This window comes from Pistacia vera, unplaced genomic scaffold (genome assembly GCF_008641045.1).
Source record: "Pistacia vera cultivar Batoury unplaced genomic scaffold, PisVer_v2 Contig208, whole genome shotgun sequence".
Lineage (NCBI taxonomy): Eukaryota > Viridiplantae > Streptophyta > Magnoliopsida > Sapindales > Anacardiaceae > Pistacia > Pistacia vera.
In genome coordinates this window covers 859,211-1,003,389 of record NW_022196011.1, presented here as the reverse complement: position 1 = coordinate 1,003,389, position 144,179 = coordinate 859,211, and the positions used below count along the sequence as shown (strand labels likewise).

The 144,179-nt window shown below is 35.8% G+C and overlaps 12 protein-coding genes, 2 long non-coding RNA genes and 2 pseudogenes across 27 annotated transcripts in view; 9 read left to right on the top strand and 7 right to left on the bottom strand.

The window, feature by feature from the left end:
* Window positions 1-1,819: 1,819 nt before the first annotated feature.
* On the bottom strand, window positions 1,820-10,653 carry LOC116129162 (annotated as a pseudogene).
* Window positions 10,654-19,140: 8,487 nt separating this feature from the next.
* Window positions 19,141-19,944, top strand: LOC116129171 (probable calcium-binding protein CML41). Its single transcript, XM_031414919.1, has one exon. The coding sequence runs from the start codon at window positions 19,328-19,330 to the stop codon at window positions 19,886-19,888; it is 561 nt and encodes a 186-aa protein (XP_031270779.1). The 5' UTR covers window positions 19,141-19,327; the 3' UTR covers window positions 19,889-19,944.
* A 7,965-nt stretch (window positions 19,945-27,909) lies between these two features.
* LOC116129118 (cold-regulated 413 plasma membrane protein 1-like) lies at window positions 27,910-30,098 on the top strand. Of its 3 annotated transcripts, none has more exons than XM_031414876.1 (4): window positions 27,910-28,173; window positions 28,897-29,004; window positions 29,094-29,164; window positions 29,309-30,098. In XM_031414876.1, the coding sequence occupies exons 1-4, from the start codon at window positions 28,040-28,042 to the stop codon at window positions 29,506-29,508; spliced, it is 513 nt and encodes a 170-aa protein (XP_031270736.1). In that variant the 5' UTR covers window positions 27,910-28,039; the 3' UTR covers window positions 29,509-30,098. The 3 variants fall into 3 exon arrangements, with proteins under 3 accessions (XP_031270736.1, XP_031270735.1, XP_031270734.1); XM_031414875.1 differs by having other exon boundaries at window positions 27,912-28,173; window positions 29,303-30,098; XM_031414874.1 differs by having other exon boundaries at window positions 27,912-28,173; window positions 29,276-30,098.
* Window positions 30,099-30,235: 137 nt separating this feature from the next.
* On the top strand, window positions 30,236-33,854 carry LOC116129117 (lysM domain receptor-like kinase 4). Its single transcript, XM_031414873.1, has 2 exons — window positions 30,236-33,596; window positions 33,779-33,854. Exon 1 carries the CDS (start codon window positions 31,108-31,110, stop codon window positions 33,022-33,024), a length of 1,917 nt encoding a protein of 638 aa, XP_031270733.1. The 5' UTR covers window positions 30,236-31,107; the 3' UTR covers window positions 33,025-33,596; window positions 33,779-33,854.
* On the top strand, window positions 33,852-37,124 carry LOC116129116 (lysM domain receptor-like kinase 4). 3 transcript variants are annotated; one of them, XM_031414871.1, is made up of 2 exons: window positions 33,852-36,059; window positions 37,111-37,124. In XM_031414871.1, exon 1 carries the CDS (start codon window positions 34,092-34,094, stop codon window positions 36,018-36,020), a length of 1,929 nt encoding a protein of 642 aa, XP_031270731.1. In that variant the 5' UTR covers window positions 33,852-34,091; the 3' UTR covers window positions 36,021-36,059; window positions 37,111-37,124. The 3 variants fall into 3 exon arrangements, with proteins under 3 accessions (XP_031270731.1, XP_031270730.1, XP_031270732.1); XM_031414870.1 differs by lacking the exon at window positions 37,111-37,124 and adding an exon at window positions 36,536-36,735; XM_031414872.1 differs by lacking the exon at window positions 37,111-37,124 and having other exon boundaries at window positions 33,852-34,215; window positions 34,378-36,159.
* Window positions 37,125-39,849: 2,725 nt separating this feature from the next.
* On the top strand, window positions 39,850-41,722 carry LOC116129161 (protein LYK5-like). Its single transcript, XM_031414914.1, has one exon. It carries the CDS (start codon window positions 39,850-39,852, stop codon window positions 41,638-41,640), a length of 1,791 nt encoding a protein of 596 aa, XP_031270774.1. The 3' UTR covers window positions 41,641-41,722.
* A 170-nt stretch (window positions 41,723-41,892) lies between these two features.
* Window positions 41,893-43,882, bottom strand: LOC116129160 (serine/threonine receptor-like kinase NFP). Its single transcript, XM_031414913.1, has one exon. It carries the CDS (start codon window positions 43,880-43,882, stop codon window positions 42,026-42,028), a length of 1,857 nt encoding a protein of 618 aa, XP_031270773.1. The 3' UTR covers window positions 41,893-42,025.
* Window positions 43,883-45,091: 1,209 nt separating this feature from the next.
* On the bottom strand, window positions 45,092-47,489 carry LOC116129173 (pentatricopeptide repeat-containing protein At5g66631). The gene has a single exon (XM_031414922.1). The coding sequence runs from the start codon at window positions 47,146-47,148 to the stop codon at window positions 45,199-45,201; it is 1,950 nt and encodes a 649-aa protein (XP_031270782.1). The 5' UTR covers window positions 47,149-47,489; the 3' UTR covers window positions 45,092-45,198.
* A 7,597-nt stretch (window positions 47,490-55,086) lies between these two features.
* Window positions 55,087-55,486, bottom strand: LOC116129113. Its single transcript, XR_004127859.1, has 2 exons — window positions 55,250-55,486; window positions 55,087-55,130 (listed from the first exon to the last, which is right to left on the bottom strand). It is a non-coding gene; the product is annotated as an uncharacterized LOC116129113 (long non-coding RNA).
* A 7,238-nt stretch (window positions 55,487-62,724) lies between these two features.
* Window positions 62,725-65,254, top strand: LOC116129159 (cation/H(+) antiporter 4-like). The gene is made up of 3 exons (XM_031414911.1): window positions 62,725-62,955; window positions 63,065-64,057; window positions 64,154-65,254. The coding sequence occupies exons 1-3, from the start codon at window positions 62,725-62,727 to the stop codon at window positions 65,252-65,254; spliced, it is 2,325 nt and encodes a 774-aa protein (XP_031270771.1).
* Window positions 65,255-69,721: 4,467 nt separating this feature from the next.
* LOC116129158 lies at window positions 69,722-74,500 on the bottom strand (annotated as a pseudogene).
* A 431-nt stretch (window positions 74,501-74,931) lies between these two features.
* LOC116129112 lies at window positions 74,932-76,117 on the bottom strand. 3 transcript variants are annotated; one of them, XR_004127858.1, is made up of 3 exons: window positions 76,099-76,117; window positions 75,592-75,763; window positions 74,932-74,994 (listed from the first exon to the last, which is right to left on the bottom strand). It is a non-coding gene; the product is annotated as an uncharacterized LOC116129112 (long non-coding RNA). The 3 variants fall into 3 exon arrangements; XR_004127857.1 differs by lacking the exon at window positions 76,099-76,117 and adding an exon at window positions 75,883-76,051; XR_004127856.1 differs by lacking the exon at window positions 76,099-76,117 and having other exon boundaries at window positions 75,592-75,876.
* Window positions 76,118-90,925: 14,808 nt separating this feature from the next.
* LOC116129105 (histone-lysine N-methyltransferase SUVR5) lies at window positions 90,926-106,039 on the top strand. 7 transcript variants are annotated; one of them, XM_031414862.1, is made up of 12 exons: window positions 90,926-91,566; window positions 93,208-93,754; window positions 97,746-98,048; window positions 98,149-98,259; window positions 99,299-99,409; window positions 100,629-103,499; window positions 103,720-103,881; window positions 104,412-104,528; window positions 104,592-104,695; window positions 104,784-104,921; window positions 105,227-105,314; window positions 105,647-106,039. In XM_031414862.1, exons 2-12 carry the CDS (start codon window positions 93,263-93,265, stop codon window positions 105,752-105,754), a joined length of 4,605 nt encoding a protein of 1,534 aa, XP_031270722.1. In that variant the 5' UTR covers window positions 90,926-91,566; window positions 93,208-93,262; the 3' UTR covers window positions 105,755-106,039. The 7 variants fall into 7 exon arrangements, with proteins under 7 accessions (XP_031270722.1, XP_031270720.1, XP_031270718.1 ...); XM_031414856.1 differs by lacking the exons at window positions 90,926-91,566; window positions 93,208-93,754 and adding an exon at window positions 96,005-97,427; XM_031414861.1 differs by lacking the exons at window positions 90,926-91,566; window positions 93,208-93,754 and adding an exon at window positions 97,291-97,427 and having other exon boundaries at window positions 97,741-98,048.
* A 2,964-nt stretch (window positions 106,040-109,003) lies between these two features.
* LOC116129129 (BTB/POZ domain-containing protein At3g50780) lies at window positions 109,004-114,380 on the top strand. Of its 2 annotated transcripts, XM_031414887.1 has the most exons (3): window positions 109,004-109,600; window positions 109,638-110,347; window positions 113,144-114,380. In XM_031414887.1, exons 2-3 carry the CDS (start codon window positions 109,703-109,705, stop codon window positions 114,119-114,121), a joined length of 1,623 nt encoding a protein of 540 aa, XP_031270747.1. In that variant the 5' UTR covers window positions 109,004-109,600; window positions 109,638-109,702; the 3' UTR covers window positions 114,122-114,380. The 2 variants fall into 2 exon arrangements, with proteins under 2 accessions (XP_031270747.1, XP_031270745.1); XM_031414885.1 differs by having other exon boundaries at window positions 109,004-110,347.
* A 5,766-nt stretch (window positions 114,381-120,146) lies between these two features.
* LOC116129108 (BEL1-like homeodomain protein 4) lies at window positions 120,147-126,336 on the bottom strand. Its single transcript, XM_031414864.1, is given in 6 exon segments — window positions 120,147-120,529; window positions 120,531-121,087; window positions 122,253-122,313; window positions 122,973-123,358; window positions 124,432-125,799; window positions 125,998-126,336. Coding segments are annotated over 5 exon segments (2,346 nt in total). The 5' UTR covers window positions 125,740-125,799; window positions 125,998-126,336; the 3' UTR covers window positions 120,147-120,495.
* A 14,573-nt stretch (window positions 126,337-140,909) lies between these two features.
* LOC116129157 overlaps window positions 140,910-144,179 on the top strand; it is an 8,973-nt gene continuing 5,703 nt past the window's right edge. The window contains exons 1-2 of the mRNA XM_031414910.1: window positions 140,910-140,969; window positions 141,402-141,557. Coding sequence (XP_031270770.1) covers window positions 140,910-140,969; window positions 141,402-141,557 — 216 coding nt within the window. The remainder of the gene's footprint in view (window positions 140,970-141,401; window positions 141,558-144,179) is intronic.

Genomic DNA, 144,179 nt, shown 5'->3' with positions numbered 1-144,179 from the left:
TCATTATGTAAACACATATGCTTGATAAAGTAGGCTTAAGTAGAACTTACTCTAAAAAACTAACTCAAAAGAGGAGAGAACTCAATAACTTATATACACCATAACAGTCCATTATTGAGGCGATGTAGGACAAATTAAACTTCTAACACTCTCCCTTACGTTCGGCATACAAGACCGAGGTCTAAACCCATCATCGTCCTAACTAAAAAGGGGAAAGAAACAAACATGGTTCTGATACCATGATAAAGTGGGCTTAGGTAGAACTCACTTCTAAAAACTAACTCAATAGAAGAGGGAATCCAATCACTTATATATGTCATAACAACCCACTATTAGGACGATGTGAAATAAATTTAACTTCTAATCATGCTTCCAGGCTCTTATCCTAGAAATGATATTAGTGACATTTTACATGTTTGATAAATGATAAACACAGGTCAATCTATGGTTTTGTTAAATGATTTGGTTTATTGATGTTATTATCTGAAATTACATTTATATCTGAATTGAACAGTTTTGCAGAATATAATCCAATAATATCAATATTAAAATAAATATATAATAATATTTATTAGAAGACAATTAATAATTTAAATAATATACCCACCCATTTATTCCCCCAACCAACATATATATATACATACCCACTAATTACACAACACATTTTCTTAAATTCCAGTAATCTTCAGGTAATCTAACTTTTCAGTAATCCAATATTCCCAATAATCCAATATTCTTTGAACCAAATGCCCCCTAAGGGATTGGTTTGGTAGTTAAGAAGGTTTGTTCCCTTTATTGACTTACTAGATTCAAATCACTTTGGAACCATTTACCACATTTGTGGCTTATGTGGAACATTGAACTTGTAGAGTATTCATGAATTTCAGGAATTAGTTAAGATGGGTGCAAACTGGCCCGAACACCCTGGTTATCCAAGAAAAAAAAAAATCACTGTATTTATTTTAATTGCTTCCCAACTGTTACTCGGATTCGTTTATGGTCGTTATTTATAGGAACCATTTAACTATATTAGGCTTGTGTTTTTAGATGTGTATTTAACAGGAGTGCAGACCCAAATCCAAAAAGGAAGGAAATTAGTTAGAAGAGAGTCCAAATTCAATAAGACGGGGTAAAAGAGTAATTTCACCCTCCGAGCATATTAGTTGCCTAACCTATGATGGAGGGTAATCCATGTAATTAAGGAGAACTGAAGGGCAAAAGAACTAATAAAATTTTCTCTCATTTTCCCTCACTTTTCTTCCAACCAAACACCATAATTTCTCACATAAATTCTACAAAAATCTATATTGAAGATCTTAGAATCTTCAATTATCTTTTTGTTTCCTTTCACCATATTTCACAATCATAAACATTCTTTATGAATTTCCATCACGTGTTGAGCTAGATGATAATATTTAATACAGGGAATAAAAGGAAACCAACTGAACCGCACAAATGGCGACAATTGATTACAGTAACACAGTCAATCAGATATTGAACGTTGATGTTCAACATCTCCATGTCATTCCAAAGTACCTAGCGGACAAGCCCTCCATCCCATCAGAATCTTAACCACACAACAAAATCTTTTCACTCAAGTTTTAAAACAACGACCCCACAAACGTCAATTTACGTTTCAAGTGGACTTCTATCAACTGAACGAAATGGCGAATCACCGCATAAATATAATCTTTAATCTTACCCACCTGACAAGACTTTATTTAATTAATTAACGGCAACTTGTCTAACAGAGTGTCTTCACCTTAGTAAATTGTTGATAGATATATACAACACTAAATACAAGAAGCAATCAATCAAGCTATAGTGCTTTTGTTGCATCCTCGTATTGTTTATGTCCGTAGTGATCTTCTCCATAACTTGAAGATTTCCTTCTGAAATATCTGTAATAATGTACTGCAATATGATCTATTTTGATGCGTTAGAGTTATATTAACAATAAAAATTGATTTATAACTCAACTTTAAAATTTTCTCTAACAATTTTGACATGACAGTTACAATTTGACAAACGAGATCATTATAGATTGACAAAATTAATTACGAATTGACTATTATAAACTATCATACGAGATTGTTAGGAAAATTGGTAAAATTTAGATGTAAATAAACCAAAAACTAAAAAACTATAATATATGTTATTGCTTTAGAAAATTTACAACAAGAAGGATACAAATAAGTCCAGCGCCACGCAGACTATGGCATCCAGCAACCATGGCATATTGGCTTTTATATTTTCCCATTCAGTGTTTCTCACAGAATACTGCATTCATATTAGGGATCCATGGTTAAGAATACGATTAATAAATATAATAATAATAAGTAAAGTTGAGAAATAGCACAGCACAACCTTAAAACGTAAGTGACATTGGCCACCAGTGCAAGAGGAACATAAGAGGATTTAAGCCCTATAACAAGGTTGTGATTTATTTGATCAGTCAATCTTTCAAGATTTATTTGAGTAGTTATGAATTGAAGACTGCAGTGAGTAAGAGTTAAGAGCATCACCTCCACACTCCCTTTTAATCTGATGATTGATTAATAAAAATAGATTTGATTAGTACGTGACAAAATTAATCGTATAGGAGAATAAGAAAGAAATTTATTTTGTAAAATTTAAGTGGACACTCACATTTAGCCATATTTGAGGAAGTCGACCGCCCATGTATATACAGCCATCAGCCTCCCACCATTGTCCAAAGACACTGTGCTCCATGCTGCTTCGATATAATATTATAGTTTTAAACACTTAATCAAAAACAATATAAAAACCATGGCCAAATATACATAAATAGAGTTTTTGTAAAAACTTATCTTACATTTAAGACTCTTCTTGAGTTAAAACCCGCAATTGTTTCTGTCAATGCCTTACTCGCATCGGAAGATTAAGAGATGCAGCAAGAAATGTTCCATAACCAGCCTGAAACACATCATGTCACATCTAGTAAAAGGAATTAAACTAAAATGACCAAATAAATTAACAGAGAAAAGAATATATGACTGCAGGATCTTGGAATTGGCCTGGGCTGGCTAACAGAGTGAGTCTTAGATGAAACCGGAGCCGCTTCATCGTCAGACGATGAATCGTCGTTAAAGCGCTATGTTGAAGGCCCACTTTGGGCTGCCCTAAGATAATTTCGAAGGGGGGAGTACCACTGCCAGCTAAGATCTAGCGATCTGAAACATGTTTTACATATTGATATTTAGAAGAGTGTTAAACACTGAACATTAAGTGTCTGAGGGGAGAATTTAATATTGCATACGTGTAGTTACTCTCTCCGAGAATAGCTTTTACTTCAGCCCCGGGAATGGGATGCCTGTGTCGCTGACTTAGGTTTCAAAGGCTCCTTCTCATCTTTATCCTGCAATAAATATACAAATAAAACCTGTAAATACCTCTTATCTAAGTAAACAAATTCGTAATTAGATATTTAGATGTTGAGAAAGCGTACTCCCGTTTAGCTATGATTTTTCTGGATTTCCACTTTTGTAGATGTGATCATAGTACAAGCCTTGCAACACAATACTATATACTGATCGTGTAGAGCTGGGAAAGGAGTCAAGGAAATTGTTTGTTTTGACAGAAAAAGCCTTAATATACCTATCAGTATCCAGATCTTACTTGTCAAAAAGTTATTGATTTCCAGATTCTTTTTTATTCGAGTTTATCCAAAGGAATTAATAATTTTAAAAATATAAATATTTAAGTTCATATGGATTATTATTAATAAAAAGTAGGATGCACATTTAGGTACTTTTTCATTTACTCAATAATTGTTGACATAAACCGAGAGTAAACCCCATTTTTTGGGTGTAAAGCTATAGAACAGGCATTGCAATTACTAAAGGTTCAGGTGTCGTTTAGTAATTGAACATATGTATAAAGGTAGCAGGAGCAAGAAGTGCTGTATTACCAGAGCTGTGTAGTACTGCGTTGGTAACTGCATCAAGAAAATAAACAGAAGATATCAGACAAAAGACTTTAGAATATTTATATATAAGAAAAGTTCAATCTATAATATTATGCATGTTCTCTCATTTAATTCATGAGTAGTATTACTTGAATCTAGGAGTAACTAAGGCTGCCATGGAATAAATTAAGTTGTACCGACAACCTAGTTCCTCTGGTGCTGCGAGATGTATGGCGCCTGGGAGATCTTCAACCTTAATTTGCTCTTAACCCGTGGAGTCAACTCATCGGGATTATAGATTTATTAATTAACTACTTAGTTAATTTATAAACCAGTACTAAACGTTGTAGATTCTTAACTTCCAGTCAACTCATCAAATGTTTATACACATTAACATAATACCTGGATCTAATAATGGGAAAAGCTAGCTCGATCCACCGGAGGACAACTAGTCCTGGAAATTTAAGGCCTTGTAGAAATTAAGGAGGCAAATTCTTTTCCAGGGCACTTTCAGTTTCAACCAACCTTTTTTCCTGGGAAAATAAGCAAACGATATTGCTTTAACTTGAATTATTATTATCAGTTTCCCAATGACTAAGGGAATGTGACATTGAACCTATTGATGATGCTTTTTGTTCAACCCCACAACTGAGTAACTAACAATTCTTCGTACAGAAATTGGAATGTTAAATGCTAATCACATTAAATTATTTATATATAATTCAAATCCAGTATTCACTTTGACGTAGCTGAGTTAGCATAATAACAAGACTAGCACTTGACTATACCTTTAAAATCGATAAACAAGTCTCAATCACAAAAATTTAAGTCGTAAAGTTTAAAGGAAAATCTGAATAATCATTGAATATCTTAAAAAAAAAAAACAAATAATATGTTTATATAAGGTGGTGACAACCAAACCTAACAAGACTCCACAATAAACAAGAAAAGAAAATCCAAATTCTTAAAAAAAAAATAAAAAATAAAATCCTAAAATAATATAGGAAATACGTTCAGAAAACTTAAATGGCATTGAAACAGTGGATTTCCATTGATATATTATGGGTCCCGTAACTCCTCCCGAATGAAAAATTATAACTGTTGTAAATTGGTCTGTTGCATTTGGGCTTCTAACACACGACCCTCTCTAGGAATTTATCTGTTAGACATTCGACGTCACACTTTCATTTAACATACAGAACAGAATGTAGCAATAAATAGAAAACACTTATGCCAACTCATTTGAGGTTTGATTATTCTATTGACCTCAAATGCTACATTTTAATTTGTGAGAGTGGGTATATGATTGAAATTTATTTTATTACTGAACATAGAATATGTTTCTGTTGCCCAAACTTTTAACATATGAAACGAATGTTTACCAGATTATTCCCACAACTACTGCCACCGATGAGTTATTGATTAGTTGGAAGAAACGATCTCCATATCATTCAACCATTAGAATAAAGTCCTAATCTAACAATTATATATCAAAACACTTTATAGAGCTTTGTTAGTGTTAGTTGCTTTTACAACTATTATGTTCATTTTATTTAATAAACGATACTAGCATGATTCTTTTCTATAAATTATTGAACTCATGCTTTTACAATTATTATTTTCTTTTCTACATCCACAAATTATTTTTTTGTATTGATGTTGTATGGCAAGAATAAAAGAATTGAAGAGAGCAAAAATCAATTTAATTATGATAAGGTTTAATTTAGAAAATGAGAAATTAAGGTATATGTTTGTGGATGTAGGTTTTGTAAGTGTTTTGAAGAAGAAGAAATTGATGGTATAATAACTTATTATTATAAAAGTGGAACTCATCTAGTTGAAAATTAGGGAGAAATGAAACCACCCTCCATCATATCCATTAGATCAAAATAGGGTCTTATACCTGCAGTTAGATGGGCTAGAATTTTGAATGAAAGAGCCAGAATTTTGAATGAAAGAGCCAGATCGCATATAAATCAGGGAATGGAAGCCCAGTCTGAATCCCAAATGAATTCCTAGAGCCCAACATCCAAAAAATTGTGATACTATACAGTCCCTTCTTGTTTTAGACAGCGTAGTCATGAGATAAAATATGCAGTTTTCTCTTTCATCTAATCACCCTATTAAACTCCTAAGGGGGCGTTTGGTTGGAAGTAACGTGGGATTACTACGTTTGATTGTCAAATAATATAAAATTTTGATAATCTTCAAATACTAATAGTAGTTACTGTTGGTAATATTGGAAGTAATCTGATTACCTCTATTTTCTTAGGTATTCTAAGATTATCAGGGTAATTTTTTTTTTGTTACAATTCTATCTCTTAGCAACCACCGCCACTAGAAAGATGCGCGGAAGGTCGAAAATGGCCGTCGTGCATCGATATGGCCGTTGACAACCAGATCTGGCGTGTCTGGCTATTTTCAACCAGATCTTTGGCCGAAAATGGCCATACGGCGCACGGAGGCTATTTCGTGCCTTCTGTGCGCCGTTAGGTTGCCAGCGGCCTACAGTGGCTAGGTTGGTGGGGGTGCTTTGTTGATTTTTAAAACTTTTATTATGAGGTTGTTTTTGCTAAGTTTTTAAATGCAAGGGGTTATAATAATCCAAATAATAATCAATATTAAAAAATAATATAATAATAATATTTAATTAGAAGACAATTAAGTAATTTAAATAATATACCCACCCATTTATTCCTCCCAACCAAACATATTAATATAACATACCCACTAATTAACCAAACACATTTTCTTAAAGATTCCCAGTAATCTTCAAGGTAATCTAACTTTTCAGTAATCCAATATTCCCAATAATCCAATATTCTTTGAACCAAATGCCCCCTAAGGGATTGGTTTGGTAGTTAAGAAGGTTTGTTCCCTTTATTGACTTACTAGATTCAAATCACTTTGGAACCATTTACAACATTTGTGGCTTATGTGGAACATTGAACTTGTAGAGTATTCAATGAATTTCAGGAATTAGTTAAGATGGGTGCAAACTGGCCCGAACACCCTGGTTATCCAAAGAAAAAAAAAAATCACTGTATTTAATTTTAATTGCTTCCCAACTTGTTACTCGGATTCGATTTTAGGGTCGTTATATTATAGGAACCAAATTTAACTATATTAGGGCTTGTGTTTTTAGATGTGTATTTTACAGGAGTGCAGACCCAAATCCAAGAAAGGAAGGAAATTAGTTAAGAAAGAGAAGTCCAAATTCAAAGAATAGACTGGGTAAAAGAGTAATTTCACCCTCCTAGGCATATTAGTTGCCTAACCTATGATGGGAGGAGTAATCCATGTAATTAAGGAGAACTTGAAGGGCAAAAGGAACTAAATAAAATTTTCTCTCATTTTCCCTCACTTTTCTTCCAACCAAACACCATAATTTCTCACATAAATTCTACAAAAATCTATATTGAAGATCTTAGAATCTTCAATTATCTTTTTGTTTCCTTTCACCATTATTTCACAATCATAAACTACTCTTCTGTTTTTGCTTAATTTTTACATTCCCTTTCAGAATTTATTATCAACATTCTTTATAGAATTTCTCATAACAGTGTTGAGCTAGATGATAATATTTAATACAGGGAATAATAAAGGAAACCAACTGAACCGCACAAATGGCGACAAGTTGATTACAGTAACACAGTCAATCAGATATTGAACGTTGATGTCAACATCTCCATGTCATTCCAAAGTACCTAGCGGACAAGCCCTCCATCCCATCAGAATCTTAACCACACAACAAAATCTTTTCACTCAAGTTTTAAAACAAACGACCCCACAAACGTCAATTTACGTTTCAAGTGGACTTCTATCAACTGAACGAAATGGCGAATCACCGCATAAATATAATCTTTAATCTTACCCACTGACAAGACTTTATTTAATTAATTAACGGCAACTTGTCTAACAGAGTGATCTTCACCTTAGTAAATTGTTGATAGATAATATTACAACACTAAATACAAGAAGCAATCAATCAAGCTATAGTTGCTTTTGTTGCATCCTCGTATTGTTTATGTCCGTAGTGATCTTCTCCATCCCTTGAAGAGTTCCTTCTGAAATATCTGTAATAAATGTACTGCAATATGATCTATTTGATGCGTTAAGTTATATTAACATAAAAATTGATTTATAACTCAACTTTAAAAATTTTCTCTAACATTTTGACATGACAGTTTACAATTTGACAAACGAGATCCATTATTAGATTGACAAAATTAATTACGAATTGACTAATTATAAACTTCATATCGAGATTGTTAGGAAAAATTGGTAAAATTTGATGTAAATAAACCAAAAACAAAAAACTATAATAATAGTTGATTGCTTTAGAAAATTTACAACAGAGAAGGATACAAATAAGTCCAGCGCCACGCAGACTATGGCATCACAACCATGGCATATTGCTTTTATATTTTCCCATTCAGTGTTTCTCACAAGAATACTGCATTCATATTAGGGATCCATGGTTAAGAATCCGATTAATTAAATATAATAAAAAAAGTAAAGTTAGATAGACAGCACAACCTTAAACGTAAGTGACATTGGCCACCAGTGCAAGAGGAACATAAGAGGATTTAAGCCCTATAACAGGTTGTGATTTATTTGATCATCAATCTTTCAAGATTTATTTGAGTAGTTATAATTGAAGACTGCAGTGAGTAAGAGTTAAGAGCATCACCTCCACACTCCCTCTTTTAATCTGATGATTGAATAATAAAAAATAGATTTGATTAGTCCGTGACAAAATTAATCGTATAGGAGAATAAGAAAGAATTTAATTTGTAATTTAAGTGGACACTCCATTTAGCCATATTTGAGGAAGTCGACCGCCCATGTATAAGCAGCCATCAGCATCCCCCATGTCCAAAGACACTGTGCTCCATGCTGCTTCCCTGATATTATATATAGTTTTAAACACTTAATCAAAAACAATATAAAAACCATGGCCAAAATACATAAATAGAGTTTTTGTAAAAACTTATCTTACATTTAAGACTCTTCTTGAGTTAACCCGGCAATTGTTTCTGTCAATGCCTTACTCTGCATCGGAAGATTAAGATGCAGCAGAAATGTTCCATAACCAGCCTGAAAACACATCATGTCACATCTAGTAAAAGGAATTAAACTAAATGACCAAATAATTAACAGAGAAAAAGAATAGTTACTGACGGATCTTGGAATTGGCCTGGGCTGGCTAACAGAGTGAGTCTTAGATGAAACCGGAGCCGCTTCATCGTCAGACGATGAATCGTCGTTAAAGCGCATGGTTGGGCCCACTTTGGGCTGCCCTAAGATAAGTTCGAAGGGGGGAGTACCACTGCCAGCTAAAGTCTAGCGATCTGAAACAGTTTTACATATTGATATTAGAAGAGTGTTAAAACACTGAACATTAGTGTCTGAGGAAATTTAATATTGCATACGTTGTATACTCTCCTCGAGAATACTGTTACTTCAGCCCCGGGAATGGGGATGCCTGTGTCAGCTGACTTAGTTCAAAGGCTCCTTCTCATCTTTATCCTGCATATAATATACAAATAAAACCTGAAATACCTCTTATCTAAGGTAACAAATTCGTAAAGTAGATATTAGATGTTGAGAAAGCGTACTCCCAGTTTAGCTATGATTTTTCTGGATTTCCACCTTTGTAGATGTGATCATAGTACAAGCCTTGCAACACCAATACTATAGTACTGATCGTGTAGAGCTGGGAAAGGAGTCAAGAAATTGGTTTGTTTTGACAAGAAAAGCCTTAATATACACTATACAGTATCCAGATCTTACTTGTCAAAAAGTTATTGATTTCCAGATTCTTTTTTATTCGAGTTTATCCAAAGGAATTAATAATTTTAAAATATAAATATTTAAGTTCATTATGGATATTATTAATAAAAGTAGGATGCCATTTAGGTAACTTTTTCATTTACTCAATAATTGTTGACATAAACCGAGAGTAAACCCCATTTTTTGGGTGTAAAGCTATAGAACAGGCAATTGCAATTACTAAAGATTTCAGGGTTCGTTTAGTAATTGACATATGTATAAAGGTACAGGAGCCAAGAAGTGCTGTATTACCAGAGCTGTGTAGTACTGCGTTGGTAACTGCATCAAGAATAAAACAGAAAGATATCAACAAAGACTTTATGAAATATTTATATAATATTAGAAAAGTTAATCTAGAATTTAATTTTAAAAGAGATTTAATCTAGATTTAGTTTAATGAAAAGAAGAAGAACTACTAGTGAAATTTGTTGTCAGAGCCATCCAGTGTGAGTGTTGTTCTCCATTACCGGACGACTGGACCACAAAAGCAGTATAGAGTTGAGTTAATTTTCAGTGTCACACTCACCGTTGCTGGTTCGAGAAGACAAACCCACCAGATTAAAACATCTCTGTATCAATAAGATAATTAACTGTTAATGAGTAAACGTCCGAAGTTTGTTTATTGCGTCAGTGCTGTGTGTGTGTGTGTGTTGCAGATAAAAGAACAAAGAACAACCCAACCCAAGTGAGGAAAATGCTAAAGAGACTCCATGGCTAGACTTTGTGTGGAAGTTGGTGATGATTTAGGTCTCTGCAACTCCCCAACAGACTAGACTAACGATCCCAAAGCCACAAGAGAATCATCCTGGAGATTGCAGAGGCAGTCTTTGAAATACCTCTCAACCACCGCACACAGGCTTGTTCTCTTTAACACAATAAGCTAAAGACATAGCTAATATGTCTGTCTCTCTCTTTTCTGAAAATGAGTGTAGTTTTGTTGGTGAGTTGATAATGGTTTTTTAAAGGCAGAGAGTTGAGTTATATTATAGAAGGAATCCTTATTAGTAACAGATAAATAGTGTGTTTGTGTTGTTATTTACTTTGAGGAAGGGACCCAATTGTAAAAACCAAGCATGCTAGTTGAGTGTCATCATGTCGACAGCATATTCTGCTGTGCTTCGGATGATGCCATAAATTAATTTTCATGTCACCTTGTGGCCGTGTGTAAATATGACTCTGACTTCTTGAATAATGTGGTTCGCATATTCTTGTGGATATGTCCTTTCTGTTGTACTATGGCAAACGTTGCTAAGCCTACGGTCCAGATTTGGAAAGGAGTACACATTATTGATCGGGTTCCACTTGGATGGTTCATAATTTCGTATAAAATGTGCAGAGGGACGTACCATTTTCTGGGATTAACCTAGGTGGTCAACATGGTCATGTTTGGTCCAAAAGGAAATATATTCTATAGTTTTATAACGTATATCAATAAAGCTCCAAATATTTGCATATGATATTGTAGGCATCAGAACTAGCACCAAAAGAACTATCTCGTTCCTGCTTGAATGCAGTGACAGTGTATGAAAAAGAAAATTGAAGTATAAGAAAGTTGTTTATTATTAGGTTATAGACTTATCAAAGGCAACAGTCTGCATTTGATTACAGTTAAGGTTTTATTCACTGCATCCAATCTTCACTGCGTTGAAAAGTGGTAATGAAATCGGCACACGTGTAACCATCGTGGAAATGCTATAGTCTTTTTCAAATTTCTTGGTCTTAAAATAATATTATAATTAGAATTACTCCCATCATGTTTTCCTCCATCATTCAACGAATTGACATATGTATTTCTATTTGTATATAATGTCTTTATCTAAAATACTTGTAAGCATTAAATTAATTCATGGATTCAACTTTGGTTGACTACGAGACTAGCATAAGAAATCAAAGCTTTAATGGTCCTTCCAATAAATGATTTATCGTGAGAGCTTTGAAATGTCATTCTTACAGGTCGAAAGATAAAAGATCTGATCCAATGGTGATATGATTGTCCAGCTAGTTACAGTGTAGTTAGTTAAAATTTACCACTACGAATCAAACCCAATATAGGGGCCAGTTCAATATAGAAAAATGACAAGTAAACCCCGACATTATGTGCATACTTCAATCGGCTTTATTTGATTCTACTCGTTGATGTGGCCTCAAAAGCATCTGGGTCATTATGTAACACATATGCTTGATAAAGTAGGCTTAAGTAGAACTTACTCTAAAAAACTAACTCAAAGAGGAGAGACTCAATAACTTATATACACCATAACAGTCCATTATTGAGGCGATGTAGGCAAATTAAACTTCTAACACTCTCCCTACGTTCGGCATACACAGACCGAGGTCTAAACCATCATCGTCCTAACTAAAAAGGGGAAAGAAACAACATGGTCTGATACCATGATAAAGTGGGCTTAGGTAGAACTCACTTCTAAAAACTAACTCAATAGAAGAGGGAATCCTCACTTATATATGTCATAACAACCCACTATTAGGACGATGTGAAATAAATTAACTTCTAATCATGCTTCCAGGCTCTTATCCTAGAAATGATATTAGTGCCATTTTACATGTTTTGATAAAGATAAACAAATCCATCTATGGTTTTGTTAAATGATTTGGTTTATTATGTTATTATCTGAAATTACATTTATATCTGAATTGAACAGTTTTGCAGAATGCTCACACGATGGAAGACACTTGTCGTTTAAATAGTAGGATAATAGAACGACGTGGCATGTAATTGGAGATTTAGTAACGGCAAAAAGCAAGAAAAGGAAAGCAAGCATATCTTAACACAGTAGGAAGAAGAGACAAGAACAACCCCAATACGCCGCATCTCGGAAATGCAAACGTGGCGGATGTTTATCTATCCTTGTGACAACGCTGTGTTTTCAGCCTGGTTATTGACAGCTCAGTATACTAGTAATTTAGTCACTTAATTGGACTTAGTTTGGTCTTTTTAATTATAATATAATATTTGTGAAAGCCAATTTTATCAACGACTTTTCTCACACAAAGAGACAGTGTGGTTGTCCTGTCGTGTCGTGGCAGAGTTGCTTTACAATTTCGATAAGATAATTGTAAAAACAGGGCGTCTAAATCGTGATTGAGAGTGGAAAGAAAAGTTGCTTTGACAGATATTTCAACAAATTCATCATTATTCACGTTTTAAATTATACTCTCTCCGTTTATTTATAAATATCGTTCGAGAGTATTAACTTTTTCCAAAATAAATAATGCTATCTTTTTTCTTAAAATGTTTCTCTGACCCACATTTCTATTCTCTACTTTGCCTCTCACTTCTCTCTTTACTTTTTCTAAAATAAATAATGATGTCTTTTTTCTTGGTCTTTTGTCCTAAAATATTTCTCAAACCCATATCTCCATTCTCTATTTTGTCCCTCAGTTCTCTCTCTATTTTTTTTTTATGGCCCACATCTCTTCTCTCTCTCTCTCTTTATCCATCTTTTCCATCTTTTCCATCACCCATGTCTCCTTTCTCAACTCTACTTGTTAGAATTATGATCATTATATTAAGTATTTTATAATTATCTTTAATAATTATAATTTATAATTATGTTATTATTATTTTATTAGGATTATCTTATTATCTTTTTATAATTAGATAAAATATCTTATTAGATTTGAATTAGACAATTAGAGTCTTTTTAGGAGTCATTAGAGTCAAGTGTAAGATTATATAATAGCCTAATTCTAGATTGTGTTTATCAGTAAAGAATTTTATCAATTAATTTCTCTATCTCTTGTTCTTGGAGGTCTCTGTTCCTCGTATGAACAGATATTATCTCAAACCCTATCATTGGTGTTCTCGTTCCCTTTCCATGGCTGACCCTTCTCACCTAATGGCTCTGGAAGAATTTGTCTCTCAACATGGGGCCAGATTGGATGCTCAAGAGGCCAAACTTGACTCCCTAGAGGGTCTTTTGATAGCTATTACACTAAAACTGACTGTCATTGACGCCAAGTTAGAACAAGAACGAAGACAAAAAGAGCTCATGGAAGACAATGATGCAAGTGGCGATGGCACTCCCTCGCCCGACTCGAGTTCTTATTCTTCTGGATCTACACCACCTTTTAAGCCTTTTCGATTGGAGGTGCCCCGCTTTGATGGCACGGAACTGCAACTCACGACCTTTTCCCTGGAAACCAAAGCCATTTCTCAAGTGGGCCCCATCGACCATTCTACATATTAAGTCGCGGTTGTTGTCGGCCACAAGTCTAATGTTGACCTTCCCTTGGTCCCTCTAGGTCATAATAACAACAATCCTCCACCACTATTGCCAACCTTCACCAAGCCTCCCACGCGTTTCGATCTCTCTCTGATGTCACTACCTGGCATCGTGTTGGCTCACCACAAAATAAAAAAGCGACTTCTTTACCGTGCTGATTTTTTACCCCGGCGGTGGAACTTTCATCGTCTCTTTATTGCATTGGAACTCATTTGTGCCTATGATTTCTTATGGTGCAATATCTTGAAACTTTGAGGACAAGGTTGAACCGAAGGAGAAGACAATGTTAGGATTATTTTAGAATTAGGATAATTATGTTAAGTCTTTTATTATTATCTTCTATAATTATGTTAAGTCTTTTATAATTATCTTATTAGGATAGAATTATGATTATCTTATTAATTAGATATAATATCTTATTATATTTGAATTAGACAATTAGAGTCCTTTTGGGAGTCATTAGAGTCAAGTGTAAGACTATATGATAGCCTAATTCTAAATTGTGATTATTAATAAGGAATTTTGTCAATTAATTTCTCTGTCTTTTGTTTTTGGAGGTTTATGTTCCTAATATAAACAGATCCTATCACAAACCCTACCACTGCCCCTCATCTCCTTTCTCCACTTTTTTCTATGGTCCACATCTCCTCTCTCTCTCTTTCTCTCTCTCTCTCTCTCTCTCTCTCTCTCTCTCTCTCTCAATATTTCACACATGTGTGGAGCTGGAAAAACAAAATTTTCCCACCTGCAATATCAGAGGAAGAAGTCTATTTGAGGAGAGATAAAATGGATTCATTAAAAATTGTGCAGAGACTTAAAACAACAGTTATATAGAAAGAGAGTATAAAATTCAAAATTAATTATTGAAACAGTAACATCTTATACAGTATTTTGATACTTGATATTAGACATAATGATAGTTCGGAATTAGTCTATAATGAATTTTTTTATCTGAAAAACTGTCATGTTGAGGTTATAAAAGAAAATTTATAAGATTAAGTTGTGAACCATATTTTATTGTTAGGTATAATGTTCGGTGTTCACCATCCACGTGCTCACCTTATTAGACGGCTATGAAATTAAGCCTAACATCGAATGGGCTTAAATGGGCTTGTCATACAAGTTTGTATACTACTGGACCATCTCATTACCAAGTTTTGCACTTCCTCAAAAACCCAAACTCAAATTTATTCTCTGCTACACCCGGGACTCTAATTATAGCCATGATAATCTATGCAGAAAGATCCGTCATCAAATTTCTTAAATAACTAATGTGAATCAATGTAACAATCATAGGTTAGTATCACATCAATTTATCTAAGAGTTTGTTAAATGAGAAATATAAATCATAAAAAATGACCAAATTTCGAATAAGAACGAAAATATAATAAGCGATCAAATTGAAATTTTTTTTTACCATTTTGTAATTATCAGCAAAAGTATGACAAATTATCGAGTTGTTATATTTGACCCAGTTATCCAAAAATGACCAAATTATGAAAGATGTGAAATTTATAAAAACGACAATGTTATTAGAAGTGATAAAAATTATTAAAAGGACCAAAGAATCAAAATATTTGTTGGAAGAAATTAGGTTTCGGGTGTGAATGTGGAATAGCAAGCATATAGTTATAGTATTCTCTAATTAATTTGGAAGAGGTGAGAAGAAAACCACCAATAGGTAACCTGATGGTAAAAGAGTAAAAGAATGTTTCACAAGCTCATAAATTTGAGTACCTCAAGATAGTAGCGAATCCAAAAATTTATATTAGGGTGGGCCAAAATAAAAACTAATTACGTATTAATATTTATATCCATTAATATTTTTGTTAGAGTGTGCCAAAATTCAAAAATTGTACACATTAGAATTTTTTCAAAAAAATTCAGGATGAGCCCTCAACTAGTGCTGGATCCGCCCCTGCCCGTAGGCACTAATATGGGTGGTAACTAGGGTTATTATCAGGCTGACAATTCTAGAGTCTTAAAAAATTAGTTGAGATGTGTGCAAACTAGATCAAACATTTCTGATGTTAGGGTGTTCGAAAAAATAAAAAAAAAGTGAGAAGAACGGAGGCCAGGCTGTAGAGAAGGGGCAGTAGGCTATCAGGAAAAGCAAAAGCCAAGAGCTGTTACACTATTCAATTTAAAAGGGAACTTTCATGATGAAGGAGAGGCGCGGACGTCGGCAATAAACAAATATATCGGTGAAACCAGAACAAGTTTACATGAATTACTTAAATATGAAATTAAAGTTACTACAACAGGATTTGTTATCAATTTGCCCTTGCTTAAATTAAAGAGGGAGCTTTTGAGTAAGTGGGGCAATAAGGAGCCGTCATTTTTGGTTTTTTGTTTGGTTTTTCTACTATACGAGATGGCGGTGGTCCATATGTCACACACATACAGCGTCAAATTACTGACTTAAGTATTCAAACGCAAGCCCAGCGGCCGAAAGGACCGACATTTGTGAGGAAAAGAAAAAAACAAAGGCTATCATCTGATATGGGCTAGAAAGTTCTGCAATGCGATATATTTATTGGCCAGAAAAGCAGGAATTCCTATTGATCTTCTCTTCTAACAAGTCAAAAGGCGCCACTATATATATAAGTTCAGTTAATCTTTATTTGGATATAAATAATCACATGAGCATGCTGATGTCTCGCCCGTAATTGAATGCCAACTATCCAAACCTCCCCAAAGGTTGTTTGAAATATCACCAAGACCCCAATAAGTATTGAAAACTACCGATATTGCCTCATCTATTGCAAAATCATCACTTGCTCCCGATATTATAGTTAAGTAACGATAAAATATGGAATTTGAATGGTGAAATCTGAAACCTCAAGTCGCAAAGAAAAATATTATTTATTACTTTTTAGAGTGTATAATCAAGTTGATAATTTATTTAATTCATCAAACCAAGTTGATATAGGTTGTGTGTGATTTTTCCATCAAACTCAGAGAAATCAGAGTTTAGCGAAGTTATAGCCCGACTTAGAACGAGCTCGATTTAAACAATTGTTCGACCCAGCATAAACTCGTTGAAATATAGCTCGACTTAGCATAAGCTAGTCGTGACCAATCTCGACAATTGTTCAAACAGCTCACAGATAACCTCAGATCTCAGATATCTCAAAAGGGATCAGATCAATAGCAATCATGGCACAATCTCAACGCTCAATTGCGAAAATATCGGAGTTCAATTTCAATCATAATTGTAATCCCTTTATTTTCGTTATTTCCTTTGTGCAAAACTTGCGTATAAACCCCTTCCAACGATGGAAAATGGGTTAGCAAATTATTCTAGGAACACTATTGTAAGCTCTCACAACAAATACAAAAAACAGTGGACGTAGGCTTAAGATTCAAACTTGCCGAACCACTTTAAAACTCTCTTTTGTCATTTATTTTACTGCATTTACATTCATACGTTGTTGGTTATCTTTAATCACGCACATTGGATTCAATTCCGTTAAAGTTAATTGGATCACTCTAGTTGATGTGAATCTCGTATCAACAATATATATCCATAAAAATCAAATGTTTAGACAACAATAGAATCTAATATTCAATGTACCAACAATAATTATAAAATTTAATTATACAAAACGAGTTTAGATTTAAAAAAATGTCTAAGATGTCCAAAATAAGTTTATGTATTATAGAATAAACAATGATGAAATTCCATAACCCTGAGGGATTGGCCTGATGGTTAATGAAGTTTACTCCCTTCATTGAGTTTCTAGATTTGAATCTTGGGGTCACCTACTATATTGTGATTTATCTTATCTTTTGTGTTTTTAGATTGTTCAATAGACTCTGAAGATTAGTTTAGGTATAGCGTAAGCTGACCCGGATCATGACGTGATGAGCAATTATTTCCTGAAAATCAGAAGAGAAATTCCAAGGAGATTTCTGATAATTGCACCCTTAAATTCATTGTAATTGATTAAAGAAGTATGCCACTATGAACTTTAAATATTCTCCAATCACTCAACTTCCACACGCTGCTTTTACGAGGTCCTTAACTCAGTATTAATTTATCGGTTTTTGGTTGTGTAAAAGGATCAAGGACAATGCATATATTTGATTATTTCTTCAAAAATGTGGACACTCATCATGATTCATGCTTTTTCGTACCAATAGTCCAAAAAGAATTGTAAACAAAGAATTTCCATGAAATTCTATCAGTCAAGAGTCAAGACCACTGGGCTCCTAAAGAAAATAATTTAGGAAGATCATTAGCAAATACTCATCCCATTCTTTATAATTGACGTTTTAAGGCTCTACACATTTTTTAATAAATCAATTTTATCTCTCCTCTTATTGTTGCCCTCAAGATCAAAGGACATTATGCCTGTATTTTGACAACTTCATTACAACTTTTTCAACACCCAAGAAAATAACTAGAAGATCACAGATCATTTGTCTTTGGCATTAAAAATTTCTTGGTGTGGAATTTTTAATATACAAAACCAATAACTCTGGATTGAATACTAAGTCTTCTTGAGAAAAAGAACAACTGACCTTGGGAAATGAAATTGTAAAACAACTGGAAGACACAGAAATACACAGCAGTATTCATTCATTCGTAGTGAAAGCAACGCAGCTACCGCTGGTTTTTTGACTTTGACGTTTTAGCTTTTCCCATCCAGTAAAGCTCTGCATTCTTAACTCAAACGCGGAGTAAAAAAATGACCCCATGAAGAGGAGAGCCCGACTGCATGCTCTACATACGCATGCTGCTGTTGAACTATTTGCCAACAAATTACGCGTTAATTAGGCGCGGCAGGCATTAGGTTCTTTTCCACTGCTTATACCAGATTATAACCAACCTGCCTGCTCCATGCACACTACAAACACACATTACATTAACTTACCAAATACCAATATCTGTTAGGCAGACCGACCCAAATTCAACTTAAATAAGCTTCTGTTAACTTTCTCGTCCAACTTTACACCCTTAAAACACTCTTCAGATGTAGCAAAGTGGACCCAAGGAATGCAGAAACAAAACATTTCCTTACTTTATATATGTAAGTACGTGATTTTTACACATCGTGAAGAGTGCGTGTGACTAAATGTATTCAAGGACAATAATGTATTAATTTAATTTGGCCCCTTTCAGGAAATTGCCATGCAATTTCCCTTCCACCAAAAACCAAAATCATACGTTATCACCATTCTCGTCTCTGTCAGCGGCTGTTTCATAGCAACTCCTTTAAGCTTTCAGAAAATTCATTTTTTCTGTCAGACTTTATTGCCTTTTACTCTATTATATAAACGCTACGTTACATGATATTGAAACCATTAAGCTAAGATGGCAGCTGATCGAGTATCTAAACCATCCAAATGGTTCTCAAACAAGGGACTGAGGTTAAGTTTTCCTCGTCGCAGATCAAAGTCTAGGTCAACATCAAGCTCTCCTACCTCCCCTATATCTCAAGGTGAAAGTACAACAAAAAAACCCTCTAGAGATGATGAGCTGAAAGAGGTTTTTCGTCATTTTGATGGTGATGGTGATGGGAAAATATCGGCTCTCGAACTTAGGGGTTACTTTGCATCTATTGGAGAGTACATGTCGTACGAAGACGCTCAAGGAGCGATCGATGATCTCGACACAGATGGTGATAATTTACTTGACTTTCAGGACTTTCTGCGGCTTATGCAAGGAGAGGGCGATGAAGATCTCAAGAGGGCTTTTGAGATGTTTGAATTGGAGAAGAAAGGTTGCATAACTCCAAAAGGATTGCAAAACATGTTGAACCGCCTAGGAGATTCAAAATCTTATGATGAGTGTGTTGCCATGATTCAAATCTTCGACATCGATCGGAATGGAGTGCTTGATTATCAAGAGTTTTACCGGATGATGAGTGATTAGTATTTTCCTACATGTAGATAAATATATATCATGTCTTTTTTTTTGTTTTTTGTTTTGTTGGGAGTTGTGTGTACTTTAACTAATTCCTATAGTTCTAAGTGAACGATCTTGATAAATCCTCTTAGTGGCTTATGCGAACTTAAGAACCCATATTAATCCCTTACTCTTTTATCATCAGACCATCCTATAGTAGTTTATATATATATATATATATATAATATGTCTAAGTACGCTTGCATGACTCTTATGGTGCACTGGCTATTAAAATGATTCCATTAGTCGAAACTATGTCTTTCCTTTTTGTTTTTCATTTCCCGGTCAAAAAATTATTTCACTAGTCTTGCGAATCTATTCTTTAGTACTAAGCTAACACATATGTACATGATATGATCATATATATGATTCTGTAGTCATCTATAAGTTTGCTCCTTTTATTTGGTGATTGTGGGGGAATAATCTGTAAAATATATAGCTAGCAAACGTTATATATATTGAAAGAGCATATATTCATGTTGAGTAATGTTATATTTATACCACTCTTTTACACCATTTTCATTACATCATGATGTGACATATTCTACAACCACACAAATTCTATTATAATATTAAAAATTTAAAATAATTAAAAATTTGTGTTGTTATGATATAAATCATAACATAATATAATGAAAATAGTATAAAAGAGTGGTGTAAATGTAGCATTACTCACTTATGTTTGACCATCTTATTAATGATGTCAAACTTCCACAAACCGATGTGATTGTGGGCTTAAAGCAGACAATACCTCTAAAAACCTACTTATCATGTGATTGAAGACAACATAACAATAGTTAGCACTAGAAGGAGGGTCCAAGCTATGTTGAAGCCAAACTCTCATATCGGCTAGGAGACGAGGGCCTCTCAAAAACCCAAAGACACCTTTTCAAGAAAAATTTGTGTAGGTCTCTCAACAGCCTAGCCTATGGGCTCAAAGCGAATAATACCTCTAGAAACTGATCTATCATGCGACTAGATACGGTATAAGAACTCTCATCTATCATCAAGCCGTATCTGTAGAATAATCCTTATGGCAGAAGCAAAGATGTGAGAGCTAGATCTCGTGAAAGTAAGGTAAAGGGACAAACGATTAATCATCTTAATTAGCTTTGACGGATGATGCAAAGTGATGTTTCACGAGATTTTACAGGATGTCTTGGCCTTTACTCTTAGCGCTGAGGTGATTTTTGAATGAAGGTAGATATAGATAATATTGTTTTGTTGGTCATGATTTAATTGTCATCATAAAAGTCTTCTTTCCTATCCTCCCCTCTACCAAAATTTAATAATGAAAGAAATGTTAGCCAGCAGGTTTAATTTTTAAGACCTGTAAGTATAATGACACTTGCCGAATTATTTTCAGAAGAGTGAAGTTTAGGTGACAGCATATTACGTAGTGGGTCACGGGAGTCTGAGCTCATGTACTTTCACCATGCAGGAAGTTGGGTGAAATAGTAGTTCGTGTGCGGTTGGTTTTAGATGGTATAGTAATGTTATTTCCTTGAATGAAACCACTCCTGATCTTGTCAGTGCGTACCATTTACGCAACCATATATCCACCATTCCAACTTTCAATAAATATGGACTGGTAATCCAATTTTACACATTTTCACTCGTAACCTGATCATGGTGGCTCACAGTGAGGTAAATGAGACACGTTGTAAGTAGATAAATTTGAATTGTTACGTTGTGAAAATTTTTTTTTATAAAATTGAGTTATAAGTGTAGTATTACCCTCTAACTTCTCTTGTAATTCATAATTTACTGTTTTTGTTATAAAAGAATATTTGAATTAGTTTGTATGTATTTCAATTAATCTTCATAACCCATTAAATACCTTACCAAACCAATATTCCAATAAACCATAAATATGATAAATGACCTTAAAAAGGTTTAAACAAAAAAGTCAATAAAGAAAACAAATCTTCTTTATCTAACCAAACTCTTGGGTTCATAATTTACTGTTTCATGCACTAAAAACATAATAGTAATAGGATTAGGGAATAGTCAAATAGATCTTCATCATACATTAGTTATACTGTACACTTATCATAACATACTTAAAACTCTAAATAAGTTTAATTAAATCAGAAGAGGATACAAATTCAAATAAGAGCGCGTTTTTAACATTCAGATTTTTTTCCAACATGTATCCCATTTATATTCTATGTTTTCATACTTCACATCTGTATAACAAGTTATAGCTTATATTTCTAGAAAATTTATATGAAATATTATAAATAGGAGGTTACTTTTTTTTTTTTTAAATCAATATCCCAGGCTTCCCATTGATATGAGGGTAAAATTATAACATAATGATAATTTATAAATTTACAATTATCACAATCTATCCTGGATTTAGGCAGTATGAGTTGGATAAACTTATGTAAAGATGGATACTTGGGATAAGGAGAAGTTGTTGATAGAGACATAAAGCATAAACATGTTGAAGTTAGAATGAAAAGGCTAGGGGAAATTACATGGTAAGTGGGAAGTCCAAGTTACATTGGGTTTGGCGGCAGTGCAACTGCAAAGACACAAAATGGCTTTCAAATCGACCAGTCCAAGAGAAGATCAACAAAGAGTCCTAAATTCAATGTGTTTGGATGAGGAAAGAACAAGTGGGAATTTTATTTGGCAACGTCTTCTTTGTTTGGGGATGAAAGCAAATCAATAGTGTTCAAACATCATTACCTTTAACTTCATCCATGTGATTGGATACTGTTATGAAAATTCACTATCAATTCTATGCCTAATCACATGCACAAATAACACAGATAACACACGCAATACCAAATCAAAACCACAACCAACTCAAGAACACCAAATATACCGTGGTTCACCTTTCCACAAAGGAAAGATTACATCTACGTTGAGCTCTAAGAATTTTGGGGCTCACTGCACTAGGAATAAAACGTTATTACAGATAACTCTCACTGATTTTACCCAAATATCAATCAAGAAACCCACTTACACAAACTTGAAAAATCCCTAGAGATGACCTGACCCAGTCTCTCTAAACCTGAAGGAACAACCTGCCCTCACCCAGGATTACACAGATTTGTAACTCACACAAAATTGAAAACAAACTTTCAACACAAAGGGCAAAACAGATCTGTCGCACAAAAGAGAAGAAGCAAAAAATCATTGTTCTGTGTAAAGACTCTTCCTTTATATAGTTTGATCTCATGAGCTAATCTTGGCCACTGGATCTGCTTTATTTCAGTGGCTGAGATTTGATCTTATTTGCAGTGAAACGACAATGTATTGATTAGTGATATCGTGCAGAAACGTTACTATTTTGTGCTTCATATATCAACAGATACACTAGTCTCCATTCCATGGTTAATGGTATTCTTATACCAATGTTTAATAAAATTTGAATAACTTTAAAAGAGGAGTATTCTTATTATTCAATATAAATTTAACAGTTAACTTACCTTTTATTAAGTTCAATGATTAAAACAATAGTACGTAGTTTGAAATGCGAAAGACCAAAATTGTAATATTTGAAACAAATGGATCAAACATAATTGACTAAAACTATAAGGATGAAAAAGGAATTGTCTCATCTTTATAGTGTCTTCCAATACACAATTGTCCAACCCACGATATAAATTGGTTTCATGACCCAACTTTCTACCTAATGCCCGTTTTAATGGCAACTATCATGGTTCACCCACAAATTCTTTGAGTAAACGACATGTTTCCACTTAAAGATTAGTAAAATGACAAGTTTCTATCACTGATTTCATTTATTCCATATTCCTACCCTTTAAGTAACATCGTAAGCAATTTTTAGGGTATGACTAGATGCATAAAATACTATTATCATACTGCCCTTGACAACTTGACAAACACACCCCTCATATTTTCTAAAGTATTTACAAATTTGAAAACTAAGATTTGAAAACTTGACAAACACACCCCTGCAACTGTTGCTTCTGCGACTGCTATGGTAGCAGAGGCGGCTGCTGTGGCAAGAACTTTTATTTTTTCACCTTTTTCTCCACCCACTAACACTTGGCAAAGCTCGCCCACCCTCTGCAAAGCTTGCCTCATCCCCCTCGACATCAAATTGAACTTAAAAGTTGGAATGGGAAATATATTATCAAGATGAAGAGAAGAATTAATGGAGGTGGAACCAATCTTTATTGTTTGTGCGGTAGAGCTATCTGACAATTGAACACTTGAAAGAGAGGTGTTGGGTGACAATATTTGAAGGATTTGAGCAGGGCCGTCTCAAGAACGTTTGTGACCCTAGGCAAGAGTTACTTTGGAGGCCTTCTAATAATATAAGCATATATTAAAAAAATTATTTTAAATTTATTTTTATTGCCTTTTGAGATGTAAAATCACTAAGAGAGGTGGACGACGACCGACGGGCTAACAGGGTCAGGTTGGTAGGGGGTTTTGGAGAGCAGATGCTGGAGAAGCGATGGTTGGTGAAATAGGTGATTTCTAATGCTAGGATTGATCGAAAAAGGCTTGAAAAGTTGCGGCCCAAAAAGTATCGGTGGCCGACAATTGGCGGAGTAAACAGATGAGGTATGATAGGGGTTTTAGTGAGAGGGCTGAGGGGAGGAAGATGGTGGTGTCGGGGAAGGCCAACAACGTCGGGTACATGCCGAAAAGGCCGAAAATGGCTGTCGCGTGCAGTGGAGTTGGGTTGCGTGATTCTTCAAAAATTGGTCAAATCAAGGGTTATCAAGGCTGGGAAATGATAAAGTGATGATTTCGGTCGATTTTGGTGAGAAAATCAACCGGAATCAACTCCAAACGGCTAGTGGCGAAAGAGGGATGGAGATGATTTATGTGAATGTCAAATTTTGAGATTGAATTGTGGGTGAGTAATTTGAGATACGTAAATGACTATTTTAGCATTTCATTGTTAAAAGAAATTCAATGTGTTAATTTAGGGTTGTAAATTGGAATATATGAAACTAGAGGTATAAACTTGCCATTTTGTCAAACTTTGGGTGGAAATATATTTAAAAAATTTATAATAAATTTGTGCATTTTTGGCTTTTTTTGAGGTCCTCTTAGGCTTACTTGGATAAGAAAATATACACTATTTTTAATTTTGTAATATATTAAAAAATAATTTATAAAAAATTAGGCCCTATTTTACCTTATTTTTGGGGGACCCTAGGCAAGTGCCTCAGCTGCCTACCTCTTGAGCTGGCCCTGGATTTGAGGTGTGGAACACATATATTTGTGGCTCCACTGTTGATTATCCAAACATAATTACGAGAAATATTGAGAGCAATACCTACAAAATTAGACACGTGATCAATTCTACCTCATTGTAGAATGGCAAGTATTTGATCATACTGCTCTTGTGTTAAAGTCGAGGTAGATGAAATGAAAGATTCTTTGGTGCGGATTTGCATTGCATGATCTTGTTGAAGTAACTCATTCACTGCTTTTGCTGCCCTACACGAACAACTTGCAAATGTTATATATGATGCCAATTCATCCCATAAGCTTTTCAACCAAGTGTAATAAACAGTGACAGAGAGATCTCTTTGTAAACAATCTGAAATTCCCTTTTTTACCTCATAAATCTTTGTGCTATTTGGTTGAGAAAAGTGCCCACAAGTCTTCCCAAATTGCTTGAGTTGTATCAACATAAATCTTTGTGCTATTTTTTTTTTATAAGATTAAATGAATTGAAAATGTCAATTTTTTTTGCCCTTATTTATGATAGATGATCACGTTGATGGGAGAAATAACAACAACAACGTGAATAATAATGGGCAGCACAGCCGAATAATTTTCTCCCTTCTCTCAACAATGTAAAGCAATATAGGAACTCAAATGTTACAACCCAATTACACACAAACACAAGCCAATTTTAACGTGGAAAAACCTTCCTGATGTGAGGAGTAAAAAACCACGGGACCGAAGTCCACTCAACAACTCTACCTTTAATCAAATAACGGGTATACAAAGTTCTTCTCTAGCTAGAACTAGAGGCATCCGTCAACACAATCATCAAGAACAAAAGCTTGGTATTACAAAGGAACTTTGAAAGAGATCAAGGAAAAACGAGGTTACTATTCACGGATGAAAAATCTGGTGTAGGGAGCTCCTATTGACAATCTGACCGTTCAGATTGAAGAACCACAGGTCATGAACATGCTGACAAAAATTCAGCTCAATCGGACCACAATTCAACAGCCAATCAGCAGTTTGATGAACCTGTCACAGCTTCCCGAAAACCCAATTTTTCTTCTTCCTCTCTTGCTCTCTCACTCTGCTTCTTCTATTTTTTTCTTATATAAGCAGCAGCCAAATGCTGCATTTTAGTGAAAGATTTTGGGCCTCTTTTCACTTTTTGGGCCTTTCTCCATTAAGGAGTGGCCCGACCCAACACATATCTCTACTAACTTAAAAGGGCAAAAAAAGAGTTTATTTGTTCTATGTTTTACTGTTAAACTTCCATCAAATTACTCATAAAGTATTAGGAATATATAATAATTTTTTGTATTTATCGATGTTATTCTTATAATTAATTCAAAAAACAAAAAATATTGATTTTTGATATAACTTGTAAGGGCATTTGGTTGGGGGTAATGTGAGATTACTAGAGTTATGTCATCTTATATTACTTGATTATCACGTTTGGTTGTCAAAGTAATATAAGATTCCAATAATTTTCAAATACCAATAGTAGTTACTGTTGGTAATATTGGAGGTAATCTGATTACCTTTATTTTCTTAGGTATTCTATAACTACCAGAGTAATCTTTTTTGTTATAATTCTATCCCTTATTAATAAAATTTTAGGATAATAATGCCCTTATTTTTAAATCAATAATACTAACCTCACTAATCTCTCTCACTAACCCCTCTTACTAATCTCATGTGGGAGTTTATGATTGGCTTGATTAGGCGGGACCCATTATTAGACAAGTGGGACCTAGTGAATTAACAAATTATGAACTGACATGTGTTATTAGTGAGAGAAAGTTAGTGAGTGTAGTGTTACTCTTTTTAAATTTATTTACATGAATATGACTTTTACTATTTCACTCAAATTAATTAACTTTTTGGACAAAATTAGCCTTAAATTCAAAATAAATTGCAACCCACCACCCCCACCCACCTGCCGCCGCCTACTGCCGGCAATCACTGCCACAGCAAGCTGTCGCTACAGTCGGAACGGGGCACAGAAAGCCGAAAATGGTCGCTATGCATCGATATGGCCATTTCCGGCCAGATCTTTGGCCGGAAATAGCCATATGGCGCACGGAGGCCATTTCCTGCCTTCCGTGCACTATTAGGTTGCTGGCGGCTGGCAGTGGCTGGGTTGGTGAGGGTGCTTTGTTGATTTTCTAAACTTTTATTATGGAATTGTTTTTGCTAAGTTTTTAATGGAAGAGGTTATAATAATCAATATTAAAAAATAATATAATAATAATATTTCATTAAAGATAATTCAGTAATTTAAATAATATATCCACTAATTTATTTCTCCTAACCAAACATATTAATTATATCCATCAATTTACCAAACACATTTTCTTAAAGATTCCTAGTAATCTTCAAGCTAATATAAATTTTTAGTAATCCAACATTTCCAGTAATCTAATATTCTCTGAACTAAATACACTCTTAGTTTATGTTTTAGTAACTTAGTATTTTTATATTTTATGATTTATAAAATTTAGAATATTATATAAATAATATTACGTCAGCATTAAGCTGACGTATATATCAAATTTCTAATTTTTAAATATTATTATCTATACGAATTTTTATACGAGTAAACAATTTATATAAAATAAAAACTCTGCTTGACATGTGACTTAAAAATAGAGTTAAAAAATTCACTTTAAGAAATAGCAAGCGTAGAGGGGCGGAGGAATCATATATGTCCGTACGAAAACGAGTAGAAATGAAGAGCTGGAGACATCTGATTACATCTTGCGGCTGTGTTCATGCCACGTGTTGGAAAGGTTCGTAAGAAAAACGGCTGTATGGATAATTGGATATTGGACTCACAAAACACTCTCAAAGCTGATTGGTGGTATGGCAAGTCAACAGTACAGGATCTCAGGAATGAAAATAGATCACAGTGAATGAAATGCATCAAAACATAAGGGGTCGATGAGAATAAAGATGGAGAGGTTTAAGGAAGTGGGATTAAAGAAGATGACTGAAAATGTTGCATTTGCAGATTTGGGCTTCAGAAGTAGTAGTGGCCGAACTAGCTTTCAATGGGGTGGAACCGTTTTTGCCTTGTGAGTCACCCCATTTTGTTTTACCCTTTTAATTATTTTGTTCTCTCTCTCTCTTGTTGTTAGCTTCTAGTAGTCCTTGATTTCTGACAATTAAGCTTTCTGTTTTTGGTTGGTGTTTTGCCTGGCTCTCTGTTGTATGAGTCACATGTATAATCTCAGTTGTTCGACATAATTAATCGAAAAAATAAGTGTCATCGATCGAGACCAATGAACACATAGATGTAATGTATTGAAGACTTAAAGTTGATCCTTGAACTGAATTTCTTGATGCAAAAGAATTGATGTAGCTAACCGGAGGGATTGAGTCATAATTGTTTCATTTAGTTAATCCCTGTACAGGATTTTCATTTCTTGATACCTCCTAGTTGTAAATGGTGAATTTATCATTTTTGAGAAACTTGCAATAGTTTATATTAAGATGGTATCATGGATTTTCATTTCTTGATACCTCCTAGTTGTAAATGGTGAATTTATCATTTTTGAGAGACTTGCAATAGTTTATATTAAGATGGTATCATGGATTTTCATTTCTTGATACCTCCTAGTTGTAAATGGTGGATTTATCATTTTTGAGAAACTAGCAATATTAAGCTTTCTGTTTTTGTTTGGTGTTTTGCCTGGCTCTTTGTTAATCCCTGTACATGATTGGACAAGTTTCAATCTCATTCTATTGTTAAAGCATTGAGCGTGCTCTGATATTGGATCTTTTATGTTTCTCTACAGATTTTTGTTACTCCTTAATCGAACAGGACGGCGATCACACTTGCAAACTAACCTTCTAGTGTTGTATCTCTTTACAAGTTTCCCAACTGTATTGTTCAAAATCTTAAGGTGCTTGCCAAGGTTATTTTATTGTGTCTCAGTTGAATTGGATCTATATGCTATTGGATTTACATAAATATTAACATGGAATGATGCAGAGGTCAAGTTGGTTGCTGGGTTGCTTTTCTTGCTGTTGGAGCAAACCTTTTCTATCCTCAAACCTGTCCAGGTATGGAGTTCTTAAATTTCATAACTAGTCATTTTTATTTGTAAATGCCTAAGATATAAAAACACCAATTTTAAAGATCTCTGATAAATTCTGTCTCACTCATATTTACAGTTGCTCGTTTTATCCTATTTGTTATAGCACCAGATTGGCTGGCTGATGAATTGCGTGATGGCATTGCTGCTGGTATTTTTTGTCTTATAATGGGGGTTCTACTAGTTATCATAGAGATTCGAGAAACTAGAGGATTTAGGGATTTTGAATGTAGTTTCTATTGCTTTGGTTATATCATAGGTATATTTTTCTTGTTCTTCTTTACGATATCATATCTATGTTTGGGAACTTGATTAGAAGAGGAGTTTCTGCTTGGATGGAGGTGCACTGTCTCCAGTTTCTAGATTTTATTCAAGCTCACTTCGAGCTATATATCAGAAATTGCTACCTGTAGCTCATGTTTTACTTATGGTGCTCTCTGAACCCGCTTCAAATCAACGCATATGAGGGACTTGAGAAGTATTAAAAATATTGCTGGGTCAAAATCTCAATGAGAGAATTTTTGGAGCCTTAATGTTGCTAGTTCGTGGCTTCACTACTTCTTTGATAGATTTACAAGTATATTTGACTCTGGTTCATGAGGATACTGGATTATGTATGTTTTTGAAGCAAAATTCCAAATCTATTTTGTTCTATACCCTTCTAAAGGGTTAACTTTGAAATTGGGGGCTGGTTTCTTTTGGACTGCACCACAGAGAATATATGAAACTCTGGACTTTCAATATTTGCGTGCTTGTAGTTTGTTAGATTGTTGAATAATGGAGCAAGTACATGCACACAAGTAATGAACTGTGTATAATTACATCCGCTGTAAAATGAATTCCGGCTATGGAAACTTCTCTTGTGTTATTAAATGTAAAATTACTATATTATGTTTCTGAAACTTCATTGTGTTGGAGAATCAATGATTGGTCTGAATAGCCAGAGATTGTTGCTTATTTATCAGGCTTTAGAACTTATTTTTGGTCTCATTAGTTATCTCTTAAAGATTGTATACAAGTCGTAAATTTTTTAGGTCTAGATGGATTGTGAAATGTATGTTTTTCTAAGAACTCAACCGTTTTAGTGTTTCAAGCAAAGGGTTGATGACCGGAAGCAGTTAGGCAGAGGACATCTTGTCTTTCTCTCCAGAAAAAAATGGGTGTGGATTTCCTATTAACTTTGTGTTGTTCTTATGAGCATGTCATAAATTAGCACTTAGTTACTAAGTAGTTATTGATGATAGATGTGAATTTGAGTTGGGAAATTGAGGAACTTCCCCTGCATCATGGCCCAAAGTTGAACTTGATGGCTGCTTCTGACTTTTCCTTCTTCTTCTAGTGGAAATATCGCAGCAGATGCCACCTATGACGACAGTATTTAGAAATTGGTTGGATGGAATTTTTAAAGACAAATTTCTATTCGAATGGTGCTGATTTGTTGCGGTTGGAAGCCTTTGTAAACCATATTTGAACGTAAATTATTGCATATATACTATATTATTGATTTCATATGGCATTTAGATCTTCATATCTAGTTTTTTATTATTCGACCAAGTTTGTCTTATTCAAACCCTCATCTTCAATGAGTTTTTTAACTTTATCTGATCTTTAAGATTCATTTTTTTTTCTTATATATGGTTGGAGACTTGGAGTTGGAAATGGTATGGGGTGGGCTTGGTCAAACATAGAGGAAAAATACTTAACGCGTTCTACTATTCAAAACTCTTGGATGATGTTGCTGATGGTCGACCAATTAAGCACGTATTGAGTGCAGTCAGCATCGCCAATTCAACTTTGGGTTCTAGGAATAATGTTTTTTAGAAAGTAGGTTCAGAGTACAATCCATATATGATGCCTGGAAAAGTATTGTCAGTTTTTAAACATATTGGTGTACCATCTTTCTGATTGTCCATGTTCAATATGGGCTATCTCTGTCTAATTTCTATTTTCATTTTGTCCATGTTATGTTTCTGTTCCTTAAGTCATGCCCAACAGCCTTATGTAGGAATGGCAACAACGGATTGTAACAACGCAGATACTTCAAATTCTGTTCTTGGGTATTCCTGTAATGGCCTGAATAGGAGTTGCCAAGCTTACCTCATTTTCAGGTCTCTACCTCCTTTCGACTCTGTTGTTTCCATCTCCACACTCTTCGCCTCAGACCCATCTCAGCTTTCCCAAATAAATTCAGTTTCTGAGATAGCAACATTTGAGACAAATAAAATGGTGATAGTTCCTATCACCTGCTCTTGTTCAGGTCAGTATTACCAGGCTAACACATCTTATGTTATTAAGAGCGGAGACACTTATTTGTTGATTGCAAATAACCCCTTCCAAGGCTTGTCAACCTGTCAAGCACTCCAGGATCAAAACAGGAATGTCAGTAATAATTTACCTATTGGTACAAGAGTCGTTGTTCCTGTTAGATGTGCCTGCCCCACAAAGAACCAAACTGATGTGGGTGTTCAGTATCTGTTGAGCTACCTAGTCAAGACGGGTGATACTGTTGAAATCATTAGCACAAGATTTGGTGTGGATACTGGGAGGACTCTTGAAGCTAATAGGCTTTCTGAACAATCAACCATTTACCCCTTCACTACACTTCTAGTTCCTTTGGAAAATCCACCAGTGGATTCTCAAACAATAGAGTCACCGCCTCCACCTCCATCTTCAACTTCTAATTCTTCGTCCAGTGAAGGCTCAAAGAAAACATGGATTTATGTTGTAGTAGGGGTCCTTTCAGGAAGTACTCTTTTATTGATTTTGGGGACCATTATTTACTGTAAGTGCTTTGCTAGAAGTAATAACAAGGAGTCTGATTCAATTGTAGTCTCAAAGAGTTTTGAGGCACGTGAGAAACCAATGAAGAAAGAGCTGGATGAAGAATCTCAGGACTTCTTGGACAGTATGTCTAATATAGCTCAATCTCTGGAAGTTTACAATTTTAAAGAACTTCAATCTGCAACTGATAATTTCAGCCCCAGTTGTTTGATTAAAGGATCTGTTTATCGCGGCACAATAAATGGTGATTTTGCTGCCATTAAGAAAATGAACGGAGATGTGTCGAAGGAGATAAATTTGTTGAACAGGATCAATCATTCTAATCTCATCCGCTTATCTGGCATTTGTTTCAATGACGGCAATTGGTATCTGGTTTATGAGTTTGCTGTCAATGGACCCTTGAGTGACTGGATTTTCGACAATAAAAATGAAGGGAAGCTTCTGAATTGGGCACAAAGGATACAGATTGCATTGGATGTGGCCACAGGTCTCAACTATCTGCATAGCTTCACCAATCCTCCTCATGTTCATAAAGATATAAAGAGCAGTAATGTTCTTCTCGATGGTGATTTCAGGGCTAAAATTGCGAACTTTGCTCTAGCAAGGCCAACAGATGGGCAAGAAGGTGAGTTTGCCTTGACAAGGCACATTGTTGGGACTAAAGGTTTCATGGCTCCTGAGTATTTGGAAAATGGTCTAGTTTCCACAAAGCTTGATGTCTATGCATTTGGAGTTCTGATGCTGGAGATACTCACAGGGAAAGAGGCTACTGCATTATATGGTGAGGAGAATATGCATTTATCAGACGCCTTAAATATTGTACTAAACAATGAAGATGGACAAGAAAGTTTGAGGCACTTCATTGATCCTTCAGTGCAAGGGAACTACCCTCTAGAACTTGCCATTTTTGTGATCAGATTGGCCGATAGTTGTTTAAAGAAAAATCCTGCACATCGCCCTGCCATGGATGAAATAGTGCAGTCTCTCTCGAGAATCTTGAAGGCTTCACTGACATGGGAATTGCCAAACAACATCACAGGCTACTAGGGTTGTAGCGGAAGCTCTTAATAGAAGAAACTAAAAGTAGTTCTTGTAAGATTTAGGAAATTAGGTTCCCTTTTTTGTTTCCCTTCCTTCTGCTTTTATGATATGTTATTTTTAACTAAGACTGAAATCTCGTTTCTTTTACTATTGTAGTTTTTATATGTCTAATGAAATTTCATCCAGATTCTTGTAATCTCATTGATTTCAGGTCAAATCCAAAGGGTTATTCTTCTAGATGTATGAGTCATAGGCTCATAGCAATTAGATAGCTTGTTATAAAAGATTGTGAAAGTTTTAATAAGCATGTCTTTATTCCTCATTGGATTATGAATTTGTAGTAAACTGATTTAAAGATGATAGTTGTGAGTTGAAGTAAAACATTATACAGCTTTGATGAATTTTCCCTGCATCTTGGCTTAAAGTCAAATTTGAAGGCTGCTTTTTTCTGTTCTTCCGGCTAATGTCAGCAGTCAGCAATCAGCAATGTAAAAAATATTTTAAAGAGTGCTTGGATGAAGTGAGATAACAAATTACAACCCAAAGTGGTTCCGAATCATATTTGAATGCATTTTCAAGTAATAATCCATTATTGTTTATAATATTATTTTTGGAATGTGTCTCTGGCTCCATTGAGATTTCATATCTAATTGTTTATATTTCTGTTGAAGATCAAGTTTACATTATCTGAGCCATGAATTTTATCAATTTCTGAATGCCACCTGTCTTTAAGATTTTTCTTTTTTAATGCTTGGAGTAGTATGTTATGGACCTGACCAAACTTCTATGAAGCTCAATTCCTTGGCGTTAAGAACAAACATGCTAGAAGATGATAGTGATGGTCAACCATGCATGTAGTGGGTGTGGTCAACGGTTCAATATTCTTAATGATTCTTGCTTCTCATGACCCTGTTCCCAGAAATTTCGCACCACAAAGTCAACATCAAATCCTTGTGAAAATAGTTTCTCTTCAGGAAGTGGGTTTATAGAGCCCACATAAGGTGGTGTCTTGTCTTGATAAGTATTCATCTTTTTTCTAGCAATACATTGACTTGCCCCATTTTTTTTCTTCCATGTTCAACATGGCTTCCCTCACTCTCATTTCTGTTTTTTCTCTGTTGATGCTAAGATTCTGTTCTTTGATTTATGCTCAGCAGCCTTATGTTGGAAAAGCTACAACAGATTGCGACAACATAGGTATTTCAAATTCAAATTCTGTGCTTGGGTACTCCTGTAATGGCCTAATCAGGAATTGCCCAGCTTACCTTATCTTCAGATCTCAGCCTCCTTTCAACACAGTTGTTTCCATCTCTACACTCTTGAACTCTGACCCATCTCACCTCTCTCAAATAAATTCAGTTCCTGAGAGTGCCACGTTCGAATCAAATAAGTTGGTTATAGTTCCTGTCAACTGCTCTTGTTCAGGTCAGTATTACCAGGCAAACACTTCTTACGTTATTCAGCATGATAATACCCATTTCGTTATAGCAAATAATACCTTTCAAGGCTTGTCAACTTGTCAAGCTCTCAAGGAACAAAACAGGATTCTTACTAAGAATTTATACTCTGGTACAAGAATCACTGTTCCTCTGAGATGTGCCTGTCCCACGAAGAACCAATCTGATGTCAATCTCCATTATTTATTGAGCTACGTAGTCACTTGGCGTGATACTATTTCTGGTATTAGTGCAAGATTTGGTGCCGATACTGGGAGGACTCTTGAAGCTAATCGGCTTTCCGAGCAAGCACCTACCATTTATCCCTTCACTACAGTACTAGTGCCTTTACAAAATTTGCCATCAGATACTCAAACAATAGAGCCACCACCACCTCCATCTTCGCCTCCACCTCCGTCTCCATCTCCTAACTCTTCCTCCAATGAAAGCTCAAAGAAAAATTGGATTTATGCCATTGTAGGGATTCTTGCAGGAATTGCTCTTACATTGATCTTTGGTACCATTATTTTCTTTGTAATTTTTTGTCGAAGTAAGAAAGAGCCTGAGTCAATTATCGTCCCAAAGGTCGTTGAGGAACGTGAAAGACCATTAAACAAGAAGTTGGATGAAGAATCTCAGGACTTCTTGGACAGTATGTCTAGTATAGCTCAATCTCTGGAAGTGTACAATTTTAAAGAACTTCAATCTGCAACTGATAATTTCAGCCCCAGTTGTTTGATTAAAGGATCTGTTTATCGCGGCACAATAAATGGTGATTTTGCTGCCATTAAGAAAATGAACGGAGATGTGTCGAAGGAGATAAATTTATTGAACAAGATCAATCATTCTAGTCTAATCCGCCTATCTGGCATTTGTTTCAATGATGGGAATTGGTATTTGGTTTATGAGTTTGCTGACAATGGACCCTTGAGTGACTGGATTTATGACAACAAGAATGAAGGGAAGGTTTTGAATTGGGCACAAAGAATACAAATTGCATTGGATGTGGCCACAGGTCTTAACTATCTGCATAGCTTCACCAGCCCTCCTCATGTTCACCAGGATATCAATAGCAGTAATATCCTACTTGACAGTGATTTTAGGGCTAAAATAGCAAACTTTGCTCTAGCAAGGTCGACAGAGGGGAAGGAAGGTGAGTTTGCCTTGACAAGGCACATTGTAGGGACTAAAGGTTTTATGGCTCCCGAGTATTTGGAAAACGGTCTGGTTTCCACAAAGCTTGATGTCTATGCATTTGGAGTTCTGATGCTGGAGATACTCACTGGGAAAGAGGCTGCTGCATTGAATGGAGAAGAGAATATGTATTTATCAGATGCCTTGGATGTTGTGCTTAAAGATGGACAAGAGAATTTGCGGCACTTCGTAGATCACTCTATGCAAGGGAACTATCCTTCAGAACTTGCTATAATTGTGATCACAATGACCGAAAGTTGCTTGAAGAAAAATCCTACTCATCGCCCAGCCATGGATGAAATAGTGCAGTCTCTTTCGACAATCTTGAACGCTTCACTGACTTGGGAATTGTCAAACACCGTCTCACGCTAGACGCTACTAGATTGTAGTTGGAGCTCTTCAGGGAAAAAAGTAAGAACTTCAACTGTAATTTTTTGCAGCTTCTCTTTTTATGCCTTCCTCTTTGTTTTTTTAATGACTTAAGACTTTAAGTATTTATTTGTCTGGTTTTGTACCTCATTTTCATGCATTATAGTTCGAATTGTGATGCTAAAGTCTGCTACTAATCCAAGGAAAATGAAGAGTCGCATTAAAATCTCAGTTAATATATTCTTAAATTAATACTAGAAACTATTTTTCTCTTAACTTGTAAGACTATCAACTTCATCTTTCTCAAAGTCTCTTCCAATTACATCATCAAATTTTATGAATTGAATTTAGAAAGAAAGATAAGTGATTGAAACAATTTCACTCACCGGTTCCAAACACTACATGTTCTTCCAGAAATTTTCAATATTAACACTTTCAGCCAAAATTGACAAACGTTTCATAACAAATGATGAAGGATAGAAAATTATAATTTAATTTATTATTTTATTTTTCTATAGCACCAAGCCACCTCCTCATCCAAACAGGACCAAGCCCAGGTGACAACCAGCACATCTTCATCCAACAATTTCTGAGTATTTCAAATCCCACAACCAGAGGTTCTGGCAAAAGTCTTAGAAGGCAGCGGCTGTGACCTCAAGCAAGGCCGCCGTTGTGGTCTTCTGAGGCCAACCCAAGACCTCTCGTAGTGCATCTGGGCATTTTAATAACCACCTTCTGGGTATTTTGACAACCACCTCCTGGGTTTTTAACCACTGTGCGGCCTCTCGTTGAATTACTTCAGGTTTTCAGAATACATGTCAAACAAATCAATATCACATTAACATTACAGATGAAGACTCACAACTTTTGTCTAAAACAAGCAAGTTCTTTCTTCTGAAATGTTTCAAATGGCAATTTAACATGACAGCTAAATTGCTTGGTCCTAAATTTTCTTTCTTCAACAAATACAAAATGAAAACCTCCGCTAGTCAAGGATGGACGAATTTCCATAACCCTCGTTAAATTGAGTGTTATGCTTATTATTGATAAATTAGGTGGGTCAAAATAATATCACTAGTTTGTGCATTTACAGTTTGACGATCAACAATTGATTAGTATATAAAGGATAAGCAGGCTACATACAAAAGTCGGAAATGTTTGCTAAACACCAGGAAGCCATTAATTCTCTTTGAACAAAGCAAATATTACAATTCATTAAGTCATACTAGGATATAACTCTATTTATTAAATGTTGGGTTTTTTTTTACTTTTTTTTTTTCTTTCTTTGATAAATATTACACTTTAATATGTACCCTTAACCCATGATTAACACAATCCAAATTATCAGTCTAAAGCATGACAGACTTCGGATTTTTAGGTACTTATATTTCAGCTCCATCCTCGTTCACGCGCATAATATATCAACATCACCTCACTCCTAAATAATTAAAAAATAATTTTTTTCTTGATTTTCAACAAAACATCAATAAAAAATTCTCCAAGGAAAAAATCAACGACGTTTCTCAAGTTTAAGAGTCATTTTAAAGAGTATGCAGACTTTTTTTCCACCCAAGGTTTCCTTTAATGATATTTTCTAGTTAAAAAGTTTTACAATATTATTTTTTTAATTAAAATTAATATTTCATTATTATCCAAAGTTAATTTTGATGGTAAAATTTTTATTCGTCATCACTATTTGAACCTCTAATATCCTCTATATAAAACTCCTCTCGATGATTGTTAGTCACCACAAAGTAGGAGTTTCATATTCTTAATTAATGTTTAAATTAGGATAAATTTATCTACACTATTAAAATAATAGTGAAAAGAAATCAGTTTTAACTTATCCATTATCGTGAACACATCAATTTTAGAAACCATTTTTATTCTATTTGGTTAACCACTTAATCAACTGAGTTAAACATTTTTTAGATAGAAATTCGTTAATAAGACGTGTTATAAGAGGTAAGCATTTACTTTAAAATAGACATCTTTATCAAATAAATTAAAATCTCTGTGTCTTTGTCAAAATATAATTTTTTTAAAAGGCTATGTCTTTAACGAGGACTTAAAAATGATTAGTCTTTGCATGATTTGTCATGAGATATCAGTTTTATGATCATAATGCATACATTTCTTAACCTTTGTGCAAATTCAAATACAAATACAAGTTCTCTGTTGAAAATGCTCATACTAAATCCTNAAATAAATTAAAATCTCTATGTCTTTGTCAAAATATAATTTTTTTTTTTAAAAGGCTATGTCTTTAACGAGGACTTAAAAATGATTTGTGTTTGCATGATTTGTCATGAGAAATCAGTTTTATCATCATAATGCATACATTTCTTAACTTTTGTGCAAATTCAAATACAAATACAAGTTCTCTGTTGAAAATGCTCATACTAAATCCTGAGTGTTTTGCGTTTGCCCCCAAATTCTACATCAATGTCATGATATGGTATTTATGCAGATTTGCTCAAACTAGAATTGATATGGTTACATAATGAAGAGAATTGGCAACTATCTACTGGAAGTCTGGCAATATATTGATCTCAATTTCTAACTTTAATGAAATTATTTAAGGGATGAACAATTACCACTGCTTTTTGTTTAAAAATATATTAGGTCATATAAGTATACATGTTAATAAGTATATAACTCTATCGTCTCAAGAGGTTGATTTAATAGTCAAGAAGAACTATTTTTTTCATTGATTTTTAGAGCTCGAACATCTTGGGATTAACTATTATATTTACCTATATTCTTTTTCTACCTTTTTTTTTCTTTTTCTTTCTTTCTTTGATAAATATTACACTTTGATACATACAGTTAATCCATGATTAACACAATCCAAATTATCAGTCTAAACTCTAAAGCATGAGAGACTTCGGATTTTAAGGTACTTGTATTTCAGCCCGATCCTCATTCACGCGCATAATACGTCAACATCACTTCACTCCTAAATAATTAAATGCTTAATTAAAAAACATTTTTTTCTTAATTTTCAACAAAACATCAATAAAAAATAAAAAAAATTTCCTAGTAAAAAACCAACGGACCGTTTCTCAAGTTTAAGTCATTTTAAAGAGCAAACGACTTTTACCCACCCAAGTTTTGCCTTAATGACACTTCTTCGTTAAAAAAGTTTTAAAATATCATTTTTTAATCTAAAATTTATATTTTATTAATACTTAAAATACACTTTACTTTCTCAGCTGATCTTCGGCGAGTAACCAGAAGTCAGGGTAAGAAGGTTTTTATAGAGTAGAGATTGATGGGTTGAATAGTGGTGAATGATTGAATATTCGCCGCTAGAATCAGCATGACATTAACTAAGAACAAAAAAACCATAGTTTTGCGATGACTGACAATTGACAAGAAATCAAGTGTCAAAGTGAAAGGGGTTTCGTAGAAAGGATATCGGAGGTCCAAATGATAGTGACAGAAAAAATTTTTGCTGTCGAAATCAGCTTTAAATAGTAATGAAATATTAATTTTAGGTGGAAAAGTGGTATTTTAAAACTTTTAGGGAGAGAAAATGTCATTAAGGCAAAACTCGGGTGGGAAAAAGTCGTTAGTCCATTTTAAAATATATCTAAATTTGGTTAGTCAAGGATTGATTTGGACGATGTACCAACTAAAAAGCCTTTAAATAGACTAATTACTTAATTTTAAATCATTGGAGACTTGGTTTTTGAAAGCCTCTGGAAATCATACTAGGTCAAACATGGTTGTTATATCTATGTAAGACGTTAATGCACTTAGGCCTTGCAGGGTTAAACAATTTGATCAACTATCTTCCGACATATTGTTAAATCAAAGAAAGTTCCTTATGGATCAGATTCTGCTGGTTTTTTTCATTCTTTTCTGCTTTTTATTTTCAAACATCACTGCTCAACAAAGTTACTCAGGCAACTCAGTTCTGGACTGTGATAACACTGATGAAACAGGTCCATCTCCAGCTTTTCTTTACACTTGTAATGGTAAAAATCAATCCTGTGGAGCCTTTCTCATCTTCAAATCTCAACCTCCTTATGATACAGTCTCCACCATATCAAAACTCACATCTTCAGACCCATCTGAACTTGGTCGCATCAACGATATCTCAACTTTTACTGAAGTCTTACCTACAGATAAAGAGGTGATTGTTCCTGTAAATTGTTCCTGTTCAGGTCAGTATTATCAGGCCAACACCTCTTTCATTATTCCTACCATATATGACACTTATTTCACCATCGCCAATAACACATACCAGGGTCTGTCAACTTGTAACATTCTTATGCGTGAGAACAATTATAGTGCAACCAAATTACATCCTGGTTTGATTTTACAAGTACCACTTAGATGTGCTTGTCCCACAAATAATCAAACTGTAAATGGCACCAAATTTCTTTTTACATATTTGGTTAGCTGGGGTGATAATGTTCCTGATATTAGCAAGAGATTTAATGTTAGTAAAGAAAGTATAGTTTATGCCAATGGGTTTACTGAAGATGATCCACCTATATATCCCTTTACAACAATTCTTATTCCACTGCCAACTGAACCTTTAAGCTCCCAAACCATAATTCACCACTCTCCACCATCCAATTCTCCTCCATTTGTACCAAATGATAACCACAACAAGAAGAGGTCAAGGAAAGGGATTTATCTTTGGACTGGAATAGGAATTTCTCTGCTAGTCCTCTGCTTTGTTCTGTCTATAGTCTTATTCCATTTCAAAAAGAAGAAAGACAAGGCTTCACAAATCCATGGAGGGGGAAAAAAGAAACAGGATTTACCAGAGGGTTTCCTAGTTGATATTGCTACAGTCGATCAAGGATTGAAATTCTTCAGACATGAAGAATTGAATAAGGCTACCGAAAATTTCAGCACCGAAAATAAGATAAACGGTTCAGTTTATCGCGGGGTACTAGAAGGAAAAACAGTAGCAATAAAACAAATGAACAAAAATGTATCCAAGGAGGTGAATCTGCTGAAAAAGATCAACCACTTCAATCTGATCAGCCTCTGTGGAGCATGTGAGCATCAAGGGAGTTTTTACCTTGTTTATGAATTCATGGAGAACGGTTCTCTAAGGGATTGGCTCCAAAATAAGAGGTATCCGGAATTTGAGAGTTGGTATTACAGGTTTCAGATTGCTTTGGATGTTGCTTATGGACTTCATTATCTTCATAACTGCACTCATCCTGGATATGTGCACAAGGACATAAGCAGTAGCAATGTTTTGCTTGACAAAGATTTAAGGGCTAAGATTGCAAATTTCAGTCTCGCGCGTTCAGCTGTGAGGGAAGAAAGTGGGTATTCATCTGTAAGGAGTTCTTTCGGAACGAAAGGTTACATGGCACCTGAATATATGGAATATGGCTTGGTGACATATGAGATGGATACATATGCCTTCGGAGTTATTGTTCTGGAATTGCTTTCAGGAAAAGAAGCAGTTTATTTGCAGAATGGAAAAGAAGTGCTACTAGCTGAAGCAGCTTCTTCTATTATGGAAGGAAGAAATGCAGAAGCTAATCTTCGTTGCCTGATAGATCCTAATCTCCAAGCGGAAAACAAGATGCAACATGCTCAGCGTATGATAAAGTTAAGTCTAGCCTGCACGGCTGAAGAACCATAAAGCAGACCAAGCATGGCTGAAGTGGTTTCGTCCTTGATGAGGATTCAATTGGATATGCAAAGATCAGAACCTTTATTTTTGGAGCGGGTTTAAAGTATGATAAAGATGTCAACATTGCTTTCTTTCATTTTCTGATCACTTTGTTTTAAAATTGAATTGCAATAATCTTTAGTTCTGTAATACATGTTACAGAGGAAGTAAATAAGATATAAATGTAATTACAAGGTTGGTTTTATACTTACTAATGTTGCTATTCATACCAGGGAAACCAACTACAATAAAAATATGAGATAACCAAAATCAGAAAGAGTGTATACAGATATTTCATTATAATAAACATGAATAATATGAGATCTACTTTGGCAGATTACGTTAATTCAGTTCATCAACGAGCTTTGACTGGACTGATAACCTGAAGAACTTCTTCTGCTTCTAATCCAGTAGTCCAAGACCTTTCTAATGTCTCTGAAGAGTGAGCGAGAATGGAGAGGCCGAAGACGACTTCTCCCATACTTGGCCTTGACAAAGGCTTCTCCACAGTGCACGCCCTTGCCAATGTTGCCAAGCTCATCGCGCCATCAATTGGATAGAAGCTCTCCAAGTATGGGTCCATCCAATTTCTTAGTCTCTGCTCTCTCTTCTCTTCAATTTTCAAGACCTCGGATATCTCCTTCCACAGCATAAAAGTCTCACCGTTTTCTTTAGTCCTCATAGCTTTCTTTCCGGAAAGCAACTCTAACAGAACGACCCCAAAAGCAAACACGTCAACTTTTGGCATCACATCATTCGTGGCTGGTGTAGCCAATGAGAAATTTGCTATCTTGGCCTTAAACCGGCAGTCTAAAAGTATATTGGCTGTTCTGATATCCCGATGAACAATACTGGGTTGAGTATGTTCATGCATGTATTGCAGGCCATTGGCAACATCCAGTGCTACATGTAACCTCTGGCTCCAAGTAAGAAAAGCTGCAGATCCAGAAGAGGTTGAAGATTTGGGGTGCAACCACTTACCCAGCGACCCATTTTCAGCATATTCATAAACCAATAAGCGGTTTCCCTCAAAATCTGATGAGACACCTATCAATTTCACAAGATTAGCATGGTTTACTCTCTGTAGAATGCTTAGCTCCTCTGTGACATTTTCCTTGATATTCTTTACAGCTAGGACCTTTCCGTTAATGGTTGCCCTGTACACTGATCTTCCAATCCTGTACTGTTCACTTAGGTTCATGGTGGCCTCCATAATCACTTTAATCTCATACACGATTGGCTTGCTCAGATAGCCTGAAACCCCTGGAAGTAGTTTATCCTGTATAATCTTTGGCCCGAAACTTTCACTATTTCCAAATTTCTTCACTGGAATCAAATCAGAACTCTCCAAAGAGGAACCATTGCGACTCAATGTCCTTCTTCTTTTCCTGTGAAGACCATGAGTGTAAACCGCCCACGCTGCTAACAGTAAAATCAGAAAAGCACCTCCAATGCTTATAGCCGCGATCATAATGCAATGTTGTTTGGATTCTTTTCTTCTTGGAGGAGAAGGATATGATTGAGAGAGAACTGGTAGTTGTGACACTGGAATCAATACTGGTTGATATACTGCATCACTAAAATTTCTGTACTTATTTTCAGTTTCAATATCAGATGGTGATGCATTTAGGTTAGCACCTACATGCCATACATTATCAGTAGGCTGCCATACATAAGTAATTAGATATTCGATTCCCTTCTCCAAATGAGTCTTTGAAGGGCACTGACAGAACAAGGGAAAGGTCACATTTTCATCAACCTGCAAGAGGTTTGGATTCAGACTGGGATTCATCTCTTTCACAACTTGCCATTTGGTGAGGTTTTCGAATGAATTGATTGAAACTAAGTAATAGCTATCATCTTTCTTGATCTGATAAGTGATATTGGCAAAATATTGGTTTCCAGTGCAACCACAGGTTATAGGTACCAGCAGGAGTTGGTTTGGAAATAATAGTAAATCCTCAGAAACTAAGTTACTGGCTCTTGCAATCGACGAGCGATTGACCCCAAACAAAGAAGATATGTTACCCAGGTCCATGAATCCTGGTGACTGGGCAAGGTATGTGACATATGATTTGCATGAGGCAGGCGAATTTGTAGAGCATGAAAAGTCTGTTCCGTTAACGGGTGGTGATTGAGCTTTGATGTGGGTGACGAGGAATGACAAAAACAAGAAAAAAAGAGCTTCCCAGGAAAGCAAAGAAATTGTCATTGATCTGAGCTTGGTAGGTTGAGCAGTTGGTAGTTAATGTTTACGAGTGTTATATGATAGAAAGCTGTTTGTGGAGTCTCACTTCAGGTTGATAGAAAAGTTTAGCAGATTGCTATCATGAAACTTTCGATCCTAATAAAAATGATTCCCTGAATAAAATCCAAGGGCTTTTGTCGTTAGCTTTGATTGGAAATGGTTCTCATTGTTTTCTCCTCCTATACGACATTTTCAGACGCATAAAAGTACTTGGTATAGCACTATCTGAGATATAGTCATGCGCAAAAGAAAATCAAAGGCGACGAAACCTCTATTTCTTTCTCATTTTTCAGGAATATGTTCCCTTTTCGCTAAATATCCGTCATAATCATCTGATTAATTTAATTAAAGAACCGTTGGCGACGGCAAGCAGTTGTCCTTCCTACACATTAAAAATTAAGAAGTCAGCTAGCCGTTTTTCTGTAAACAACTAATATGATGGCTACACTAGGATTGTTTAATACAGCAAAAGAATATTCTGATCGTTCCTGCACTGTAGCGTCATTACTCAATGACAAGACCTAATATACAGATGCCCGATCCAGAGATTTCCAATGTGCTACCACAAGTTCTTACATGTAGGATTCTACTGCCCCCTGACCACCTGCAGTTTGGTTGGTTGGAAACATCCACTGAAGTTGGGGGTTTAAATCCTTTCGAGTGAGGATAAACTAGAGCATACAGACGAAGGAGATTAATCCAATTGAAAGGGTTTCTACTGCGTGATGACTTTGTGAATAATGAGCGCATATCTTATCCACAACCTTGGGCGGTGCGCACAGACAACCCATGAGAACTAAGGCAATCATGCTGGAAAGATACAAAGGAAAAGAGAAGAAATGCTCTTGGTAAAAGTAAGAAGTTGATTTTACTAGCATTTACAATGCAAACCCAACAAGTATATTAATTAGGCATTGTATTGTAAACAATGTAAAAGCTAAGTCATATAAGGTGTATGTGCATCCAAAATTCCTAATCATATCAAACAAAGAGCTGAAAATTTATGGAAGGAAGTTCAGTGTTTAAGAACATGCAAATATAATGCCCAGAATCTACTTTCTGCAATTGTTTGAGCAAACCAGAAAGCACAATCTCATCTCGTTAACCTCTTGTCTTCCTTCAAAATATATATTACCATTAAAGATTTAGAAGACCGTTTTTCATTCTTGCTAACGTGATAAAAAGAAGCCGAGTACAGAACAAAACCTAAATTGAGAAAGAAACCATCGAGACAAAGGTATTAATATTTGGCTTTATAAAATATCATTGTTTTCCAAAATTTAACTGCTCATTGACGAGAAACTGTTCAAATAAATATTATAAACTCTTGTGAGATCCGCAGAGTTAACTGTCCATATATGACCACGCAATGCCAGTGGAAGGACATCATTTATCTCCTCACATCTCTCTTCTACAAAAGCAGCCTCTTTTCGCTTGCCTTCCTTCCAAAGACTCTTCACAAGCAATTCCTTGGTAGCAGCATCAGGCGTCAAATTAGAATTGCTGAGGTCTTCAAAAACCCTATATGCAAGAGCAGCTCTCTCACATTTGCAATAAGCTTGAATTAGGACCTTATACATATAAGCATCTGGCTCTACACCACTCTGCCTAACCATTGTGAACAACTTCTGTACAGTTTTAATATCTCCCTGCAGTGCAAAATGATACATCAACCCCGAAAATGTTTGAATATCAGGGCAAACACCACTTAAAATCATTTCTTCAAGTACATTTATGGCATCAGAATTCCTCTTACACTTGGTCAACGTTCGCAATAGAGATGAATATAACAGCATCAAGTTAAATTTTGAAACTGGACCACAGAGTGTTCTATCATCATAAAAGACTTTTAAAGCTGCATCAGCTTTCTTAGAAACGCCATAAAAATCAATGATTAACCTGATAGTGCTGAAGTGCAACCTTATTCCCTCCCTTCTTATTTTGGATATGAGTCTGTCAACCAATTCAACATGTCCACGACGTGTTAAAATAGCCATCATCCTTTCCACTGCGTAAACATCATGAGTATACCCTGGCTGATAAGCAACCCAACAGAAGAAATCCCACGCAGTTTCTGGTGATTTGAAATGCCTAAGAACCTTGCAAACCAACCTAGTTGTCCACACAAATTTAGCATCCTCCAACACAGATACCACCTCAGGGCTCCATTCATTTAATGCATTTGCCAATTCTTTTGGATCCAACCATGGTTTCAATTGAATTTCATCCACCTTTCCCTCCCCACAATCATTATTAAAAATGCCATCCTCATCCTCATCACTACTATCCTCACAATATTGTACACTCTTTATTCTCTCATCTGGTAACATTTCCCTCAGAATATCATCAGTCTCCTCAACAAACCCAGCCTCCTGCATACATTGCAAAGACACACGCATGGACCTACCAGGAAACTTCCCATCATTCCGCATTTCATTGAGCAATGTTTTAACCTCATCAAACTGCCCAACCCCAACAAATCGCTCCACCAATACAGAAAACTGCTTCAACGTCCTCTTTATCCTCATCAACGGCAATATAGTAAAAATCTTCATTGCTGAATCCAATTTTCCGCAACTTACAAGGTGATCAATCATAACAGTATAAGTCCTGGAATTTGGAATCGCTCCTTCATCAATTATTTTGCTAAATGTCTCCACAGCTTCAAAATTTTTACCCTTTTTTGCATAAACGCTCATTACAATGTTATAAGACTCGGTGCACGCACGCTTCTCCGTTTGTCTATACTCATTCCATGTATTTGTAACCAGGTCAAGGTCACCAATTGCACTATACCATTGCATGAGGTTCATAAAACTAACACTACAATTCCTAAACCTACCAGAACTAATGTCGCCAATGAGGGTCTTAAATTCAGCACTTCGTCGAGACTTTGCTAAAACTGTGGCTAGGGCGTGGAGGGTAGCTTGTGTATGCGAGAAATGAGGACTTGCTTCAAGATTTTGAATGATGCGGAGCGCACAGTCCGCATTGGGAGCGGAACGAATTGCGTGAATCACAATGAAGGAGTCTATAAGACGATCGTTAAGAAGAGCAGAGGAGTTGGGTGAGTTGGAACGGAGAGCAAGCCTGATAGAGTCGATAAGTTGTGCTCTGCGGAGATAGTGGGTAAGTTTGTTGGTGAATGGAGCACGCACATAAAAACGAGTTTGCAACTGGGCTAAGGTTTTTGAGAGGTTTATAGGAGGCAAAAACCGATTAACAAACATTTCTAACAAGTGAGGACTGTAACAATTACTTGTCTGTTGCTTTTAAGACGTAATGAGAAAGACTGGGTACTACATTGGAATTGTCATAATATCAAACAACTGGTGTGCATGGGACTGAGATTTGAGAGAGACAGGATTCTTATGTATCAGCTTATGTAGATTCCAAAAGCAGTTAACCCATGTCATAGAACTAGACACAATAGAAGATTACTCTTGTTCAATTCCCGCCTACATTCGATAACAAAACCTTATTTCTATTTGCACTTTGCAGTGGAAGTAAAACGGCAGCCCATAACAGGTCTGGTAATCGGGTTAGACCCGATATGACTTCTGGGTGTCAGTGTCACATCTAATATGATTAAATTGGCAGCGATATCCTCCGAGCTAAAATGGAAAAATGAACATGTGATTCTACTATATCTTCGGGTTAGGTTAAATCGGATCGTTTTAACCATGTTATGCCCTTTTACTAATTTTCTTTTTTAATTTCTTGAATTATCTGTTACCTATTCATATGACAAAATGAATAACTTGAGAGGTCCTAAATTCAATCAATCTAGGTAAGATGACTATTGAAAAAACTTACTCAATTGTCAATTTTAAAACCTTAAATGATTAGCTGAAGTATCGTAAACTAGTCTGAACACGCTCGACTACAACAAAAAAAAAAAAAAAATTTGAATAACTCAAGTAGGGCCCAACGGCCAATGTTGTGTTCAATTTTCAACCTTTTAATTAACTAAATATTGGCTCTTGATTATTCAGAATGCTAAGCGAGAACAGAAATAGAGGATAAAAAAAACATATGAACATAATACTATATTTATTTGTATAATGTTCCTTTATAAGGGTTCTGAATACATTCTATGTTTGGTAAATTGTTTAAGAAAAATTATAGCATTTATACATGAAACTAGCATTTTTTTATCACTTATTTTTTGGGGGGGCGTGATGTTTTGATCCATGTGGTATGGATATGGTTTGTTCTAAAAAGCTATGCAATCAACAAGGAAAATTTCCAGTAAGACGGATGTGTTCCAGAGTCCCCCTGAGGCCATACTTGCTCACTGCCTGGTTACCTTCCCTAAATCCATCTCCATAAGATGATGATGATCTGACTCGATCTGGTGTTTAAAAAATTCACCAAGCTTCTCTCAAAGTCAGAACGTTTACCCTTCTTAGTTGAGCAGGCAAGGGTGGTGATGATGATGATGAGAAGAGGGGAAAGACGTGAAGCAACATTTGAGCCGGAGCCAGAGCTAGAATAGTTTCAGAATCCAACCCAATGAGCCAACACCTGACATATACTTCTTCAACTTCTGGTTTCAAATTGGGATACCTGTCAAATACCCCTTTAGAGCTTCCTGTTCAATAAAATAAAAATTTGAGTATGATTAACTTGCTGTTCATAGACAAATAAAACCTTGGTTTGTCCTAGAAAAATCGTCTTTCTTTTCTCTTTGTTCATTTCGGTCGAGGGTTGTGCTGTCTTTCGGCATGTGAGAGTGTTCCTGCGTAAAAACTGGGAACAGCCTGTGTTGTTGTAGACCACACACCAATAAACCAGTCATGATACAATGGAATCATGGACACTAGAGACTTCGCGCCAACAGGGACGGAAGAATACTCATGATACCGTACAAATGAACGATTGCTGCCCTTCACAGCCACGCATTAGCCTATACACAGTGCTACTTTTCTCATGTCTACAACGATACCACTCCAACTCCTCTCTCCGTGCAACCTGGTAAGTAATGTATACAAGTTACCACTTTTAACATTAACGTTGTATCCTTGCTCAACTAGCAGAGCCGGGCAAAGGCCTGTGAGAAAATTTTTCTACACAGGGGATCAAAATATAAGCACATCCTCGCGATAAAAAATCAGACAATACAACACTACTGACAAACATACCCCCGTGTGCTGTAAACACAGATCACAGTTGCACAGCCGACACACAGAAGTATAAGACACTCCCATCAACACTAAAACGTGGAAGCGGAATGTAGTGTATGTCGTTACTGTGAAAAGGTTACAACAAAGATAGAGGACGAAACGAGGGGAAATAGCGTGTGCTTATGCAGTGTGGTGGCCCCTGCAACACAAGAGACGCGGGGGTGCATGTGGGGAGAGTGCGTGGCGCGCACCAAAGTAAAGAACGGCTGGGCACGGCATATGGAAGCAACATTCATCAAGATACCGATTCAGTAAAGCTGGTTTGGCAATGCCAGGATATAACCATTAGGGCGAGGTCTCAAACACGCCAACCAACTGATGCGGCACGCAGCAGGGCAAGGCTGAGAAAGAGTCTTACTTCGTGCCATAGCGGGAGACTCGAGGTGTGCCGTCACTGAGATGAGCGTACAACAAGCCGAGAAGGAGAGTATGACCAAAAAGGCACATACTACGATCACCAGAGGTCAGACGTGTAGATGAAGGAAGGGATAGGGGGGAGTGAGACGGTTTCAAAATGGAAGTGATCAATGACAGGGTGGTGGCGGGCGTTAGGGAGATCCTCAGCTAGATCACTCATCGAAGGGGGCCGAGGCTCGAGAGCGGCGTCGTGTGTGGGGCCGGCAACTCTGCTCCAGTGCGTGTGCACCACGGCCACAACAGGACTCCCAGCCCTCAAGTGCAGGGAAACTCAGGCGCAAGGACGAAGTGGCGGAAACTCGGGTGCCTCGAGACGCAAGAGGCTCACCTGCAGGAAATAAGGGAAACCGAGAGAAAAACGAAAGAGGTTGGAGGCTGAAAGAAGACAAAAGCGTGAATGCCAGCCGCAAAGAAGAAATAGGGATCAGGGGCTACGCGGAAAACAAGATGGAGGCGAAAGAAGTGGGAAAGAACACAGTAACACAGGAATATGTGAAAGCCTAACATCTCGTGTGCTAAATGTGAGCGCGGATAGCGGGAAAAAAAAAAAAAAAACGGGACAACCACACAGTAGAACATTGTAAACGATCAATAGTTGTGTAACATATGTACACCAACAGGCAAAGAAGCGTATAATAACTCCAAAAAATAGCCTGCATCGAGGGCCATGACCGACAAAAGTGTAGCAATCAACAAGTCCAGCACAGGAGCCCAAACTAGATCTGTATAGGATCATTAAGGTGTGATGACGAGGCTTTGGTATTTAGTGTATCGCACAAACATGAGGAAAATGAGTTCATTGCGTATATGAACACGCGAAACTGCACAATAACATTAAAACGGGAGTTAAATCCCATGTCGTGTACCCTAACGGTTCATCAACAGTTCAGATTGAGGTACACCGCCGTTACTGATGTCTCTTAGAACGAGCGCAAATTGGCATAATTCGGTGTGGGCCAACAAGGGTCTGGTTCCCCCCCCCCCAACCTTCAGCCAGTGACACAGATAACTGAATGGGAAGAACTGATTAAATTTTTTTTTCAGATAATGTGGTCGTGAAAGTATTAAGTTGACACCAATATACAATTCTGCTGTCTCAGCTTTGAGTATCCGGTTTTGAGATCTACTCCCGTCGTGGCATCATTCAGATATAAACCAAAATCCAACTATTTTGAGCAAAAAGGAACAAGAGCTAGGTTGAGGAGCACTAAGCCCCGGCAAAAATAAAGTCCAGCCAAGGTCCTCGACGGAAAACACTACCCCAATACACGGAAAAGCGGTCCGCGATGCGCAGAGTTAAGGGAACAACCACCGAAATGTTTAGGTAGATGCACTAACAGAAAACCAAAAGATATGCAGTATAACGGATAACAAAGCGTAACCAAAATGGTGGGAGAGATCGGTGGGTGGGCAATAAACAAAAATAAAGAGTCTGTGGTGGGGGAGAATGTGGGGATAGGTGTAGAGGGGTGGGGGAATCCTGGCTGTGGCATTGAGAAGGGGGAGGAGTGTGGGTTCTGAGTTTGGCAATGTGGGTTATCAAGGCTGTGTGGACACAGCGCGGGGGGCACAAAAAAAGGTGTGGGCCAAGGCGCGGACGTGTGGGCCAAGGAGAGTTCAACCCATGTCCCGAAAGACCCATGACCCAGCCCAATTATTGGATTATTAAGAGGGTGTTCCAATCAATTGGATCAGAGCATGATCCTGCGTCTATGTGGCAGTGCACGCGTGGCAGGGCGACCCGTGGCAGGCTGACCTTGGGCCCGGGCTGCTACCCCGAGAAAGGGCATGGAGGCCCGAGGGAAAAGGGGTCCCGTAGTCACCCAAGGGCAAAGAGGCCGACGGGTAAAGAGGCCGACGTGGACGTCGGTGCGGAAGCGTGGTGGAATGGGATCTCACATTGAAAGGGAAAAGGGTGCATGTGGGTTATAACTGGGCACCCTCCCTTGGCAAGCCGGTTTTCCAAGGAGAGTTTCTACCAAGCCCTTGAAAGACCCATGCCACCCACCCATTAGAGTATGAGTAAGTGGGTTCCAATCACTTAGTGAGAGATGGAAAAAAAAAAAAAAAAGGTTATTATAGCACTAACATGGGAAAATACTTAAAAGTTGGCAGACATCACATTTGGGTGATGTTGCTCCTTATAGCAGTGTTGTGAAAGGACGACTCCCGGACATTGAAAACTGTCATAGAAGGATATATCAAATTAGCCATACCCTCCATTCACTGGTTATTGAAAAACCACCCATACTAACAGCAAAATTTGCCAAGAATTCAAGCAGGTGTTTAACTGCTCAAATTAATTTATCATTCAAGTTTTATAAAATTTAAACCCGATATCTGTAATTGGTTGATTACAACCATGGCAACGGAAGCATTCAGGATGCCAAAAAGCACCCATGCAACTTAAGTATCTTCCATGACCAATCTCAATATTGCAACCGCACATTCCTATGAGAAATACATTTTCAACACCAGGTTAGGATTGTTTGATATCTAAGTAAAAAAAGACTAGAAACATAAGAAGCAGATTATATAAAAGACACAATAATATTGTTACATAATATTTATGCATGCAAATTCATGATGTTACATAAGGATGTAATGCACCCCAACTTTATCACATTTAGCTTTTGCCAATGTCAAATTGTCATGTCATTCTACTAACTTGAAAATGATAATTTCAAACGAGCCACTATAAAATGCAAAATTCTTGATTGTCACATTATAATTAACCATGTCAAGTACTTCCCAAGTCATGTCTCCTTGAAGAACAAAAGTTCAAATTGTACATAAATAAAAAATTCTTAATCATCTTGCACTAGTTATTTGAAACAGAAGATATTTAGATTTTAGACCATCAAACTATGAGTTTCCTCTTTCCACTGGCATTATTAAGTCAACTTAATCAGAAGAATGTAATGCAATTGCTCATGCATCTACAATGAAATACAACTAAGTATTGCACGGGAAAAAACGATATAATAATCTGCATCACTTCATTCCAATAAAGTCAGTCAAGGCAAAGATTACAATGGACTGATACAAGAATATGGTGCTAAACTTTAAACCATTAGCTCGAGCAGCAGATGTTCATGCTATCTTTTATCGTGTAATGCCTTGCCTTAAGCTGGTTTGTCAGCTAAAATTCAATGGGTTTCTGCTTAAGCAGCCTAGCCCTAAATCTTTATCCTTCAGAGAGAATGCAATATTCAAATTCAAAAAAGCATGTCTCTTGTGCCTTTAATACATTTCATAAGAGCTGTAATCAAAACAATTGACATATAGACAGTCGTCAGATTACTGAAACAAGATTGAATTCAATGACGTGTACCTGTAACCAGGAGGATAAAGGAATGGAAAAGGTTGAAATAACTTGGAGTATCATGTTGAGGAGGAGGCTCAATGCTCAACTTTCCTGAATGGCCTTCGCAAGTTGTTCATCCTCCTCTAGTGAGCTTTGGCTTGACGTTCTTATTCCTCTGTTGAGCTTTAGCTCGTCGTTCATCTTCCTCTATCTGAGCTTTAGCAACAGTTCATCTTCGTTTCATCCGATTCAGATTTAATACATTGATATCTTCCTCCAGTCATATTCATTTTCTAATAAAATAATATATTAATGAACTAAAAGTATGAACTTTAAATTTCATCATTAATTCAACACTTCCGAAAATAACTGTATTGATTATAGAGTGCACCTCTTTAATGGACCTTATGCATGTTCAGTTAGCATGTAATATAAAGGAAGTCCATCAATCTGATATTTTAGAAGTCACTTTGTACAGTTCTTCCTCCTGCCTCACTTCACTATACTATTGTGACTGAAAAACGGAAAGATTTCACAGAAAAACCAAAGATGCATATGTATCTCTGTAAGCAATTTGCAATCATACCCACTGTTTGGCATGGATACTATTTGAAAAGAGAATTATCTTTTTTCAAACCCAATAAAATAAATTATTTTAATTGCTTCTACTTCATTAAAACTCTCTTACTTATTATTTAGAGTATTCATAAGCTAAGCCTTAAGTTATTCAATTAACATATAGCATATAATCTAAACAATGCCGGATGCATTACTTCTGTTCTTGCCCATAATTTCTGGAGCAAAATTTTGAGCAATGCAAATAAAAATAATCTGATACGAATAATTTTTGTTATTTATTAAAGAAAAGAGTAAAAGCAATCAAGCAAGTACACACATACAAGGCGGTACTATTGGCAATCAGTTCCCCTTCACCTGTGTTCTTTGATATGTCATTGCAGAGTACTTCACGCACTGAGCCATAATAATGTCTAGTAATTAATCACAGAAACTTCCAATCACAATTACAAAAATTTCATGATCAGTGCTTACAGGTTGTGGGGCTTACCAATCACTTTTTTTCCTTTTTGATCCACTTCTGAAGAGACATTGCAATAGCACGGTCATTTTCTTCTTTGTCAAAATCGGATGAATCATCCTATATCCAGGTTTTTCCACATATGTCAGCAACATCACAAACTTGAAAAAGAAATGCTGCATACAATGTATGCATGAAAATTCACTTGCGCATGTATCCATTCCTAATTAATAAAATTAAGAATTGATGTAATAATCATGGGAGAAAACAGCAGCTAGGTGCACCTATGACTGAAGGGGAAAAAAAAAAAGTGATTACCACTGAATCTCTAGGCTCATTCCATCTTCTATAATCTCCATATTTTCCATGATATTGACCTTTAGATTGGGACCTTTCAGAATTTTTTGTCAGCCATCCCATGATGAGATATTTCTGCCAGCAGGATAGCAAATTTTGCCGGCAACCAGCTGCTCATTATATAAATGCAAATTTAGCAGCAAAAGGAAATGCCAATATACACTGGGACATTACTAACAATGCAAGAAAATTTATCTATAGCATAGAATTCGACCATAATTTCAAATAACTTCCAGGTTCATGATACTACTACAATTAAACACCCAGGCAATTGAAAATTAGAAACCAAAAAGGGGAAAAAAAGAAACATTCAACTTTATTGATAGATATAACCAAGTGTCAGATATAGCCTGAATCAACAGCTTAGAAGGAATACCACACATAAGCTTTCTTCTGTCAAAGGCATCATAAACTTGTTGCCTGCATGTCTACCTTAATTGCAAAAATATGGTGCAAAATCAAATCATTTGCCTCATCAATGAAAGATTTCAGGCAAGCGAAACACAAGGCAATGTAAATCACCCCACATATTCAAATTTTCATCTGAAATGCCCAATTCCCAGAAATTACAGTACCACGTATTTGTTGGCGCCTAAATACTAATAAGTCAATCACACCCCAGTTTCTATTAAAACACCCTTGATCACCCTTTACCAATACTGTAATAAACAAAAACTAATACATAACAGTTGTCATATAAACGAAGAATAAGAGGAAATTCAGTGTTACAGACTCACCTGTAACAAGTAAATAATCCGCAGAAACAATAGAATCTGGTGAATCTCCTATCAGATACAGCACCCAAATCCAAATGCGTAGTCATCAAAGAAGAATCAGTGGAAGCAAAAAGATATTATTCTTTTCTTTATTAACTGCCATGAATCCAGCAAAACCACTCCGCCTTTTTTTCTGAGCAGAAAAAAAAGTCGGATAAATATTCTTAGTGAATTAAAGAATGAAGATAATATTATTAAAAAGACATATTAGGAAAGCTATAAAGATGGAACTAAAGACGACTTGAATCTTACGCAAAACCCAGATTAAAAAAAAAAAAAAAGGCAAGCAGTGAAAGCTGATATGTTCTTGAGGTGTGCACAGTTGAGAAGTCTTGAATTCGTGTATAAATTATTAAAAGGATCAAAAGGAAAGGGTTTAAAAAGATAAAAAGAGAGAATCAAAGTCGGAGTTGGTGTGTTTGTAATCGGAATTGATATGGAATAATAGAATAGAGTATCATATAGTTATACTTTTATTGCAAGTGGGTCCTTTCCCCATTTTCCACCACACTCCACTAAATGTCAAAACCGCCATCAATCTTTCTGGTTGAAAAAGTGACCTTAGAAGAGAAGGTGACTCTTTGAATTTCTTCTTTCTAGTCCGTTATGTACTTAGTTGCCCATCCACTTACCCTACCAACTCTTACCCCACCTTATAAACCCTCACCCCCTTTTTTTCACCTTTAATCCTTATGTTATAAAACTTAAAAATTAATTAATAATGTTAGTTCTTCATTCACAAATCACAACTCATGTCAGTGACGATGAAGTAGTTGTTCAAATTAGAAGAAAACCAAGCTGGTAACTTTGAGCTGACGGAACAAATAACCGATTACTTTATTAAACGGGACTGCCAAATCGGAATAAAAGAATATTAATTCAACTTTGTAGAGCATATATGGGTGGGTTAGTTATCATCTCTCGACCTCACTGGTTAGATGATGATCACCACTGCCCACCAAATTATACTCAAATTTGGAATTTGCACCATCTTATTTTTCATGTGTAATTTTTCAGGATCTTAAAGTTAACAGTTACATAATGAGATTGAAATCGAAACTTTTTAAATAATACATTCAATAATCACAGTTAACTGGTTGACCACCAAAGAGTTGGTTTGCAACATATTTATCTCTTAAATTTTTTTTTTTTTTTAAATTTTTGTGAATAACAGTATTCAATGGTAAAGCGCTGGAACTTAGTTAGAACTGACTATTTAGATTCAGTATCTGAAACTGTGCTTCCCACCATGTGAGAAGGATATAGAGGACATTGGTAGGCTAACAATCATAAGTTTTGCTCCCCACTTCATTTTCAAATCATACACACGCAATATTAAATTAAATACAAACACCATCAACTCTAAACTTTACTATGATTTCGAGTATAGGGTTCGTGGTGGTGTAAGATATGGAATGAAGAATTGAGATCTCAATCAAAGAGATCTCAATTTTTTGCCGACCGACTGTTTCTATTGTTTTTATATGCTGTTTCTTTTTCATTAATCAAAGGGGTATTATTATCAGAGATTATTATAGCTCCACCTACCCAATTGATATTAATTCAGCCGCAATTGAAAATGATTTGTCAGCTTGAGATGAGTCATTTAGGAATCTTTTAAGATAGAAGCAAGTGGAACACAATTATACTTTTGTTAACAACTGATGTTTAATTACCGTTACCAAAGACAGATTTATCTCACTCGGTAATTACTGCATTAAATTATTCAACAAATTATATTTATTAGTCTTATTTATCTGACGATTTAGTAAACTGATCTATGGATTTTGTCTGATTTTTTTTCATTTAGACCCGTAAGCGTAAAGCCAAAGAGGCAAAGACATCGATGTTACATTTTGAAAAAGTCAACAGTGCACTGACATTGAATCCACCTCTTACCATACACATTAACGTCACCATGGACCTATCAAAATATCACACACATGTTGTAAATAATTTATCTAATTCCTGTCACCTGACGATCTAGGAATTTTAACCCAACATGGTAAAATAAGTGTTACTTTATGTGTAGAGTAACGGTGTTGGGTATTTGGTCGTTGTTATAAGCTCAGACTAATTTGATTAACTCTAAGGGGTTAGTTTAACAATTGACGAGGTTTGTTTTCTTTCTTAAATTATTGGATTTAAACCTTAGAGTCATATACTATAATAATATTGTGGTTTATCTGATTCTTTAGACTTAAGGGGTGTTTGTCTGAGTTTATGAAAATTAGCTTATAAATATTTAAAATTTTAAGCAATTACGTGTTTGGTTAAAGTACTTATAAGTGATTGATAAGTAGTTGACGTGTTTGATAAAATGTGACTTATAAGTATATTTTATTATAAAATGACTAAAAAAGGTACTACATTAAATAAATGTATACTATGGAATTTTAAAATTAAACAAGAATAATGTGGTAATATATTTGGTCAAACTAACTTATAAGCAGAGTGCTTATAAGCAAAAAAGGAAAAAATAAGTACATCCTCTCCAACTTATTTTTTTTTTTGGCTTATAAGTTCAACTTATAAGCTCAAAAAAATTATAAACAAATAGATGAGCTTAATTTTAAAACTTATAAACTAGTTTGATCAACCTATAAGTTTAGACAAACACCTCCTTATAAAGTATTCAATAGATCCTGAAGATTAGTTGAGTTACGTATAAACTGGTTTGGATATCTCAATTATTAGTTAAAATGCATATAAACTGAGTCAAACACCTCGATTATAAAAATAAATAAATTAATTAATTAAAGAAAAATAAAAAGCAGCTGATTTGATTTCTTGCCTACTAATTTTTATAATTGATGCCGCTGGGGTCTTTTGGTATTAATTTATAAGTAGGAGGAGACGACAATGGCCTTACACCTCACTTAAAGTAGAGTTTTACAGCCATCACTAAGAGATTGCAATCAATTAGCCTTTTAAAGAAATAATACAATAATGAATGACGTCTAAGTTCAAGACTCAACCAATTCACTCTGCCAATTTGATAACTGTTCTGTAATAATTGTTTGGGCTTAGAATAAAATAAAATAAAATAAAATAAAATTACTGATCAAAGTACAAATTTACAATTAGATAAAAGATGAATTTCAAATCACGGGAGTTGGGATTGGGAACCGAAAGGATCAATTTTGATATAGACAGCCAACACCTCTGCGATGATCATGTACCAAACCATTACATCACCTCGCCTAAAATCCACTTAACAATTTGTGGTCTTAATCACAGCCCATGTTCTAATGATAATTATTTAATCAAAACATAAAATATATCCGTGTTTGGTTTGGCCCATTAATTCGTCACTTCTTCTGTTCTCTTTTGACTTGTATTATTATTGATTACATCTTCACTAAGAAACAAAGGCAATCGGAAAGTGATTGATATCTTCAAAACTTGTTTCATAAGTTTNTATGTTATCATCTCTCGACCTCACTGGTTAGATGATGATCACCACTGCCCACCAAATTATACTCAAATTTGGAGCTTGCACCATCCTATTTTTCACCAAAGCTCTGTAATTTTTCATGAATATCACATAAGACTAGATGAATAAAATATTAGATGTGCAACATATCTGTTTTTTTTTTTTTTTTTTTTTTTTTTTTTTTGTTTTTTTTTTTTTTTTTTTTTTTGGTAGTTGAGAGTGTATTTACATCTATCTCAACTAATCTTTCAGAATTTTAAAGTTAATAATTGAGTAACAAGAAATTGAATTCAAAACCTCTTAGATAATATACTCAATAACCACAATTGACTGATTGATCACCAGGAGTTGGTTTGCAACATATCTATCTCTTAAATTTTTTTTTTTTAAAATTTTTGTGAATAACAGTATTCAATGGTAAAGCGCCGGAGCTTAGTTAGAACTGAGCCTGACTACTTAGATTCAGTATCTGAAACTGTGCTTCCCACCATGTGAGAAGGATCTAGAGGACATTGGTAGGCTAACAATCATAAGTTTTGTTCCCCCACTTCATTTTCAAACCATACACACGCAATATTAAATTAAATTAAATTAAATACAAACACCATCAACTCTAAACTATTACTATGATTTCAAGTATAGGGTTTGTGGTGGTGGAGAAATTAACTCGAAAAGGAAAAAAAAAAAAAAAAAAGAATTATAGTTGTAAGATATGGAATGAAGAATTGAGATCTCAATCAAAGAGATCTCAATTTTTTGCCGACCGACTGTTTCTATTGTTTTTATATGCTGTTTCTTTTACATTAATCAAAGGGGTATTATTATCAGAGATTATTATAGCTCTACCTACCCAATTGATATTAATTAAGCCGCAATTGAAAATGATTTGTCAGCTTGAGATGACTCATTTAGGAATCTTTTAAGATAGAAGCAAGTGGAACACAATTATACTTTTGTTAACAAATGATGTTTAATTACCGTTACCAAAGAAATATTTATCTCACTCTGTAATTACTGCATTAAATTATTCAACAAATTATATTTATTAGTCTTATTTATCAGACGATTTAGTAAACTGATCTATGGATATTGTCTGATTTTTTTCATTTAGACCCGTAAGCGTAAAGCCAAAGAGGCAAAGACATCGATGTTACATGTTAAAAAAAGTCAACAGTGCACTTACATTGAATCCACCTCTTACCATACACATTAATGTCACCATGGACCTATCAAAATATCACACATATGTTGTAAATAATTTATCTAACAATAATACTACGGGTATTAATCATTTTGTACTAATTCAAGTTAAAAATTTGAATTTTTTTTTTTAAGAAATTTTAAATTTTCAATGTTAGTACTTTGATTAGTACAAATGGTTAGTACACATAATATTGCCATTTTATCTAATTCCTGTCACCTAATGATCTAGGAATTTTAACCCAACATGGTAAAATAAGTGTTACTTTATGTGTAGAGTAACTGTGTTGGGTATTTGGATGTTGTTATAAGATGACGCTAATTTGAGTAACTTCAAGGGTTTAGTCTAACGGTTAATGATGTTTATTTTCTTCTTTAAATTATTGGGTTTAAACCTTGGAGTTATCTATTATAATAATATTGTGGTTTATCTGATCTTTTAAGTTTGTAGAGTATGCAATAAACCTTAGAAATTGGTTGAGATGTATACAAATTGGTTTAGATATCTCAATTATTAGTTAAAATAAGCATAAACTAGATTAAACATCCGGATTATAAAAAAAAAAAATAAAAGAAAAAGAAAAAGCAGCTGATTTGATTTCTTGCCTACTAATTTTTATAATTGATGACGCTGGGGTCTCTTGGTATTAATTTATAAGTAGAAGGAGACGACATTGGCCTTACACCTCACTTAAAGTAGAGCTTACAGCCATCACTAGAGATTGCAATCAATTAGCCTTTTAAAGAAATAATACAATAATGAATGACGTTTTAGTTCAAGACTCAACCAATTCACTCTGCCAATTTGATAACTATTCTGTAATAATTGTTTGGGCTTAGGATAAAATAAAATAAAATTACTGATCAAAGTACAAATTTACAATTAGATAAAAGATGAATTTCAAATCACGGGAGTTGGGATTGGGAACCGAAAGGATCAAATTTGATATAGACAGCCAACACCTCTATGATGATCATGTACCAAACCATTACATCACCTCGCCTAAAATCCACTTAACAATTTGTGGTCTTAATCACAGCCCATGTTCTAATGATAATTATTTAATCAATATAATAAACAAAACATAAAATATATCCGTGTTTGGTTTGGCCCATTAATTCGTCACTTCTTCTGTTCTCTTTTGACTTGTATTATTATTGATTACATCTTCACTAAGAAACAAAGGCAATCGGAAAGTGATTGATATCTTCAAAACTTGTTTCATAAGTTTCTCTCTCTCCTATTACATGCATCCTTTTTCAAAAGTTTCTGTATTTATACAAGGGAAAACTTGTTCGCCTACACATTTCTGGAATACTACTATTAATGATAATTTCTAAACCCAAAGGTTGGCCGGTGGTTGGAGAGGTTTGCTCACTTCTTTGTATTATTGGGTTCAAATCTTGGGGTCATCTATCATAATAATATTATGGTTTACCTAGTTTTTTGAACTTATATGATATTCAATAGACTCATATGATTAATTAAAATATGCGTAAACTGACCCGAACACTCCGATTATCAAAAAATAATAATAATTTTTTTTTTGGATTACTACTTGTGCATTTCAGTCCAGTTCATTCATTGATTAAAAAAATGTAAGAGAAATAGGAAAAGTATATTTAAAAAAAAAAAAAAAAAACCAACTACCTGTGAATGATCAAGTGGTTCGATATAGACTCTTGGGTGTATTACTTAAGAGATCCTGAGTTCGAGTCCCTCCTCGATTGCTAATAAAGATAGCCATTAAAGCTCTTATNATTAATTCGTCACTTCTTCTGTTCTCTTTTGACTTGTATTATTATTGATTACATCTTCACTAAGAAACAAAGGCAATCCGAAAGTGATTGATATCTTCAAAACTTGTTTCATAAGTTTTTCTCTCTCTCCTATTACATACCTCCTTTTTCAAAAGTTTCTGTACTTATTCAAGGAAAAACTTGTTTGCCTACACATTTCTCGAATACTACTATTAATGATCATTTCTAAACCTGAGGTTGTCCTAATAGTTAAAGAGGTTTGCTCACTTTCTTATATTCTTAGGTTCAAACGTTGGAGTTACTTATCATGATAATATTATAATTTACCTAGTTATTTGAACTTGTAGGGTGTTCAATAGACTAAGAAGATTAGTTAAGATATACATAAGCTGGACCAAACACCTCGGTTACCAAAAAATAATGATAATATTTTTTTTTTTTTTTGGATTACTACTTGTGCATTTCAGTCAAGTTTATTCATTGATTAAAAAAATATAAGAGAATTAGGAAAAGTATATTTAAAAAAAATAAAAAACCAACTACCTGTGGATGATCAAGTGGTTTGATATAGACTCTTGGGTGTATTACTTGAGAGGTTATGGGTTCGAGTCCCTCTTCGATTGCTAATAGAGATAGCATTAGAACTCTTATCCAGTTAATAGTTCTAGGTCCTAAATGATTAATTGAAATACACATAAACTAGTCATGACACCCCGATCATAAAATAAAAAAGATATTTAAAAATTAACTTTTAAATAAATTTTATATAATTATGAAGGCTTAAATAACATTACTCAACTTAGAAACGTTATAAATAGGCCTAACCCAGTAAGGAAGGTGTAGGAAAGTCCAGCCCAAAACCTAAGATGCCTCTTACGGTACATATTTTAGGCATCCACGTCACTCCTGTACTATATTTTGAACAACTAGACAAGATTTTTATAATAAGTTTAAAAGATATCATTAAATTAATTTACATTAGAATTAACTGAATAAATTTATTAATATAAACGGTATTATTATTTACTATGAAATATTAATTTTCAGCCCTTCGGTACATGGCCGCTTCAGTTCAAATATGAAGTTAGTATAACAAATTAGCAGTACATCTTGTTTGTGCCGGCACCAACTTCATCCAATACAGTGCACTAGATTATGGCTGTTAACTAAGATAAAACTGAATCTGTTTTGAGCTTTTGAGCTCCTCCTTTTTCATTTAAATCTTTCCATTCACTCAATTCCAACAGAAACAGCTTTTTCATTGTACACATTTTTCTCTTCTCTTCTCTTCTATATTGAGTTCTTTCTTCTTCTGTTTTCATGCTCGAATATGAACAACTTTACAAGCGAACGAAGATACCCAACTGAGAGTTGCCTTGTGCTTCCTCCTCTGATCAGCTCTGCTGGCTTGTTGACAGCATCTGATGATCAAAATTATAGATGGCTTGATTATGCATCTCCTAGACTTCAGTTGATCATAGTTTTGATCTTTGTCCTCACTCAAGGCTTTCATTCTGTGCTCAAACAATTAGGCCTGCCAATCATGACTTCCCAGATCATTGTATGTTAAAATCTCAAGAATTTCATAAAATTATTTATTATTATTCTATATTTGAGGTACTAATTTGCATTTCTTTATTTGTTTTTTTTCTTTTTTTTTTCTAAACTAGGCTGGTGTATTGTTATCTGAAGCAGTGCTTCCAAAACAATGGTTAGATATTCTGATGTCAGAAGATAGTGTTCAATTGATTGGCACCTTAGGGGAGTTTGGCTATTCAGTTTTTGTCTTTCTGAGTGGGGTGAAAATGGACATGAGCATGGTAACCAGAGTGGGAGCAAAGGCTTGTTATCTAGCTTTTATATCCATTCTAGTGCCGATGATATATGTCGTGTCAAGCATAGTAATGTTGACCAACAACCGGAAAGAATTAAACAGCATGATGCATATTGCACCATTGTTTTATATCACATGCTTTCCAGTCATTCATTGCCTTCTCACAGAACTGAAAATCCTCAACTCAGAACTTGGCAGACTAGCACACTCAACAGCGATTATTGCTGACTTTCTTAGTTTTATTTGTGTAATTGGCATCTCCGTTGCTCTAGGAATAATTCAAGGATTTCCTAAATCCTTTCTTCCTCAACTAGGAATTACATTCTTCTTCATTTTTATTGCTATGATTGTGCTCCGACCAATAATGCTTTTGATTGTGAAATTAACCCCTGAAGGACGACAGGTAAACCAAACTTACATATATGCAATAATAGTGGTGTTCCTAATCAGTGTGAGGGTTATTCCTCGAGGGTGTAATAAGTTTTATTTCATAGTAATTTATGTTCTTGGCTTGGCTGTGCCTCATGGACCCCCATTGGGATCTGCTCTGGTGGAGAAATTTGAGTGTATGGCTTCATGTTTGTTTTTGCCAATATTTGTCACAACATGTTCCATGAGATTACAGAAGTTAACTCTTGATTTCAGAAACGAAATGGTAAAAGAGCTTGCAATTATTGCTGCAATGACTTTATTGGTGAAATTTTTGTCATGTTTGGGCCCATTGTTGTATACGAAAATGCATAAACCTGATGCAATTGCTCTTGCTCTCATATTGAGCGCCAAGGGAGTTATTGAGCTAGCTGCTTATACCTTCATGAGCGATGGAAAGGTATTTAATCAACCTTGACACCTAATCTAAAACTTCATTTTTAATTCAATCAAATCATAGTAACAATGATCTGCTTGTTCTTATTTTCAAATACAGGTTCTCTCTCCACAAGTATTCAATGCAGGACTTATTTTTGTCACTTTCAGTGCAAGCATTGTGCCTGTTTTGGTGAGAAAATTGTATGATCCTTCGCGGAAATATGCAGGCTATCAAATAAGGAAGATCATGGATGCCAACCTTGATGAAGAACTGCATATTGTTACTTGCATTCATGTTCCAAACAATGTCACATCAGTCATCAACATGCTGAACATCTCATGTCCAACCAGAGAAACCCCTCTAGCTGTTAGTGTACTTCACCTTATCAAGCTCAGTGGGGTTGCAGCCCCAATTTTCATTTCCCATGAAAAGAGAAGCAAAAGATTCACTCGTTACTGGTACTCCGAAAATGTCATTCTTTCTTTCATGAAATTTGAGGGAAATCATTTTGGAACTGTAAAATTGAATGCCTTCACAGCTATCTCTTCACCAGAGTTCATGCATGATGATATTTGCACTCTTGCTCTTGACAAGCTTGCCTCTCTTATCATCCTACCATTTCACAGAACATGGTACATTGATGGCTCACTCGAATCCGAAGAGCGCACCGTCAGGAATCTAAACCTCAGAGTCTTGGAAAAAGCTCCTTGTTCCGTAGGAATCCTCATCGATCATGGCAACATAAGGCGACCTATCTATTTGGATGCACCAATAGAATCATACTCCGAGGTTGCTATGCTATTCTTCGGTGGCAACGATGACCGCGAAGCGTTGACATTAGCCAAAAGAATGGCTAGGAAGACGACAGTTAGACTTACAGTAGCACAATTCGTTGCCAAGAATGATGATGGTGAAGTAGACTGGGGTACAATTCTTGATTCTGAGGTTATGAGGGATGCTAAGAACAATGAATATATCAACTACGTTAAGCACGTCGTAAATGATGGACGTGAAACAGTGAACATTGTTCATTCCTTGGTGAATGAATTTGATCTCATCATTGTTGGGAGAAGATACAACATAGAAGATCCACAGACTTCGGGACTTAAAGAATGGAGTGAATTTCCAGAGATTGGAATCATGGGAGACTTGCTCGCCTCCAAAGATTTAACTGGGAAATGTTCAGTCTTGGTTGTACAGCAACAACGTACAGTTTAATTAGTATGCTCATATTAATTAATTAAGTCAACCATTATATCATTGTACAAATCCTAGTTATAATTTTGGAGAAAATAGGAGATCAGTGGGTACATATTTGTATAAACAACACATAAATTTGTGTATTTTGTACTTTGATTTGTGTAAATTTCCCTCAGACATATGAACTTGGAAGATTTGATTGATTCCAAATATCAAAATTGGGATGTTGTTTTCTTGTTACTGATTTCAAGGACCCAATTAACCCATAGCTGATCATGGTTATTAACAAATTAATTAACTAATATTCAATGTACCAAACCTCCACTTGCTTCAAATTCATATATGTACTTTCAATTTGAGTAAATCTCATATATGACTTAGAGCTGGCGTACATTTTTTTTTCTTTTTTTGGTAACCGAGGTATTTGAGCCAATTTACGCGTACCTCAATAAATCCTCGAGATTCATTAAACACCTTATAAGTCCAAATGACCAAATAACCTATAGGGGGCGTTTGGTTCAGGAATGTTAGATTACTGGGAATATTGAATTACTGGAAAGATAGATTACCTTGGAAGATTACTGGGAATCTTCAAGAAAATATGTTTGGTTAGTTGGTGGGTATGTTATATTAATATGTTTGGTTATGGGGAATAAATTGGTGGGTATGCTGTTTAAATTACTAAATTGTCCCCCTTTTAAATATTAATATAATATTATTTTTATTATTTATTTTTGAATAATTTCTTTTAACCCTCAATATATCAGATTTAGCTAAAACACTTCTTATATAAAACTTTAATTTATGACGAAATCACCCCCACCTCCTGCCGCCACCGCGAACCACCGTCGGCGATGGTCCGTGGTGGTTGGCCCGCTGTCGGCGGTGGTGGCTGGGTGGCAGTGGTGTTATGTAAATGATTTTAAATATAAGGGCATTATTGTCCAAAATTTTAATTAAACAAGGATAAAATTGAAATAGGATATTAACGTAAATTTGTTTTAAAGTAAGGGTATTATTGTCAAATTTTTTTATTAATAAGGGATAAAATTGTAACAAAAAAAGATAATCCTGGTAATCTCAGAATACCTAAGAAAATGGAGGTAATCAGATTACCTATGATATTACTAATAGTAACCACTACTGGTATTTGAAGATTACCGGTATCTTATATTATTTGACGACTAAACATGGTAATCAAGTAATATAAGATGACATTATCCCAGTAATCTCACTTAACCCCCAACCAAACGCCTCTATAATGTTATTATGATAGATGACTCCAATGTTTGAACCCAAAAATTCAAGGAACTGAGTAAATCTCTTTGACTGTCAGGCTAACCCCTTGGGGTTGTTGGTATACATTGTTGTTAGCAATTGTTTTGGTTTTTGGTTTATTGGAAGCAGCAAGTTAATTTGAATTAGTATAGTTTTGGGTATTACTGTTGTGTGAAGATAAAAGCTAGCAATGGAAGTATTTATAAATATTTAGGAGATAAAGCTCGAAGGAAGAGAAGATCAAATTGGACAAAACAATAGAAAAGCACAAGAATCAAAGATTCTCCACAGGGAACCAAAAAGAAAACTGGCTGTAGCTACGAAAGTCTTACCCAGAATGTCTGTCTTTATTCACCCTTGTTAGGTTCAGTCACGTTGTTTTCTTCGGTTACTGGTCTTAATCAATTAAATTATACATAATTTATTTTACATTTGAATATGCAGTCGCTTGTTCACCTGAATCAAATTGTTTTGTATTGTAACCTATATTTATCGGGCAGTGGAATATTTGAAGTTTGCAAATATTTTGTCAATGCCTTATTCAATTTAATTATATTTTCGTACAAGATATGGATTCTATCTTTTTAAGGTTGTATTTAAAGTTTTGGTAACTGACTGATATTTAAAAATCATTTCCTAGTAGGAGAAGGAGACTCCAGTCAAATTCACAGTAGGAATAAACTCTTATATATTTCTATATAAATGGATGACCCCCAATGCCCATATATGTACCTCCTCTTCCCTCTCTTTATTCCGCTAACAAAGAGTGAAGCAAAAGAAGATGACGAAATCCGGCGTTTGTGGTTGTGGTTCAAGAGTGCGTGCCGATGTGTACGATCCGATTAGAGTGAGAAAACTTAGAGAATGGGCTGAATCAGACGCCTTGTTCCTAAGAAAGTTAAGCATGACAAAGGAAGACGAAGAAGATCATAAGAGTGACAAGTTTTCTCCTCCTCCTCCTTTAGGCTTCGTCTCCCGCTCTGTCTCTGAACCATGTCGTCAAAGTCTTGACGAACGCTTTGCATGCAGGCAGAGATATCTAAGAAGCTACACATTTGGCAAAGATCCGGAAGACAAAGTTACCATTATAGGAAAATCAAAGAAGCACTGGCTCAAGTTGAAGAAACTGAATGACAAGAACACGGGTGATAAAGGTGAAGAGGCTACTTGTATTTCTCTTTTGAAAGGTGGATTGAAGTTCTTGTTCTTGTGTATAGCTCAAGTGGACTTGCATAAATCTTAGCTCAAGATTTTTAAACAATTAACCCCCGAGGGTTTAGTCTGGCTGTCAATAGAGTTTACTCTCTTCTTTGAGTTTTAAGGTTTCAACCTTGAGGTCACGTAATATAATAATATATTATGATTTTTTTGATCTTTTTAATTTATAGGGTGTTTAATAGATCTTGAAAATTAATTGAGGTATGCATAAACGGTCGGAACACCAGATTACCTAAAAAAAAATAAGATTTTTAACGGTCCATAGGTTGTAGTTTGCTTTGCATGCCTAGTATATTTTTATTGATTGTAGCTTTTTATATTAGTAAAATATCTTTTGTGTAAGATTTTGGTTGCCAATTCAATCTATTGAATAAAGTCTATTATTTAGTAATATGCGTATTATTATTTAAATCTTCCTAATCTTTAACACACAATCAAGATAAAACAACCACAATAATACACAGATTTACTGTGGTTCACCTATCCAAGATTGGGTAGACTACGTCCACAGCTCCGGAATCAGAGGAGCTTGCTGCACTAATAAATTAGAATCAAGAGTTTACACCACAGATCAAAGATCAATCACTCAAGAATACAACTCAACCTTTCCCGTAATCTCATCGAGAGAACACAATCAGATTCCCTAAGAACTTGAGAGTAAAACCCCTCTCACTTGAATGAAAACTAAACACTCACTCATCCAAGATTACAAAGATTGAATGTAAAAAGAGTAAAACCCTTCAACAATTGCTCTAAAATTCACAAAGAAAAGAACTTGTAACTATTTCCCAATTTGCTACTTTATATAGTGTTGACCAAGTATTGATTTTCAGCCATTGGATCTGAAGTTGATCAACTGCCAAGATTCACTTCAGCATCTCCCAAAATGATGTCACACCACTTATGGCCAAAACAGCACCGTTTCATGTCTTCAACTCAACGCATATCTTATAATTAAATTAATTATCTTACTTTGCTAAAAACGTGGAAATCCCAATTCTTGAAAACTCGTTTATATAATAGGGTATTCTCAAAATAGTTAATATGACTTGTGACATGAAACTATATTGTAGTCACTAAAGACTAACCTAGACTTGGTCAAGGATCGGTCCCAAATAGGCTCGGGCCTAGGCCCATTTGGGATTGGTCCTTTTGGGACTGGTCCCATTTGGGACCAGTCGCTCATGGGCCTGGAACCCATGAGCAATTTTAGGACTAGGCCCAAAACTAGTCCTAGGACCGATCCTATGGGCCTGCAAAATTTATTTTTCCCCCTTATTATTATTATTTTTTTATATTTTAGGGGCGAAATAGAATTCTATAGAGAGTTTTAGTAATTTTAAGGGGTAGATTAGTAAGTTTCTGAAAGTTTAATTAATTTAAAAAATAATAAATTAATTAATAGTTAATTATAACATAAATGTAATAATCACACATTCACACTAGACAAATAAACAGTTAAATGAATTTTTTTAGTTAAATTATTCATCTTCATCGTCGACAATATTTAAATTATTCAAATCTGTACTCCTAAAGAGTTGGAGTAGTTCGGCTCGAGTATTATTCCTCTTTCACGAGCCGAGTTCGTTAAGCCGAAAACTCGACTCGTTAACACCCCTATATATTACCACATTATCCTTGTTTAATTTTAAAATTCCATAATATACCCTTGTTCCATATAGTACCATTTTTAGTCATTCTATAATAAAATATACTTATAAGCCACATTTCATCAAACACATCAACTACTTACTAGTCACTTATAAGTACTTTATCTAAACACGTAATTACTTAAAATTTCAAATGCTTATAAACTAATTTTCATAAGCTCAGACAAACACCCCTCCACTCATATGACAAAATGAATAATTTGAGAGGTCCTAACTTCAATCCATCTAGGTTATTAATAAAGCCAAAATATTGGCTCTTGATTATTCAGGAATGCTAAGCAGAGCGAGACAGAAATATAAACGATAAAAGAAAACTATATGAACATAATACTATATTTATTTGTATAATGTTCCTTTATAAGGGTTCTGAATACATTCTATGTTGTGTAAATTGTTTAAGAAAAATTATAGCATTTATACATGGAAACTAGCATTTTTTATCACTTATTTAGTTGGGGGGGCGTGATGTATTTGATCCATGTGGTATGGATATGGTTTTGTTCCTAAAAAGCTATGCAATCAACAAGGAAAATTTCCAGTAAGACGGATGTGTTCCAGAGTCCTCCTGAGGCCATACTTGCTCACTGCCTGGTTACCTTCCCTAAATCCATCTCCATAAGCTGATGATGAATCTGACTCGATCTGGTGTTTAAAAAATTCACCAAGCTTCTTCTCAAAGTCAGAACGTTTACCCTTCTTAGTTGACGCAGGCAAGGGTGGTGATTGATGAAGAGGAGGAAGACGATGAAGCAACATTTGAGCCGGAGCCAGAGCTAGAACAAGTTTCAGAATCCAACACATATGAGCCAACACCTGACATATACCTCTCAACTTGGTTTCAAATTGGGATAACCTGTCAATATCCCATTAGGCTTCCTAGTTCAATATAAATAAAAATTGAGTATGATTAACTTGCTGTTCATAAGCAAATAAAACCTTTCAGACGAAGCCAGGCATGCATCATTTCATGAGCCAGGATTGACCCTGCTAAAACCTGTGTTACAATAAACTCAGGTCATATACAATGGAATCATGGAGCAGGTATAAGGACTACGGTGCCAGACGGTATAGAAAGAATACCTCGGGAGACGTACAAAATGAGAATTGCTGTCACTTCACATCGACGAATTTGCCTATAAGGCTCTGTTATCTTGTCTACAAACAAGTAGCCAGCTCCAACCTCGGTCTCCTTAAACCTGGTAGTAATATTAATTAAGTTACCAATCCATAAACTTGTATCCTTAATCAAACTTGAGGACGCAGTTTGAAGGTTAAAAGTATCAAAAAGAAAACTACAGTGGTAACAGTCTGCTTTCTGACAAACAGAGCCCTCTAGTTCAGGTAAATGATGGTTGCCTGACACAATAGAATAGATAATCAACACCACCGAAAAGAAAGAAAAGAAGGTGCATTCGTCATAAGGTATGAAAGCTTAGTGCATTAGCCATACATTTTTTTCCCCCTCCATGGCCTATTTAGTGCTTGTCTCTCCAACAAAATAAAGGAACTTGCTGTTCCACTCATATTTAAGCTTCATAAAATTCTTGTATTTCAAGGTAAAGGGGTTGGCATTCATGAGTATCCATTATTGCAGAGTCTAAACACTCCAAACACAACTTTCGACATCTCAAGTGATATATATCTTGCACCCTTGGCTGCATGGATTCCAAGGGTTAGCATTAGCAACAATTCTATGAAGTGAGAAATAACAAAAAGGTATACTTTAGCACATTACGATAAAATGTGTTCCAGATGAGTGTGTAGTTTCTTTCATGATATCTTTTTATATGTAGTGGATATGTGTAGAGAGGAGGGTACAGGATTTTTGTCCTTGCAATGACCTCCATTCTTCACAACTGCAACAACAAGGAGTCCCATCTCGCTCGTGTGAGGGGCAGTATTTCTGAAACCAGAAAGGAGTGGCACATACTCAATAAGGCCACCTGAATTTGTTGGGATCTGTAAGAAAGAACAGAAATTCAGAAATACTTTCTGGGTTACAATAGAATTAGTCTGATACCGGCAAGAATAAACAGTACTTTTCAGTTCTACTATTAAAAAGAATACTATATAAAATTTGAAGATAACACATAACACAGATAATGAAATCCTACAATTGTACAAATCAGCAAATGTCGGAGGGGGGAAGGGGAACCACACGCACACACACATGTAATATAACTAAGATAGGTTTGCATATGTAAACCAAAATGCAAAGATTTTTAAGCTCCAAAAATGCCGACCAATATCAAAAGGTCAAATCACAAAGTAACAGACAGTACACAGAATGCTGTATATCATTTTAGGATGATGAGGCTTTGTTAGTTTAGGTTATCCAAACATGAGGAAAATTGTTTCGTATCATGACACTGAAAGCACAATTAAATTAGAAGGAATTTAATAACCCAATTTCTTCCAACTTTTCAACATCAGATGTACCATCTTTTATTTCTCTTAGAACAAAGTTGCTATTCTTTGTCAAAAGCAAGGGGTCTGTCAACTTCAAGCAAGTTTACAATGATGATGATGGCAAAGAACTGATTAAAATTTTTGTTTCAGAATTGGTGAAAGTATTAATTGCACCATCTGTAAAATCAGCTTTGTAGTCTGTTAGTCTACTTTCTTGATCATCAGATACACTATTTGACCAAAAAAGGAAAAAGCAACCAGCTTCACCATCCTCTAAAACTGAACATAAAATCAGATAGGACATAATATATTGTATACTAGATATCAGAAACCACATAACAAAAAATAGCCAGCATTAGTAGAGAGATGGAAAAAAAAAAAAAGGGTTATTATAACATGGGAAAAATACTTACAAAGTTATGGCAGACATCAAATTAGGTGACGTTGCTCCTTACGGCAGTGTTGTGATAAGGACGACTCCCCGGACATTGAAAACTATCTAGAAAGGATATATCAAATTAGCCCTACCCTTCATTCACTTGGTTATTGAAAAACCACCCATACTAACAGCAAAATTTGCCAAGAATCAAGCAGTGTGTTAACTGACTCAAAATTAATATTATCATCAAGTTTTATAAATTTAAACCTCGATATCTGTAATTGGTTGATTACAACCATGGCAACGGAAGCATTCAGGATGCCAAAAAGCACCCATGCAACTTAAGTATCTTCCATGACCAATCTCAATATTGCAACCGGGACACGTCCTATGAGAATACATTTTCAACAACCAGGTTAGGATTTGTCTGATATCTAAGTTAAAAAGACTAGAAACATAAGAAGCAGATTATATAAAAGACACAATAATAGATGTATATATATAATTATGCATGCAAATTCATGATGTTACATAACGATGTAATGCACCCCAACTTTATCACATTTAGCCATGCCAATGTCAAATATTTGTCATGCATGTCTACTAACTTGAAAATGATAATTTCAAACTGAGCCACATAATAAAATGCAAAATTCTGATTGTCACATTTATAATTAACCAATGTCAAGTACTTCCACGTCATGTCTCCTTGAAGAACAAAAGTTCAAATTGTACCTAAAATAAAAATTCTTAATCGTCTTGCATAGTTATTTCGAAAAGAAGATATTTAGATTTTAGACCATCAAATATGAGTTCCTCATTCACTGGCATTATTAAGTCAACTAATCAGAAGAATGTAAGCAATTGCTCATGCATTACAATGAAATACAACTAAGTATTGCACAGGGAAAAAAAACGATATAAGTAGACATCGCATCACTTCATTCCAATAAAGTTCAGTCAAGGCAGAGATTACATGGAATGATACAGAATATGGTGCTAAACTTTAAACCAATTAGCTCGAGCAGCAGACGTGGTCATGCTATCTTTTATCTGGTAATGCCTATGCCTTAAGCTGGTTTGTGGCTAAAATTCAATGGGTTTCTGCTTAAGCTAGCCTAGCCCTAAATCTTTATTCTTCAGAGAGAATGCAATATTCAAATACAAAAAAGCATGTCTGCTTGTGCCTTTAATACATTTCAGTAAGAGCTATAATCAAAACAATTGACATATATGACAGTCGTCAGATTACTGAAACAGAGATTGAATTCAATGACGTGTACCTGTAACCAGGAGGATAAAAGAAGGAAAAGGTTGAAATATACTTGGAGTATCATGTTGAGGAGGAGGCTCAATGCTCAAACTTTCCTGAATGGCCTTCGCAAGTTGTTCATCCTCCTCTAGTTGAGCTTTGGTTGACGTTCGTATTCCTGTTGTTGAGATCGTCGTTCATATTCCTCTTGTTGAGCTTTAGCTCGTGCGATCATCTTCCTCTATCATGAGCTTTAGCAAACAGGTCATCTTCGTCTTCATACGATCAGATTTAATACATTGTATATCTTCCTCCAAGTCATATTATTTTCTAATAAATAAATATATTAATGAGACACAAAAGTATGAACTTTAAATTTCATCATTAATTCAACACTTCCGAAAATAACTGGTATTGATTATAGAGTGCACCTCTTTAAGGACCTATGCATGTCAGTTAGCATGTAATATATAAAGGAAGTCCATTCAATCTGATATTTTAAGAAGTCACTTGTACAGTTCTTCCTCCTGCTCACTTCACTATACTAGTTGACTGAAAAACCAAAACAGATTTCACAGAAAAACCACAAGATGCATATGTATCTCTGTAAGCAATTTGCAATCATACCCACTGTTTGGCATGGACACTAGTTTGAAAAGAGAATTATCTTTTTTCAAACCCAATAAAATAAATTATTTTAATTGACTTCTTACTTCATAAAACTCTCTACTTATTATTAGAGTATTCATGAGCATAAGCTCTTAAGTTATTCAATTAAACATAATAGCATAATAATCTAAACAATGACGGATGGATTACTTGCCCATAATTCTGGAGCAAAATTTTGAGCAATGCAAATAAAAATAATCTGATGCGAATAATTTTGTTATTTATTAAAGAAGAAGAAGTAAAAGCAATCAAGCAAGTATACACATACAAAGCGGTACTATTGGCAATCAGTTACCTTCACTCTGTGTTTCTTTTGATATGTCATTGCAGAGTACTTCACGCACTGAGCCATAAGTAATGTCTAGTAATTGATCACAGAAAATTCCCATATCACAATTACAAAAAATTTCATGATCAGTGCTTACAGGTTTGTGGGCTTACCAATCACTTTTTTCCTTTTGATCCACTCTGAAAGAGACATTGCAATAGCACGGTCAATTTCTTCTTGTCAAAATCGGATGAATCATCCTATATCCAGGTTTTTCCACTATAGTCAGCAACATCACAAGTTGAAAAAAAGAAAGCTGCATAAAATGTATGCATGAATATTCAACTTGGCAGCATGTATCCATTCTAAATTAATAAAATGTAAGAATTGATGTAATAATCTATGGAAGAAAACAGCAGTATGGGTAAAAACTATGACTGAAGGGGAAAAAAAGAAAAGTGATTACCAATGAATCTCTAGGCTCATTCCATATTCTATCATCTCCATATTGTCATGATATTGACCTTATGATTGGGACCTTCACAATTTGGGTCAGCCATTCCATGATGAGATATTATCTGCCAGCAGGATAGCAAACTTTTGCCGGCAACCAAGCTGCTCATTTGTATAAGAATGCAAATTTAGCAGCAAAAGGAAATGCCAATATACACTGGGACATTACTAACAAATGCAAGAAAATTATCTATAGCATTAGAATTCGACCATTATTTGGCAAATAACTTCCAGGTTCATGATACTATTACAATTAAACACACCAGGCAATTGAAAATTAGAAACCAAAAATATGGTGCAGATCAAATCATTTGCCTGCATCAGCAGCTTAGAAGGAATACCATACATAAGCTTTCTTCTCCCAAAGGCATCAATAAACTTGTTGCCTGCATGTCTACTTAATTGCAAAAATATGGTGCAAAATCAAATCATTGCCTACATCAATGAAAGATTTCAAGCAAGCGAAACACAAGGCAATGTAAATCACCCGGACATATCCAATTTTCATGAAATGCCAATTCCCAGAAATTTCAGTACCACGTATTTGTTGGCGGCCTAAAATGAACTATAAGTCAATCACACCCCATGTTCATTTAAAACACCCTTGATCACCTCTACCAATACTGTAATAACAAAAACTAATACATAACAGGAATCATATAAGAAGAACAAGAGGGAAATTCAGTGTTACAGACTCACCTGTAACAAGTAAATAATCCGCAGAAACAATAGAATCTGGTGAATCTCCTATCAGATACAGCACCCAAATCCAAATGCGTACTCATCAAAGAAGAATCAGTGGAAGCAAAAAGATATTATTCTTTTCTTTATTAGCTTCCATGAATCCAGCAAAACCACTCCGCCTTTTTTTCTGACCAGAGAAAAAAGTCGGATAAATATTCTTAGTGAATTAAAGAATGAAGATAATATTCTTTAAAAGACATATTAGGAAAGCTATAAAGATGGAGCTAAAGACGACTTGAATCTTACGCAAAACCCAGATTAAAAAAAAAAAAAAAAAAGGCAAGGAAAGCTGAAATGTTCTTGAGGTGTGCAAAGTTGAGAAGTCTTTAATTCGTGTATAAATTATTAACAGGATCAAAATGAAAGGTTTTAAAAGATAAAAGAGAGAATCAAAGTCGGAGTTGGTGTGTTTGTAATCGGAATTGATATGGAATAATAGAATAGAGTAACATATAGTTATACTTTTTATTGCAAGTGGGTCCTTTCCCCATTTTCCACCACACTCCACTAAATGTCAAAACCGCCATCAATCTTTCTGGTTGTAAAAGTGACCTTAGAAGAGAAGTTGATTCTTTGATTTTCTTCTGTCTTCCACTTGACCCTACCAACTCTTACCCCACCTTATAAACCCTCACCGCCTTTTTTTCACCTTTAATCCTTATGTTATGAAACTTTAAAATTAATTCATAATATTAGTTACTTCGTTCACAACTCATGTAAGTGAAGTGGTTGTTCAAATTAGAAGAAAATTGTTATACCCGGAAAAGTAGGGCTGATGTAGAGCCCTGTCAGCGCAAGTAGTCAGAGCTTAGGTAAGTCCAGGCGTCATTCAGGTATAGCCACATTGCGTGCTAACGCAAGAGGCATGCTCCTGCCAGTGCAGTAGGTGTGCGTCAGACTGGTGAAAGGCTAAAGGTGATCCACGTGTCCAACCCCTAGAAGAATCGAGTAAATCACTCAGGCAGGTGAATAACAGGGCACAAGGAAGGATTTGGACAGAAATCTGACTCACTTCCTGATTTAGTAATCATTACCTTAATCTATCCTACTATAAATAGAGGACTCCTCTCCCGTTTGTGGGATTAGCTAATTTGTCTCTGCAATAGCACACTTATTTTCTCTTTGTAATCACTTGTTAGTCAGCTTGCTGAACGCGACCTAATATCAATATATTAATACAATACCAGTGGACATAGGAGTTGCTTGTTTAAGCATTTGAACCACTTTAAACATCGTTCTCCATCTTTTATCCATTCTCATACCCCCATTCGCGTGTGTTCTCTAGGTCAGCTCAGCATTTCACACATGCGTTTAGTTGGTGTCAAAATCACGCATCAACAATTTTGACACTAGAAGGAGGGTCTGATTTAATATTTGTCCTTCATCAGGAGAATCTCTAACTAGTCGGTCCTACAACAGCAAATGACTCGCGGATTTGAATCTGAGCAAACCAACCGTGGTGAGGAAGAAATCCCCTAGGCGCAAGAGGACACTTCTTCCGAAGTGCCCCCAGTCTCGCAAGATCTCGTAGGGGATATTCCTTCAAGCTCACGGCTTGACCCAGCCATCATGAGCTACCTGGAGAGGTTCAACCATACTCTTCAAACGGTTAACCAAAGGTTAGATCGTTTGGATCGGGTTGCACCACCCGAATCAAATAAGGCGGTACCACCGCCTAAAACGCCTGCAGGTTGCATGAATGCGCAGAAAATGGCGATAGCCCGTGCCGCGCGCACTGTAGCACATTAAAGGAAGGGAAAGCAGGTGGCGAACAGTGGGCCTAAAGGACCCGAGGGACCAGCGAACACCGACCGCACCCTGGGTAGAATACCCGTGGCGCAAAGACTCGGTGACAGGTCACATCCCGAGCTGTCCTATGCCACATCGCGCGAGCACTCCCATAAAAGTGCGAGATGGGGCGATTCCCATTACCGCCAGAATGACGACCCTAATTGTCATCGCGCGGGAAGTTCCTACCATCCGCGGGTTGGTTCGTACCATCGCAGAGGTCGGAAAGGTTCTTCGGACCATTCATTGCCATCACACGGCTCTACCCAGCGTGTGTCGAGAGCGACCGAAACTGCCGGCCAAGGCGAGGAAGAATCTAACATTCGGACTTTCCTCAATCGCAATCGCGAGGGTCGAACCCGCATAGGGGAAAGCGATCCCTAGATGGCTTCGCTGTCTCAGATTGAGGAGCTACAGTGAGTTCTGGATCAGCTAAAAGCTTAAAATAATGAGCAATGGCAGGTCGCAGAAGTGTCTCCCTTTTCTCTGGCTATGTTAGCCTCCCCTCTCCCATCCAGATTCAGAATGCCCGATATGCCGGTGTTCGATGGAAATTCTGATCCGTAGGATCATTTATACGAATTCAATGACCTAATGGAACTTCATCAAGTTTCTGATTTGGCAAAATGTCGATGCTTAGTAATGACACTTACGTCTCATGCCAAGCGATGGTTCAGGTCACTTTCGGCGGGATCAATCAGCTCGTGGAATCAGATGAGCTCGACATTCTTGAGACACTTCCAAGCAAACAAGAAGTTCTCAATGCCTTTGAGCTACCTCAGCAACATAAGATAAGAAAGGGATGAATCCCTCCAATCTTACATCGATAGGTTCCACAGAAAGCTCCATAAAGTAGCTCACACTCCCGAAGAGTCCGTTCGGACTCTCATCATAGCGAGAGTTCGTCCACAGACAAACCCGTGGAAGGAGTTGCAATCAGAGGACGATGTTTCCCTCACTCGCTTTTACAACCTTACGAAGAAATACCTCTGTGTTGAGAGCTCTGTGGCGGCGCTCCACCGCCACGACCCCGACACTTCTGGCAATGTACCAAGCCAGGGGGAAAATAGGAGAGTTGATCGTAGATGGGCTAATGACGATCAACGAAAAGGAAAGAAACCTCGGTTTGAGCCCAAGAAGTCTTATGCTACAGTTCCTCGTCGCAATCGCGATAGGACTCAGTATACCCCTTTGAATGCATCTCTTTCAGCCATTCTTGATAAATCTGAAGAGGCCGGTTTGCTCGGAGAGCCTGAGCCCATGAAAGGTCTCTTCTCATCCAGAAACAGTAAAAAATATTGTCGTTATCATAGGGACAATGTGCATCACACCAATGAGTGTCGAGCTCTCAAGCAGGCAATCGAAAATCCTATCAAGCAGGGGCATTTCAAAAAATATGTTGATGACTCTGCTCCCGTAAGGGAGAAAAATCAAGAGGAACCAAGTAAGAAGCATCGTGATCGCAAGGGTGTCTGTAGCGTAGGGATAATCTTTGGAGGACTGCACCTCGGAGGAAACTCGCGAGGTGCCCAAGAAAGATATGCTTGCGCAGCCCATCACGACCCTATCAGTGTGATGAACATGATGCATCGACCACCAAAGGTTCGCAGGGAGGAGGAAATCACCTTCTTTGAAAAGGACGCAGTCCAATTGCATCATCCCCATGATGATGCTCTCATCATCACACCCTAAATAGGGCGCTTTGACGTCCACAAAATGTTGGTGGACAATGGAAGCATTGTGAACACCAGCTTTCGAGAGAATGAAATTGGATGAGGCCAACCTAAAGCCCGCCTCAATCCCCCTATATGGTTTTACAGGGGATCTCGCTTCCAGTCACGCTGGGTGACTCTGACGAGGTGACCAAAATAACTGAATTCTTAGTAGTGGATTGCCCATCCGCTTTCAATGGCATTTTAGGGTGACTTCTACTGAGGAACTTCAAAGCAGTCATTTCGATCTACCATCTCAAGATGAAGTTCCCCACCCCGACGGGGATAGGGGAAGTAAGCGGATCTCAGTGCTCATCTCATGACTGCTATGTAAAGGCAGTGCAGATGGCATGTAAGGGGAAAGACATCTCGTGTGGCATTCCCAAACAGGCAATGGCAATCAGTCGGATCGAACCACAGCCTGGCCTAGCTGAGGATAATATGGATCCTCGTATCTAGGAATGCCCTGCCAGTGGGCTAATTGAGGATCTAACGGAAGTGTCAGTCGACCAGAGCGAGCCGAGTAGAGTGTTGAGGATTGGAAGCAATCTCAACCCCCAGCTCGCTAACGACCTGATCAGCTTCCTTAGAGAAAGTATTGATGTGTTTGCATGGACGCATGCGGATATGGTCGGGATCAGCGTGGACGTCATTTGCCATGCTTTGAACATCGATAGTGAAACCAAACCAGTCCGCCAAAAAAGAAAGGTGATGGATCCAGAGCGGTATGCTACCTTAAAAATAAGATAGATAACCTCTTGCAGAATGGGTCCTTCTGATAAGCGCTTTACCCCAGCTGGGTTACCAACCCAGTTCTAGTAAAGAAACCCAATGGCAAGTGGCGGACCTGTGTGGACTTCACCAACCTCAACAAAGTCTGCCCCAAGGATAGTTTTTCCCTACCCAGGATCGACTAGCTCGTTGATGCTACCTCGGGGCATGAGCTACTGAGCTTTATGGATGCATACTCGCGATACAATCAAATTTCGATGTATGCACCGGACGAAGAGCATACCTCCTTTGTAACAGATCGGGGGCTGTATTGCTATAGGGTTATGCCCTTCGGACTGAAAAACGCTGGAGCAACTTACCAGCAGTTGGTTAACCAAATGTTTTTTGAGCAGATCGGAAAGTCGATGGAAGTCTATGTTGATGACATGCTAGTCAAGTCGCATGTGGCTTCATATCACATAGCACATCTTGCTGAGATGTTCGACATCCTCCGGAAATACAAAATGAAGCTTAATCCTTTCAAATGCTCATTCGGAGTATCCTCAGGAAAGTTCTTGGGGTACATGGTTAACCAGCGGGGAATAGAGATCAACCTCGAGAAAATCCAAGCTCTCATCAACATGAAAAGCCCGACCAACCGAAAACAGGTTCAAAGTCTCAATGGGTGAATAACGGCACTTAGTTGCTTCATATCGAGGCTAATAGATCGTTGCTTGCCATTCTTCAACATTCTTAGGGCCAATAAGAAGTTTGAGTGGACTCCCAAGTGCGAACAGGCATTTCAGAGCATTAAATAGCACCTCAGAAAACCACCTCTTCAATCCAAGTCTCTCCCGCAAGAAATCCTGCTCTTGTATTTATCTGTCTCCTAGTACGCAGTCAGTGTAGCATTAGTTCAAAAGGAGAGCAAGGTTCAATAGCCAGTGTATTACGCGAGCCAACGTCTGCTGGATGTCGAGATGCAGTATCCGAAAATAAAGCAATTAGCTTATGCCCTGTTGATCGCTTCCCAAAAGTTGTGACCTTACTTCCAGCCCCATACAATCCATGTAATGACAAGTTACCCGCTCAGGCAAGTCCTCCAGAAACCGGAGGCATCGGGTAAATTGCTCAAATGGGCCACGAAACTAAGTCAGTTCGATCTACAATATAGACCAAAAGCAACTATCAAAGGGCAAACTGTTCTGATTTTATTTCTGAATTCTCATATCATCCGACCAAGGAATCTGAGCAACAAGCTAGAGAAGTCTCTCAGGACTCGTATTCATGGCATCCTCCGGTTTGGATTTAAAGCAACCAATAATGAGGCTGAGTATGAAGCTTTGCTCGTTGGGTTGCGGTTGGCTAGAGAAATGGGATCAATCGCGATCCGCAGCGCCTCCATGCTGGTTATCAACTAGATTTTGAGGGAATACAAGGCCAAGGAAGAAAATATGATCAACTATCTGAAGAAAGCTAAGGCCGTACTTGAGCCGTTCAAGCACTTCACGATCACACAGAGTCCTAGAGATAGAAATTCTATGGCAGATGCCTTGGCGAAAATAGCCTCATCGCTAGACTCAGATGTACCGGAAAGTATTCCTGTTTGGTTCATAGAAGCTCCCATTGTCAGCTCGACCAAACAGGCTGTGAATATAGCAGAACCAGTTTCCTAGATGACCCCTATCATTCAGTATCTCCGTGATGAGATATTTCCCAACGACAAGGTCAAGGCAAGGACCCTATGAACAAGAGTTGTTCGTTACACACTAATAGGAGACCAGCTGTACAGGCAAGGGTTTAGCGCCCCCCTTCTCCGATGTGTAACAGACAAAGAAGCAAACTACGTCATGCGAGAGATACATAAAAAGATCTACGGTAATCACATGACCGCACGATCTCTCGCCAACAAAGTTGTTCGTCAAGGATATTACTAGCCCCTGATCCAGGAAGATTCCTACAACTTTGTCAAAAAGTGTGAAAAGTGCCAACGGTTCGCGAACATACCGCGAGCTCCTTCCCACCAGCTTATAACCATGACCAGCCCCTAGCCATTCTCCATGTGGTGAATCAATCTCATTGGTCCCATGCCAGTTGGTAGAAAGGGAGTTAAGTATACGGTGGTCACGATAGACTACTTCACCAAGTGGGTCAAAGTAGAGCCATTAGCCGCGATCACTACCAAAAAGCTCAAGGACTTCGTCTTCAAAAACATTGTGTGCCACTACAAGATTCCTTATACCCTCATATCTGATAATGGGAAGCAGTTAGATAACGAGGAATTCAAGCGGTTTTGCGACTAGTTGGGTATCCACAAAAAGTTTGCCTCAGTCACAAGACCGCAAGCAAATGGTCAAGTTGAAGCTGTCAACAAAAGCATCAAGCACACCCTGAAGGCTAAACTTGGCGCAGCCAAGGGAAATTGGGCTGATGAGCTTCCTAAAGTCCTGTGGGCATACAGGACGACTCCAAGAACCTCTACCTCAGAAACCCCTATTTCACTAGCATATGACTGCGAAGTGATGATCCCTATGGAGGTAGGGACCAGTTCACTTCCGAGGGACCTGTTCCGCGAACCCGATAATGAAGTGCTTATGCGCACAAGTCTGAATCTAGTTAAAGAACATCGCAGCAAGGCTCAGCTAAGAATAGCAGCCTATCAGCAACGTGCGAAAATGTTCTTCGACTCTAAGATCAGAAGAAGAGACTTCCGGCTCGGCGACCTCGTTTTAAAGGAAGTCTTTCTCGGTATTAGAGAACCAAGTGTGAGAGTTTTGGGACCGAACTAGGAAGGCCCATACCGTATCGCCAAAGTGATAAGACTAGGGACTTATCATCTCAAAAGACTGAATGGTTCCAAAGTACAGCAAGCTTGGAATGCTGAACATCTCTGACTATATTATCAGTAATTCCGAACTCAATTGTTTCCTTGTAAAGATTTTACTTTTCTTAATCTTTGTAAATGGAAAATGTGCAATTTTTTCTTTTGTAATCATTTTCCCATGCATACAATTCTGTTCGCATAAACTTGTACCAAGGTTATTGTAAACAGTTACAATGCGATCTCATATTTAAGAATACAAAAATTGTAAGTACTCATGAAAGATTGTGGAAAACGACTTCTTTATTCATAATAAAAAAAGGGAAAGTACATGGGCAAGTAAGAAAAAGACTACAAAAGGAGATCACTGATCCTCGTCCCTAAGCTGGTCGTCGACCGCCTGTTCGGGTGCGGGCTCCTCTGGAACGAACTCCGGATGCTCCTCTTCCAGGTTGGGTCCCCGAGCCGCTTCCTTAGCCTCGGCCCGCGCCATGGAAGCAAGTTCGTTCTGATACTCCTCAAGGAGGTCGAACAGATCTATCTCAGGGTTCTTCAGCCAGAGGGCAAAGATGGACTGAATCGTCCATTCTGCAGCCCTACTCTCAATCTCCGCCTCCTGCTGCTGCATCTCCGCAGTTAGCGAAGTGACGCGACCTCGAGTAAAGTAGAGCTCAGCCTCAAGCGCTGATCGCTACTTCTCAGTAGTCTCCCACAAATCGTCCCTTTCCCTCTCTGCTTGTAAGGCCCACTCGGAGGTCGTTTGCAGTGCCTGGTCTTTCTCGCCAGCCTCCCTAGTTAGTTTAGCCACAGTCCTCTAGAGCTCTTTCACCTCCTCGGTGCGCTTCTCTAGCTCGGACTTCTGAAAGTCCACCGCGCAAAATGCAGTATCCCCTTTCGGATAGATGCTGCTCCGCCTGAGAGATGGACGAGTCTCTGTCTGCTCGCGCGGCCTCTAATTCCTGCTTGAGCCGCACATTCTCTATTCTCATCTCGACCAGTCCCTCACCAGCCCCCAGTTGGACCTCCTATAAGGACATGTGCATGGAGAGTAGGGCCTGCATAACGAAGAGAATAAAGTTAGTCCTTTATATTACAAAAACAATTGTCCTCGCCGAGGCCAACTCATTTACCTTGCTCAGATGCTGGAAGGATGTGGTCATTAGGACCATGGTCCGGAGGCCACGAACTGCTCAAAAGCCTCTACAAGCCCGCATTCCAGCAAAGTAAAGACTACCGACTGCAAATGGTCTGGTAGTTGACCCGTTGACTTTAGCACAAGGGTGCCTGTGCCCATAGCAGGTAGAGTTCCCTCTACCGACTCCTTTCCCGATCTCCTCACGGGGACTACAATCGCATGTTGTCTTACCTACGGACCCTCGGGAGCGATGGAGATGCCGATCATACCCCCAGGTGGCCCTCCTAAGCAGACAACTTAGTAAGGTTACGACCTCTCTGGCTGAATGCCCAAATCCTCCAGTTTGGACTCTAATTCCTCGGTCTGAATTTGCCTCCTCTTCTTAGGCCTTTGGGCCGTGGTTTTCTGCTTCAGGCGAACATCCGAAGGCTGGGCAGCGCCTGTAAGTTGGGCCTAATCAGCTACCGACGTCTCTCTAACGGGCAGACCACTAGGAGCCTCTCCAGTTGGTCCGATGGCACCCCTTCGAGGAAAGGCAAATTGTCGTGGTCATAGTGATTTGGACGCCTTGGGAGGCATGGTCACTGCACGTGAACATCATTAGTAAACAGTTCGCTGCATGCGAAATTAAAAAGGCTAAGGTCAACAAGCTTACTCGGTGTAGTCTCTAGGGTCGCTTTTGAGTTGAAGAAATCGTATTTCTGCAAATTTGCGATTGTCACGAGCAATCTTGCGTTGTGACTCTCTTCGGACAGAAAGCCAAAGGTAGTAATCCTATCCAGATCCTCGAGGAGCTCTAACCTAGTCGTTTTGTTAACTGTGAAGAAATAAAGAGTTCGTTAGCAAAGAACGAAAGAAAGCTCGGGAACTCAAAAGAAATGAGGACCTACTTGGATCCTAAAACTGGCAAATGCCATCATGACGAAAGAAAAAGAATTTCGTCTCGTACGCCCCTACATTGCTCGGGTAACTGTATATTCTCGCTCCAATGGTAGTTCGCTTGGAAAAGTAGTAGGAATCCTTGTCTTTATCTTTTTCAGGATGTACGAGCAACCGAACTCTAGCGCGGTTAGCTCGCCTAGTCCGTTTTCATGGCTCGCGATGTATATGGCCACGGCTATCATGTACACGTTCGGTGTGAGCTGCAAGGGTGTGACCCCGAAATGGTCGAGAACCGACCTGACAAAGGGTTGGAAAGGGATCAAGCCCCCACCCTTGAAAATGTCCTCGGAGATAGCGGCCAGCCCTAGTGACGGATTTCGAGTTGTGTGTGTCCTGTCTCAAAAGACCTCCATGCTGATAGCATATTGGTCTACCACCCTTTGAAGCTCTTCGTCTGTAAGTATCAACAGAATCTCTTGAGGGGGACCCGCAGGAGCATCCTGCACAGGTGAGTTGGTCCCTTCCTCGGCTCTAGTCGTTGGGGGCTCCATTCTACTGCGGTCTGCAAAAGCGACATGCAGGGAATCATTCAGTCTTCGTACACAGTTTCGTACGATGACATGGAGGAAAAAAAAAATACTTCCTCCCTTAAACCTAGAAAAACCCTAACAGAATACTTTTAGAGCCACCATCAATGGCTCAATCCCAAAGAGAATGTTTCATCTCTGATCAACTTCCAACAGACTGTCATCACACGACAATGATTGAAAACAAGAAAAAATAGTAAAGGTGGCAGAAGGATCATCCTTACCTCTTGAAATGAGTAGATTAGTCCTCCTGCTCCGGATATCAAGCATGCACCAATCTGGTAGACAAAGAATCAAAGCTCACAAAAATCTCTTGCTCTCTTTGAGAAGATGAATATTGTGACATTGCCTGAAGTGAACTTGGGATTTTATATTGAAGGAAATAGCACTTTGGTTTCCCCAAGTCAAATGACATTTGGGTGGAAAACGCATCTCACCGTTGATCGCGACCACGTGTCATAGATCAGTGGAGAAGAGTAACCGTCACACTTCGAGAAACCAAATCGTCGCTCTCTTCCGTTGAAACACTCAAGCGACGACACGTTTTCCCTCCTCCACATTAAATGCGCTCACATCCGCATTTAATGTCCTGATAGGGAATGTCGTTTTAGCATGTCTCGCATTTAATACGCATGGCTGACACTTATTACGCACAGGACATGTCTGTCAGAGCAAAAGATATTTCATTAAATGTATCAACTATGAAAGTGCAACGGATAACATCTGAAGAGGTCGTTACGTACAACACTTTTTGGCTCATGTCTCATCGCAAAGCGATGCGACCCCTCGGTCTTGTCTCATATCTCACCGCGAAGCGACGTGGCTCTTCGACTTGGATCTATATCGGTCGCGAGGCCATATGATCTCTTGCCTTGCGCCAAAACATTTCGCAGTGCAATCAGGTCGTGACCCTCGTGCGAAGATCAAAGCCGTCGTCGTGGCACTGCAATGGTCTAATACAGGTCGCTGACCCTTAAAGTAACGACCATTGTAGGTCGCTTGTATGAAAATGTTTCTTCGACCTCTCTGCATTCAGGTCGGTCAACCAGTGTTCAAACGCATCAAATCAAGGCATGACATGTAGTTTCCAAGGTTCGATTCTCAAACCTTAAAAACTAGGGGACTTCTGTTATGCCTGGAAAAGTAGGGCCGACGTAAAGCCCTGTCAGCGCAAGTGGTCAGAGCTTAGGTAAGTCCAGGTGCCGTTCAAGTGTAGCCACGTCGCGCGCAGACGCAAAAGGCGTGCTCCTGCCGGTGTAGTAGGTGCGCATCAGGCTGGTGAAAGGCTAGAGGTGATCGATCCACGTGTCCAACCCCTGCAAGAATCGAGTAAATCACTCGGGCAGGTGAATAACGGGGTGCAAGGAAGGATTTGGAAGGAAATCTGACCCACTTCCTGATTTAGTAATCATTACGTTAATCCGTCCCACTATAAATAGAGGACTCCTCTCCCGTTTGTGGGATTAGCTAATTTCTCTCTGCAATAGCACACTTATTTTCTCTTTGTAATCACTTGTAAGTCAGCTTACTGAATGCGACCTGATATCAATATATTAATACAATATTAGTGGACATAGGAGTCGCTTGTTTAAGCATCTGAACCACTTTAAACATCGTTCTCCATCTTTTATCCATTCTCATACCCCCATTTGCGTGTGTTCTCTTGGTCAGCTTAGCATTTCACATGTGCGTTTAGTTGGTGTCAAAATCACACATTAACAAAAACCAAGCTGGTAACTTTGAGCTGACGGAACAAATGACCGATTACTTTATTAAATGGGACTGCCAAATCGGAATAAAAGAATATTAATTCAACTTTGTATAGCATATATGGGTGGGTTAGTTATCATCTCTCGACCTCACTAGTTAGATGATGATCACCACTGCCCACCAAATTATACTCAAATTTGGAGCTTGCACCATCCTATTTTTCACCGAAGCTGTGTAATTTTTAATGAATATCACTAGTTGATCGACTGACCATGAGGAGTTGGTTTGCAACATATCTATCTCTTAAAAAGGTTTGAACCCAAAAATTCAAAGAACTGAGTAAATTTCTTTGACTGTCAGGCCAATCCCTTGGGGTTGTTGGTATACATTGTTGTTAGCAATTGTTTTGGTTTTTGGTTTATTGGAAGCAGCAAGTTAATTTGAATTAGTATAGTTTTGGGTATCACTGTTGTGTGAAGATAAAAGCTAGCAATGGAAGTATTTATAAATATTTAGGAGATAAAGCTCGAGGGAAGAGAAGATCAAATTGGACAAAACAATAGAAAAGCACAAGAATCAAAGATTCTCCACAGGGAACCAAAAAGAAAACTGGCTGTAGCTACGAAAGTCTTACCCAGAATGTCTGTCTTTATTCACCCTTGTTAGGTTCAGTCATGTTGTTTTCTTCGGTTACTGGTCTTAATCAATTAAATTATACATAATTTATTTTACATTTGAATAGGCAGTCGCTTATTCACCTAAATCAAATTGTTTTGTATTGTGACCTGTATTTATCGGGCAGTGGAATATTTGAAGTTTGAAAATATTTTGTCAATGCCTTATTCAATTTAATTATATTTTCATACAAGATGTGGATTCTATCTTTTTAAGGTTGTATTTAAAGTTTTGGTAACTGAATGATATTTAAAAATCAATTCCTAGTAGGAGAAGGAGACTCCAGTCAAATTCACAGTAGGAATAAACTCTAATATATTTCTATATCTATATATATATAAATGGATGACCCCCAATGCCCATGTATGTACCTCCTCTTCCCTCTCTTTATTCCGCTAACAAAGAGTGAAGCAAAAGAAGATGATGAAATCCGGTGTTTGTGGTTGTGGTTCAAGAGTGCGTGTCGATGTGTACGATCCGATTAGAGTGAGAAAACTTAGAGAATGGGCTGAATCAGACGCCTTGTTCCTAAGAAAGTTAAGCATGACAAAGGAAGACGAAGAAGATCATAAGAGTGACAAGTTTTCTCCTCCTCCTCCTCCTTTAGGCTTCGTCTCCCGCTCTGTCTCTGAACCATGTCGTCAAAGTCTTGACGAACGCTTTGCATGCAGGCAGAGATATCTAAGAAGCTACACATTTGGCAAAGATCCGGAAGACAAAGTTACCATTATAGGAAAATCAAAGAAGTTCTGGCTCAAATTGAAGAAACTGAATGACAAAAGCACGGGTGATAAAGGTGAAGAGGCTACTTGTAATTCTCTTTTGAAAGGTGGATTTAAGTTCTTGTTCTTGTGTATAGCTCAAGTGTACTTACATAAATCTTAGCTCAAGATTTTTAAACAATTAACCCTCAGGGTTACTATGACGGTCAAGGGAGTTTATTCCATTATTTGAGTTTTTGGATTATAACCTTGAAGTTACCTACTATAATAATATATTATGATTTATCTGGTCTTTTCGGTTTATAGAGTGTTCAATAGATCCCGAAAATTAGTTGAGATACGCACAACCTGACCCAGACACCAGATTACCCAAAAAAAAAAAAAAAGATTTTTAAGGGTCTATAGGTTGTAGTTTGCTTTGCATGCTTAGTATATTTTAATTGATTGTGGCTTTTTATAATAGTAAAATATCTTTTGTGTAAGATTTTGGTTGCCTATTCAATCTACTGAATAAAGTCTATTATTTAGTAATATGCGTATCTTATAATTATATTAATTATCTTAGTTTGCTAAAAACGTGGAAATCTCAATTCTTGAAAACTCTTTTATATAATAGACTAATAGAGTATTCTCAAAATAGTTAATATGACTCGTATCGATATAAATATGAACATTTTTTATTTTGTCGATGCGCCCTAAAAATAAAAAAAAAAACACTTTTATTAAAAAACTTTTGTATTTTGTAATTTTTACAAATTCCTCCTTAAGTTACATTGTTAAGAACACTTATTATATTATGATAATTTGATATTCATTTAAATATATAAATTTATAATATGAGTCAAGCTATTATAACACAAATTTGTGATACAAATTCAATATCATTAATTTATGGTAGTTCAATAACTTAGAAATTATTTAGTTGACATAAAAAAAAAAAAAAAATTATTTTAACCTTTCATCTAAATACATTGGACTAGATTTAATTAAAGTATAAACAATTGTATTAGAAATTTATGTTAAACTTGTATTATAATATATAAGACAAGATCATAAACCCCTTTTAACTTTACATATATTTTAAAATGAAATTTAAACCTTCAAATTAAAGAATGATTGTGGGTTAAAAATATAGGGCCGTGGATAAATTGATTTTGAAAGAAAAAAATTAAGGAAAATTTACATAGTTAATAACATTGAATAATAAATCTTAATCAGCACTGGATGACTCAGATGGTAAAAGAGTAAAATGAGGTTTGGTCGACAACTTTAGGATCCCAAGAAGTATTAGTTAAAATACGCGTAAGTTAGGTCGGACACCCTCATCACCCAAAAAACAAAAAAAGATAATAAATCCTCACCCTCCCTTATTCTTTAATCCAAAAGTGGTTTAAATTGCAAAATTTCTATCATATTGCAGGAAGTAATGATTTTATATTGTTAAAAACTTAAGCCCAATAATAATTGATTGGGCTCAATTGAGAATAACCGATGGGCCGAGATGAAAGTTTGATCCTGGAGAGGGTATAATTGGGAAAAGAAAATGAGAGGTACACTTGGACTGTAACAAAAAAATCTGGCACTAACTGAAAGCGACGCAGTAAATAGTAATTCAGTGGAAATAAGTACACAGAATAAACGAAAAGCAATTAAAACCTGATAGCACAAGGACAACTCTGCTCAAGCCATAGGGCTGCTATTAAATTACAGTGCATAGCCTGACTAATTTACCTTATAATTTTACAAATTTATCCATTCCTTAAAATGGGAATCGCCCCGGAAATCGAATTAGGTGGTGGATGTATTATTTAAACGCGTTTTACCTATAAGTAGAAGAGAGGTGTTACGACGTCGTTATCAATCTTCTTGTTTAGTTTGTTTCCACTTTTCCAGTCAGACTTTGCACAGCAGCCTAAACGCGATGGTCTCGACTCTCGATCTTAACAAAACCAAACCACATCTCCAATTCTCAATGTCTAATCTTGGAAATTAAAATCTTCTCTGTATATCAAAAATCCCAAATCCCAGCCACCCAGTAGTAATTCAATAGACTCGCTTTTAACAAGATCAAGCGAAGGTGAAAAGTTACAGAATTGCCCCCTATATGCTGGCACCCTACATGAACGCACCTTCACATACAAAAACAAACACAACCTAAACCTAACCCAGTCAGTCAGGGCAGTCCCTTCCTTCAACTCTCAAATCTTCTCTAAAATTAGATCTTCTCTATTTACGTTCCTTCGTAGAATTGAAATCCTACCCCACCTCACAAATTCACATACGCTACTACAAAAACTTCTCATTTTGGCCACGGTACATACCTGTACGACACATTCCACAGATGCCTAAATAGTCAATCGGTCAGTCTGATACAAATTTTAATTCAATTTTTTTTTTTTTTCTTAAAAAAAATTAACACCCTGAACAAATTCACCCTCTTGTCTTGCCTAGCCAACTCAACCGAACCCAAACACCACAACAAAAACAACCATGGATAAAGGTGATCTCCCCCCTCTTTAAAGGTACATTACCTCTACTACTCTTCCATATTCTTTTTATTATTTCTTTCTTTTATTTTTATTGCCTTAGACATATTAACATACATACGTGTATGTCACATTTTTCCAGTCAATTTCGTCACCCAACTCATCCAATTCTTCCTTCTCCCTTATATCAAAAACTAAAACCACCCCCAAACCCGTCTTTGCTTTTTTTGTTTTTTTTTTTTAATTTTAAATGGGTTGGTTTTAATTTTTGGCTACATGCTGGATTTTGTTGATCTGGATTTTTGATTATGGACCCACCTTCTAGGTTTAGGGCATGTTTTACATGTTCATGATCAGGTTAATAGTTCTGGTTATTAAGGATCTATTATGGGTTTATGACATTATGGTACCAATTTAATAGTGATAATTTAGGATTTTAATGCAATTTTGCTTCTGGGTTCCTTTGATAATTCCGGAAAAATTATGGGTTCTTGCTATCTGAGTCTTGAGGTTTTTCGTTGATAATTTATTTGAAGTGCAAGTCGTTGTACATGAATCAAGATGACCTTCTAGTCACGCAACACTGTTGTTATGCAGTTTAGTGTAATGTACGCTGGTAATTAGCAAGATGTGACGGAGACAATTTGTAACGTGTACACAGTGATTGACCATTGATTTGATTTTTTATATTCTGCTTCATGGTTCGAGTTCAGCCTCTGAATGTTTTCAATTTTATATAAATTTATGGATTTTTGTTTTGATTGATTTGATTGAATACCTTACTTATTTAGCTATGAACTTCATTTCCTAGTAGTAAACGAGTATAACCTTTTTCCTATCTTTCCAAATATGATCTTAACTTTTTCCTAATTTCTAGTATTTAATTGAAATAAAATGATCAATTAAAGCATATCTTTTTTTTATTTTTTTGTTTTACTTGGTTATATGTAATATAATTGTTTGTCTTTACAAATTTTAGGCTCGTGCACAAGTTTCACGAATAATTAGAATCATGTTAGTGAAAAATTATTGTGATAGGGAATGCTTTAGAAAATATAAAGAAGTAATGTGAATCGGGTCACTTTACCTACAGATTACTTTAGAATTTCATGATGATGAAGATTATAGATAATAATCTTAATGTCTGAGCTTAATGAATTAGGAAACAGATTTAGTAGAATTATACTTGCATTAATCATGCATGGACAGATAATGTGTTTGGATTTTTTTATTTTTTATTTTTTGTTGATGAATAACGGTAGATGAAGAAAAAATAAAATGTCCAAGGGGTTACAACCTGAGGACAATGGTTGATACTAACTTACAGAGTTAGTCATGTATACATAATTTTCGTTCTTGCTTTTTTGGTTTATATTCTTTGAAAACAATTAGAGTATATTCCTGAAATATACATGAAGTTGCTCCATTTCTGTAGTGAATACCTTGTTTGACATTGAGTTTGTTGCTCGTAAATTCAGTGGTAATTAAAATGTTGAGTAAAAGAACTTGCTTTTTGAACAATAATCTATTGTAATCAATAGTTCTATGACATGCTTCCCTTAGCTCTTATTACTAATTGAAGCATGGACATTAAAACCAACTGTTTAATTGGAAATGCCAAAATATAGTTTTTTTCTCCTCTTTCTAATTCCAGTTCCTCAGCTCTTCAGCCTATGAAGTTAATCTTCCTTTTTATTTTTCTTTTCGAAAACGAATAAATGAGAATCTATACATCTACCATTACTTTGTCCCTCTGTCCACATTATGATTTTAGACTATAACATTGTGATTGGATGTGATTAGTCCTTTTACATGCTACTGCTATACGAGTTCAAGTTTCCATTTCGTTTTTGACATGTTATTTTTGCACAACTTGGTGTATCAATATGAACTAAATGGGGACATACATATTTTCATGCTTTTGGGAAATAAATAAATAGGCACTTATATTTGTGAGGAAGAAAGGTAGAATACATGTGCTGAAAGACTAAATTATGTGATGTTTTGAGTTAGTCTCTGCCTCTTGACTCATCTTCCTTGCTTCATTTTTGAAGATCTTTGTTTCCGCAGTTGGATGGTTAGGTGATAACAAATTGACAACCGCAATATGTTTCAGCTTGTTTAGTGAAAAGTCTGCCCTCCTTTCTTTTAACACATGCACACATGTACATTCATATACTATTTAACATCTTCTTTAAGGCAATTTGGAGGATATATTTCTCTAATTTTATATTCACTGCAGTCTTCACTAAATCTTGTTGGTATATGTAACACATGCATATATGCATCTTATATGGTACATTTATCTGACTTTTTCATGGGTTTGAACTTTATTTGAACAGGGAGTTGAGTTATGGTTAAGGATTATGCACACATTATACAACTGCACTGATTTTAATGCAAATTATGGAAGTGCTTCCCTGTTCTGGTGTTCAGTATGTTGGGGAGTCTGATGCTAAACAGAGTTCAGGGACAGATTTTGTTTATGACAGAGAAGCTAATTGCTTTCAACATGAAAATCAAGTTCAAACGGAAGATGTTAGAGTGGGTGATTTGTTAAATGTAAAAGGGCCTCTATTGGAAACACAAGGTGAAGGTCGAGGGACAGGGACAGGGGCTGAGTTGCAAATTTCACAAGGACATCATAGTGGAGCTTCACAATTTGACTCTCAAGTCGAGGGCCAAAGATCTTGTGGTTCCCATGATTTTGAAGATGATGACTTAAATGCACAAAATGATTGCACAGGACCTTATCAAGCCTCTGAAAACTCTAATTTAATTGTGGATACAATTGAAAGCGAGTTGCCATGTGATAATAGAGAGGGAGAGTCATTTCTTTCAGAGCCCCAGTGGCTAGAACATGATGAATGTGTTGCACTGTGGGTCAAGGTAGTTGCTAATGTTTATATCTTTTGCTTCTATCATATTTTTTTTAATTATTATTCATGGTTTATGTGCATATTTTGTACTGGTTTTTGTGAATTCTCTAACTATATGAGGCTTAAAATTTGTGCTACTGGTGCATGGTGTTTATAAAACTGTTAGATTATGCTATTTAACATCTTTTATATTAAGCCAAAGGCGCTTATTATCTGATAAAAGTATTTTTATATTTCGTTTTGTTGTTGATATCCGTATGCTGTACAAAAAATATAAATGTTCCCTGAATTTATTTTCATGTTGATACTTTCATTTTCTCCAAGTATAGTGGAGGGGAAAGTGGCAGGCAGGAATCAGATGTGCTAGGGCTGACTGGCCTTTATCAACTTTGAAAGCAAATCCAACTCATGACCGGAAGAAGTATTTTGTGATATTTTTCCCCCATACCAGAAATTACTCTTGGGCAGATATGCTGCTTGTCCAATCAATCAATGAGTTTCCTCAGCCTATCGCCTATAGGACACATAAGGTTGGATTAAAGATGGTTAAAGATTTGACTGTTGCGCGTCGGTATATAATGCAAAAGCTTGCAGTTGGCATGCTGAATATTGTGGACCAGTTTCATACAGAGGTTCGTGATTTCGTGTGTCTTTCTTTGATGTGAATTTTGGCCTTTACTTTTGTGTTAGTTTTCAATATTCATTAAAGCGATCTGTTCAAAACTTGTGCAGGCTTTGGTAGAGACTGCTCGTAATGTGATTGTTTGGAAGGAATTTGCTATGGAGGCTTCTCGCTGTGTTGGTTATTCTGATCTTGGAAGGATGCTCCTCAAGCTTCAAAGCGTAAATCTCTAACACTTTGATAGTTTGGACATTGGATCATTTTCTCTTCAGAAAAAATTAATATAACGAATGTTATTACCTTCATTTAATTCTCCATAGATATTAGACAAATTACAATGGTTAATATTATTGAGCTCTTTTTGGTAGATAGAAAGAGTGATTCTAGTGGCAAACTCTCATCCTATATACTTGAAGATTCTCTTATTCCCATGCAAGTGGATGTAGGATTTGGGTATAGCATGTTAGTATAGGAGTGTAATATTTTGACAGGAAATTTTTATGCGAGTATCAAACTTAAAATTTCAATTAATTTTATGGTTATGTCCTGGAAATGAATTGGATTGAGCTAAATGGTGAAAAAAATTATATGCGGATGACCCTAGTTGTTGGGATTCAGGGCTATATTGATGTGAGTTGAATATAGGGCCCCCATCCCTATTGCAGCCAAACCATAATCTCAACCTGACACTTCCATGCTGCCGTACCCCCTTATGAACTGCCAATTCACATTTTGATAATCCCACTCTCTGCAACTGTTCGAGATCACATATGCACACGTGTCACTAAATTTGTCATCAAATTGTCTTGTATATCTTTGCTGTTATGAGTGTTGTGTTTGTTCACATGAAGAATATGGATACTGTTCATTTCTGTACGTTTGAGTTGTTATTGCAATGTTTGTTACTGCAAGTTATACTTTGTGTGAGTGTTGATGTGCATGTGTGTACGTGAGAAAGTATTGATGTTTTGCATAATACATGTAATTTGTATAGACTGTTAAATTAATTGAGCCAGGGTGTACAAATCAACTGGCAGATAAATTTAATTTGTAATTCTAGCATAATACATAAACCTATTGAATTCTAGCATAGTTTAATTTGTAATTTTACCATAAATTTTTAGTTCTTTTTGTGTGTTAATTTATCTTTACATGTACTTAGCAGAGTTTTGTTTTTCCCTGATATCTCTATCTTTCCTTCTCTCCGATTGGGTAGAGGGTTTTTTAGCTATGGTTTAATCATGCTTCTCTTCTCGACAGATGATATTGCAACGCTACATCAATTCTGACTGGCTAGGTCATTCTTTTCCCTCTTGGGTACAGCGATGTCAAAATGCACATAGTGCTGAATCTATTGAACTGCTGAAAGATGTATGTCATACTCTGACTTACTTTTTTGTTAAATATAATAGATTTCTGCTGAGGTAATAAATTAGGTAGCACTAGATTTAGCGAGTGCCATATTAAACCTGAGGACAATGGTTGATACTAACTTATAGAGTTAGTCATCTATACATAATTTTCGTTCTTGCTTTTTTGGTTTATATTCTTTGAAAACAATTAGAGTATATTCCTGAAATATACATGAACTTGCTCCATTTCTGTAGTGAAGACCTTGTTTGACATTGAGTTTGTTGCTCGTAAATTCAGTGGTAATTAAAATGTTGAGTAAAAGAACTTGCTTTTTGAACAATAATCTATTGTAATCAATAGTTCTATGACATGCTTCCCTTAGCTCTTATTACTAATTGAAGCATGGACATTAAAACCAACTGTTTAATTGGAAATGCCAAAATATAGTTTTTTTCTCCTCTTTCTAATTCCAGTTCCTCAGCTCTTCAGCCTATGAAGTTAATCTTCCTTTTTATTTTTCTTTTCGAAAACAAATAAATGAGAATCTATACATCTACCATTACTTTGTCCCTCTGTCCACATTATGATTTTAGACTATAACATTGTGATTGGATGTGATTAGTCCTTTTACATGCTACTGCTATACGAGTTCAAGTTTCCATTTCGTTTTTGACATGTTATTTTTGCACAACTTGGTGTATCAATATGAACTAAATGGGGACATACATATTTTCATGCTTTTGGGAAATAAATAAATAGGCACTTATATTTGTGAGGAAGAAAGGTAGAATACATGTGCTGAAAGACTAAATTATGTGATGTTTTGAGTTAGTCTCTGCCTCTTGACTCATCTTCCTTGCTTCATTTTTGAAGATCTTTGTTTCCACAGTTGGATGGTTAGGTGATAACAATTTGACAACCGCAATATGTTTCAGCTTGTTTAGTGAAAAGTCTGCCCTCCTTTCTTTTAACACATGCACACATGTACATTCATATACTATTTAACATCTTCTTTAAGGCAATTTGGAGGATATATTTCTCTAATTTTATATTCACTGCAGTCTTCACTAAATCTTGTTGGTATATGTAACACATGCATATATGCATCTTATATGGTACATTTATCTGACTTTTTCATGGGTTTGAACTTTATTTGAACAGGGAGTTGAGTTATGGTTAAGGATTATGCACACATTATACAACTGCACTGATTTTAATGCAAATTATGGAAGTGCTTCCCTGTTCTGGTGTTCAGTATGTGGGGGAGTCTGATGCTAAACAGAGTTCAAAGACAGATTTTGTTTATGACGGAGAATCTAATTGCTTTCAACATGAAAATCAAGTTCAAACGGAAGATGTTAGAGTGGGTGATTTGTTAAATGTAAAAGGGCCTCTATTGGAAACACAAGGTGAAGGTCGAGGGATAGGGACAGGGGCTGAGTTGCAAATTTCACAAGGACATCATAGTGGAGCTTCACAATTTGACTCTCAAGTCGAGGGCCAAAGATCTTGTGGTTCCCATGATTTTGAAGATGATGACTTAAATGCACAAAATGATTGCACAGGACCTTATCAAGCCTCTGAAAACTCTAATTTAATTGTGGATACGATTGAAAGCGAGTTGCCATGTGATAATAGAGAGGGAGAGTCATTTCTTTCAGAGCCCCAGTGGCTAGAACATGATGAATGTGTTGCACTGTGGGTCAAGGTAGTTGCTAATGTTTATATCTTTTGCTTCTATCATATTTTTTTAATTATTATTCATGGTTTATGTGCATATTTTGTACTGGTTTTTGTGAATTCTCTAACTATATGAGGCTTAAATTTTGTGCTACTGTTGCATGGTGTTTATAAAACCGTTAGATTATGCTATTTAACATCTTTTATATTAAGCCAAAGGCGCTTATTATCTGATAAAAGTATTTTTATATTTCGTTTTGTTGTTGATATCCGTATGCTGTACAAAAAATATAAATGTACCCTGAATTTATTTTCATGTTGATACTTTCATTTTCTCCAAGTATAGTGGAGGGGAAAGTGGCAGGCAGGAATCAGATGTGCTAGGGCTGACTGGCCTTTATCAACTTTGAAAGCAAAGCCAACTCATGACCGGAAGAAGTATTTTGTGATATTTTTCCCCCATACCAGAAATTACTCTTGGGCAGATATGCTGCTTGTCCAATCAATCAATGAGTTTCCTCAGCCTATCGCCTATAGGACACATAAGGTTGGATTAAAGATGGTTAAAGATTTGACTGTTGCGCGTAGGTATATAATGCAAAAGCTTGCAGTTGGCATGCTGAATATTGTGGACCAGTTTCATACAGAGGTTCGTGATTTCGTGTGTCTTTCTTTGATGTGAATTTTGGCCTTTACTTTTGTGTTAGTTTTCAATATTCATTAAAGCGATCTGTTCAAAACTTGTGCAGGCTTTGGTAGAGACTGCTCGTAATGTGATTGTTTGGAAGGAATTTGCTATGGAGGCTTCTCGCTGTGTTGGTTATTCTGATCTTGGAAGGATGCTCCTCAAGCTTCAAAGCGTAAATCTCTAACACTTTGATAGTTTGGACATTGGATCATTTTCTCTTCAGAAAAAATTAATATAACGAATGTTATTACCTTCATTTAATTCTCCATAGATATTAGACAAATTACAATGGTTAATATTATTGAGCTCTTTTTGGTAGATAGAAAGAGTGATTCTAGTGCCAAACTCTCATCCTATATACTTGAAGATTCTCTTATTCCCATGCAAGTGGATGTAGGATTTGGGTATAGCATGTTAGTATAGGAGTGTAATATTTTGATAGGAAATTTTTATGCGAGTATCAAACTTAAAATTTCAATTAATTTTATGGTTATGTCCTGGAAATGAATTGGATTGAGCTAAATGGTGAAAAAAGTTATATGCGGATGACCCTAGTTGTTGGGATTCAGGGCTATATTGATGTGAGTTGAGTATCCGGCCCCCATCCCTATTGCAGCCAAACCATAATCTCAACCTGACACTTCCATGCTGCCGTACCCTCTTATGAACTGCCAATTCACATTTTGATAATCCCACTCTCTGCAACTGTTCGAGATCATAAATGCACACGTGTCACTAAATTTGTCATCAAATTGTCTTGTATATCTTTGCTGTTATGAGTGTTGTGTTTGTTCACATGAAGAATATGGATACTGTTAATTTCTGTACGTTTGAGTTGTTATTGCAATGTTTGTTACCGCAAGTTATACTTTGTGTGAGTGTTGATGTGCATGTATGTACGTGAGAAAGTATTGATGTTTTGCATAATACATGTAATTTGTATAGACTGTTAAATTAATTGAGTCAGGGTGTACAAATCAACTGGCAGATAAATTTAATTTGTAATTCTAGCATAATACATAAACCTATTGAATTCTAGCATAGTTTAATTTGTAATTTTACCATAAATTTTTAGTTCTTTTTGTGTGTTAATTTATCTTTACATGTACTTAGCAGAGTTTTGTTTTTCCCTGATATCTCTATCTTTCCTTCTCTCCGATTGGGTAGAGGGTTTTTTAGCTATGGTTTAATCATGCTTCTCTTCTCGACAGATGATATTGCAACGCTACATCAATTCTGACTGGCTAGGTCATTCTTTTCCCTCTTGGGTACAGCGATGTCAAAATGCACATAGTGCTGAATCTATTGAACTGCTGAAAGATGTATGTCATACTCTGACTTACTTTTTTGTTAAATATAATAGATTTCTGCTGAGGTAATAAATTAGGTAGCACTAGATTTAGCGAGTGCCATATTAGAGGATGGTTTTAATTCAAAATAAAATGTTATTCACAGGCAAAAATCATTAGCCAGGCCTAAAATTTTGGAAATTGTTAGTCAAATGGTAACTTTGGGGTTTTTAATCAATCTCTCCCCTAACAGTTAAAGAAATTTGTTAGAAACCACCTATACTAACCTGTTCTGTTTAATTGACTGTTAATTGTCCATTATAAAGACTAAAAAAGTCCATTTTGCCCTTCAGAAAATTAGTAAATGAATAATTTGAAATGCAGAATGATTAAAATATCATATCAACAAGTGATTAATTTTTGCAATATGTTAGTAATAGTGGTTTCTGATTAATTTTTTTAAACATTAGAGAGAAGATTGATTAAAAATTCCAAAATTATCATCTGACTGATAATTTCTAAAACTTTAGGGGTGGTTAATGATTTTTGCCCTGTTATACTTTACATCTTAGTTTCCAAATATTGTATAAGTTATGCAAGATTTTTGTCTTTATTTTTTTTTTTTTTATTTATTTTTTTGGTTACCTAAATTTCCTGCTTGTTTCAAAAGGATGAGTTGATGTAATATGAAATGTTCAACTTCCCTGATTTTTTTTCTTACAATAATACTACTCTTCCCAAAACTTGTCCCAAATTTTATATCCCAAGTGATGTGTCATTATATGTGGCATTGAAATGTAAATAAAATTGATGATGCATTGAATGATATAGCAATACAATAGCATATCATTTGGGATGTGAAATTTGGAATAAGTATATGAGATGATTAGTATTACTCTTTTTTTAAAGCAAATTTTGATGGATACTTAAAATCCATTAGGTATGGCTTTTTTACATCGAGTTTACTAATACAACTTATTAAAATAGAGCTTGCTTTGAAAATAGTTGTTGGTTTGGTTGTATCCTTTCAAATTGCTTATGATGCGTGCTGCTGTTTGAATTAACTATTTATTGGAATATTGTAACTGGTAGATGAACTTGTGACATATTACTCTATTACTTCAGTGCCTAGTGAGGAATGTATGCATATGCTAGTAACAGATCGCTTGTTCACTCGTGGCAAATGAACACCAACTCTTTTTGAGTGTTCTTAAATCTTTTTCTGATATGTTTCTGCTCCGCTTTCCTTCAGGAACTATATGATTTTATACTGTGGAATGAAGTTAACTCTCTCTGGGATGCACCAGTGCAGCCCACACTGGGTTCTGAGTGGAAAACTTGGAAGCACGAAGTTATGAAATGGTTTTCGACATCTCATCCCCTATCTAATGGCGGAGAGTTGGAGCAGCGGAGCAGCGATGGTCCCTCTACCACAAGTCTTCAAGCTAGCAGAAAGAGGCCCAAACTGGAAGTTCGCCGTGCTGAGCCACATGCTTCTGTAATGGAAAACAATGATTCAAATCAGCCTCTGGCTTTTGAAATTGACTCTGAATTTTTCAATAGTCGAGACACTGTGAATGCTGCTACATTTGCATCTGAGCTCTCTAAAGGGGAATATTTTAGGGAGGCAACTGCACAAACAGATACACCAACTAGTGTGGCTGATAGATTGGATGGAATTGTAGTTGGAGCTGGAAATTCTGAGGTCATGCAGACCAAAGATGCTGAAGGGACACCTGGGAATGGAGAGGTTAAAGAATCGTTATATACAACTAACCAAACCAAATATATGGAATGGACACCTGTTAATGAGGTGATCAGTAGAAAATCTTTAGATTCTGGCAATAGGAATCGACAGTGTGTAGCTTTTATTGAATCTAAGGGAAGACAGTGTGTGAGGTGGGCAAATGATGGTGATGTTTACTGTTGTGTACATTTGGCCTCTCGTTTTATAGGTAGTGCTACAAAAGCAGAAGCACTCTCTGCTGATACACCCATGTGTGAAGGTACAACAGTTCTTGGTACTAGATGTAAGCACCGGGCTCTATATGGCTCTTCATTCTGTAAGAAACACAGACCAAGGAATGATGCTGAAAAGACTGCAAATTCATCAGAAAATGTGCTTAAGAGAAAGCATGATACTATTTCTGGTTCAGAAACAACATCTTGCAGAGATGTAGTATTGGTAGGAGAAGCTGTCACTCCCCTCGAAGTGGACCCTCTCTCAGTCATGGATGGCGATTCTATCATGAGAAAAAACAGCTTAATTGAAAAGCCTGAGCATTCTGGTAAAGAATATAATGCCACTGAAGCGCTGCACTGTATTGGTTTGTACTCACACACTGGCAGTAATCCATGTTATGAAAGTCCAAAGCGACACTCATTATATTGTGATAAACATCTTCCTAGCTGGCTTAAGCGTGCAAGGAATGGTAAGAGTAGGATAATATCAAAAGAAGTGTTTGTAGACCTTTTGAAGGATTGCTGCTCGCTTCAGCAAAAATTGCAATTACATCAAGCATGTGAACTATTTTACAAGCTCTTCAAGAGTATTTTATCCCTACGAAACCCTGTTCCTATGGAAATTCAACTTCAGTGGGCCCTTTCTGAAGCTTCAAAAGATTTTGGTATTGGGGAATTCTTAATGAAGCTGGTTTGTAGTGAAAAGGAGAGACTCAATAGGATATGGGGGTTCAATGAGGATTCGCATGTTTCCTCCTCTGTCATGGAAAAATCGGCTCCTTTGCCATCGGCAGTTGATGGAAGTTGTGAAGATGACAAGAAAATTAAGTGCAAAATTTGCTCCCAGGTGTTTCGTGATAATCAAGAAATTGGTACCCACTGGATGGAAAATCATAAGAAGGAATCACAATGGCTGTTCAGAGGTTATGCTTGTGCTATCTGCCTGGATTCATTTACTAACAAGAAAGTTCTGGAATCCCATGTGCATGAGAGACACTGTGTTGAATTTGTTGATCGGTACATGCTTCTCCAATGTATGCCTTGTGGTAACCATTTTGGGAATTCAGAAGAGCTATGGTTGCATGTGCTATCAGTTCATTCTATCGATTTTAGAATGTCAAATGTTGCTCAGCAGCATAATATGTCTGTGGATGGGTATTCACCATTGAAGCTTGAGCTGGGTAATTCAGCTTCTATAAATCACCCTGAAAATTCAGGAGCTGGTAGAAAATTTATTTGCAGGTTTTGTGGCTTGAAGTTTGATCTGCTACCTGATCTTGGTCGTCACCATCAGGCTGCTCATATGGGACCAAGTGTAATCGGCCCTCAGTCCCCAAAGAAGGGGATTCGTTACTATGCATATAAATTAAAATCTGGGAGACTTAGTCGTCCTAGATTTAAGAAAGGTCTGGGGGCAGTGTCATATAGGATCAGGAACAGGGGTGCTGCAAATATGAAGAAGCGCATCCAAGCTTCAAAATCACTAGTTATGGGGGAAATAAGTGTTCAGCCTCCTGTAAGTGAGGCAGTGAATCTTGGCAGATTAGTTGAATCCCAGTGCTCATCAGTTTCAAAAACATTGCTTTCTGAGATCCGGAAAACAAAACCTTGGCCCAATAACCTTGATATCTTATCCATTGCTCGCTTAGCTTGCTGCAAGGTGAGCCTCAAAGCCTCACTAGAGGAGAAATATGGAGTATTGCCTGAACGTTTATATCTTAAGGCAGCCAAGCTTTGCAGTGAGCAAAACATTCAGGTGGAGTGGCACCAAGATGGATTTGTATGTCCTAATGGATGTAAAATTTTCAAGGACCCACATCTGCTGTCTCCATTAGTACCTCTTCCTTTTGTGGAACGACAACCTGCAGATTTTTCAGAACAGATGAATGATGAGTGGGAGGTGGATGAGTGTCATTATATCATTGATTCATATCATTTGGGACAAAGGCCCTTGCATAAGGATACCATTTTGTGTGATGATATAAGCTTTGGGCAGGAATCTATTCCAGTTGCTTGTATTGTAGATGACAGTCTTTTGGACTCCCTTTGTGTACCAGCTGGTAGCTCAGATTGCCAAAATTTTAGAAGCTCCATGCCTTGGGAGAGTTTCACCTATGTTACAAAGCCAGTGCTTGATCAGTCCCTTGATCTTGATGCTGAGGTGCAAATTTGTGGGCTATTTTAGCCATTTTATCGAACTGATTCAATTTCGATTCTTATCTCCCTGTTTATCCAAAATGTATGTCACTTGGGTGCTCACACAATGCACTTGTGGGCATGGCATTCGCGATTATGACGGTCTTTTAGACTGATCAATAATTTCTTCTTCTTATTATTTTTTTTCTCTCTGAGAAAGAATAATAGATTTTTTCATTGTGCAGAGTTTGCAATTGGGATGTGCCTGCTCGCAATCAATATGCTGTCCAGAAACATGCAATCATGTTTACCTCTTCGATAATGACTATGAAGATGCAAAAGACATTTATGGGCAACCCATGCATGGCAGGTTTGCATATGATCAGAGAGGGCGAATTATTGTTGAGGTAATGCCATTTATTCTATTATCAGCCATTACTATCTTTGGCTAGTTTTAAGACTGTCCTTTTTCTGAGCTTCTATTTTTTTTTTTTTTTTTTTTCTCATATATAGGATTTTTTAGCGCTTTTTGGCCAGAAGTCTGGTCTTTTCTTTCTTCCTGCAAAATGTAGATAAATTTCAATAATGAATCAGACATGTTATTTTTTCTGCCTTTGCTACTTTCTGCTGCAACAAGTTATGTCTGTGGATTCCATTGAGCCAAACAGGAGCATCGACTTGATTTGTTGCATATGTTTGTGAATACATGTTTCTGGATTGTTTACTGTGAAAAATATTTATTAGAAAGATTATGAACTGAGTTAAAATGTTGGTCAATAGGACCATGGTGTTAAAGACTGGTAAATCTTTGATTTTGGGTTGCCTCTCTGAGTTCAAAGTCTATGGGTAAAAAAGATGGGCTGTTGGTTCTGGTGGACTTATCTTTTAAGTTCCTGGTAAGACCAGTATTTTCACTCTTTTCTTGGAAACTCTGCAGGAGGGTTACCTTGTTTATGAGTGCAATCGCAGGTGCAGCTGCAATAAAAGCTGTCCAAATAGGGTTTTGCAGAATGGAGTATGCGTGAAATTGGAAGTCTTTAAAACTGAGAACAAGGTAATGCTTTGAATTTTTCATTATTTTCTTTTAGCATTAACTGATCTCCGTGTTTATTTTTAGGGTTGGGCAGTTAGGGCGGGAGAAGCAATTCTTCGAGGTACATTTGTATGTGAGTACATTGGGGAGGTTTTAGATGAGCAGGAGGCAGACAAGAGGCGCATCAGGTTTGCTTTCTTGCAAAATACAGTTCCTTTTTTGTGCTTTATGTTAGCCTTTTATGCTATATAATAAATAGCTAAGTTGGATGCTCAGGTATGGCGCAGAAGGTTGCGGTTATATGTTCAATGTTGACGCTCAAATCAATGATATGGGCAGATTGATTGAAGAACAGGCTCAATATGTCATTGATGCCTCTAAGTACGGAAATGTTTCAAGATTCATCAATCATAGGTGAGGAAAGAGTTAGTGGGTTTTGTTACCTGAAGTTATTAGAAAGTAATTTGTCTCTGCTCTGGCTTATAAAGAGTGGGGTCTTAGCATCAACAGCTTTTCTGAAAGTGCTTCTTTGAAAAGCCTTAAATTTGAAGAAAGATGTGTTAACATTCAAGGGATATATTAGCCTAGACAGAGTAAATAATGAAACATGTGTGGCTAAGTGGTCGGATTAGGCTTTGCTGATTGCAGTTATGGTTTACTTTGCTTATGGATGGTAAATCAGTAGATTTGCTGCTGACACTTATTCTTTTCTTCTGTAGCTGCTTGCCAAATCTTGTGAATCACCAAATTCTCGTGGACAGCATGGATTATCAGCGTGCACACATTGGTCTCTATGCAAGTCGAGATGTAAGCATTCCAATTGCTTGTAAATTATATGGATAACATGTTGTACACTTGAATATTTTGAGGCGCAGATTTCTTTCCCCGTAATGTTTTATGCGTTTAAGATCATTGATTTTTTTTAACTGTAATACATGATTTGTTGCTGGAAAATATGGAGCTTTTAACTCATGGCCTGGGCAAGATATTATAGGAGTTTCATTCTTTTCCTTTTGTGATAGTTATTATGTTGCCCGTAATTTTTCCTTGAATATATCACCTAGTATTTGTGACTTCAAAGAAACTATAGTTGTCCAAATTATGTGCTTTGTTTAAACTTCTGACATTTTTGTAAGCAGATTGCCATTGGTGAAGAACTGACATACGACTATCACTATAAACTACTTGCTGGGGAAGGATGTCCATGCCAATGCGGAACTTCGAAGTGCCGGGGACGGCTTTACTAAATCTTTAACTGACACCAAGTGTTGTCTCTCCAGCTCATGGATAGAAGTCAGTAGGAGACTAACTGGGGAATTGAAAGATCCAAGTCTTGTTGCAGAAGAGCTGCTTATAGTTGCATTGTCAAGTTGGTCACTTTTTCATGAAGGAACCTGATCATGGAGGTTTTTTTATTTTTTTGGTTTTTCCTCAAGTAGATTGTAAATCATGCTCTCTAGTTGTAGATGCATTTGGAAGATATGATGATGAAAACTCAATTCTTTATTTAGTGAATTGTTTTAGTTATGCTCCAAGTTCTTAGCTACTCCTGTTATGAGGTTAGCCAAAGGTTTAAGAAAAGTTGGTCTTCTAATTCATGATTGGCCAATGTGTGTGTGTGTGTGTGTGACAGAATTTCTTAAGAAATGGTAACCAAACATTTAAACGAAGGAAAATGTTACGGTCTACAAGTGAGAACAACACATTTTACAAACATTTTTTAATGAAAGGTTGTTCCATTTTTTATACAAATCAAAGATTGGTCATGAAAGAGGAATCTTTAGATTTTGTTGAGAAGAAAGTCAAAAGATATTCGACAAACCTCTCCTTTTGTGGTCGGATGGAAAACCTTTTACTTATTAGAGTTAGTTATACTTAGAGGGTTTTGTGTATGAGTTGTTGGAAAGGTATTTATTACATTTGTGCAATTATCTTGGTCTATTAGATTTGTAAGGTGTTTTATAACTTTGAGAATTTAACAGACTTTAATGTTGGTTTTGATACTTAGATTAAAAAAAAAAAAAAAAGGGCTCTTTCTAAAGAAAAGAAAAGCCCATTTCTATTATTACCCAAAAACATTAATATGTTGTTACTAGAAAGATCAAGGACAAAGAATATAGAGGTATGTATACATTCAAATGTAATTGAAAATTGTTTGCTTATATTTGTATTGTTGAGAGGTGCAGAAATTGAAATCTGATCAATAAACTGCAGAGAAAGCAACTTAACATTTGAGATAAAGTCGAACAAGGCACATGCGTTGTGCATAATACAAGTTCATGTGAGCCAAAACATGGTACAGTTGCCTATTGTTATGTAACTGTCTCTTTGTTTCCAGAAATTGGGGCAGTGTTTTTTATTCATCATCCAGGAAGCATGTATCTCTCAAAATACGTTAGTACGTAACCAACACAAATCATTTGGGTTAATTAATTAGACATAAAAAAATATTAAAGAATTCACCAAACCCGTCTATAGATTTGAATGAGTCAAAGAAATTATGTTTTGATAAAAAGGTAAGTCATTAATGAAGGAAGAAAAATATACACTCCATTAAAAGCTACTTCAAAATTAGTTGAAATGAGGTGGGTGTGGCGTTGTATGTTAAGTTAATATCAAAGGAAACCTACCAAGTCCTACTGCAAAACCCTAAAAATCTTTCTGTAGATGTGAGCCAACATAAAATCCTTGTTTTCCATACTCTGTAATTAGAGATTATTTCTTTGAGTTAGAGATTTGACAAAAGGATTATAAGTTTTTTAATCAATAAATGAAGTAGCGAAAATTCCTTAAAATCTGCCAGCCGACTGCCAAGATTCCTAAGAATAAAAGAGGAGTAAACAACTTTTTCCACCCAAGGTTTGTCTTCATGACTTTCTACCCAAAAAGTTTCTAAACACCACTTTCTCACACAAAGTTAATATCCCGTTACTATCTAAAGCTAATTCCAACGGCTAAAATTCTCCTTATCACTACCATTTGAACTTTATGTCTCCTCTCTACAAAACCTCTCTGACTCTGATACCTGATTTATCTCCAATTATCGGTCACCGCAAAGTTAGGGTTCATGTTTTTAACTAATTTCTAACTAATTTTGACGACGAATATTCAATCAGTCATTATCATTCAATCTATCGACCTTCACTCTACAAAGCCTTTCTTACCATAGCTCTTGGTAACTCACCAAACGTCGACTAAAAAAGTGAAGTGATTAACAGAATATAAACTTTGGGTAGGAAATTGATATTTTGAACCTTTTTTTGAGTGGGAAAGTGTTTACTCAATAAAAGAAATTGAAAGGTTTAAACCCTAATGTAGCACATGCAAGAGCACCAATTAGGATTAGTGATAATGAATGGCACACGATAGCACATGAGTAGTAATAGAAAAGTGGGCCAAGATTCCAGCAAGGCCATCTTGATAATGATATTGGCTTTATTTTTTTGGGACCAATTTATGATGAAAACATGTTTCACTTTTTTCTAGTTACCATCATTTCATTTCTTGGTATCTAGTGTCTGCCTCTATTATTGCCATTGCACTCACCCATTCAATTTCCAAGTCAAAAGCATTTTTAAATTTTTTTGCTTTGCCCATTTATGTTCCCTCCCTCTTTGTTAATTTCTGTCACTTTGATGTCCATTTTGTCTTCCCTTTTTATAAAGCAATAAAGAGGAAATTTTAATGGCAAATTGTTTTGTTAATGGACCCATAGATAATTTTGATTAAGATTTGAGTTAGATAGGCAAATCCTCCATTGATGGATGGTTTCAATAATTCAGGTAGTTGGGTATTCAATTCTAGTTTATTATACATATAAATGCTTGTGGGTATTAACGTTAGAGAAGTCAGTCGTAGGATTAACCATCATTGAGTAGTTGAACGATCAACTAAGATTCTTGGATGTATTACTTAAGAGATCTTGTGTTCGATCCATCTCAACTCTTAATTGATGGTGGTTACTGGACCTTGATAAAGGTTGGTCATTGGAGGCTTATCCAGTGGGTCGTAGGATTAACTTCCAACCCTACAGTAATCACTCAAATGAGCTGGTTAGGCATAATGCTAATGGCCATGGCTTCAACTTCACTACTCATCACCCCCAATACTAGATTCTCTCTAAATAAACAACTATACAAATTAATTGAATAACCCAAATAACTTCATATACACTCTTTGTTTTCCGGTACTATCCCCCTAAATCATATGCAAAATCCAACGGAGGTAGAATATTATGATGGCATTTAAGTCATTGCAGGAGACTGGTCAATGTTTGGTCATGATAACGACGGTGGTGAGTTTGCCTAGAAAATCCAGCGACGGGCTACAAAAGCAACAAACACATAAAAGTCTCCAAGAAAATTTTTATTAAAAGAATCAAAAAAAAATATATAACAGATAGATATAAAACAAAGTTCAAAATTTTAAAAGACAAAGCGTGCAATTTGCTGAGGCAAAGTCATGCAAGAACTCAGACCCACATAGGCTTACAATCATCAAAACCATTGAGACATACACAGTGTAAAGTTAAAGAACACTAACACTAATTCTATCTCATTTGTTTTAAGTGTTAGTTGTTTTCTTTACAAATTAAACACACACTTTACTCATTATAACTCTCCTGCAAACTACGTTGGTTCCCTTGATGCTTGACACCAGACCTCTCCTTCAATCATTTTAGCCACTCCAGCTCCTTCAAAATACCAGACAGCAATTGGGTTCTCTGTGACGTCTCTCTACACTCTGTTTTTTTCTTTTATTTTCTGGTGAGTTTTTCTTTTTGGTGGTTTTGGGGTTTCAAGATTCTCTTTCTTCGCTATCAAAAAAAACACCAATTTCATTCGTGTTGTGATTTGTACTTTTTTTTTTTTTTTTTGTACTGGTTTCTGTCGAGCATTTGATCCATGTTCAGATATGGAGGAATTTTGACAATAGTTTGATTGCTATTTTCGGACTATAATTTTTATTTATATTTCTCTCTTGGATGAAACTATTTCTATTTGGAATGTCTTAAGTCTTACTTTGCTGGTTTTCAAGTATCAGATCACCTAGAATTCCAGTTTTTTCTATTCCCTGCTTTGAAATTTTTATTTAAAATATTTTAGCTACTTTTGATTATATTTCAAGGGATCTCCAAGCTTGTTTTTAGTAAATGCCATATCTTGATCGAATTTTTTATTAAATTCTTGTTAAGTATGGCTGAAATTAGACTTCCAAGGGTAGAACAAGGTCAAACCAAGATTAGAAATGTTCCAATTGCTGTGACACCTGAAGGTTTTTGGTGTTGCCCATCTCCTGTTGTGTTTCAAAAGACCGTTAAAGCACAAAATCCCGGAAACAAACCCAAATCCTCCTCACCTCCTCCTAAAACTACTGCCCAAAAGAAACAAACCCAAGCCCCGGTGATTGAGAAAAGACCAATATCCACTCCATTAAGACCAGGGGTTACTTCTGATAATCCGCGAACTCTTAGCTCCGATACACCTGGTATTAGTGCATCAAATGCTGTTTCTGAGAGAACTCCAAGACCTAAGATAGAACATTTGCCTAGGAAAGTGGCAATTGAGTTCGGTGAACCTGGAACCAGCAATTTGAAGGTGGTTTTATTTGGAAAGCAAGGCTTTTGCGTGAAGCTGAGTGTGCACAGGAACGTTCTTGTGGAAAATAGCAGTTTTTTCTCTGATAAGCTTTCCGGAGAACTATCAGGTCTGCCTTGTCTTGAGATTGATGACTGTGAGGATGTTGAAGTTTATGTTGAAACTTTGGGACTAATGTATTGCAAAGACATGAAGCAAAGGCTAATCAAGCAAAGTGTGTCGCGTGTTCTTCGTATCCTGAAGGTAATCTGCAGACTTACGCCATCTTATTCATATCTGGGTTGGCTGCATCATTTTTATGTTGTATGTATTGTTTGGTTGGTGTTTATGATTTATCTCAACCCTATGAAACTTTTACCGTAGTAATGATCTATGGAGACTTCAATTGTTGCTTTATGCTCTGGATGTTTATTGGTCCTGTCTTAATTCGGATATTACAATTTTAGTTGAAATAATCTCTGTCCTTGTATTGCTAGTTAAATTTTCACCCTTCCAAGTGCCAAATTGAGCAAAAGGGTTCTTAGATTTCATCCTGTGCGGCAAAGTGGGAGAACATATCCCCTAGTTTTGGATTAGTGTTCAAAAGCATTAGTGAAGAATATATGTTGCAATTTGTTCAAGAATGCAACTGTTCTGGTCTACGATAAAACTAGGAAATGCCATGTTCCTTTTGCATTGATGCATTGACATATTGGCAACATAGGTTGAGTTTTTATGTACTAAGAATATTATGTTTTTAGCTGGTTCCTAACCCATAAATAGTAACAGCCATTCAAATCCGTGAGTCAAACTACTACGCATCACAAGCTTACTTTAAGATCTATTAATGATCTCAGATTTTGATGGTTCAGTTTGAATATTCTACATAGAATTTAAAATTTATATCCTCACATTGAATACAACGTCATATGTAGTCGTAAGATTTGATTAATTTATGCCTCAGGTACAGATGTTTTCTTTGTTTTTTACTATGCTGATCACAAACACAGTGAGACTTTACAGTGGAATATAAGGCTTTTAAAGGTCAATCGCCTTTTGTCCTTTTCCATTAACCCTCTATAGTATATATACACTGAGTCAAGATATATCTTCTTTGCTACTTAAACATGCCCTTTTTGATCTTATTAACTGTGAGACCTTCAAAATGACATCTATTTCCTCACTGCTGTTATGGTTGCCCATGGGTTAACCAGCTTAATTTTGTTTTTTAAGTTTGTGTATTTCATTGGTTCCTCCATTTCCTATCTTTGTCTGACATGCTTCTTATTTAAAAAATTATTGAGCTTCTTTGAGCCATAAACCATGGCTTATTAATCTCAAGGGATGGGCTGAATGATGTGACCCTGGGTTTTCAACCAAGAGATCAGATGTGCAAGTTCTTTCAGAAACCCCTCCCTGGGTTGCCTGACTGCTAAATGTTGTATGGTCCAGTAGTAATTTCAGTTTCATAGGCAATGCTTATGTCGAATAGATTTCTGGGTTTATCCAAAAAACAAAGAGGGAGCTTCATTTGTTTTAGATATAAAGGTGTAGTGAGATGGCAATTGGCAGTATCAAGCACGCTACTCTGTGTAACAGAATTTCTTCATCTGCCTGGTAAACCAGTGTAAGATGTTATGATTGAGTATATCTATTGTCCCCGAATTTTATGGTTGTTCTATGTTTGGTATCAGTCTCTTTCAAGTTCTTGCATTGCTAATAATACCCATTGTCTATTATATCCCCTCAAACCTGCACACATTTTGCCATTTTAGAGTACTAATTTGTGTTAGAAAAAAGGAAAACAGCGCTTGTTACAATAGGCAGTTTTCTGCCCACCTAGAGTGTGATGCAATGCTAGTCTAACTGGTGCCAATTTTAAAACTAAGGCTTTATAATTTGTTCAGGACTATTTATGTATTTTACTTATTGTAGTTAGATTGTCAAGTGTTTGGGTTGTGCTTAAATTTTCCTAATGTGGTGTTCCTATTTGAGTAGGACCTGAATTACTGATCTGGAGTAGATTTAGATTTTCTTTTGTTTTGGACTTGACCGTTATATAAAAGAATTATGTTTTTTTTATGGTGGAGATAGATTGACGGTAGAAGCAGTATAATGAAGTTCTCACCCAATTTTCTCCTTTCTCATTCTCTTTCATAAGAAGGCTGTAACTTAAACTTTAAGACTCTGAGCACTGACTAAGTATCTAGTTATCATATAAACCCTTTTAAGTGCTTCACCAAGTTTCCCTCTGCAATTGTCTCAACCAATCTGCTACTTGTGAGTGTTGTAAAATGTTTTTCCTTTATGCAATTTTTGCATGGATTTTAATGAATTGTCCCGACTCTTGTGGTTTTTCTTAAAACTTTTAGGTGTCATGTTTCATTCCATTCATCTCCTTTTGCATAGTGAATTGGGATGATGCCATTCAGGCAATAGTTATTGATGACCTGCTTATCAAATTTGGAGTCAATTGTCTTCAAAGTGATTAACAATAATAAGTTAATAAAACTCAACAATCTTTGTATGAAGCAATTGCAGCTTTTTTGTCAGTGTTGAATGGTCTAGTGAACAGTGGGGTCACCCTTCTTTTGGTTGAATTAGCGACGACTTTGGTTCTAGTCAGTTTAAACAGATAAACTCAGTCCACCTGCAGCCATGTTGATCAAAATGATTAAGTTTCATCACTTGACCAGTCACTCGCCCAGTATCAGAAAATCATCTCACCCAGTGGTGGGTATTCCATAATCCCCTTAGTCATAGATACTCGTTCTATTTTTATTTGAATGGGCTTGGTCTCCCCGAGGTTCACATGGCTAAGCCTTCGGGTGTCTCCATAAAATGAATTCCTATCACATCCCAATCACTTAAGCTAATCCTTACCAAGGAGAAAAACAAAATAAATAATTCTTTCCGCTTGACTCTGATTAGCCTTTATGGTCCTGTGTAAGTCGCCCTTTGTTTTTCTTCTAATTTTAGTACGTAATGTCTGTGCAATGGTGTGAAAGAAGTTTTCATACGGGTGTATATATATCTTACTTGCTTGGAACTTTTGTACAGGTTGCTGAAACACTAGGCTTCAGCTTGTGCATTAAGTCATGCTTGGAATATCTAGAAGCGGTTCCGTGGGTTGGAGAAGAGGAAGAAGAAAAGGTTGTCTCGTCAATCCTACGACTCCAAGGTGAGGGTGTTGGTGTCACCCCAGTATTGAAACGAGTCTCTTCAGGAGTCTCCAATCCACCTAAAGACACACTATCCCACATAGTGGATCTAGTTCTTAAAAGCAATGAGGAGAAAGGTCGACGGGAAATGAAATCCATAGTACTGAAACTCCTTAGGGAGAACAACAGTGTTCCAAGCTATGCTGGTTCAGCAGACATTTGCACTGAAACTCTCTATACATCATGCAGAAGTTGCTTGAATTCACTCGTGTCTAAGTTTAGGCAAGCTACGGAACCAGAGTTTGCTGATAAAACCATGGACAAGAAGGAACCTGTGGTGAAGCAGATAGCTTTAGAGGCTGATAACCTCTCATGGTTGCTTGAGATTTTGGTTGATAGGCAAGCAGCAGACGAGTTTGCTCTAATGTGGGCTAGCCAGCAGGAATTGGCAGCCCTACATACAAAGATGCCTATTGTGTCTCGTTACCAAGTTAGCTGCATTACAGCAAGGCTATTTGTAGGAATTGGAAGAGGGGAGCTGCTACCATTAAAGGATACTCGTCAGATGTTGTTACAGACCTGGCTACAGCCGTTGATCAACGACTACAGCTGGTTGCAACATGGGTGTAGGTCATTTGATCGGAAGGTTGTGGAGGAAGGAATTGGCAGGACTATTCTTACCCTGCCTTTAGAGGACCAACAAAATATTCTGCTTTCTTGGTTGGGAAGTTTCTTGCAGGCGGGTGACAATTGCCCAAATCTTCAGAGAGCCTTTGAGGTCTGGTGGCGAAGGACTTTCATCAGACCTTATGGTGATGCGCAAGGTAATAATGTAGTCCAATCAGATACCTCAATGACATCAAAGGAGTTGAACTAAAGAATAACCAGTTTGGATCACTGAGAGTTGGTAATCATATGTAAATTAAATAGAAAATTTGACGATTTCAAATATGATATAGCTGAAAAGAAAATACTTGGGAGTATTTCTTTTTTATCAGAGCTAACATGGCAAATCCCACTGGAGTTGGGATAGTGTGTAACTCCAACACACTACCTAACTGCAAATGTTTCTGATGGACATGCAGTATAGGGTGTATGAAACAGTTTTTGGATTTATGAATTTGGATTTGATTGCATGATGTGGAATGCTTAAAAGGTAATGTAATTTGAGTGGTTGCTTCATGTGGGTTTATTTGCCTGGGAGAATTATCTTTCCTAACACATTAAACTTTTTTTAATGATTTTCTTTAAGAGTGCAGTTTAGTTACTCATAACACTGGCTTACCTTCGTGGTTGCTTTCATTCATTCCACTTTTCAGTTAATTTTCCTATGAACTGCTAAAAAAACTCATTGAACTCTAGCCCAATTTATTGATTGAAGAACAATTTAATATCATAAAGATAAGTTTGTTCATGTTCATTTTAGGTTTCTACATTGATAATATTACTGCAGAAGTGTTGTTTTTATACTTTTTGTGCTATTGTTTTGGATAATCTGGTGAGAATAGACGCTTCAGTCAGCATTGCTACTTCTGCAAGCAGTTAATTCAGGTTGATGTATATGTTGTGTTGTGTGAAAGATACAGATAAGGAACTTGGTACTTCTTTAATGTGGGGTTAATTTTGTTCGACCCTGTGAGATACCTGAGTATGAAGCGGTACATCAATTGTCGGAATGTCTTAAATAAGCTCCTGCTGTTAAGACGTAAGACACTGTTCATTTCAGTCAACAAAAGTCAAACCATGTGGGCAGAACGGTAATTGATTCAAATGAAATACCATCGAAGGACAAAAACGTAATAAAAAAAATCTGCACTTTTTCCCCCTCTTCCTCTGCCTCCTCTTTTTCTACTTCTCTTCTCCCGTAATTTCTCTCTTCTTCTTTTCTCTCATTTGTTCTTCTGTTTTTCCATTTTCTTTATTCTCTCGTCACCCATGGCTACAGCCTACAAGTGCCGCCATAAGGGCATCGCTGCCGGCCAGATTAAGCCGGCACCTGAGGCCCTTGCTTTGGCCAAAGGCGCAGCGCAAGAGCCACATGCCGGCTTTTGTGTGGGTAAACTGAGATGAGATTTGGATGGTATCTGGTGAACTGGGACAGATTAGTGAACTGGGATAGGATTTGGTGATGCAGAAACCCAGATCGCAGAGCCTTTTTGCAAGTTTTCAAACTTGTAGGGGTTTTACTTTTTAGGGGTCTATTTGAAGGTTTGGAAACCTTTAGGCGTGTTTTTGTAATCTCATGTAAAAGTAAATTTGCCTTTCTCTCTGTCCTGAACAAGGTTATTAGTATCATAAGAGATGCGGTATACTGGTTGCCAACGATATGTATTAGAGAGTGTATTCTAAATTTTTCGTTATATTAATGTGTATTTTACAATACGATATATATTGATTCATATCCTTAAAAATATTGAATTTAATCGATATGACTTCATTAATTTGGGCTAAAAGCCCAAAAAAAAATTTGGGTTTAATTTGGGTCATCAACCAGTTCACTAAAACCACCTAAATTTATCCATTTTGTATAAAGAAAGTAAGGAGGAAGATGTGTTATCCAGTTTGTATGATAATAATAACACAAGTAAAGATAAAGATATTAATATTTATTTTTAAAATGTTATGAATGGTTGAGAGGAAATGATATAGATTCTTAATTTTGTGATTAATTTTGATTATGTAATACCATAATTTAAAGTCGATAATATCACAAAATTTATTAATTAATTTTGAGAATGATGTTAATTTTTAGAAAAAATTTATTATTTTATTTATTTTTATTTTTATTTTTTGAAAAAGGTATATCATACTATACGATATAGATTCAAAAAATTCGGTTTTCAATACACAATACATTATGAGATTTGACAACCATGATCCTGAACATTGAAAGGGTAATAAAGTCAATTAATACCTTTAATATGACTTGAGCCAACGGCGTCTTAACGATAAGGGCTTATTTTAAGACTTTCTGAAGAATTAGGTAACCCACAGGGGGGCGATAGAATTAACCCTTTCGCTATGTCTTGTCTTGTGGTTAAACGTAAATTGGATACCTTGGGTGCATGAAGCAATAAACATTTAATGAAATCGGAAAGCGAGATGTGTCAAAACTCAAAATTACAATTACAAATCCCACAGAGGTTCCCAGAGGGCACATCATATCTGTTTTTGTGGTCACTCTTTATTCCATATCATAAACTCCTGACACCACATTAATTCAAGCTCACTAATTGATTCTGAAAACAGTACCTCGCCTGAAAATTTGGTTGTTTCTATGTTCTCCCTCTTCTTAAATTCACATCAAAATCTCCAATTTTAACATAGCTTTACCACATTCCGCCATTAAATTCATATTCAAGTTTCCAAACTAACATACATATATATATTTACCCTGCAACTAAATTCACTGATAGTTTCACAAACAGTAGCAAAGAATTATGCTGGATATTTTCTGTTTCTGGTGAGTTTGCCGTAGTGACAAAATATATATACTATGATAGACTTACAGTGAAGTGGACAAGGGAAGAGACAAAGATTTAGTAATGTAATAATTGCTCTTTAAAAATTAAGCTTGACTCATTAAGGTTCAGTTTCTGACGATGCAGCCTACTACAGTCTTGGTTCAGGTCCCCAATCTTATACTAACCAAGATGATTGATCAGAGTCTTCAATGCTGCTGGTCCACCATTTTCATCAAGATTGAATGTGCTCTTGAGAACTCTTCAGAATCAACATTTCTGTCGGCCTATGTCTCGGGGGTGGGGGCCTCTCAAACCATCTTCTCATTCAATTTCTGCTCACCCCAACTCAACTTGCCCCTTATTTCATGCAAAAAATAACACCGTTTGGTTTGAATGACCAATAGTTGAGGTTTCAAACTACTGGCCTTTCTTTTTCTTTTGTTTAAAAATACAAACAGATTCCCTCATTTATTGATAATGAAAATTCTAGAATTCCTTTTCAATTTAGTTGTTCTTGCTAATGTGAATAATATTTCTGTTTCAACCGGCCCACCCTATTAAACCTTGTACACCCACATGGGCTGGAGTCATACAGAGCCTATCCACTTATGATCGTATCCTTAGCCAGCAACCAATCTGTCTTTTTCGTTTTCATATATATATATATAAGAAAATCACCTTAACCTCCCCAGTGTTTCGTATAAAACGTGCTAACCTTCCATTGATTTGAGAAATTAACAACGATCTCCCCACCACGCCGGCACCAACACCAACCCATTAATAAAACCATTAAGTTTTTACTGAAATTATGTACAAAACACCCTCTCATTTATTTAAGAAATAAAACATATACATTTATTGGCAATTCGACTTGGTTAGACCACATGGTCAAACTAGATATTGTCAACGATGGTTGGTCGACCACCTACATAATATTAATTTTTTTATTGTTTTATTACTTTTAAATGGGAATTTGAATTAGGATTTTAATGAATAAAAGAGAAAAATAAAATAAAATTTTCAATATGATACTACTATTAACTTTTGGGAAAGTTTTTATTAGTTTCTCAAATCAGTGAGAAGTCCATGATAGTCGCCCAAACATCAGGGACGTTAAAGAAAAAAAGCAATAATTCTTCTCTGTTAATTATGACAGAAAATAGAAGTAGTAAACTAATAAAGGAGATGGGTCCCATCCAAAGCTAAAAAATCTGATCAAGTCTCATCCCAATTTCCCAATAGGACCCACGTACAGATATCTGGTTGGTCGAGTGTCCTTGGATTATATCCAACGGGTAGCTTTCGATATATCAATTTCAAGTGGGGTCCAGCCTCGTTATTGTACACTGTCTCTTTGTATGGGTCCTCGCCTTTTAATTGCAAACCCTAACTCATATAAGATATTCGCCTGTTTCTTTCACATTGAATTTGCAAAATTATTTATGCAACCAAACAAGACAAAAAAACCATTCTGCATTAACCTGCTTATATATATTATTTGATTTTGTGTAGTGATTGTTACTTAGTAGGGTTTGAAAGGGTGTTCGTGTTCAGGCCACCAGGTCTTGTGGCTCAGAACAGATTCAGAAGAAGAAAAGGACCACCACCTTGTCAGAAAGTAACATTTATCAATATTTGTAAGGCTGATAACAAAAGCTCATTTAAGTTTCATGGTAATATACATATGGGTTTAGTTAGCCAAACCCCTTCATTTATATTTTAACTTTACAGTGAGAATGCTCTTACGTCTCCACAACCAGAATTAGCATGTAGATTTCAGCTTTCTTATAGGTTCTAAGTTGATGTCTTCGCTGAAACCCTACAGGATATATAAAATGCCTAGATGCATTGAGACCTTGATTGATTAATAATTAAGTGCATGCTGCTATTTTTTTTTTTTTTTTTAAATTTCATCTAACCGTCCCATCAATAATGATGGAATGGAATACAACCTTTGAAAATGACGCGACTGCTTGATACTTACATGTATGAAAAGGAAATACCGAGCTTTCCAAAGGTTTCTAATTATCTAATATTGTTGCAATTATGCTTATATAATTGCTATAATTAGACTGCAATATGTCAAATTATATATCTATATGTATATAATACTTGAACGATTTGATCGGTGCAGCAGAACAACTTGGTAAAATCCTTTTGTGGGTCATGTTGGTTTTGGTTAGTTAAAGTGTTTCTAAAATCCAAAGCAACATATTAGGTAAAGAGTACTTGTTGCTTTGCAAGTTAATAGTTTGGATTTTAAGAAACCGTCGTTGCTTTGGTTACCAGATAACACAACAAATCTATTAACAAAAACAGATATGATAGAAGAAGATTATATCGGGATTCATTACTCTACTAACTAGTTAGTACCATCCACTACCAAGAGAGCAGCCTTCAAGCTTTTTTCTACTCTTTTTGCTTCCCTATTTACAATTAACAAACCAAACAAAGCTTCATTACGCAATAACATCATGAACAAGTTTATAAGTGCATCTTCTACGAATCTCCATACCATTCCTGCTTTCATGATATATAGTTATATAACATATTAAAAATCTAGGTTAAAACTTCAGTCAGAGGGCTAGTTTAAAATTCGCTACTTCAGAGGTTTATACACTCATACAGTCATGATTCTTTGTATTGTGAATCTTAGTTACTGGAAGGAAAATGCACTTTGACTTAAATCTATAGTTATTAAATCTGTTACAGCTTTAGAAAGCATGTGTTTCTTGGTATTATTATGTTCATCAGTTGCTATATTGAATAAGTACAATAGGGCTCTACGATATTTCTGAAGAAAAGAATTAACTTTGCTCAATGCGATAAACCTCCAAATTAAGGACGGGAAAAGAAGGAAAGGTGAAACCTAGGTTAAGTTAGTTGTGAGAGAAAACTAATGTATAGCTCACACCGAAAGGATATGCACGTTACCTTTTGCTGCAATGCATGACCATGGTAACATTTTCCCTTTTCTTTTCTGTTCCTTCTTAACATCCCCACAACATGCCCCATAAATTTTAAGGTATTACCTTACCTACAACTTTTTAATGCTTTTCGACAATAATTTCTAGGAGCCTTCTGAAAGCGAAATTACCAGGAGCCGGGTATAGGGCTAAGAATTAAATCTAGTAAAGGATTTTTACGTCCGCCATTTTAAAATGTAGGAGAATTTGATATCATCACATATTAAATGCCTTTGTTTCTGGAAAAAAAAAATTAATCCATGGTGAGACGCCCTCTCTTTCTATACCTAATAAAGGTGACAAATTGACTCGCAGTGGATAAAAGTTGAGTGCACCATCTATATATCTGTCTACATTTCAACCATATATGAATTCAAAACTCAATCATAGTGATTGAAAGAGGTACATATATTATATATAGAAGATAAATAGCCCATCTCTAGGGTTTTTCTATTATTATAAATAATAAATATACGATAACAATAACACATCCATACACATATATGGGGAAAAGATAAAGTTCTACAAACACTCTTTCCCTCGTCGTCGCCCTTTACATACGCCCCCAAAATTAATATGATTCGACGATCATATTATTCTAGAAATTTAAAGGTTGCAAAACCTGAAGTACATATTTAGGCAAAGGATCCACGACAATCTACTATACAATTACAATAACCCCATATCACTACCTAACTTTATATATATATGCTACGAATTCCAATATGTATTTTCTTCTTAATAGACTGGAGAATGATGACGTGAAAAAAGGAACTGGGGTTTAAAATTCTTAAAGAAGTTAATAAGCTAGAGAAATATAATCAACAGCCCTCAAAATCTCTAACTGTGAAAGAAGGTGTTCTCAGGCATATTTCCGGCATGGCGTAGCCCTAGAGTGAGTGACACGTCACCAGAAGTGGTCCCAAACCTTATAAGAGTGGAGCCTATGTCAGCAGGATTAGCAGAGGTGGTCCCATAATCAGCTGGAACCACATTGCCACGTCGACAAGTGTCATCCACGATGTGGGTGACCGGAAAAGAGGGGGAAATGGGTGGCGCTACTTCATTGATGGGGATAGTGGTGGAGGTGGTAATAATATTGGTGGAAGAGGAAGACTGTTTTGCGTGGGTTTCCGAGAAGCGTTGTCTATTGATTGCCATTAGTGAATGGTCGCTTTCTAGGTCATTGATTTCGGATCTTTTGCCTGTGGGTGTAGTTGTTGTTGTTGTTGGCGTTGATGCTGTTGTGGCAGCTTGTGCAATCGTTGTTGTTGTTGTTGAAGGCGTTGGTGTTTGTGCAGTCCCCCTTTCTCTCTCTTCTATTCCTTCTTCTTCTTTCGTCTCTTGCTGATACATCTCTTCTACCATCGGCTTCCACAGTCGTACCCTCGCATTTATGAACCAATTTGAAACCTGCATTCATATTTTATATCACAAAACAAATATATGATGTTAGTAAAGATTTCTTTAGTTTTCAAATTAATAAATAGTCAATGGTAAATACAAAGAATATCATTTAATCATAATTTCTCTTATTTTTAATAAAGTGAAACGGAAAACTGTAACCCGTATGTCAATTCCCTCCACCATTAAATTCTTAAAGAGTACGATCTGTACTTTAGTTAGCAAAAGTAAATCAGCCAAAGCAATAATAATCGTTTTTTGAGTCTCTAAAAGTTTGTTGAATGAAATGACATATGAAAATTACGTTCTGATTGACATGATTTTTCATCAAAGAAAAGACTTGACATGCAAATGAAAACAGATAGTTTACCAAAGTGAAAGATAATAAAACAAACTCAAACAGTCACCCACGTTATACCACAGAGATCGTGATAATAGTGACTCCAACTAATATTTTTTCGTCTTTTTTAACTGATTATAATTACACAAAAGTAAAAGAGCGCAAATTAAAGTTAGTAATAGTTGAATGAACAGGAAATGTTAGCTTACAAACACAACACTAACAACTTAAAAAGTTTCTAACAGTTCAAAGTACATATTACAGTGTGAAAAAAGTCATTTAACTTTGAAGTCGTGCAAATTTACTATATGTATTTCAAGCAGTCAATAAATTTGATCTGCTGTCTTTATGATTCTTATCGTGTGGTTGAATGGTGTCATACTGTCAATTGACACGAGGAGTTACAGAGAGAGTCAAAGCTGCAAACTCTCACGTCTCATCTCTTGTGTACTTGCATCTGGTCTTAAATACTATCAGGAGAGAGGTTCTTCACCTATTACTAATAGTATTTATGTCTCTCTACGCAGAATCTATTGTCATTGTGATAAAAGCATCCCAAGGGAAACAAATGGATGGAAAAGAAAAATGGTTGTTTCTCTAACAGAAAGATGAGAGAACCAGTGAAATAAAAACCAAAACCATGCAAGTTTTCTTGACTTACTGATGTTCTCACGACATCTAAAAATCTTAATGGTTTCTAAAATTTCTCTTCTGTTTGTCTCGGTGAAAAAATGCAGTGTACCAGGTGCCAAAAAAGATGAAAAATCTCTATCTATCTTTTATTGTATTTACTGTTTTGTAGCGTGAACAGTAAGGAAGAGAGAGAAGATTAACCTGATTTCTCGATAAACCAGTCTGCCGAGCCAACAGATGTTTATCTGCATCGCTTGGATACCTGAGAACAAGAAAATGACATCAGAGTCTTTGCCTAAATTGTGTAAAGAAACAACAATCTTTATTCATGGGAATTGGGATTGAACCTTTCTTCTTTCTCTGCATGGGCGTGAGAATCTAAGTAAGGAAAGCTCAGCCCAGCAGCTACAGTTTTTTCAGAATAAGTAAAGAGGACAACTGCTTACATTGATCATCTCATCTCACATTAATTACAAATACTAATCTTTAGCTTTATTAGAGAAAAGGTGTTTTAAGAGAGCAAGAGTGTGAGAGAGAAGTAGCCAGTGAAATTATACTTTAACAAAGTTGCTTTTTTAGTATAACTAATTTCTTGGATCTGCAAGAAACTAACTCAAGCTATAATTTATCACAGATAAAAAGAAGTGAGCAAATGAAGCTTCTTTTTACAACTTTTTGATGACGAGGCAACATTCAAGGACACTGTATCAGTGTTCCTCTCATACACGAAACAGAAAGGTTGACGAAGAAGAAAACTTGATTTTGAAGAAATAAAGCATCATTATAAGTCTCGTATCTAGTTTTATGATTATTAATTCTCTTTAAACTTTTTTTATTTTTTGTCATATTCATTAGAAATTAGTTTCGGATTCTACTCTTGACTTGAGGTAAGAGAAATATAGATAAGTAAAGACAACGTACGGGTGAAGGAAATGCTCAAACAGCCAGGCTCTCAAAATGTTGACAGATCGTTCAGGCAACCCTCTTTGCGGTCTCCAAGCCTCTTGTTCCATCATCCCCATTTGGTGAAATGCCCTTTGCTGCCTTAGGCTTTGCTCAAGTAACTTAAGTCTCGGAGTCTCTCCTTTGGTTATGCCTGAGGTCCCTGCACCGTCTTTTTCACCCAATAACTCACAGCTGTGCTTAAGTTGTGCTTGTATTGCATCCTTTAGACACCGGAAATGCCGAGACATCGCCTTCTGGGCCAGAGCAGTATAAGGAACTGCAGCACCGAATCCCATCACCAGATCGAATGAGTTCACCACCATTTGCATTTGTTCACAGTAATGGTTGTATCTTCGATCCACCTGCAACCACAAATCACATGCACCGACAAAGTAAAACGTTATTTATTATCAGAACTATACATAACATATGTATAATTAAAATTCATTGAATTAATGATAGTCAATATTGTTTAGGTTGGCCGTGTACATCAACGATGCTAACGTATATGTGGAAGAAATCTCAAGCCCTTTATTTTAACTTACCAACCCAATAAAGAAGTAATCGATGGGAGAAAAATCATAGTACAAATGATTTAATATTCATGAAGTAGTGGTAAGAAGATAATAAAAAGGAGAAAGACAATAATAAGTTCCTCTTTCAGAATATTGTAACCTCCAAAATAATATGATAACACTGTCGTTGCTCTTAAAGGAAAGCCAGAGAATAAAATGCGTGAAACAAAGAGTGGTACAGTGAAATGATTGTTGATGAGAGTAAATAATTCGTTGAAGTTTGTTTTATTTCTTTCTCTCCCAATATAGGCAATTGACAGCCTTGTTTGTATAGCCAACACCTAAGCGAGAAAAAAGAAAAAGAAAAGAAAAGAAAAGAAAGGAACCCCTCACCTAGTCAAGAAAAATTATAATATCGGTGACTTTCTGAGTTTCACTGAAATACGAGCGATAGCTTCGCAATAATCCTACGTAAGATTTGGTGGATTAATGGTCATCTTCCTAGCAGAAGGAACGTCGCGTCTAGCACAACAGATACTCTCCTAATTTTTTAGTTTTCAATATTCCCACCAAACCTAAAATTCTTTAGACCCTTTTCCTTTAGGCACCTCTACAACCAATCCAATCAGTGAAACAGTGCGTAGCTTTTTTTTTTTTTTAAATAAAAGAACAATTAAAATCGCGTAATCATCAAACTCTACCAACTAGATCCTATGGAACCCTATTACACACCAGCCGGCTTTGCTCTATCTGTGTTTATAAAATATTCACTAAAACTGGCCGGAAGTTTCTATTTGATTTGTTGCTGTGATTTTTATTTTAAAAATATAATGTAGTAAAATAATAAACAAAAAGATTGGGTCTTGACTAATGAAGAGGAGAGAGAAAGAGAGGGTGAGAGGGAGAGAGAGATTACATGCCTCATCAAGCATGGATAATAATTTGACCTTCCTTCTTTGATGCTCAACTCTATCAGCAGGTGATAAAGGAGGGAGATCCTTGGTGGATGACGAAGAAGCACCACCACCACCACCACCACCACTAATTCCAGGATTAGAACTAGGGTTTGTATTGTTCCGACCAAACTTGCTCTTTCTGAACTGACCCCTTCCCACACTACAAAATTCTTCTAACAATTCTTGGGCAGCTTTCACATACTTAGAATTCCTTAAAACATTCACCACTCCTAATGAAGACCCATACCCCACACGAACCTGGTGGTTTTGACCCACTCCACCGCCCAAATGCAATGGCTGCTGTTGACTACCCAAATTCTTGTACTGATACTGTGATGAAGAAGAGCCCCCTCCTTGATTGTAAAACAATAATCCTCCATCTCCCATCCTCAATTCTTCTGCTGCTTTGGCTGCCTCTAAGTGCTGCAAAGATGACGATAATGAAAGAGAAAGGCCTTGACCTTCCACTACTCGTCCCATTTCACTTGGGTTGTTGATTTGAGCAGCAGTGTTGCCTCCTTCGTGGCTACTGTCAGGAACCCATGTGAATTGTGGTGGAGAAATCACACTGCTAGTTCCAAAAGCACCTCCTGTTCCTGATACATTAAAGCCTTGAAGAGAAGTTGAAGGGTTAGGTAGCAACATGTGAAGTGTAGAAGAGGTTGAATGGGGAGGAGGAGGAGTTGGAGAAGGTGATCTTGGCTGTGGATTCATCAAGAAAAGTTGCATGGCTGCAGCTGAGTCGGCATTAATGCTAGAAATCTGATGATGATGAGCTAAACTGTCTCGGTCATTTTGATTCTTTGAGTCACCTAACGAACCCAAACCCCCGAGCATACCTTGCCTGTTACCGTACCATTCACCGGCCGCCGTTGGCCGTGGAGGTCGGTAATTAGACGGTATGGAGTGGTCTAATAATTCAGTGGAGGAAGTTCCTCCAGAATGGAAATTGAACATTTCTGATAACATACCGCCTGTGTCGTACACAGGTAGACCACTAGATTCTTCCTCTTCAATACCAACCAATGGTGGTGGTGGTGGTTCGTAGCCTTGGACTCTAAGTTTGTCTCTGCGGATCTGTTGTGCTACGTGTTGGTGTTGTTCTTGGTGAGTTACGGCTGATCTCTCAAAGCCATTCGAGAAACTAAAGATGCCTTGGTGGTAATCCTGGGACATAGAATTCGAGGAAATTGACTTGTCTTGAACTTGAATTTGATGGTGGGACTTTGAGTGAGAAAGAACTGGTAAAAGTTGCGGTGTTGCTATTCCCATATCAGTATCTTCTTCTTCATCATCTCCTCCTTTTGCACTCTAGTGCACACTTCCTTCTCTCTATAGATCGGTTAAGAAGAAGCAAAATAAACAACACATCTTGGAATTAGAGGAAAAAATTCTGTACTACCAGCAGAAACAAGTAAGAAAGAAAGAAAAAAAGAGAGTACGAAATTGTTATTTTTTTAAATATAAATTAACCTTTTATCATTTTCAGCTTTGTTCATCATATGTACATATTTATATATATACGAGTACCTCTTAGAGTTGCAGAGTATGAAAGGATGTAAAGCTCTAAGACATCGTTTTCCCTTCTGTGGAATTGAAAGCTTCTTGAATTCTTCCCTTTCTCTTTCTCTCTCTCTCTCTGTATTGTCCTGAGTCTGTCGTCTCTTTCTTTCTCTTTCTCTCCTTTTCTTTCTCTTTGTTGCTCCCTTTGCAGTAGTGAGTGTTTGTTCTTTACAATCACCTTGTGGAAAGAAAGGCGAAATTAAACAATTAAAAATAATTGGAAAATGGAGGCTTGAGAGGGAACTGATATCTCTCTTAAACAAACACAGCCCCAAACAGAGAAGAGGTCGCTATTCTCTTTCTCCTTCACCTCCTTTTTTTACTCACCATTATTTTATATATTAAACAAAATATATTTATCATTTTTTAATTTAATAACAAGAAAAACAAAGACTTTAGTTCTAATATATTATCATTCTTGTAATGACTAGATTGCCCTGCTCTTCAGCGCAAAGGTAGTGGATGTATTTGTCTTTTGATTTGCAACCAAAAATTATATAAACTGACATTTACAAAATAAATTATCTTCCAAGGTCTGTGGTTTAAAAACAATCAATTTCTTCTTTTTTTTCTTTTTTAAAGTTTAAATTATTTTTTGCTGTGTAGAAAATGACGTAGATGCCCTTAGAAATGTCACCTTTTATTGTCATTTTATACGAATACTTAGGAAACCAACGCAAACTACGGAATAAAATAAAGATAAGGTCGGTACAAAGTCATCTCAATGATCCAAACTACCACCATCCTTCATAATCTTTAAATGTCTATATTGCCCCACTTAATCATTATTTAATAATCACAACCATATTAGTTGGTAAGGCCAAATTAGGCATTTCATGTAGACTTTATGCATTAATAACACAACCAAAAGCTAGATAGGCATAAACGAGTGTACACGTGCGAACGATGGGTGGCACGTGCAAAAGATTGGGCTTTAGAAAGGTTTGTTCTGTGGGGTGTAAGGTGTGAAAAGCACTTCCAACTGCTTACCGGTTTGGCAATGTCAAGATGGGCATGTTTGATTAACCTTTTCATGTTTTGTTGATCTCTACGTATGTTCTTTTTTTTTTTTTTTTCTTTTGTTTTTTGGGGGTTATGTTCTTATTACTATTATTTGTTTTTATTATTTAACTTTAAGCATAGTTTTTATTTAATTATACAATTGTCAAATCATAATATGGAGATTATAACATCAGTTAATGTGGACACATTCATGCCTTTTTCCCAAGGCCATGGTTAGTTATAATTAGGAACTTGTGATGGGTGAAATGTTATGTCTTACAATTTAAATCAATCTTTAAATCAAATAAATCCTTCTAACAGAAGCAATTAACTGGTTATATTTTCAATTTAATAAAAGTGAAGTAAATATTTACTTGCTCAGTGATTATGAGCAATTAATATTAAGTAATAACTATCTTTAGATAGTTAAGCGATTCGATAGATTCTTAAGTGTATTACTGAAGAGGTCTTGGGTTAAACCTCTCTTCAATTGTTAATAGAGATAGATATTATAACTTTTATTCTATCAATAGTTCAAGATTCTGAGAGATTAATTAAGATACGTGTAAACTAGTATAAAAAAACTAATTAATATGTCTAGAATAATGTCGTTGAGAATCACTGAATTTACCCTTGTGAAAACGTATATTTATTTAATTGTAACATGGATTCCAGATTTTGATGCTCAATCCATTAACAAAATATTATTTTTTAATTCCAAAAAGTTAGGAATCTAGATCCCAATGCCAAACTTCATAACCTTCTACCAACGGATGGATAAACTTAATTAGATCACTACACGTGCATAATTAAATTCAGAAGGAGGGAAACAAACAATAAGAAACCTTCATTACTTTTTAATAATTGAAGCAGATTTAAAAAATGTTTCCCTTGTTAATTAAAACATCATATACATTTTTGGGTAATCATTTTTAAAATTTTCATGCATGGGTGGACATTAGTTAGGTGTTAAAAGCAATAATATTATGGCTGCGAAGCTCCCACACCCTTGGGTTTTGTTTAAGTTCTTGATTGTTAATGTTGGCATCAAAGATGTCAGTACATATATATATATATATATATTATATAATATATATATATAATATATATATATAATATATATATATCTATATATCTATATATATAGCATTATATTATGTCTTTTCATAGTCATACCTCTCCTTCTCTTGGCTCCTATGAGAAGGATCGTTTAGGTTTCTGATTATTAAATTCCAACTACATCCTTTTTGTCACCATTGATTGCTTTACATTAATTTTGGTAATTTGGAATAGAGAATTTGCTCATAATTTTTGTTCAGTAACTGAGTTGTCTGTGCCAGTTTACATACACTTTAATTAATCTTTGGAGTATAGAAAATATCCTACAAGCTCAAAGGACTAAGTAAGTTACAATACTATTATGGTAGATGGCTTCTTAACCGTTAGACCAATCTCTTAGAGTTAAAAAAATTAATAAAAAAATTGTTATTTAACCCAAACCTGAAGACAAAATAATTATCTCATTGATTCCTATGTGAACAAACTCATTACTATGACAATACATGACAATGACATGAAACAATTAAGTTTAAGTTTATTTATTTTTTAGTAATTAATTTATTCTGAATAGGATATTTAGTCTTCATTCTTAGTTGAGTATTATATGGAGATTAGGATAAGATTAATTACAAATAATGGCTTCATTCTTTGAATTATATTTATAAAATATATATATTATCTAAAGTGTTAGCAAGAGTAAAGGAATTGAGAGAGGAAGGTAAAACTAGCTTTCCAACTGCAAAGAGAAAGAGCGTTGATTATATAATTGACAGCCCAACTTTCTTCTTCCATCTGTCGCTCGTGTTTTGGTAATCTCACGTGAATCCCACCATTACACACACCCACACGCTTCAATGGTCGAAAATCATCCGCCACTCACGTGCCCAAGTCGGCTCTTACGCACGTGTCCCTTTTTATATTTATTGTGTATTGTTTTAATTACCACTCAATATCATTGCCTTACATCATCACCTGAACCGTTTTACATTTCCATACACATGCAGACACAATTTTTGTCTTCTCATGTTCTTGTTTAAAAGATTGTGGCCATTCTCAAATCTTAATTTAGTCTGCCATGCCATACCATACATAATTTTATTTCATTTTCATCTTTTTATACATAATAACATCAACTACTTATAACCTAGTTTTTTTTTTTTGAGTTTTATTTAATTATTATTATTATTTTTTGGCGACCGAGTGAGAATGAACATATAAAAATCCACGCCGTGGTATTATAATATTCATTTATTTAACCACAACTTACATGGGATGGGGCAAAATATTGTGAATCTTTCTCCCCGCCAACAATTTGAAGGCACTTTTTTGTTTTTTGGGTGACCACGGGTCATCGGGAGTATCTAAGCCAGTTTATGTGTATCTCAACTAATTTATCAGGATCCTAAAGTTGACAACCAAGTAAACCCCTTAGTGGCCATCTCTATTAGGACTCGTGGGGCCTCGAACTCAAGAGCTTATAAAACCTTCTTTTATTCTTTTACTATCAAACCATTCAGTGATAGTTGAAGGCATCTTTTTCCAATGAACTATTATTTAGTTTTTAACTTAATTTTTTCTTTATATCTTTTGTTAATTATTCATCTTTATAAATCCAATAATTTTAAATGATATTGAGTTGACATTAGTTATAATTATCTTTAACCTCCTTTTTTTTTATCATTATTAAATTAGCAAAAAAATAAATCATAGTATCTCAACCCTATATATGTATATTCACTTAATGATCATTGCATATTTGAATCCCAAAGTTTTTTTTTTTTTTTTTGATAAATGATATCGTCAAATTTATGAGAATAGGATTAACAAACTAGCATGTAGTTTAATTCAAGGGTGAATGAATGGTTATCCATCGATGATCAATTTAATTTTGCAACTAGAATATGGTATATTTTTGGGCAATATCTTGACCAAATGTTAGCAGTCCATGCAGATAATTAAACCTGATTTTAACTGAAGCTAGGTATTCTACATTAATGTAAATGCGTATATATATGATATGCCACTATTACTAAGCCCCAAATTAGAGGATTCATTTCATTTATTCATGAATGTGACTCCATTTAAACCTAGAAATGATCCAAATTATATATGATTAATTCAAATAATGCAACTACTCTAAAAGAATTATTGAACTTCTCCAAGCAGCTGTTTAAATTCAATGATTTGGTTCGCAATTACCAATATTATTAGCCTGTAGAATATTCCATGTGCATCAAGGAGGGTAATATATTATTAGCGACACTATTGGTGGTGTCGGTGATGGCGGTACGTAATTAAGACAGATTGTGTTTGTGATATTGATTGAAAATAATACACAGCTACAAAACTATAGAATGATTTTTCTTGTAGGTCTATTTTTGCTCCCTATATATGATAAGGATGATTATACTATTGGCAACAACTATATAATATATGAAAAAAGAAATATTTAACATAAAGTATAGAAAAAAAACATCCCAATCATAACACTGTTCATGTATCCCGAAATCTGTACACCCTTAAGTAGATGGAGTTTAAATGGCCAAACCGTTGATGGCTACAATACATGTGGCCTACTAATAATTCTGGTCTGGAAATTCCTCTTCTTTGCTCATTTACAACAACTTAGAAATGTCATTATTATTCGGAAAGAGGTGAGATAATATCTGTCACTGAGCAATCAATTCAATATATATATATTTTTTCCCTGCATCATGCAAATTGCAAAAGTTAGATGTGACATTGCGGTTGTACAAGATTGCCACTAAAAAGAAATAAATGAATAAAGATACTATAACATTACAGATCTGAATTTATTGATTGGAGTTATATGGGCGCGTTACACTTTTGTCTTGTATTTCTATATATGTAACGTTTCATATAGTCTAAATTTTGGCTGTCATTAATTATTTGTTCATTTAATCATTTTTATGTAATTGATAGAGTATCGACCTCAGTAATTAATTTAATTTAATTTAATATCGAGTCCATTTACACATGTTAAAAGTTTTTTATATTCTAAATAGCTTTTAATTTTTAAAAGTTATTTTCTAATTTCAAATTTAACAAAAGTTTCATACATCAATTTTTAAAATAATAATAAAAGATTTTATCCCCAATGCAAAATAATCATAATTTCAAGGTATATATAATAACTGTTACCATTGATGCTATTACATAAAAATAAAAGTTTTTTTAAATAAGAATCACAAAAGTATATATATATATATGCTATACCTCAAAGATGCTGCCAGAAGGTTGATTATAGAGTTTATACATGTGGGAAATTATGATAGCCGACCTAAGTAAAACCAATTAAAGCAACAATTGGTCAAAATTATGATCAAGACACTTCTCTTATCCCACACACACTTACACCCACACATCTTCTAACATCATCTAAAAGGGTTAGTAAAAATTAAACACATTAAGAACATATATATTAAACATATCAAGAACATAAATAAAAAATATATATGTGATATTTTGTTACTCTTACCATTATCAGAATATTATAACACCTTTAAGGTTGAAAAAAAGGTTTAATTAGAAGTATGAAAGAAAAATGTGCAAATAAAATATACAAAGGAGCGTTGTGAAAAAAAAAAAAAAAATCTTGAATACTTCTCTTGCTCTTACATTGTTCTCCTATAACAAAATATCTATTTTTTACTATAAAATATTATAAGACAATTTTTTACATTTCATATGACACAATTGACTTAAATTTTGTCTTATTATTCTATTCATGCCATCAGGAATAAATGTTTATTTATTTTATATGATATAATACATATATAGTCAATAACTCAAAAAATCTCCCAAAATCAAATACAAACAAAACCTAAATTAATCAAAAATCTTTTAAAACGTAGACAAGTTGTCTACCAGTATATAAATTGGAAGAGAGGTGTGGTAGAATGGCACGACAGCCGAGTGATCTAACTTTTTCACATGATTAAACAATGCCTACAGTCATAATTTGGTCAGTTAGGGTGATTCATTTAAGGTATTTCATTTAGAGGATTAAGGGTTTCCATGGTGAAAGAGACGGTGATTTAGGGTTTTCATTTAGAGGAATCATAATTTGTTCCCTGTGACCTTAAAACAATGATGTGAAAACTTTTAAGAACCCCAGGAAAATGCGTGTAGGAGTAGATCATAGGAATATAATTTTGTGCTTTCAATTCACAGGAGGCTTTAAATGAGAAGGAATCATTTCTGAATAGATAGATATTTGCTGGATTCCTCTGCAATGAATGCAGTGAAGTATGTAGTAATTAATAATGTCAATTGGGCAGCGTATCATCATTATAAAATATATGGTCACTGATTTAATCATTAGTTTACAAGTTTAATCATGCTAATAAAAGAAACATATTTAATATCATCATTCAACTGCTCAAATAATAGAAATAGTATCATTAATTAAATGATAAACCTACCAGATTAATTAAAACCAAAAGGTTTGGTTTATTAACAACATTTTTAATTACAGCAAGTACACGGGAGAAGTACAATATTCCTAATTATTGGGATAACAAAGAAAGTAAAAGGAACGACTTTATCAAATTCGGAATAAAAAAAAAAAGTTAATTACATTAGATGCAAAGCAAGTACATTAATAATGTCCGAGAATTTTTTTTTTTTTTTTTTTGGTAACTAAGGTATTTGAGCTCAATTTACGCATATCATAACTAATTTTTTTGGTTCATTGAACACCATACAAACCTAAAGGACTAGATAAGTCACAACGTGATCGATGGCCGTAAGGTTTGAACCCAACAACTCAAGAAAATAAGTAAACTTCTTTGACCACTAAACCAATCCCTTAAGATTGAAGAGGTTGTTTCTTATTCATTTGTTGTAAGAAATTTAGACACTAAATTCGATCCTCTCCTCATATTCAAAGTATTTCTTATCAGAAAATGATAAAATCTTATTGATGATAAGAGAATTTATACCAAAAGGTTGAAATAATTCGTTGCAAGTTGTATGCATGTTTAATTAAGAAACAGAATAACTAACATATATAAATATATATAAAACTATATTCTACCCTTTTCTGAGTTTTAGCTTAGTGATAAAAAAAAGTATGAATTCCTATGTTAGAGGCTTGTAGGAGGAGCATCAAATATGAAATATCAATAGAAAAGTAGAAATGGTTCTAGTTTTTATCAGCAGCAAGATACTTAAAGAAAATGTAAAGAAAGCTACAAAAATAATAATAATAATAATAATAATAATATGAAGATGGAGGAAGGGAATAGTTATTTGATTGTTGTACGAGGAAGCGTCAACGCCAATTTGTTAACTGTCTCTTTTAGAAGTAGCTAATGGAATGGAGAAATATATAGGAAAAGGAAATGATCTCCCCAAGTAAATTAAAAGACGACTGTCGTACCTAGTGGGACGGCAAATTAGGTCTCACATTCAAATGCTTTTTCCCCCATTCATAAAACCCTCAATATAACACCAACCTCTCACTACTGTACTCTAAAGACACGCCTCTTGAAAAGAAAGAAACGGTCCCTTCTCTTTGTCCTTTTGATGTCTATCAAATTATTCCCCTTTTCTTTTCTGCGGATGTTTCTCACTTTTCTACACACATTTACCATTGTACAAGGCTTTCTTTGTCTTTGCGTGTGACCACAACTTCACCATCTATCTGTGCTCTATATATCTCTTGGGATTTGAGATTTTATTTTTATACAATTTTCTAATGTATTTCTTAATTTGTTTTATAAACAAAACAGTCAAAAAGGAAGCTACCAAAGGCCTTGCTGGGTCCAAGCCACTTAAATGTGATAGAGTACTGCTTCATTCATGCTTCTATATATATATTACATCCAAAGGCTTTTGTGAGGTCAACTATGAGCTTTGAATGATTCCATTTGGCTGACTCAATAAAATTAAGGATGAATTGTGGAAATAAACTATGATTAGATTAAATTAAACTAAGATAAACCAAACACACAATCAAAACCTTCAAATAATAGAAGAAGACCTAATTATTTATATTACATGTGCGATGACCTAGATTTTTATCAGTCCTGGTTGATCAGGAAGGTGGCCCGCAGAGGATGCAGATCAAAATTATTGATCTACAAGAAAAGTTTTGCTTGGCCTGATTTGTGTCAAAGACGTGTAGCATGAAGCTATTTTGATGTAGGGGGCCAGCCAGCCAGCCATGGTAGTAACCCTTACGGTCAATCAAAGAGATTCGTGATTTACAGAACCCAAGTAGTGGTAAGTCATGTCAGTAGGTAATTAACTTAATGATTAATTAGCATTAATTAATATGCTGTTTGTTCTGGCTAATTACGAACTTGTTACCCCAACCATACTCTCAAATTTAATTTATGTAAATGTGGTGTCTGTCGCCGTTCTTTTCCAATTCCAAAGGTTCGTTAGTGGACCTGACAATTGAAAGAAATTTCATGAAACTTCCTCCTCATCTTATAATTAACCTTAACCTCTTGTTTGGTGAAGACAACAACTCTAACCTAAATCATACACAAGTCACTTACACCACACTCAAAATGGTAAGTAATAAGTATTTCTAATTTACGTATTTTGTGTTTTCACGTTTCAGTCTAAGGTTGGGATTGCTTAAGAATTTTATGCATCCATTTGTTAAAATATAGGATTAATTTTTATTTTTTATTTTTTTTATAATCGGGATATTCGGGCTAGTTTGTGCGTAACTCAAGTAACCCCTAGGGTTTATTGATATTTTATTACAAACTCAAAGGATCAAGTAAACTACAATGTGTTTGAATCTAAGAATTCAAGAAAGTAAGCAAACCTCTTTGACCGTCAAACTAACCCCTTAAGGTTAATTACTTAATTTATGTAGTTTGTGTTTCCATGTGTTAGTCTGAGGTTGGGATTGCTTAAGAGTTGTATGCATCTATTTGTTAAAATATAGTGTAAACCAAAGTGTGATTAAAAAATAAAAGAATTTAAAAATCAAAGCCTTTAAAATGTATAATGATACAGCAATCATATCCTAATTGCTTGTATGTACATCAAATCAACAACAAAAATTATTAAAAAAATGGGTAAGCTTTACCTAATGATGTTAAGCTCTAACCAACCATTTCCCAGCATGAGGTATCTATACATACTATTTATGATGTTAAGCAAACCCCAAATTAAACCCTAATAATTTTCTTACTTAAAAATGAAGCCTCGCGGCTCTCTTTCACCACCAAACCAAACCTTGCCTTTATTTTTAATCATTCAGTCTTCTTTTTCATTGGTCCTAGAAGTTGAAATCCATCCATGTTGAACCTTATACTATGAGAAAATAATTTAAAATACATATTTGCTGTTGTCTGTTTCAAAGGTGCCATTCATGTCATACAAGACTTTCTCGAGATTGCGTTTATTTTAGGGAAAGGAACAAACTATATATAATATGTATAAATTAGAGAAACAAGGAAACAACATTAGAAATAATGAGCTCAAATGGGACCGGGGGGAGAATTAATTAACATGCTTATTAGTCACCTTCTAAAAGTTTTTCCAACGTATTTATATAATTATTTATCATATCATATCATATAATATCATACCATATAAGATATTATATTATATGATTTTAGTATGTCAGAATTATGTTGAATAATATCATGGTTAACCTGATTGTTGAATAGGTTACTTGATGTGTTACAGATCATGCAATGGGGGGACACCTTTTAAAGCAAACTTTCCACTAAAATAGAGCACTATAGGAAGAAAAACATAAAAGAGCCATTAATAAGGCTATAGCTAGTAGTTCAGCTTTAGTGAAAGGTGAGAGAAGCCAATTGAATTGAAGGATTAGATGATATTGATTTGGTTCTCTTCTTATAAGAAACAAAAAGATTCGAAACGCTGTGTTTGTCATTTGATACAACTCTAGTAAAAAAAGCCAAACACATACCTCCGACACATGTTCACAACAATATATCACAAGGGTACACTACTCTAATATATAAATTAGAGTAAACGACTTTTTCCCACCTAAGGTTTGCCTTAGTTACATTTCCCCACCCAAAAAGTTTCAAAATACCACTTTCGCACCCAAAGTTAATATTCCGTTACTACGCAAAGTTAATTCCGGTCTCAAAAATTCTCTCCGTCATCATCAATTGAATCTTTAGTCTCCTCTCTACAAAGTCCCTCTCACTCCGGTCCCTGATTTCTTGTTGATTACCGACCATCGAAAAGCTAAAATTTCATGTTTTTAGCTGATTTCTAGTTGACTTTGAGAGCAAATATTCAATCAGTAACCACCATTCAATCCACTAGCCTCCATTCTAAAAAAACCCTTTTACCCTAGCGTCTAGTAACTCATCGAACGTCGGCTGAGAAAGTGAAGTATATTTTAGGATTAATAGAATATAAACATTGGGTGAGAAAGTGGTATTTTAAATTTTTTTGGGCGGGAAAAAGTAATTTACTCATCTAAAGTGAGACATAAATGTAATTAATTGAATTTACAATGATGGTTGCTAGCTCTTGGGACTTGGGAAGGAAACAGCTATGTCTTCGTGGAGTGGGTCACTATCCTCTCTCATATGTTTTCATTTTAGTAAAGGGACCAACATTCTCATGTAGCTACCATGGCTCCACCATGTTCGAGATAATTTTACTTTACTTTTATTTTTAACTTTATTATAAGCCATGTAGATAAGAGTTGGAAATTAACTAGGTTACGATGAGAAAGTAAGAAAAAGAAATATAATAAAATGAGTGTTTTTGATTTTGGAGCCTTTAGAATAGGGCATGGCAATTGAAATGGGAATGGCGATGGCCCCATGCAGAAAACGACTCTGAAATTATTGAAAGCAGCACATAGCACTTGTGTAACTGTATAACACAATGGGGAGGGGGGGAGTAGTGGTCCTTAGTTTTTTTTTCAGTATTCAAGTAAAGGGGTCCACGTGGCAAGGCCGGCAAAGGGTGGCCACAGCCAGGTGGGCAAGGTGGTCCAAAGGGATGAAGATATGCTAAGAAATGGACATGTGTAAATAAGGAAAGAGGTGACAGGCTGTTCATCAAGAGGCATGGGAGAGCGATGGATCATAAGTTTGATGATGAAGTGAAGAAGAGAGTAAGAGATGCCCTGGATTGCAGTTAAAAGTAAGTGTTTTAGCAGCTACTCTAAACACTAGAAATACTCTTTTTCAACCTTTTTTTTCTCTCTGTCTTGTCTCTTCCTCGTCTACTTTCATTGGCTTTGCCTCCACTAACCAGGAACCTCACCCTAACCATCTCACCTCTTCATTTCAGGGCTTAGTTCCTCTTTTGTCCAATTTATAGTACAAAGTGAAGTGAGTTAAGGAATCGAGGTCAAACTCGAACTCGGTATCTGAAATTAGAATTCAAGGTTAAATTTAAACTCATATAATCAAGCTTTTCGAATCGAATTATACAGTAATTAAACTTGACTCGAATAATTATTCAGGTTATTTTAGCTCCGACCCAATGCTGAGCCAAGCTTGAGCCGTTTTCACCCTTAGTCAATAGAATTTTTTTGGATTATGGCTAGTCTTGTCCTAGTCCCTATATATGCTATAACTGCATTCAATTCTAGGTTCTGGGCTACCTCAAGACCTGAGTAAAAGCTGACAATTGCAGTTGATTAGGCCCAACCCGGATTTCTGTATTTTTACCTTTTAGGACCAAATTGCACCTATATCTCGGCCCAGTCACTTACCATAAGGACTGCTTTTACGTTCAAAGTCAAATTAGCTTTGGCCTTAAAAAACTTTTTTTATTTTTCAAATCTAAAATTCTTTTTTTTTTTTTTTGAAATTATAAATTATCGAAAATAGATTGAAGATAGGATGGTGAAAATTTGAGTGGGCATGGACATATCAGAGATAGCGAGTTGGGTGTGATTTGCTTTATCCTTTTTTTTTGGGTTTCATAATCATTTATTATTATGGACTGGACCAAGAGAGAGAGAGACTGATGTTAGCCCAAGTCTGTTCCTATGAGAAAAATTATATTTATGTATTTGCCAATATCGAAAAGAAGAAAATGACTTTTGATATCTTTTTAACTCAATTTTTTTTCATTTATTTTGATAGATAAGAATGAGGAAGATTTATTATTATGAGTAAACGATTTTTTTCCACCTAAATAATGGTTTAATGACACTTTCTTATCCACAGACTTTTAAAATATCATTTTGCTATCCAAATTTATATTCCGCTTCCGATTTCGACATTATTGCGACCCTATACTACCACCATTCTCTTCCTCGATTATTACTCACCAAAACCTCTCAAACCCTACTCCCTAACCCAGTCAATCGTCGACAATCAAATAATTAGGATTTGCTGCTTTGCGTAGATACTTTTCGCAAGTTAAATTCCGAGCAATCCTAACTACCAAAATCCAATCTGTTGATGTCAAACTCTCACATTGGCTAAGAGATGAGAACCTTGGTCGCTTATATAGCACAAGGACACCCTCACCACCCAGAGGCGCCTTTTCAGGACAAAATTGTGCAAATCTACCAGCAGTCCAACCTGTGGCCCAAAGCAGACAATACCTCTGGGAACCTACCTACCATGTGACTGGAGACGGCATAATAATAGTTGGCGCTAGAAGGAGGGTCTGGGTTTACCTAGGCTAAGTGTGCCAGTTTGTACCCACGCCAAACCTCCCAAGCCCCTTGTCTAGGGAGTTGTGTTGATGTCAAACTCCCACATCAACTAGGAGACGAGGACCTTGGTTGCTTATATAGTATAAGAACACTCTCACCACTCAGAGGGGCCTTTTCAAAACAAAATTGTGTGGGCCTACCAACAATCCAACATGTGGCCCAAAGCAGACAATACCTTTAGGAACCCACCTACCATGTGACTGAAGACAGCATAATAAGACAACCTTACACCACTAAAAGACTCCTCGGCCTCTCCTCTTCAAAAGCTCCAACAATCTAGACGAGTTTGCTCTCTGTTTGTCATCAGAATATAAATTTGGATAATAAAATGAAATTTTAAAAATCTGTGGGTTCCCAAGTGTCATTAAGCCATTATTTGGGCGGGAGAAAGTCGTTAACTCTTATTATTATTGATTATTTTTATCAATATGACCCAACAAAGAGATATATAACTGTTCTCGACATCTCTTTTTTCTTTTATTTAAAAAAAAAAATTAAAAAATTAAATGCATATCCTAAATCAATATTACTAGAAGTTATAACGTTCTTTTTGGTCTTTGATCCATATCTAACCCTATTACTGTTAAAACTCGTAGAATTCTAAATCATGTTTCTCTTATGATTCCTATTCATACTAACTTCTTCATTCATACTAGTGAGAAGGAATTAAATATTGATTCAATCATCCATATCTTATTTTCTATCTAAATACTAGATCACCATGGAAGAGGAGATGGAAACATTTTAGTTGTTGAATAACAAACATGAAGATATTTCGAAATCAGTTCTTAGATAAGATTACTAAAATGTTGTGAGAAGAAATTAAATACCAATTCAATTTCGATACCAACGCAGAAAATTGTCAGTATAATGAAAATTGAAATTGCAGGGTTTATTATCCAATGTACATTATACTACACTAAAGTTAATAGGTATTTGAAATCAAGATTTTTTTTTTTTAGAAATACTTTTCAACAATCAAATTAAAACTTTTATTGTAATTTTATTTAAGGAAGTAGAAAGATTGAATGGAGTTTAATAAGACAATTAGTGGGGGTCAAATTAAACCGGGTTGGCATGGGCAGCAACGAGGATAGGTCAAATTGACTTTGACTTTCAGCCCAACAATGCTTCTTTACCAAGTTCATTTCAGAAGCTGATAAATCCACTCCATTTTTAAGTGTTGTTTGTTGGAGCAGGTCTATTTTCATTAAAAGCCTAAATGGGTCAATTAGATTTAGTGGTCTGTAGAATGATTGTATGAAAGTAGTTTTCTCGGCCTGAGATAGCACAAACTATTAAGCATGTAAAAGTCTTATAATATAGGATGTGCATACCCATTCATTCATTCTTTCTTACACTCTTTTATGTTACATTGTTGTGTAGATGATGTGTATAGTGCAACCCAAGAATTTATTTATTTTATTTTTTACCGGAAGTGTTCGGACTAGTTTGCGTACACTTCAACTAATCTTTCGGGACCTTAAAATTATTGACTGAGTAAGAGCTTCAGTGGCTCCCCTATTAGTAATCAAGGGGACTCGAAACCCAAGTTCTTATTCACCATAATTTCATATTTCTTATTCACCATAATTTCATTAGGTAAATTTTTCTAATAGCATCTATCATTACTTTAATCAAATCGATGCTATATTTTTTTAGTGTGGTTGAAAAGGAAAAAGGAAAAAGAAGGAGAATGTTAGAGGTGCTTTTTCCCTTGACTGATGGTTAGATTGGTGCTTTAGTTGGAGAGGTTGAAGATAAAAAGCCTGCAGGCCTCAGCCTTTGAATGGAAAACATATATAATTATAATTACCTTTACAACCCACATATATTTCTGTTTTCTGTAACAAAACTTTATTGCCTAGCAACATTACAGTGTACTTAATTTGTTTATTAGAGCAATGAAAGGACCCATGGCTTTGACATTTCAAAACAACCATTGGAGTGATTATGTTGTTGTTCAATAATGGGACTAGGGGTAGTGAATACCAGAGGACCTCATGGAGAAATTAGAAACATTAATTGTTGCTTTATAGATGAGTAATATTGGTATTGTTAACCTCAAGGATTGACCTGACGGTTAAGGAGGTTTGCTTCATTCTTTGAGTTTGAGAGTTCAAAACTTAGGACCATCTACCACTATAACATTATGACTTATCTAGTCTCTTGGGCTTGTAGGACATTCAATGGATTTCAGAGATTAGTTAAGGTACGTATAAACTGGTTCAGACATCTTGGATATCGAACAAAAAATTGGTCTTGTTAGTGACAAATAAATAATTAGTGTGGACCATTCATTCATCTGGATGAGGCATGAAGAAAGAAGAGAAATGGTTGAGTGGGGACAGACGTGGGAAAGAGTAGAGATGCCTTTTGCTGGATATGATTGGCATTGACTCACTTGTCCAAATGTCTTTGGAAAGTTGCTTTTTCTTGTTCCCAAGTGTGAGATTCTACGCCTTGTCCAAACCCAAACCCATACCCAAAACCAAAACCAAAACCAAAACTAAACTACTACTGTAACAACAACATTGTAAGTGTAACACTCCCACCCCCACTACCCCACTATTGCCCTTTCTCAATTGCTCACAACCATCACTCAATCTACAATTCTAACCCACATGTTTTCTGGATGTCGTAGTTTTTGCCAACTCTCCAGGCAAAGCTTGGTTCCTCAACTCGTGAGGGAGGCATCAGATTACGTATCACAGATGCTGTTTCACATTTTGAAAGTTTAAACAATCAAGTGATCAACTGGGCACTTACTATGATTGACCTTTTCTTCTTCTGTATCAGAGTAAAGTAGATGGTTAAGCTGCAGGCTTTTATTTGAGCGCATCAGAACACATTTGAATTGTAAAAAAAATTGTTCTTTCTTCATTTATATCCAAAGCTATAAAGACAAACAATTTGTTTTATATAGTATATTTTTCTGGAGTTAATACTGAAAGCAACAATTTTGTTCTGATAATTCACGTCTAATAAGTTCGAACCAGATTATATTTAAACCGTTGATTGTTTCCTTCCAAAAAAAAAAAAAAAAAATGTACTACATAGTAGTCAAAACAACAAAAACAAGGACAAAATTAGCAGTTTCATCCAAAACTGGTTTCAGAGTGTTGCAAGCTTCCATTACAGTTGACACACTGTATATTTTCACTTCTAATTTGTCTTCATACACAATTTTATTTTAATACTGTGCATGATTTCTTGAGAACTGCAACCACAGATATTAGGAACCTTGTTTAGCTTGGCTAGATTCTTTTAAGTGTTCCTTGAATTAGCAATGGGGAGATCAAAGTTTAAAAATTTTCATTCGAGATTATAAACTTGTCAGGGTCCCCCATGGGATCCTGCCATTGTTTAACTGTCTAAAAAGTTTTTTAAAAGTAGGCATAGCTATTTTTCCAGATTTAAAATTCATTCAAACACATGGGTATGAGGGTATCTAACCTAATCTTGTGTTTATAAAACTGACACCTTTTCGAGAAAAATCTCAGTACCATGGATCTTTGTGTATTTTAGATCATTGTAATGGGGGATGTTATTTTTTGTTATCCACAATTAAAGAATGTAATTAATACAACTCGGGTGATAATTTCATAAACCATGAAGGATGTCTGTCAGATTCATTTGAAAAAATTTGATTTCAAAAAATTGAATAAATTACTTATTTTTCTCGATATTCCTACATTTTTGGCATTGAGAAACTGACTTGTGCATAATCTTGGTAATAAGATAAAATAGAAGTTTCATTTGTTTATTTATTGGGACTAGAAATCTCACTTCTGGTGATGGAGCTTAAACTATCAGATGAGTCCAAAAAATAGAGTCTTGCTCTGTCTCCTTAAATGAATAATCTATAAACAATGCCACAAAACACCAAATGAAATGCGCTAATTATGTTAGTCACATTCATATAGGCTAAAGTCTGTGAAAGGGTATTTTACATCTTATCATATAGCAATTGTCAGGACTCAGGACTAGCAAGAGCCAGTTGTTTAACGAAATACCATTATTTCCATTTCATATAAACCATCTTCAGTACAGTACTTTTAGTCTATGCTTGATAATTTTGTATGATTAGAGTTAGCTTTTGGATTTTTCAGCATCTCGATATAAAAGGTTACCATTATAGAATTGTTAAAATAAGTTGGGAGTCAGTGATCAACTTCTCTCTCTCTTTGTTGCAGCAGTGGAAAAGGAAACGTTTTTCCTCAGTAGGTGAGAGTATGATGACAAAAGGAGAGGCCCCTTAACCAGTCGCCACACAGCTTTACCTTTTCTTTTGCATCGGTCTTGGGGAAGTGACAAGCATTGTTTATTGTGTGGATTCTGTGACAAACGTTATTGGCTTGAACGCTGAATGACAATATTGGGTATCTGCCTAAAGCCTATTTTCTAAAAAGAGATTAGACAAATAGAAACCCCACAAAAACTTCATCTCCTTTTAAGTATCCAATGTTTCTTTTACCCTTCAACTTTCATCCCTTTTTAGGTCACTTTGCTTGCTTTTGTTTTAACCTAAGAGCTTTTATCAAGTTTATATTTGTGGTAAAACATTCTTGCATATTAATTTTAGTCCGTTATATTTGTATGGACTCACCTTAAAAGACTTTTTAGTCATAAGGGAATGTAGATTTGGTGAAGTCACTCATCCAATCACCTCTTTTCTGGAGACAGAAATAACAACTCTATGGAAATTCCATTTTCATTTTTAGAGGTAATTGGTTCACAGAGTTAAAAAGTATTAATCAACTCCAACATGCTTTATATAATTTATCTGCCACAATGTTGATGTGGGTCAGTTGAAAATGCTGAAGTAGCAGCTTAAATGCTGAAATATTCTGATACAACAAATCAACCTAACCCTTACTTTAGATCAGATTAAACATTTTTTAATCATTCGAGTAAAGAAGAATCTTCTAATTGTATAACTTCTAACTTCAACTGAACCGTATTACAGCAATATTGCTTGTTAATGTAATCTCACTTGCCTGCTTTGGTTGGCAAATGGCAATGAAATATATGTTATAATAGAATTTAATATAATGTCTGAAGTGAGATCAGCTCCTACAAAGTTGACCTTCATTTTCTCCTTAAACATAATATAAATCTCAAACTACCTATACTGTCTCTTATGAAATGGAGTTGACCTGAAAAATATAACGAATCACCCCCAAACGTCACCAAGCGAATTGCCCATTAAATTAGAACTGATGTAACATTCATAGGTATAACGAAAATATAAGGTCATTTATAGGGTTTATTATGTAAAATAAAAGATAATGCAAAGGTACACTACACTAGAGACGAATTCAGGAACATAAGTAGTATACCAGTATAGGACAAAGGTGGAGAGGCGGTCACCAACTCCCACCATTTGCTTCCCAACAACAGAAGAGAATGTGGAAATTTG

Bases quoted from the DNA above. Each gene is read 5' to 3' on its own strand.
- LOC116129118 (XM_031414874.1), top strand. From the start codon at position 28,040: ATGAGAATAAAGATGGAGAGGTTTAAGGAAGTGGGATTAAAGAAGATG. The intron at 28,174-28,896 runs GTGAGTCACCCC...GTTTCTCTACAG, and splicing joins GGTGGAACCGTTTTTGCCTT to ATTTTTGTTACTCCTTAATC. The intron at 29,165-29,275 runs GTATGGAGTTCT...TCATATTTACAG, and splicing joins CTATCCTCAAACCTGTCCAG to TTGCTCGTTTTATCCTATTT.
- LOC116129161 (XM_031414914.1), top strand. From the start codon at position 39,850: ATGGATCAGATTCTGCTGGTTTTTTTCATTCTTTTCTGCTTTTTATTT.
- LOC116129129 (XM_031414887.1), top strand. From the start codon at position 109,703: ATGGCTGAAATTAGACTTCCAAGGGTAGAACAAGGTCAAACCAAGATT. The intron at 110,348-113,143 runs GTAATCTGCAGA...ACTTTTGTACAG, and splicing joins GTGTTCTTCGTATCCTGAAG to GTTGCTGAAACACTAGGCTT.
- LOC116129171 (XM_031414919.1), top strand. From the start codon at position 19,328: ATGGCAGCTGATCGAGTATCTAAACCATCCAAATGGTTCTCAAACAAG.
- LOC116129173 (XM_031414922.1), bottom strand. From the start codon at position 47,148: ATGTTTGTTAATCGGTTTTTGCCTCCTATAAACCTCTCAAAAACCTTA.
- LOC116129159 (XM_031414911.1), top strand. From the start codon at position 62,725: ATGAACAACTTTACAAGCGAACGAAGATACCCAACTGAGAGTTGCCTT. The intron at 62,956-63,064 runs GTATGTTAAAAT...TTTCTAAACTAG, and splicing joins TCATGACTTCCCAGATCATT to GCTGGTGTATTGTTATCTGA. The intron at 64,058-64,153 runs GTATTTAATCAA...TTTCAAATACAG, and splicing joins CCTTCATGAGCGATGGAAAG to GTTCTCTCTCCACAAGTATT.
- LOC116129105 (XM_031414862.1), top strand. From the start codon at position 93,263: ATGCAAATTATGGAAGTGCTTCCCTGTTCTGGTGTTCAGTATGTTGGG. The intron at 98,260-99,298 runs GTAAATCTCTAA...TCTTCTCGACAG, and splicing joins TGCTCCTCAAGCTTCAAAGC to ATGATATTGCAACGCTACAT. The intron at 105,315-105,646 runs GTAAGCATTCCA...TTTTGTAAGCAG, and splicing joins GTCTCTATGCAAGTCGAGAT to ATTGCCATTGGTGAAGAACT.
- LOC116129117 (XM_031414873.1), top strand. From the start codon at position 31,108: ATGTTCAATATGGGCTATCTCTGTCTAATTTCTATTTTCATTTTGTCC.
- LOC116129160 (XM_031414913.1), bottom strand. From the start codon at position 43,882: ATGACAATTTCTTTGCTTTCCTGGGAAGCTCTTTTTTTCTTGTTTTTG.
- LOC116129116 (XM_031414871.1), top strand. From the start codon at position 34,092: ATGTTCAACATGGCTTCCCTCACTCTCATTTCTGTTTTTTCTCTGTTG.